Below are 121,801 nucleotides of genomic sequence, written 5' to 3' on the forward strand. Positions count from 1 at the left end.
GTTTCACCCCTTACTGGAAAGGGCCAGTCAAGATTATCATCAGCAGCGATTGCATCTGAAGCTTTCCTGAGCCTGGGGCAGAGAGATGGGAAGGAGCGTGCAGGCTGGGCTGCACTGCTCTGGGTGGGGTGCTCTGCTCAGTGGGGCCCTGAGGTTTGGTCTCAGCTCTGCCAGTCAACTCTCCATTCTTGAAATAACAGGTTCCCAGTTTCCACATTCGTGCACAACTGGTCCGGGAACCGGAAGCCGGTTTGTGAATTGCCAGGATGTGTTAAACACAGTGAAGGTCCCTCTCAAAAACCTCTGCCCCTTCTATCCATCCCGGCCCCCATCACCACAGTCCAGGCCACTTCTGCCCCTCACCTGGACCCCTGCAACAGCACAGGGCCTGGCACCTGGTGGGGGTGCCACAGACGTTTATGAAGTGAACAAAGGAGCCCCTTAGCTGGTCTCCCTGCTTCTGATACTGGCCATCACTACAACCAGCAGGATTTATGCTAAACTGGAATCGGACCTCTTTTCTCTCCTGCTGTAAACTCCTCAGGGGGTGCCCATTGCTCTTCCTGTCTCCCCACCTCCAGACTCCTTTCTCCCCTCCCCCACCTCTCTTTCTGGGCTCCAGCCTCTTCTCCCATGCCGTTCCCTCTGCCGCAGATGCTCTTCCACTCTTTCTCCTTGGTAAATCCTAAGACCTGTTGGGATCAAATATGAACATCAGCTTCTGTGAAGATTTCCACAACTACCTCCCAGATGCCGGGTCCAGTGCCCCTCCACTGCACTCCAGAGCACCCCCCTCAGCAAACACCTCTGTCCAACCAAGTTCTCTGTCTCCTGCTCTCATGTCCTCTACCCTGACTGGGGGCATTGGAGGGGACAGGGAATGGCTTGTTCACCTTCAGATCCCTACCCAGGGATCTGGCACAGAGAAGGGCTCTGCTTTCCCATGTTTGCTAAATGGAGGGTGAATGAACCAGAGTCCTGGCCCCTCCCTCTGGTAATTCAGTTGCTCTGTTCTGGGGCAGAGGCCAAATCAGGGGGCCAGGCTTGTTCCATGAGGGCAAGTCCCAGCAAAGTCAGGTGGATGATCTTGAAGGACCTTGTCACAGGCTGAGGTGGCCTGGTGAGTCACCTCATCTTGTGCCAAGTCACCTGAATGTGGGGAGCAGGACGAGGGCACAGCATACCTCACCTCCCTCCTCAACCCCCCACCCCTGGAGCACTGTCGAATGCACTAACTCCCCTCTGTGATTCCCCCACCTCCCTGTCTTCGCCTCTCACCATCCCAAATGATCCCAGCAGCTCCCGAATCCCCATGCTTCCCTCGGGAACACCTCTGCTCGCAGTTGCCCCTCACGCTGGGGCCAGCCTCCCAGCTGACAAAGCCCTTGCACACCCATTCCTGTGTGGGATTACCCAACAGCCCCAGGAGTCAGGTGCAATATTTTACAGCCCAATTTAAGGGCCTTTTCCAAATGAGGAAACCGAATGTCTTGGTTTGGTTTCCCAAGGCTGAAAGCTAGAACTGGGAGATGGTCAGACGAAGTAGCAGAAAGGGGCATGGAGACAAAGATGGGGAAAGAGGAAAAAGCAACCAAAGTGCATTTTTGAGCTCTACCGCCGTGGGCAGCTGGGGCTCAGTCCTGCTGGAGCTCCTCTGAAGAACCTGAAGAATGTGCCTCAGAATCGTCCCTCTGAAGGACAGGGACTTCTGTGTTTATCCACCAATTCCCAACCTCGTTGGTTAAGAATGGCCCCAGGGGCATTAATCCTCACCTTCCATATGGGCTGGACGTGGCACATTGTGTTGTGCAAAGATGGCCATGACAGTGCCTCCCATTCCACATTCTCATCTGCAAAGTGAGCCAGCCACTCCCGCAGCAGGAGGCGAGTCTATTCCCTTTGAATGTGGGCTGGCCCGGGGAGGGTTTTGTTCAATGTAATATGGTGGAATTGACCTTCTGTGGTCTCTGAACCCACATGTTAAGAAGGCCTGGAAGCTTTCACTTTTGTGCTCTGGGGGAAGCCAGCTGCAATATAAGAAATCCAAGTATCTCGAGACCCATGCTGTGAAGAAGCCCAAACTGGCCATGTGGAGAAGCCACACGGAGGGAGAATTGGCCCAGCTGAGATGCCATACGGAGCAGAGCCCAGCCATCCCACAAACTGCAGAATCAGGAGCAAATAAACTATCGTTATCATCGTAAGCCTGTAAGTTTGGGGGTGGTTTCTTATGCACAATAGATAACTGAAACACTGCAGGGCTTGCCCTGAGCTACGTGACCTTCTGCTGGGCTCTGGGGAAGGCTCTGGGGTTGAAAAGTAAAGAGGTATCTAGGCACTCTGAGGTGGCACTCCACTACAGCTGTGGTGAACCTGGAGTGCACCGAGGGATTGGGACACCTGGCACAAACAACATTCACTACTCTGGGACTAAAACTCTTTGCCCTTGGACACAGTAAGTGGCAGAGCTGAGACCAAATGCCACCACATCTTCTAACTCCTCACCAGGGACTCTTTTTCTTATGTAAGATTAAAGGATTTTTTATCTTCAAGATATCAAAATGCCTTCTATTTTGGGATCTCCAGTCCTCTCTGCTATGTTTAACAGTATTAAGGAGTCTGGGGTCTGCTATCATCGAGCCACATGACCTTAAAAGCCACAGCTGCCATTTATAAGGATGCTTATTACATACAGGCATTGACCAGGATACTTTATGCACATGATGTCATTTAATCTTTGCAACACTGTAAGTTTGTATTATCCCCATTTGGAAGCTGAGGCTCAGAGTGGTTATATTGCTAGCCCAAGGTCACACAGCTAAAGGCAGATTAACTTCTGTGCTATTAACTTCCATACAATCCTGCTGGGGCAAAGCTCTCCTGTTCCAGGTGAGGGTGCCCAGAGAGGGTGTCCCAGCTACAGCCCCCCCCCCACTCCCCAGACAGAGTCTGCTGTCCTCATCGGCAAGACCAGTGAGGTAAACAAGTCAGCAGATCCCAGCCCTGCAGTGACTACCCGAGAATCATCAGGGGATTCATGGAGTGGGCCTTGGGAAGATTCTGATTCATAAGTCTAGAGTAAAGCCCAGAAATATACCAAATTCTGGGAATCCCTGGTTGGAGATAATCAGAGGTCAGGTCTGCTCTGTGTTTCTAGCATCTCCTGCCAATCTATCCTGCCTATGTTTTCACTCTGCATTGAAATCAGTGTTTACCTGGTGTTATGTCAAACTTCCTCCTCATTCTTTGATTCCTTCACCTGCAGCTCTGGCCAGCTGAGCTACTCTGTTTGGGGTGTTGACATCACACACTATTCAATTCAGATGACTTGTATTTGCTGAGTCTCTCAGTTGCCTCGAACACCTGATGCTGGTGACTGAGAAGGAAAGAAAATGAGGAACATTTACCTACCAGGTGGGCAGGCCCTCGCCTCTCTCCATCTCTCTGCTCAGATTCCCACCCTCGACTGTTCACTCCAGGGGGAAGGTTCTGACCCGGTGTCCTGGAGCCTGTTTATACTGGTTCATGAGAACCAATGATGAACTTTTTCATAAATTTTGCTAGCTGGTTGCTAAATCACAGCCACAATTAAAAATTAAATTATCTAAATATATAATTAAATTGTATTAGGCAAAGATCATAAATTTTCAAAATTCATCACTTCCTGTTTTACATGTTAGTATTATCCATGCCTTGAGGTTATTTGCGTCTACCATAGATAAATCGTAGAAATAATGTATAGTAGTATGCTGCTGTATTTCTCTTCCCAACTCTGCATTTTGTGACATAATATTGGTAGCTTAAAATTGGGCATAGTGGGAGTATTCATACCATGGAAATAGGCAAACACTACAAATTAGGCCTCTTTCCTCCCCAGAAAGCTAGAGGTTAAACATTAACCAGCATATCACTGCACTGACTTCCTTCTGCACTGGCCATGAATCTGGGTGGGGTGGGGAACAGTGAGGTTTTGATTATTCTGGAATGGAAGAAGCAGTCTCTGGATTTCAGGGGGAACATAATTCATAGTTATCACTTGCACTCTCTTTGGCCCCCCAGACCATTGCCAATTAGGGGTGGGGATTCAAGACCCATGGGAGCCAACCATGAGGGTAATAAGTTGTTAGGTTACATGTGTACTTGCCCACATCTGTACACAGAAGCTCTTGGGTCATGGTCTAAACTAGAGACAGAAAGGGGGGCACTGGCCTGTGCTGAAGGCATTTCTGTCTTCAGCTAGAGCTGTGAGACTGCCTGAAGTCTAGTCCAGCAGAGCTGCCTTGCACTGTGCCAAACTACACTGAGGCTTCAGGCAAGTCTCCATCTCCTGGCTGTCTTTATAAAGGGGAGACCGTCTTTGCAAAGACTAGGTCCTAGCAACTGGATAAGGGCTATTGAGTGGGTTGGATCCAGACTAAGGCTTTGCAAGGATCCTATTGCTGAGGAAAACACCCAGCTGACACATAGGATACTGGGCCTGATGAAAGCCAGCACAAGAGGAGATCTAAGGTCTTTTAGAAATTCCCTGCCCAGAGTGCAAAGTGCAAAAGAGGGTGTGACTCCATGTAAGATGTCCATGGCTCCTGGCAGAAATGGCTGCTGCAGAGGTCCAGGGCCCCTCAGCCCCACTGCAGAATCCTCCCAGCAGCTGTGCTCTGTGAGCCAGCCATAGTACACCAAACCCCATCATCACAGGGACTGTCCTAAGGCCACCAGGCCTGCTTCAGGCCTATGAGCCATATGCAGTGCTCTCACTCTGACAGTACAGCTATTAACTAAGCACTTACTTTGTGACAGCCTCTATGCTGGTCACCTTACAAGGGGACTCAAGAAGCCTCCTCTTTGTTTGTTTTCTTCCACTGTCCTATCTGCATGTGTGTCTGTGTCTGTGTTGGTGGACAGAGGTGGAGCGAGAAGTTATGTTGGGTTGGAATCGGGGATCCTTAATGACCCACACGGGACCGCAGTGCGTTAGTCTGAGTTCTCCAAGAAGCAGATGCTATGCTGGATTAAGTCAGGAAGCACTGTACTAGGGGGAAACTCCTGTGAGGGGCTGGGCGCACCCTCTGACGGAGATGCTAGCTCTATCCCAAGTGACAGTGAGAGGGAGGGGCTTGGGTGGAAGTGTCCTAGACTGCCGGTGCAGGCTAAGAAGCTTAGGCAGGGCTGTCGAAGTCCTCCAGCTAAAGGTGGCACATACAGTCCTGAGTCTCTGGGAACGGACCTGCCTTGCTGACCTGCCTTGCTGACCTGCCTTGCTAACCTGCTGCACTCAGCCCTGGCTGGGAGCAGCCCATGGCCTGGGCACAAACTTGGCAATGGATTTCAGAGACAGCAGCTGGGGCCTGTGGTGAATGGCACTCCCTGTAGCTGGAGGTCTGCAAGGTGCACGTTCATGACCGCTGTGCAGTTATGGGGGAGAAGAAAGCAGGGCCACTCAGAAGTCAGACAGTAGAGAGAGGGGACTGGAGCAGGTGTACTGAGAAAGGCAGAGGGGCGTGTGTGTGGCAGCAACAGAAAGTAAGACAGAGACAGAGAAGAACATGGAGGCCACAGGGAAAACACCTGTCCAGCCCTCAGCCCCAGGACCCCTTTCAAGGGGATGCTGGCCCCACCCCTGAGTCTCCTTGAGATTCCCTGCAGTATCTTGACCTTAAGCTCTTCTTTCCTTGAACTAGCGAAAGTGGTCTGTGGTCCTCAGTATGGAAAGAGCCCTCATTGTATTGTCCCCAGCTTGCAGCCACCAGACCCAGCCTGCCATCCCAGGAGATCACCCCACTGGGTGGCCTGGTTCTAGACGAACCTTTCAGCAGGATTCTCTTGGTAGTCCTACCCTCCACCCCCCAGCAGGGAACTTGACACTTGTGGGTGCTGCCTTGTTCTCTAGGTGTTTCGTGGGTATCTGTCCCACCTTCCCAATGACAGAAGGAAGGAGAGACTGTTCTTGGGCTGCCTCATATTCCAGGCTTGGCCCTTTCCTAGACAAGAACCTTGGGCGTCACTTGTCCTGTCTGAGCCTCTGTTTCTTCATTGAAAAAACAGGGACCATAACCTCCCTCAAAGGTCAGCATGTAAGGCACCTTGCATTATTCCACATTACTGTCTGTGGGTTGCAGGTACATTACTGTCATTCCTTCTATCCTAGGGAAGGCTTAACAGTGACTCATTGAAGTTTTGAGGAGAACTATGACTGGCAGCTGTCGGACTGGACATTTGGTGCCTCCATCTCTTGCTGCCCCAAGGAATCTCTAGGTGGCCATATACCTGAGTTTTACCTGGGATTAGGCCTGCTATATGAATAATTCCTTACATTCATTTAGTGCTTTCCAATCCTTTGTCTTCCTTAATCTTCCCAACAACCTAGTGAAAGAGAAATACACATTCTTGCCCTGTAGGTAAAGATTTGGTGGTTTATTGACTTGCCAAGGTCACAGAGGTGTTAAAGGGAAGATCTGGTGCTGGACCTCAGATTCCCATTATCTCATACTCACTGCAGGGCAGGCCTCCAGCCTCCGGTGGTGGCAGGTACCACAAGAGTCAGAGAATCTAGCTTGGTCCACCCCACAAAAGGACCACTCTGAGATTCCTCCTTAACTGGCAGTTCCCCTCCCCCACTGTCTTTCTGCCCCAGGTTCTGAGCAAATCCTTCATATCAGTCTAAATGGAGCTTTTCAGTACCCCCAAATCTACCTCACAGCTTGTAACAGAATGTTACAGCTGAAGGAAATCTATTCCTTTAAGGAGCATCTATTGCACACCAAGAATTTACTATTTATTTATTTATTTATTTATTATTTTACAAAGACGTTGCAGAGCAGTGGGAGGGGTAGGTGAGAAGGGGGTAGGGAAACAGACATGGAGGTGGGGGGGCGGGGCTAGCCCACAGCCAGCTCCTTCACTGGCCTGGCTGTAGAGGGCATGGTGGGGAACATGGCTAAGGCCATGGGCTCCCCCCCTCCAGCTCAGGCCTGGGGGGTTTCTGGTGGTGACTTGGTTATTGCTGGGCTGGTTGCAACAGGGCATGTGTCTGAGGGCCTTGGCACCCCCCAACCCTGGCTCATGGACTTGTGGGGCTTCCGGTCCTTCTATGTTTTACAGGTGTTCCCTGGTGACTTTAAACCTTACTGGTTAATATCAGAACTTTATCTCTGATCTGTGGGTGTTCTGTGTTTTCTTTCCCTTCTGTCTTGGATTATTAGCTACTCCCATCACTTAAACTCTGCACTGGAACTAATTTTTGGTCCTTTACTTACTTCTAAAATGGGGGAACTTCCTGTGGGGACCAGCACTTAAGCCCTGTGGTTGAGCTGAATTGCTATTTTGCTGCTGATTCTCTTGGGAATGTTTTTTGTGCAGCTCAGGTTTAAATAGTTGACTTTATAGGTACTTCCAGGTCTCATGAGATCCAGTACATCTGGGTTGTGTGGAAACTCTGGTCTGGGCCTGAGTCTTTCCAGCAAACTGCTCCCACTGCTGTTCTATATTCCTGACCAGTCTCTACTGAGTGGGCCTATACTGATTGGAGGGCAGATCAGCTGTCCATGCTGTGCCCCAATGTTCCCCTGGTGGACCCATCTCCCCCACCCCCCACATTCCAAACACTTCCCATGGGGTGGGCTGTGTGCTGGTCCCTTGTGATGACTCACTGGCCTTTGAGTGGCTCCTTTTTTCAGTCGTCTGTGGCCCTTCACTCCTATGTGGGTCCGTGGGAACCCTATCAGTGGTCTTGCTGGCCTGGGGTTGGCCAAGGCCCTCCTCTCCCCTGCACTCTCCAAGCAACTCCACCCAAAGGGCATGGCTAGGGTTACTGCCAGCTCTTGCTCCAGGTGCTCATCAGGGCCAGCCTTGAAATGGCTGGGGCTTGAAATGGTTGAAGCAGTCCCTTCTTTCTCTCATTACAGCTTCTCCCACCTTCATGAACTCCGTAGGTCTCTCCTCCTCTTGCCCAGAACTTTAGCAGCACCAGCTTGGCAGTTGTTGTTTTTTTAGTAGTTGTAAATTGGTTGATTTGTGGGAGAGAGTGCTGGGGACCATCTATTCTGCCATCTTGATTCTCTTCCCATGCCAAGCATTTTAGCTACTGAATATTAGAAATATTCTAACTATTAGATTTTAATCCAATGGTTCTCAGCCCTAGTTGTATATTACAATCACATGCGGGCTTTTTACAGTGTCATCCAGATCCCACTCCAACCAATGAAGTCAGAATCTTTGCAGGGTGGGGAGGTGAGGCTTCTAATGTTCTCCCAGGGTTAAGAACCTCCAATCTAGTTGAAATGTGGCCCCTCTCGGGTTACAGAGGAGTGAACAGAGGCCCATAAAGGAGTAGTGCCACCCCCAGAGTCACAAATCTGGGCCTGATTTCTCTACCTTTAAACTCCCAGTGCCCTTTCTGAAGATACTTCCTAAATATTTGCTGAAGGCATCCATGGATGAATGTGGAATGGGAGAGAGAGAAGGGTGGTGAGTGTGGTAGATGTATCTGAGCTGCTTTCCCTACCCACAGTGCCTGACGAAGAGGGGTCAGCCCAGGTAGCTGTCTTTGAACTATATGACCCAGACTTGCAAAGCTAATTGAACTAGAAGATGAAACCCAAACCAAGAAAGACCAAGTGAGACAACCTGACTGGGTATTTGAAATTAGGATATTGTGAGACTGAGCCAGTGACCTGTGGTGAGCTGAGCAGTGAGGTCATGGAGGCTTCAGAGTGGTGGTAGGCATTTGAGGTCATGTGTGAGCTGGTGAGTCGGGAGAGGATGAAGATATGCAGAGGCAAGATAGAACACACACATGGTATCCTCGTCAATTTGTGGTGCTACAATAAAACGCCACAGACTGGGTAATTTATAAACAAAAGAAACTTGTTTCTCATGGTCTGGAGGCTGGAAAGTACAAGATCAAGGCACTAGAAGGATTGGGTCTGATGAGGGCTGCTCTCTGCTTCCAAGATGGCACCTTGTTGCGGCATCCTCTGGGGGGAGATGAACACTGTATCCTCACATGGCAGAAGGTAGCAGGGTGAGAGGGTGGTCCCTTCAAACTTGGGCCCTTTTATAAGGGTGCTTATCCCACTCATGAGGGCAGAACCTGCATGACTCACTCACCTCCCAAAGACCACACCTCTTAATACTGTTGCATTGGGGAATAAGTTCCACCATGAATTTTGGAGAGGACACCGTCAATCACAGGGCATGATGAGAGAGGTGGAGACAAGGCACTGACTGGGAACGGCTCGACACCCCTGAGATCTGTATCCTTACATTGACCCTCACCGTTATAACTAGTAGGTTACTTGATACTCAAAGGGCCTTGGCCAGTCTTGGCAGAGGGAACGTGCAAAAGCCTGTAGGTGTAAAAGGCCCTGGTGTGTCTCTCACTTTGCCCCCACCCCCAGCAGTGTCCCACTGAAGTATTGAATTCCCAGTCACTGAAAGTGCTTGGGCAAAGGGTAGGTGCTCACCTACTGGAGATGTTGGCAAGCAGATCTCAAAGGTTCTGCTCAACCATGTGATTCTGAATTTTCACAATGGGTGGAGAGAGGGGTATTTTAAGATTGTTTTTTCTCCTTCTGGCACCCGGTACCCCATGCCTGACACTTGGTTTCTGGCAAGGAAGCCTGTACCCCTGGGGATGGGAGTGAGGCAGAACAGCAAACAAAGAGAACAGGAATGTCCCTTCTGCCCCCCTCCTCACCTCAGCACACACAGATCCCCATGGTGGGAGAGTGGCAGGGGTGTGCAAACAATGGGAACCTATGAGTCATGGGCGCAAGGCAGGATACTGTTTCTCCTAAAAGGCTCCCTCTAGCCGTGTCCGGAGGAGCTGACGTAGGCAGCTGACAGGCAGTGGCACCTGGAATGACCCCTACTTCTGGGCAGTTACTTGCTTTGCCCTGGATGACCTGGGTTTTCTTTTTATCTTTTCATTCAATTATTATTTTTAGTGAAGTAGTGATACATACATATATATGTATTAAAAAGTCTAGTATACTACACAGATTGCAACGGAAAATAGCAGTTGCCTGCCTCACCCTCCCCCAACCCCAATCTCCAGAGATGACTTCTAGACTTTCAAGTTATTCATTTCTATTTTTCTTCCACTTTTCTAAATAACATCTAGCCATTTTCACTATGCTATGATTATTTTAGTTATCCCGCTTTAGTGTAGATTCCCTTTCTACAGCAAAAGACGAGGATTAGCCCCTCTGCACCCTGTAGTCATACTCCTTTCCCTGTGCTCCTAATACAGTTAGACATCAATTTATGGTTAGATCTCAATTCGGTGTTTACATGATTATGAATATGTAAATATTATGTAATGGACTTGGGTTTCATTTTCTTTCTTGCACAACATTTTGTTTCCCATTTTTTGGTTTGTTTGATTGGTTTTATATGTTCCTAGCTCTAATTCACTCCCAAACTCCCTGCTGTAGTTGTAAAACTCCTCTCAAGCGGTTGTCTGTCAGTATCATTTGTTTTTTCTTGCTGACATCTCTTCTAGAGTTGGCCATCTTTCTGCTCCTGGCCGGACAGTTGCTGTTTCTTTAGGTCTGCTGCATCCTGGCACCCTGGAGTGGCCCTTCATGATTCATTGGGAATTCTTTTTGTCTCCTTCCTGCATTGGAGCCCCCATTTTCTGAATTCAATGCCATCTTTCTTTCTTTGTTTACTTCCTTGTTTGATGGAGCACTTCCTTCAACAGTTTTCTGAGAAATGGTGCAAAGGAGGTAAAATTTTGAGACCTTGTATGTCTGAACATATTTTTAGTCTTCCTGCAAGCCTGATTGATAGCTTGGCTGGGTATCTAATTCTAGGTTGGAATTTTTTTTTCCTTCATAATTTTGAGGGTTTTTTTCTTCTGTGGAGAGGTTCAGTGACATTCTAATTCCCGGACCATCATATGTAGCCTATTTTGTTTTGTTTTTTTCTCTGGAAATTCTTTATAATCTCTTTATTTGCAGTTCATTGGCTGGTATATTTGTTAAATTCACTATGCTGAGTCCTCAGAGCTCCCCTCCAGCCTAGAAGCCCCCACCATTTGCTTCTTTCTGTGCTTATTGCATTCTATCTTTTTGAGTAGGGCCACTTGGAATGGTCCTTTGATTTTCTAATCTTTACTCTTTGTCTTCTTATCTTACTTTCAGGAAGATTATCTAAACTTTACCTTTCAACCTTCTGGTTGATTAAAAAGAAATTCTTCTACCTTATTTTCACGTTTGTTTCTTTTTCTTTCTAAGTTTTTATTAAGAGAATTGCAAATATACAGAAAAGTTGAGAAAAATAGTATACTTAATATCCTTTTCCTCTCCATCTAGGTCAGTGCTGTTGAACAGAAATATAATGTGAGTCACGTAAGTAATTTAAAATTTTTAGTGACCATATTAAAAAAATAAAAAGAAACTGGTGAAATTAACTTTAATGATATATATTATTTATTTCAAAATATCATTTTTTACACAATAAATATAAAAATTATTAAGGAAATATTTTATATCCCTTTTTTGTGCTAAGTCTTTGAAATCCAGTGTGTATTTTAAACTCACAACATATCTCAGTTCAGATGATGGCAAGCATTTAGTAGCCTCATGTGACTAGTAACTACTGTATCAGATAGCACAGAACAAGAACAAGCAATTGCTAATTATATATCTATCTATGTGCTGCCTATGTATTTTGACATAACTACTTGAAAGAAATTTGTAGACCATGTGTTACTTGATTTTTAAATACTTTAGACTGCAGATCCTAAAATTAAGGTGTGCTACATAGTCACACCGTTATCACACCTAAGATAATTTATCATAATTCCAGAATATCTTTAATATCTTGTTCATATTCAAATTTCCCCAGTTATGCCTAATTTTATTTTTTTTGTACCTGGTCTATTTGAGCTAAAATCCTGTCTAGTTTCACTTGGTTATTAGGTCTCCGTAGTCTTTTAAAAATCTATCATAGTCTTCCTATCTTTTTGTTTGACTTTTTAAGGGTCTAGGCAAGTTGTCTTGTAAAAAGTCCTACATTCTGGATTGTGTCCTCATGATGTCATTTAATTTGTTCCCCTGCCCCTTGTATTTACTACAGACTGGGAGTTAGATCATGGTTAGAATCAGCTTAAATATTTTCAGTAAGGATACCACATAGGTTACTAACATATTTTTAATTTCAAAGAGCTACTTCTTATTCTGTCAACATAACTTTTTCTTATAGCATCTTATTCTTGTTTCAAAGTTTGCAGTATTTTTTCTGAGAATATTATCTTGAAGAGACAAAATGATATATATGTATATATATATATGTGTGTGTGTATATATATACACATATATATATATTCTGATTTCTGAACCATCTCTGAGTCTTTTTTAAAACTTTTTTCTGATTTGCTTGTTTTGCTTTCTCTTTGCATAATGAAGCCTCTCTTCCAATGCCTTATGGTACTTGGTTGTCAAGTCAGATTTAAGACTGAAGCTCTGAATATATGAAGAGGGCTTCTGCCTAGTAGATTTGGTGGCAAGCCGACATTTTCATTGAGAAATCCCTGAAAGTCAGTATCTGTAGGTATTTTCTCTTGGGCCAGTTTACCAAGAATTTTCTGAGTCCCCCAAATTTGCTGGGGGATATAAACCTGTTTCAATGTTCTGATGCTGAGTGCAGAAGGGTTCGGAGAAACGTTGCATTCAGTGTGCAGATTTGCGCTTAATTCCCAGACTCACCTGTGTTAACTTCTCTGTAGGGAAGCCAGCTTGTTTTCTGCTAGGGTGGAGAAGGCAGTGTCCAGCTTTGCAAAGAGTAGGAGAGGATATGGGGCTATCACTGCTTCTTCATCCACTTCCAGTCAGTCCCTCTCAGCCCCAGCCTGCACCTGCCTCCAATGCATCTAGCGGTTCCTACTGCTGAACCCTCTGAGGCTCCCAAAGCTCACAGCAGCCTGCTTCTCACTGCCACCCTGACTGTCCCCCAGCCCACACCAGGCAGATAGGGCATACATGTTTCTGCCTGGGAAGTAGCTGTCCATCCGCTCTCCAGCTTGCGGAATTTTGCCAACTACCCCACAACTTCACTCCTCTTGTCCTTGTGGGCTATGTCTTATCATTACGAGCTTAGGAGGTTTGGGGAGACAGCAGAGACAAAAAGCAGTCCTCCATGCTTTCTCTTCAGCAATGGCCCATCCCCTGGAGGTTGAAATTGAGGCTTAGAGAAATGTTGAAGAGATCCCACATCCAAATTCCAATCCCAACAGGAAAACCTCATGACCAGAGACCTGGAAGAAGCTTCAGGTCTGCTAATCCCCTTTTAGGAATGACCCCTGAAAGCTCTTCTTTGTGGCCTGGCTGCTGGGGTGGGGGTGCCAGTCCTCGATTCCGACCACATGCTAGAGTTGTGAGATGGCCCCTCCGCCCAGAGCCAGCTCCTGCACTGCCCCTTCACGGGTCCAGCCTCCAGCACAATCCTGCCTCGCCCCTGTCCCCCGCCTTCTGGGGCCTGGCCTCACTGCCTCTCTAAACTTGCCTCTCTCTTTTACTTCTTATCTTTCTTTTCTCTTTTTATCTCCTTTTCTCACTCTCAGTGTCTCTCCTTCCTTCTTTTTTCTCTCCCCACTGTTTCACTTCTTTCCTCCCTCCCTCTGTCCCTCCATCCATCCCTCCCTGATCTCTTCCTTTGGTAAATCAGGACCTTTTCAATCTACACCAGTAGTTTTCAGCCAGGGTTGATTTTTCAATTCCCCCAGGAGACACTTAACAATTTGGGGGAGGGGGGCATCTCCTAGAATCTAGTGGTAGAGGCCAGAGATGCTGCTAACATCCTACCATGCACAGGATGACCCCTATAAAAAAAAAAAGAATTATCCAGCCCCAGATGTCGATAGTGTCACAATTGAGAAACCTGCTCTACTGTAACCCCTGCTTCACTCACACCCATGATCCTTCTTAGAGAAAACAGGGTGTACAGCAGAGGCCTGGAGAGCAGGCTGCTGCCAGCAGAGGCTGGGAGGAGTTGGCCAGACAGAGGGTGGGATGCGAGGCTCTGGAATCTGCTGGTGTTGGTTTTGGCCTTCTGAGGGTCAGATAATCTGGTGGGAAAGAGCTTCTAAGCCACTCCAGTTGCTGCTGCCAGCTGTTTACCTAACCGTGGGGACCACCCCTGGCCCTGGCTCAGGAGCAGGTAATGAAAACACAGCCGGCCCAGTGCCCATCCCAGACTGGCCCCTGCCGCCACCATGAGGGTGGAAGCTGGAGCCTCTTATGAGTGTGAGCAGTGGAAACCTACCTCTCCCCAAGCCTGTCCTAGCAGTCTGCCAGAAACCCTCCTGGGACCCAACAGGCAGTGTGATGGAGACAAGGTAAGGCCTGGTCCACCCTCCATGATGACAGCCCTACACTACCAAAGCCCCCACAGGCTGGTGGCCTCCTGAATTTGGCAGGAATGGGGAAGACTGTGGAGCAGGATGGGTGCACCATGATGAGTTCAGTGAAGAAGGCCAGGGAAGCTCAGGGCCAAGAAGAGAACCCTGCAGAGACCTGGCTTGTGCCCTGGCTGCAGCTAGACCTTCAGATCCTGGGCCACCCCCTGTGGCAGAGACTACTTTTTCCCACCACCGCCCACCATTCTCCTGGCTCAATATCCATTCTCACATTCTTACATACTATTCTAGCTGGGCATATGGCTGCCCCACTAAACTCTATGTGTCCCAGACTCTCTTGCAGCTAGGTGTGGCCACATAACTAAGCTCTGGCTGATGAGAAATGAGCAGAACTGATGGTGCAACATCTGGATCATGTTTTTAAAAGGATGGAAGGAGAAAATGTGATGGCAGGAGCTGGAGCAACCATCTTGGGTCACAGGGGATGGAAGGCCCATGTTGAGCATGGCAATGTAACAAGGAGAGGGCACCGGGCTCCCCACCACCACTGAGCTGCCACGCTAACTTGGACTTGCACCTGAGAAAGAAATAATATCATTTCTTGTTTAAGCCACTGTATTTTGGGGCCTCTTAGCAGCCTAATAAAATAACTCCTTGGTGAAGGCTTAGGTGATTCACTACCAGTGCAGGCAAAGTAGGTGTCACTGCTTGTACCCACAGCACTTTACAGAAGAGAAAATAGTGACCCAAGGTATTTATTATGTAGCTGGGGCTTGAAGCCAGATTCAAAGCATTGATCCTTTAATTTCTGACATTCTAGGATTCTCTGAAACGTAGTAATCAAAGTGTGTGGCAGGCAAAGGTAACTCTGGCCTGCTGGAGACTTTCACACTCATCGCACCGGATACAACGGTCTTCCCCACTCTCTGCCCTCCATCCACACTGACCTTTCGGTTCCACAAACCGGCCATGCTCAATCCGAACTCAGGGCCTTTGCATGTGCTTATTCCCGCAGCCTGGAATATGCTTCTTTCCCCTTTTCACCAAGGTGACCTCCTCAAAATGCCCTTCAAGTGACGTTTCTTCAGGAAAGACTTACCTGTCAGTCCCACTAACCTAGAAGCTCCAAGGGGCAAAAACCTTGTCTGGTTTTCGCTTGTTATTGTATATTATACCTAATGCCTAGCATGGCATCACAATAAGCATTTGTGACATGAATGAATAAATCTATCTGGGAGGCCAGGGATGTAACCGCACCTAGAATTTGGGAAATAGCTGGGCAGACCTCACAAGGTGCCTTCCAGACTCAAGAGGACGGTCTACTAAGAGAGATGTTGTAATTCATGCCTCACACAGGGGAGTCTCTTGTTCAGGGTCCAGGAAGCTCCTAGGGAAGTCCCTTGGAATAACCAAACTCAGTGGGTCTGGGCTGACCCAAGATTCTGCATGTCTATGATGCTCCATGTCATGCTGATGCTTCTGGGCCATGAACCACACTTTTGAGTAACATGGTCATTGAGGGCCTCCGATGCCCTCTAGGGGTCCATCTTTCTACTCTTCTGCTCTGTCTGTCTCTGGCTGGAGCCCCAGAGGCTGGCTCCTTAGTCCAGGGAGGCAGGCTTTTTGTCCTATTGGCCTCCCAAGGACAGCATCCAAGATCAAGGCTGCCTGTCCACCCCAGAGGCGCCATACCACAGACCTGGCAAGTGCACCCTGCAAGCCCCACCCCTGCTGCCAGCTACCACCTCCTTCTCTCTGGGCCAATTCTCCATCTTGGCATTGGTGGCTGCTGTGACACCCTTGGACCAGAGCCAAGATTAATGACTTTAAAACACAAAGGCTGTGTGTGTGTGTGCATGTGCGTATGTGTGTGTAGATTACCAAAGAAAACTGAAACAGGCTTGTTCACAGGGGTCCCTTTCTTGTCTGGTGTGTATTTGTGTGTCTGTCTGTCTGCCAAGGACCCTTTGGTACTGATGTCTGGGTGTGCCTGTGTGTATCCCTGGGCCTATGACTCTAGTGCTCCAAGCTCTGGACTGTGGAGTGTGTGGCATTTGGATGGGAGACAGGAAGGAAGGGCTGGGCTCCCACAGCTTCATCCCTGGACCTCACCTTTTGCCTTCACTCAATAAATATCTTGTTTGTCCACCAGACAGGCAGAGTTGCTGTAGGGCAGACACACCTCCTCCTGTCCCCGCAGGGCTCAGGACTGGCCAGACCTGCACAGGTTGTCTGGCTGAACCATAATTCAGGCGTGGGAAACACCAAGGCAAGAGGCACGTGTCAGGCCCGGGCACCTGCCTCCCACCCCCACCCTGTTGATGGGACCGGGCAGTGCCAAGGCCAGAGGCACCTTCATCACAGCACTGCACTGCCCCCACCTCCCGGGAGCACGGTGGAGCCATTGCAGAGCAAAATCTCCTCTGTGAAATCTGTCTTCCTAGGAGGAGTTCCCAGACTCAGCCAGGAAGGCTCTGGGGCTCCACATAAAAGAGAAGTCAAGTCCAGTGCCCCATCTTCTTCTTTGTCAGAGTCACCTGTGACCAGGTGGAGGGCAGGGGATCCGGCAGCCTCACAGTCTAAATCCCACCAGTTAGAGCCATCTAGCAAAGCCAGGGCAGTTTCACCAGAGTGTGAGCTCCACAGCACTGGTAGCGTGACATGCCACTGGGGGGACAGGTGGTCTCACCACTTGAGCTTCTTTGGTTACAGATGTCAAATTCTTCATGTTTGCCTTCAGACTGGACTGCAAGGAGGAGAAGCAGTCCTGAGTGTAAAGAGGCCTAGAAAAGTTGATTCACAGCTTCTCTGCATCCCCAGATCACTCAGGACTTCTTCCTCCCTCCACCTCTCATTTGGACAGTGTTAATTCCAGGACATAGCCCCTGGTTTCCATCATGTTCATCATGTTTATGAATGAATTAGGGAGTCCCTTTTTCTTCAGACAGAAAGTGACTAGGGTCATGCAAGTGAAAGAACAGTGTTTTCCAAACGTCTTTGGACTGGAACACCATTTAGGTTCCCTTCTTGCCCATGCCCTTGACCCTCCCCAGCACAGAGGTCCAAACTAGGGCAACAGGATGCACCTTTGGAGGATGCCAGGCCCTGCTCTCTCCCTGGGCTCTAAGAGTCAAGTGTGTGTGTGTGGCAGTGGGGGCAGGCATATGTCTCTGCTTCTTGGCCTGGCCTCCCATGGGGACCTAGATGGATGGGTGGTCAGCCCCACTTCTCTTGTGTCACCCTGTCCCTGCCTTGTCTTCAGTCACTGTCCCTGCCCCTAGTCCTTTCAGGTCCTGCTTCCTTAGCAGCCAGACCAGGTATGAGAGCCTGTGATTCTGAGAGGAAACAGCTCCAAGGGGGTGGGGTTCTCAGCCCCTCTCGGTTACCATGGAGATGAGGATGGGTCGGATGGGGAGGGCTGTCACTCTCGGAGCCTCGGGGTGCAACGGGATTCAAAGCCTGTGAGTTCAGGTGAGATCTGGAGCCTTGCCCTCGGCAGCCCAACCTCTAGGTCTCTCCTGCCTCACCACCCAGTCAGGGCCCCCAAATCCTTGGAGTTTGGACTGTGCTCTTTGGCATTTATTGAGATTTGGCCTTGAGTGCCTTATGACTTCTTTCTGCATCTCTGTGTGTGGGGGTGTGCGTGGTGGCGTGTTTGTGTGAGTGCACATGCATGAGAGAGAGAAAGATGCAGAGAGACAGACAGGAGTAGAGAGGCAGAAAGACAGTGGCAGGGAGACAGACGGGTATCCTATCAGAGACCCTCAGAGGTGGGGTGTCTCCCCCTCAGACTGGGGCTCCCTGAGGATGGGGCTGTGTGTCCCCTCAGACTGGGGCTCCCTGAGGACGGGGCTGTGTGTCCCCTCAGACTGGGGCTCCCTGAGGACGGGGCTGTGTCCCCCTCAGACTGGGGCTCCCTGACAAGCTGATCTCCCTGGGAATGAGGAATATTTGAATTCATAAGTACGCAGTATATGTGCACGCCAGGAGTATGTGATGAGTCCATTTTTCCTAAATTTTCAGGAGCTTTTGTAGAGTCTCAGGGACTATCACTCCATCTCCGGGCTAGAGTTTAGGGAGGTGTAGCTGGGGGGTCCTCATGAACAGACAGGATTTGCATGGAGCTGTGGCCTGGGACTCGCAGGAGGGCTGCCCAGCCTCTGCCAGCTGACTCCTGCCCCTCCTTCCTGTCCCTCACTCTCCCCTTCCTCTGAGGTAGGCCATTGAGAGTTAGTGTAAGATCTGCGGCCCGAGGCTGTCACCGACAGTCCTTCGTGACTCCTCAGCCATCAGCGAACCTGAGTCATGGGCACAAGTGATGGGCTGAGGGCCAGACACTCGGGGCTTGGCACAGGCAGGACCTCTGACACCCTCCTTCCTGCCCCGCCACCGCGGTGACCCGCTCTCCCTGCTCGTCCCTTGGCCGCGTGGACCCACGAGGGCAGGCCAGCCCCTTCTTGCCTGTCATGATGTCTCCTTGGAGGAGGAAGAGGGTCCAGAGCCAGGAAGGATACGGACAGCAAGGAGGACGAAGGTCACGAAGGAAGTCATGGGAAGGGTGCAGCGCGGCTATAAAAGCAGATGGGGTGGGGACAAACAGAAGCCACTGGAACGTAAGCTTCTCGAAGACCGGATCTTCGTTTTGCCCACCGTTGCACCCCATGTGTCTGGAAGCCTGGCACACAGTGGGCGCTCGAGTAACATCTGTTGAGCGAGTGACGCACTGTCACTGGCGTGGCTCCACGCCTTTGGGATGCTGCTGTCACGCTTCTGCAGCTCCGGAGCTTCCTGGGCTCTCCACCCCCGCCCCTGCCCGCAGGCCCCGGGTTCCAGGGTGGGTCTGCTCCTCTCTCGGGTGGGTGATGAGGCGTGTGTCTGTCCCTCGGCCGCAGTTTTCATCCGTGAGACGAGGGGAATGGACCATAGTGGTTCGCCAAGACGTCCCTACCTGCCGAGCAGTGGGTCCCTTTCTTCAAAGGAAATGTTCAGAAACAGCTCAAAATACACGACAGTTGACACTAGAGGGTCTCTGCAGGGCCTGGGGAGATGAGGGCTGGGGTCTGGTCCGCTCCCTGCCCGGCCCACCGTGCTTCCTGCCAGACTGACGGGCCTGGAGCGCATTTTGAGAGGCCCTGGAGGGGCTGGTCTCGCCCAAGTCCCAGCTCCTGAGGAGGGGAGAGGAGCAGCACGCACAGAAGTGGGGCGCAGACCTCTGCCGGCAGCGCCCCAGGGAGGCCGCAGTGAGGCAGCCCCAGTGACACGGAGGTGGCGTTTGTGGTGGGACAGCGGGGGATGCCCCAGTATCAGGCCCAGCCCCAGCTCAGGAAACCCAGGGGAGACCACTGTGAGTCCCCGCCACGTGTTCCGAGGGGTCTGGGAAGGGTCCTGGCAGCTGGGAGCAGAGCCCCTGCCCGACCTCCGCAGGCCTCCAGCGAGGCCCGCCTGCAGATGGTCACACGCGACGCCACTGCCCCCTTGTGGTCACGCCGACAGCAACGCTGAAGCTCCCGGTCGCTTGCCACGGGAATGCTCCCAGTGCAGGGGGGAGGAAGACCCCCCCAAGGTCAGATGCTCTCTGGTTGAGGTCAGACCTGGAGAACTCGAGGTACCTCTGTCTCTGGCTTACTTTCTCCTTCAGAACAAGCCTCCCCAAACAGGAACCACCAGAAACCAAAGCCATGTGTGCCCAGCTGCCTGGCTGGGGGTCTAGAGACCCGGGATTGAATGCCACTGCCTCTCACACGCTGTGCGTCTTGGATAACCTCTCTGAGCCTGTGCATCCTCATTTATAAAACGGGACTCACAGTTCCTGTCCTGCCAGCCTCAGGAGCTGCTGTGAGGGCTGTGAAATGCCCTTGGCATACAGCCCTGGGCAGGTACAAAGGCAGGGGGCAGAAAAGGGCGGGGCTGGAAGGCATCAGCCTGGAGAAAGCAGCTCTGGGGTTTGCAGAGCCGAGGTGGAATGGAGAGTGAGAAGGAATTCGCAGTGGAGGGGACCCCAGCGACGGGCGCTCGGAATTCTGCACCCCTCGCCCTTCAGAAACTCATCCTGTCTGCAAAGCTCCTCAGACCCGAGCAATTCCAAGCCAGGGGCTGGGGCCATGTCCCTCCTGTCCTCCCCTGTTGAGCCTCACGCTGACCCGTGGCAGGACACCATAACCGGACCCAGTCCTGAGATACCTATAACAAGAACCGCCTTTCCTCCCATTCCCAATAACATGTTCCTCCTTTCTGAGACCGCACCAGAAGCATCTTTTACATTCGTGTTGCTAGCTGCAGTCTCTTCCAAGGGACTCAAGGTTTTTTCCATCATGCACCTTAAAACTCTTCCGGCCTCTACCTGTTATCCAATTTCAAAGTCACATGTGCATCTTTATGTATTTGTTACAGCAGCACCCCACAACCACCAGAAGCTAGGAAGGGGCATGGAATGGATCTCTCCTTCAGAGTCCTCAGAAGGAACCAACTCTGCCAAGTGTTGTCAAGGATGTAGGAGCAATTCTCCTCCATTGCTGGTGGGAATGACAAATGTACAGTGACTTTGGAAAACAGTTTGTCAGTTATACATGCTCTTACCTCACAACCTAGCATTACTACTCCTAGATATTTATTCTAGAGAAATGAAACTTGTGTTCTTACAAAAACCTGTCCACAAATGTTTATAGCAGCACAATTTATAATCATCCAAATTGGGAATTACACAAATATTCTTCAAATGGTGAAAAGATAAATTGTTATACATTCACACAATGGATAAACAAACTGTGCAAAAATAAATAAATGAAATAATAAATAATAAAATTTAAAATCAGCAATAAAAAACAAGCAACTACCGATGCGTGCAACGACTTGGATGGATCTCAAAGGCATTATGCTGGGTGAAAAAAGCCGTCTCAAAAGATTATACTGTATGATTTCATTTATATGACCTGTAAAAGGTGACAGGGACATGTGTTAGGCTGAGTAATGCTCTCCCACCTCTCACCCCACCAAGGTATCCATGTTCTAATCCGTGGAGCCTGTAAATGTTAACTCATTTGGGAAAAAGGGATTCTGCGGGTGTGACTAAATTTAGAGTTCTGTGATGGGTAATGATCCTGAATTGTCCAGGTGGGCCTTAAATACAATCACAAGTGTCCTTATATGAGGGGTCTTCAAAAAGTTCATGGAAAATGCATATTATGAATAAATTATGCATGAATTTCAGGGTGGGTTTTTTGCACCAAAATAAACTCGTACTAACTTGTTATGTACAGGATCTAGTTTGAGGCACTAGGAAGGATACAACAGCAGTTTGAGGCTTCTGGTCAAGATGGCAGAATAGATGGTCCCCAGTGTCACTTTCTCCCACAAATCAAACAATTTACAGCTATTAAAAAGCAACAACAGCCAAGCTGGGGCCACTAGAGATCAGTGGTATTAGTTCTTCTTGAAATGTTTAGTAGAATTCAGCAGTAAACTCATCTGGTCCTGGGGTTTTCTTTGCTGGGAGACTTTTTACTACTGCTTCTATTTCATTACTCATTATTGATCTGTTTAGCTTTTCTAGTTCTTTGTTACACAACCTTGGTAAGTTATCCGTGTCCAGGAATTTACCCATTTCTTCTAGGTTTTCCAGTATGTTTGCATATAGTTGTTCATAGTAGTCTCTTAGGATCCTTTGTACTCCTGTGGTATCAGTTGTGATGTCTCCTTTTTCATTTCTGATTTTATTTATTAAAAGAGTCTTCTCTCTTTTTTCTTCATTAGTCTACCTAAAAGTTTATTCATTTTTTTATCTTTTTGAAAAATCAACTCTATTCCATCGATATTCTGTATTTTTTTTAACCTCTAATTCATTTATTTCTACTCTGATTTTTGTTATTTCTCTCCTACTGATTTTAGGTTTGGTTTGCACTTGTTTCTCCAGCTCCTTGAGGAGTAACTTTAGGTTGCCTATTTGGAGTCTTTTTTCTTTTATGATGTAGGCATTTATTGCCATAAACTTCCCTCTTAGAGCTGCTTTTGCTGTATCCCATAACTTCTCATATGTTGTGTTTTCATTTTCATTTGTCACCAGGAATTTTTGAATTTCCTTCTTGATTTCTTCTTTGACATATTCATTGTTTAGGAGCATATTGTTTAATTTCCATGTATTCATATGGTTTCTAGTGTCCCTTTTGTTGTTGATGTCTAGTTTTATTCCATTGTGATTGGACAAAGTCGTTGACATGATTTTGATTTTTTAAAATTTGTTGAGACTTGTTTTGTGTCCTAACATATGGTCTCTTCTAGAGAATGCTCCATGTGTATTCTGAGAAGAATGTGTATTCTGCAGCTGTCAGATGAAATGTTATATAAATGTCTCTTAGGTCAAGTTGGCCTAGAGTAGAGATTAATTCTGATATTTTCTGGTTAATTTTCTGTCTGGATGGTCCGTCCTTTGTTGAAAGTGGGGTACTAAAGTCACCAACTATTAATGTATTAGAGTCTACCTCTCCTGTTAGGTCCAATAGTAAATGCTTTATATAACTGGGAGCTCCAGAGTTGGGTGCATATATATTTAGAATTGTTATATCCTCTTGTTGAATTGATCCCTGTATCATTATATAATAATATTCCTTACCTTTTTTTTGTCCCCTTTCCTTGGCTTGAAGTCTATCTCATCTGATATAAATATAGATACTCCTGCTCCTTTTTGGTTTCCATTTGCATGAAATATCTTTTTCCATCCCTTCACTTTCAGCTATTCTGTGTCTTTACTGGTTAAGTCAGTTTCCTGCAGGCAGCATATTGTTGATTTTTATTTCATAATCCATTGAGCCACTGTGTGTCTCTTAATAGGGACATTAAATGTTTACATTTAGGGTTATTATTGATTATAGGAACTCATTACTGCCATTTCACTATTTTTTTCTGGTTGTTTTGTACATCCTCTTTTCCTTTTTTCTGGACATGCTGTTTTCCTTTGTGGGTGAATGCTTTTCTCTAGCTTTACGTTTTGATTTCTCACTATTTATTGTTAGTGTGTCTCTTAAAAGTTTTTGCATTATGGTCACCGTGAGGCTTACAAAAAACATATTATAGTTATAACAAATTATTTTAGACTAATAACAACTTAACTTTGATATCTAAGAAAAAAGAAAAACTAAAGCCAACCCTATGCTTTTGTGTCATTACCCACCCACCACTTTTTGACATTTTGTTTTTCCAAGTTACATCTTCTAATTTTGCCCGTCTCTTATATGTTTGCTGTTTGTCTTATTGTCTTGTTAGGTTTATCCTTTACTCTTCATACTAAGGATATAAGTGGCTTATTTGCCACCCTTATGACATTGGAGTATTCTGAGGTTGTCTGTATTTACTTTACTAATGAATTATATACCTCCAGATGTTCATCAACACTAGACCTGCCCTGCAAGAAATGCTAAATGGAGCTCTTCAATCTGAAATAAAATGGTGCTAAAGAGTAGAAAGAATAACTCATTTTAAGAAGGGATGAGATGATGTTGGAGATGAAACCCACAGCAGCAGACCATCCACATCAATTTGCAAGGAAAACATTAATCTTGTCCATGCCCTGATTGAAGAGGACTGATTAACAGCAGAAACAATAGCCAATACCATAGACATCTCAAGTGGTTCAGCTTACACAGTTCTGACTGAAAAATTATAGTTGAGCAAACGTTCTGTTCAATGGGTGTCAAAACTGTTGTGCCCAGATCAGCTGCAGACAAGAGCAGAGATTTTGATGGAAATTTTAGACAACTGGGATCAAGATCCTGAAGCATTTCTATGACTAATTATAACAGCAGGTGAAATAGAGCTTTACTGCTATGATCCTGAAGAAGCATAATCAAAGCAATGGCTACCAAGAGATGGAAGTGATTCAGTCAAAGCAAAAGTGGACCAGTCAAGAGCAAAGGTCGTGGCAACAGTTTTTTGGGTTGCTCAGGCATTTTGCTTGTTGACTTTCTGGAGGGCTAAAGAATGATATCCTCTGCTTATTATGAGGGTGTTTTGAGAAAGCCAAAGCTTTAGCAGGAAAATACCAGGGAAAGATTCACCAAGAGTCCTTCTCTACTACAACAGTGCTTCTGCTCATTCCTCTCTTTAAACAAAGGCGATTTTGTGAGAGTTCTGATGGGAAATCATTAGGCATCCACCTTATATCCTAACTTGGCTCCTTCTCACTTCTTTTTGTTTCCCAATCTTAAAAAATCTTTAAAGGGTACCCATTTTTTCTTCAATTAATAATGAAAAACAAGACTGCATTGACCTGGTTAAATTCCCAGGACCCTTCTTAGGAATGGACTAAATGGCTGGTGTCATCACTTACAAAACTGTCTTGAACTTGATGGGGCTTATATAGAGAAATAAACTTTCTAAAAAATTTTTTATCTTTTAACTCCACTTCTCTGTGAACATTTTGAAGTCTCCTTGTAAGAGGAAGGCAGAGGAAGATGAGGACTCTAATGTCTGGTTATACTGTCCCACCACCATGTGAGGCTCAACAAGGTAGGAGGGGAGGGACATGGTCCTTGTCTCTCCTCTAGCTTCTGGTGATTCTGGGGTGCTGCTGTAACAAAGGAACACCCCAACAGAAAAAAGATGATGTGAAGATGGAGCAGAGAGACTTGAGCGTTGGATTAAAGTGCCCACAAACCAAGCAACGCTGGCAGCCAGCAGAAGCTGGAAGAGACAAGGAATGGCTTGTCCCCTAGAGCCTCCAGCTTTGGAAGTGTGGACAGCTGACACCTTAATTTTGGCCCAGTGATGCTGATGTTATACTGCTGGACTCCAGAACTTCGAGAGAATAAATTTCAGTTGTTGAAGCTACTAAGTTTGTGGTAATTTGTTACAGCAGCTACAATAAACTATTACAGAACAGAAAACAGATCAGGGGATCACATTCTTTAGGGTGCTGCAATGGTTCTGTATCTTGTTTGTGGTGATGGTTACAAAATCTAGGTGTGTGTCAAAATTTGTAAAACTACACACAAAAACAGTGAATACCATTGTATTTAAAATTTTAAAAAATCAATCAATCAATAAAAATAAAAAATAAAAAAATACTGGGGCCTCAAAAAGGAAAAGTGGCCCCAGCCCCTCCTGAACCCTGAGAGACCCAGGAGCAAGGCTGAGGGGAAGCCAGGTCTCCAGCCTGGTGAGGCTGAGGTCATTATAGGAAGAGGAGGGAGAAGCTGGTGTGTGTGTATGTAGAGGGGAGGGACCACCAAGCTTGTTCTAGACACAGGGAACTTGAGGAGACCAAAGGCTATCCAGGAGGAAATGGGCGGCAGACAGTTGGAAGTGGCATCTCGAGAGAGGCAGGACAGTGTGTGGGAGGCAGGAGAGTGCAGAGGTTATGAACACAGATTTTCAGATAACATAGCATATATGATCTGTTACTTAGCCTCTCTGAACCTCAGTTTCCTCTTCTCTAAAATGGAACAGTGTTCGCACTTACCTCATGTGAATTTTCAATGAGAGAATTAAAGTAAAGCACCCAACCTCACACCTGGTGCATGATAAATGCAGGAAATGTGAACTGTAAATACACCACATTTTCCTGATCTAGTCATCTGTCACTATATGTTTAGGTTGATTCCAACTCTTGGCTATTGCAAATAGAGTTGCAATAAACATTGGAGCTCAGGTATTCCTTTAACAAGATGAGTTCTGTCCCTTTGGGTACACACCCAGCAATGGGATTGCTGGGCTGTATGGCAAGTTGAGAAAACTTCCATAATGGCTGCACTCATTCACAGTCGCACCATTGGTGCAGGAGGGTTCCTCTTTCTCCACATCCTCATCAGCATTTATTAATCCCTGTCTTTTTAATAATAGGCAGTCTAACTGTGATGAGATGATATCTCAGTGTGGTTTTGAGTTGCATTTCCCTGATGCTGAGTGATGTTGAGCATTTTTTCATGTGTCTGTTGACCATTTGTATATCTTCATATGAGAAATGTCTATTTAGTTCCTTTGCCCATTTTTTAATTGGGATACTTGTTTTCTTACTGTTGAGTTGTTTGAATTCTTTGTATATTCTGGGTATTAATCCCTTGTCAGATGTATAGTTTGCAAATATTTTCTCCCATTCTTTGGTTGTCTTTTCTGTTAATTTTTTCTTTTGCTACTCAGAAGCTTTTCAGCTTGATATAATCTCATTTGTTTATTTTTTATTTTGTTGCCTGTGCTTTTGAGGCCATATTCATAAAGTCTTTACCCAGTCCTATATCCTGAAGTGTTTCCCCTATGTTTTCTTTTAGGAGTTTTATAGTTCCAGGTCTTATATTTAAGTCATTAATCCATTCTGAGTTGATTTTTGTATATGGTGAGAGGCACAGGTCTAATTTCATTTTTCTACATATGGATTTCCAGTTTTCCTAGCACCATTTATTGAAGAGGCAGTCTTTTCTCCAATGTATGTTCTTGTTGCCTTTGTTAAAGGTCACTTGGCTGTAAGTATGTGGCTTGATTTCTGGGTTCTCTATTCTGTCGCATTGGTTTGAGTGTCTGTTTTTATGCCAGTGCCATGATGTTTTGGTCACTATAGCTTTGTGGTATAGTTTGAAATCAAGGAATGTTATGCCTCAACATGTATGAGCTTAGAGAAAATCATGTTAAGTGAAATAAACCAGGGACAGAAAGAGAAATACTGCATGACCTCACTCATAAGTGGGAGCTGAAAGAAAGAAAGAAAGAAAGAAAGAAAGAAAGAAAGAAAGAAAGAAAGAAAGAAAGAAAGAAAGAAAGAAAGAAAGAAAGAATCACAATAATACATTAAACTTTCAAAAAACAAAAAGAGAACAGAGTCATGGCTAATAGAGGTGGGAAAGGGGGAGGGGGGTTGGTAAGAAACTAGTTAAAGGTCACAAAGGTTGATTATATTTTGTAAACCTGAGTATAGTAATTATCTTGATTTGATCACCACATATTGTACACATGTATTGATATTCAATTCTGTGCCCCACAAATATATATAATCAGTTATCTTTCAATAAAAACAAAACTGTCAAAAAATAAAATAGAGAAAAAAAGGAAACGTGAACTGCGGCAATTATTGTCCAGAGCACAATAAATCTTGAAGTGACTGAGAATCTGATTTGGGAGCATTGCAGAGATGCAAGGATGGACATCACAGGAGTGGTGTGGACCAGCTGAAGAGACTTAAGAATAGAGGGTATGGGCAGAGCCTGTGATGAGGGGCTGTCCTTGGGGCAGGAGTAGAGCCGGGTAGCTAAAAGAGGATGAACTGGTGTGTATTCATTTGCTAGGGATACCGTAATATAGTATCACAAACTGGGTGGCTTAAAACAACAGAAATTTATTGTCTCACAGTTCTGGAGGCCAGAAGTCAGAGATCAAGGTGTAAGTCAGTTTTTTCTTCTAATTTTAGCTGTTATATGTTTATAATGATGGTCATTGTGGTTTAAATTTTGTGTTTCCCTAATGACTAAGAATGCTAAGCATCTTTTCACGACTGTGTTTGCCATCCATATATCTTCTTTGGTGAAGTGTCAGTTCAAACTTTAGTCTATTTTTTTTTATTAGGTTGTTTTCTCATTGTTGAGTTTTGACAGTTCTTTACATATTCTGGATACAAGTTCTTTGTCAGAAATGTGATTGGCAAGTATTTTCTCCCATTCTGCGGCTTAAATTTCCATTTTCTTAACAGTGTCCTTAGCAGAGCAAAAGTCTTTAATTTTGGTGAAGTTAAAAATAACTTTTTCCTTTCATGAATCATACTTTTGGTGTCATATATAACTCTTTGCCAAATTCAAAGTCACAAAGATTTTCCCTGATATTTTCTTACAAGAGTTTTATTGTTTTACATTTTATAGTTAGGTCTATGATCCATTTTAGATCAATTTTTGTAAATGGTGTGAGGTACAGATTCATTTTTTAAATGTATGGATATCTAGTTGTCCCAGCATCATTTGTTAAAAACACTTCACTGAACTGCCTTTGCATCTTTGTGAAAAACCAATTGATTATATTTATGTCAGTCTGTTTCTGGACTCTCTATTCTGTGTCAATGAGCTTTATCCTTTCCCCAACATGACACTGTCTTGATTGTCATGGTTTCTAGTAGGTCTTAAAATCAGGCAGTGCAAATATTTCAGTTTTGGTTTTCTTTTCAAAATAATGTTGGCTATTCAAGTCTCTCTGCCTTTCCATATAACTTTTGGAATCAGCTTGTGTATATCTACAGAGAATCTTGTTTGTGTATGTCCTTGTATATTCAAATCAGAGATAACATCAAAAGTTTACATTTGATACTCTTTTGAATGTTAATCTTGGCCCCAGATCCAACACCTCATCTCCCTATTGGCGCCAGGTCAGTTTCTTTGGCCACCCCATATGCAGTCAACAGGTGCTGTTAGTTCATTCTTCCTTTAACTGTCTTGCTTGAGTCCACCCTTCCTTGCCATTGTCAAGGACACTGCACATTTCAGCCCCTTATGATCTCACCCCTGCATGAGTGTAGTGAGCTCCTATTGTTCCCTGCTTACTCACACTGTCCTTCTGCATTTTGCTGAAATCTTTACCTGGAGCCCTTGCTAACACCCCTTTGCCTACCAAACCAAGTCCAGACACTTTAGGTTGGCACTCAAGGTCCCTTCAGTCTGGCTGCTCCTCACCATTACAGACCTGTCTCTTTTTCCACCTTCATGCCACATCCCTGGTCCCCCACTTGGAGGACTCGCCCTCTCCTGGGAAGACCCTAGCATTTCCTACTGGGTGCCCTTGCACTTGTCATTCGTTCTGTGCAGCATGCCTACCCCAGCTGTCCTCTGACTATTCACACCCTGCTGACTGGAATATTCAACCAATATCACTTATTGAGCATTCTACTAAAGATGTCCTGGCAGATAGAAATGCACTCTAAGCCTGCAGGACAGGGTATGTACACAAGTAGCTGAAATGCTAGGTAGTTTATGTTAAATGCCAGATCATAAGGACTTAGGAATTCAGAGAAGGGAAGACAAATCCTTTGCTCTCAAATTGGAGAAGTTTACCTTGAAGGTCTAAGCCAAACTTTCTCTTGGAAGCAGACCTACTTCCCAACAGCCTAAAGAATGGGTGAGTATGTGTTAGAGGTGAACCGGACAAAGCATCTAGGAACCCCACCTCTAGTGTAGGAAGAGAGCTTAGTGAACTCCTTGGTGACTGGTAATACTTTTTATCTATATAATAGATGGTTCAACAAGTCATTCTTTTTTTGATTAATCAGAGAAAAGAGACTACATCATCTCAGCATTCAGGAGGTCTGGGGTGGGGGAGGAAATACTAGGCATACCCCACACAGATTTTATGAAATTAAAGGGAAAGGAATAAAGGTACTCACTATCTGACTCTGGAGGAGAAAACAGCTAAAAGAATTTCAGGAATTAAAATCTAGCCCCATGATGGCAACTTATTGCTTGAGGAATTAAAAAGAGTGGAATGTAAAGAAACTGATGTATCTTCTTTATTTTTGTACTACCAACATCCAGACTGGCAGTCAGCACTTGGTAGGCAAATTTCAGCTCTCTGTTGAGTGGAAACTTATTGGTTTGATTTTGGAACCCAGAAACATGTACACAAAAGGCATACTTGGAAGTCATATGATTACAGCGCTGCCACCTTATGGCAGTGTTGGTAAATTACAGGCTAAACTTCCATGTCGACCAAACTTCTTGAATGTATAAGTGTCCCTTACAAAGACTGTGGTAGCACTTCCCTGCCAGTTTCTCCTCCTTCTCCCCAAGATCTCAGGTAGCAGGGCCCCCACTAATGCTTCTAAGATACGGCATTTCCAAACATCTCCTCCTAATGCATTGAGGCCTTCAAACCCACTTAAAATTCAAAATGGACCCTGTTGTGTGTTATCACTTTAAGCTTCTAGGGCCCTCTCCAAAATGGCTTCTATTCCAGGACCCAGACCAGGTGTTTTTAACTTGGAATCCAAGATGGGTATCACGGAATACATGAACCTTTTGAATTTATTTGTCAAAATGCGTGAGCATATGCATATGAGCATCTTTTCTGAGGAGGAGATTCACACCCTTTGACCAGATTCTCAAAGGGACCTGTGACTTCAACAAGATTACAAAATCCCTACTCTGGTGTGACACAAGCCAAAGCTGACTTGAAAAGAAAGACAGTGGTTTATTGTTTAAATAAATGAGACAGAGAAACAGTGACTATATTAATGAACTTCTGAACATAATAAAAGATTTAATCTCTCTTCCTTTTCTTTGCTTCCCTGCTCTTAACACCCCCATCTCTCCCCAGACTTCTCTTCACCCCCACCATAGGATAAGGAGGAAATTTAAACTGCATTTGCAGATAAGTGACCATCTGTCCTTCCAAAGGTTTATGGAGGAAAGGAAGAATTTTATAGCCTCCTGGGGAGATAGATTAATACAAATTAGCTCAAAGCAAAGGAATCAGGCTATTCAAGATAACACCATTTAAAAAAGAAAACAATCCCCTTATTTGTCTCCAGATCAGGTGCCTGAGCTCTGTATAGGAAGTTGATGAATGATCTAGTTATGTTTTCCATTTGGGGAAAGCACCTGCTTTTATCTCTGTGATTGCTTCTTTATTTGGCAACTCACAAACTTACCTGTTTTCCCTAATACAATTGCCTGGCCCCTCTCTGCAGCTTGCAATAATGTCAGCAAGACTATCTTTCCATTTCCTCTGGACTTTAATATTGTTTAAGCTAACTAATTAGGCTCTATTTCATTTTGCTTTATTTTTCTTCACGAGACCTAGGGATCGGCTGTTTGGATTTTACTTGTTTTGTTCCTTCACAAAGTTTAACTTACAAAGTTCCCACAGATATTAGATGTTGCTCTTTCTCCCCCCTGTTCTTTCCTTATTAAACACTTCCCTTCCTCCTGTAGTGGGCCAGGCACAGCTCTAAATGAGGTAGGATTTACAAAGGTAAATAAGGCTCAGGCCTGTCCTCAGGGACAAACTGAGCTTCTGTAGTCAGAGCCTCCAGTGACAATTGTGCAGGTCATTCACCACACAAGGGTGCCCGGCTGAGGAGCAAGAGGGGCTGAAGTCCAGCTGCCACTCTGCTTGCCCGCCATGCACCCTGGTGAAAGCCTGTGTCCACCAGGAGGAAGAAGCACCTTTTCCTACTTGCAAAAAGGCACCATATGGGCAAGAAGCAGGTCCACCCCTAGTATATAGTTGTCATTTACTGGAATGAAGGAATATTAATATCCTGGATATTCAATTAGGAGTGTAGAATAGTTCAGTTTTGTCCTAAATATTTCAGACCACCTTTAAGCCTCAGTTTCCTTCTCTGTGGATTCAAAGAACAGTGGTGGTCCTTTTACTTCAGACACTCTAACACTATTACCCATAAAATTTAACTGACATGATTTCACTCATCCATCCATTCATCTACCCATTTAAAAATATGAGGTATCCAGGGGGAGAGGTGGGGTTAGGGTGTTATAAGAAAGACATGCCACTTGGTGAGACCTGTTCTAGCAAAACTACTTTTGTGATCTCTGAGGACACATTTCTGCCTTTGACAAAGATTCTTTCTCTCCCACCTGAGTCAAGGTATGTAGATCTCCCACTCTAGAGAGCAGCCATCATGTCATTATAGATACGATCAATACCATCAGCATCTGTGGCCAACCATGCATCACAGAGAGGCTGGAGAGTGCATGGGTCAGTCTACCTGAAGCCTTGACATTAAATATTACTGCAGCCACAAAGACTAATGAACTTGTCCCTCCCAGCCCCTGACTCTATGAGAATGGTGGGTGTTTTTATAATCTAAGCACAAGCAGCCCAAATGGGAGGCAATCATAAACATTAGATCAAATTGAGCTTGGGCACATGGGGAGGGCATGAGCCACAGCCAGGGCATTAGAACAGGGACAGTATAGGTGGAGAGCTGAAGCAGGAAGTGGGACATGGCTCTGCTGGGGAGTCATCCTTCTGGGGTTCCGGGTACTTGAGTACGTAGGCCAGGGTTTTTAGCTCCATTGGAGCCCCTTTCATTGAACTGATGTATTTTATCTTTTAAACCCAGCCCTCTGCCAAAAAGGATTTGCAATAGGTAGCAATAAAGACACCTAAAAGTAAACTTAAAATGAGTAGCAATCATCATTCATCCATTCATTCTTTCTTTCATTCATTCGTCTACTTACTGAAATAACAATTCACTACTTCACCCCTAGCATGTGTTGGGTAGTCAGTTTGGTTCATATAGTCCTTGGTGTTCAGGAGTTTACAAGGTGATTGAAGATAAGGATGGATATTAAGAAACTGCGGGGGAACTAGGCTCCTTAGTTTAGGGACTCAGGGTGGGCTAAGAGGGAAAAATCCTGGTTTTAGTTCCTACTTCACTGCTTCTGACTTGTGTGACCTTGAGGACTCAGTTTTCTCAATTGCAAAATGGGTAGTGGGACCAAGTCAGTGGATTTTAAACATCAGTGGGCATTAGAATTTTCTAGGGAACTTGTTAAAGATACAAACGACTGAAGTTTCCAGAGATTCTCCTTCAAAATATCTGCAGAATCCTAGCCACTATGGCACCAGGAAACCAGAGTCAGGGCTGGCTCAGGGGACTGCAGCTGAGGGGGTTGCACACAGCCCTGTGCCCAGATGGGCCCCTGCCTGGTCTAATGCTCTGCTATTCTCATCTTGACATTCTTCGTAATTTTCTCTTTGAACTTGTGTTTGGCTTCATGAGCACAGAATTCCGGTGGACCCACAATGCATGGGAGGTAAGTGTGACAAGGTACAAAGCAAATTCTAGGTAAGCATGTCATGACTATGAGTAAGCAGGGCTGCAAACAGTCAGAGAGCCACGCCTCCCTTAGAACAGAACTTGTTTCAAACACAGAGAGAAGGCAATGATGTTCTAAGAAACATGAATGACCAAGGAACTCTACCACATTCTTGTGCACTCATGCCACCTCCCTGTATTAGCCAACGACTTACACTAAAAATCATGACAGGGATGGAAAGGGAAAGACAGGGCCATCCGTAGTTCCTTTCCCTTAAGTCCTTCCTTACTCGCCAATAATCCAAAGATAGAGGGTATCGAGAGGCAAAATAAAAAGTTTAGTAAGTTTTGTGCAGCATTTCCACAGTTCTATAAGAAATAAATACATATATGTATGAGCTACAAAATGAGAATTGCGTAGTGTCACAATTCTGAAATTCTGAAGCACAAGTCCATAATGACTCGGACAGGTCACAGTACTGCTCACCAAGATTCACTAATTGTGAGTCTGCATGTGAGATAAATGCTCTTATATCTGCATTTAAAACTGCCACTGGATAATATAAAGATGAGGAAGCCTCAGAAGAAAGGAAAGAGCTATATATTTTAATACCTTTAATGGCATACTTTCCCCTGCTTTTTGATCAAGGGACCCAAACTTTAATTTTTCACTGGACCCAGCAAATAATGTGCCTGAACTGGGATACCCCCAGTTCCTGCAGGTGGGCCAAAAGACCTTCCTGTAGAAGGGTTTCAGGATCATGTCTTCCTGGACTTACAGTCACTGGCATTTGAAGCATTGGTGTCTTGGTTCTGTTTGTATTAATTTCTGTCCCACACTGGCAGCTTACCTCCTCTCTCCACTATGAGCTCTTTCTGCAGCAACAGCAGTGTGCCCACTGTCACAGACTTTCTGATCATTAAGAGCAAACTAGGTCTGATTAGATCTTGCCACCCAACCTTGTAATTCATTCTCCCGTTCTTAAATTATCTGCTCACTTTCTCTGCTACTGAGAGCTCTCCCTCTTGCTCTTCCCATTCATTCTCCTGCAGAGCCATGCTTCTCTGCCTGTCCAGGTTGGTAAGGACTTGTGCTTCAGCTGCGAGGTTGTGCACCCATTTTCCAGGTGAGCTTTGATGGAATGCTGTGTCCAACTTCTTTGTGCTTCCAGCTTATGCCTACCTGACACCTCATCACTCAGTTTGGATTGGAAATGAACTCTACTGTTTTCAACCATTCTTAGTTTGTCCAAGAGGTAGCTGTTGTCTGTCTTCTCTAACGTTTTATCTTCTCTCCCTAGTCATCAGGTGTTTCAGTAGTTCAGTGTAATTATACATACAGACTGAGAGTTTTATCCTCTTTGGGCTATGGGGCTTCTTTTAGGACTGTCTGAGATTTAAGATAAGATTTAATTACTGAGCTCAGTGATTCTTTCATTCCAATTGTTTCCTTCTCAAGTAGTAACAGTTCTATGCCAACTTAAGTCTGGAATTTTTTTCTTCTTGAACTTCAGTGTAAATGTATCCTTTTTACTTTACTTAAATTATGTTCATTAAGGAGTTTCCCCCTTCTGAAAGTTTTTATGAAATAACTAGGAAAAGTGTTTAATCTTTCCACAGAGTTCCAGCTTTCCAATGTCTTCTTTATATTGTGCTCTTTCTCAGCTCACCAAACAGCAACCACATCCTCTTGTGCATCTGAATTATTTCTTCAAGTCATCTGATTGTATCCATAAACCCAGATACTTCCTCAGGGAGATGTTTATTTTAGCTCTTGATTTCTCGAAAAGATATCTTTGCTGCTTTGATGTTTTGCTCTTAACTGGACGTTTTATTTTGGAAACTTCACACAGAAAAATGGAAAGATTAGTATAATGAACACCCTGTATACTGCTCACCAAGATTCACTAATTGTTAACATTTCACCATATTTTTTCTTTTTTTATGTTTGATATGTACCTTTTTTGCAAAATAATTTGGAAGCAAATCACAGATATTATGGCACTCTGCTCCCATATATTTCAGCATAAATCTAGAAATAAGGATATTTTCCTACATAACTATAATGTCATGCTCGCACCTTAGAAAATTAACAATAATTCCAAAATCTAAAATTCAACCCCTCTTAAAATGTTTTTATTTGTCCCCAAAATGAGTCTGACAACTTTTAAATGACTTTCTTAAATTCTGCCAAGATCATTTTAAACTTCTATGCAATCTGTTATTCAATCACTTGATATCTTTCACTCTTTTTGGAAAAGAGTGTTCTCTTTTCCAAACTGGCAAATGCACCGCTCCCAAGAAGGCAGTCAATGTTCCATACTCCCGGAGCATGTTATAAAAATGCAGCCAGGCCTCAGTTCCTCATGCAGAGTGGCCAGTAGCTTCTCAGTATAACAATTTAGGAATTCTTAATCTCCCCTGCTGTCAGATATGGTTGCTTTTCTGCATTTATTTCTTGGCTTCGTTCTGAGCCACTATCATTTTCAAGCTCATATACCCTCAAGTTCCCAAACTCTTCCAAAGCATTTAAATCCTCTTCAGTGATTTCTATTCTAACAACGGGCTCGATTTTACTATCAGGCAATGTTCCTTGTATAATTCATTGTTATCTTCCATTCTGAGTGTCATCTGGGTTGAAGTTGGTCCTCCAATAGTTTCTTCAAAAAAGGCCAATAAGAACAATCTTTCCTAAATTCTTCCATGTTCAGAAATGCTTGATTATATATATTTTTAAAGATAAAAATCCAGGTATAAAAATTTTAGATGGCATTTTCTGTCCTTGAGGAATTTTTAGAATTTGTTCCACTGTCTTCAAGCATTGAATGTTGATTTAGAGAAGCCTGAAGTGAACGAGTCACTTCTTTTGGTCTATTTGCCTGACTGCTCCAAGGGCTGTTTATCTCTGCAGTTTGATAATTTTGCTACAATATGCCTCAGTGACAAAAATTCTTGTTAGATTTTTCTGGAATTAGCTGTTTCTTTTCAATAGCTAGATTCAAGTCTTCCTCGGTTTCTGAAAAGTTTTGATGAATTGTATCTTTAAATATTTGTTCCATTACATGATTTCTGTTTTTTTCTTCAGGGACATCATTTATTTGTATATTGTCTTTCCTTGGCTTTCCTTTCTTCACTTTTTTTTTTTTGTAGTATTCTTCATTGAAGTGTACTTACATACAAAAACCTGCACATATTTAGGTACACAATTTGATAAATAACTTTTAATATATCCATACACCCATGAAACCATCATCCCAATCAAATACTGAACATTTTTATCAGCCCAAAAACTTTCCATATGCCCTTTATAATCTCTCTTTCCCATTCCCACACAGCACTGATCAGCTTTCTGTCATTTTAGATTAGTTTCCATTTTCTAAAATTTTATATAAATGGTATCTTACAGTATATACTCTTTGTTTAGTCTGGCTTTTTTACTCAGTATAATTGTTACGAGATTCATCCATGTTGCTGCATGTATCAGAAATGGTGAGAGAAGACATCCTTGCCTTGTTCCTGATCTTAGGTGGAAATTTTCCCTCTAATCCTTCAGGTGGTTCTTGTCTCCACCCCCCACTCCACTTTAGGTAGTTTCTTTATGTGTGCATGTAGCTCTCTTCTCTCTGTCATTCTTTCCTGAAAACTCTAGTCCCCTTACACCTCACAGGTCTTCCAGCTCCTTCCACTGAACTGAGAGACCACAGGGCTCTGACTGGTTTTTCCCTCTCTGTGCCATGACCTAAAAACTCTCTCTGAGCAGTAACTTAGGGTAGTTGTAGGGTTTATCTGATTTATTTCCCATCTCTCAAACATCACTGAACATCACTGAATGATGTCCAATATTTTGATCATCATTGCTTCAAATGTTCTTTTTCTTTTTTTTAAGGCAGAAAATAAATCTAGTCCCTGTAACTTCATTTTGTTCAGAAGCAGAAATCACCTTTATATGGACTTCTAATGAATAAACTTTGAATGAGGAGTGTTTTTCCTTGATCTGATACTTTTGGGAGTTTGTGCAGGAAGTTAGATTCCAAGCCAGCAGGAACTGTCCCTATGACCCAGGGATGTAAGTTCGAGTCTACTTCTCGTCACACAATGGACAAAGACAGCCAATGGCTTGGGACCCAAGTAAAGCTTCTCTTCTCTCCACTCTCACATTGGCAGTTTCCTGCAGACACGGTTAGCCTGTGTGATTCCTCATACTGCCCCTTCTCTTTCCTTCCTCAGGATCAACCCAGATCCAAGGTAGCTCCAGTTCCTGATCTGGGCTCCCAGTTCTCACTCTTACAAGCAGAGAATTTATGTCTCAAAACTTAAGGTGTGCCCTCACTTTGGACAAGTGTATTTTGCCAGCTGTCTGGGATCTGCAACCTCTGTATCTCTCTTCTCTTCCCTCCCTTGCTTCTCATCTGTTTCTACATTTTTTGACACTCTTCAGCTATTTTGAGTTTCAACTTCCTCACAATTTTAACCAAGATAAAGTCTGAATTTCTGTTTCTTGTACTGCTTGTTGCTTTTAGGTGACTTCCAAGGAAGCATCAGCTTGAGGCCATCATCAGCAAACTGGAAGTCAAGAACTATATAGTTGCTGCTGTTTTGAATGTATTTTTTTTACATTTCTACTAAGCCTGACACAGTCTCTGATTCCCTAATAAGTGCTCAATAAATGCTTGAAGAATGACTACCAGACAAATCCAGCAATCCTTCCATAACCTCGGTCTACATATTTAGGAGGACATTGCTTTCTCTCCATGTGGAATGTCCCAGAATACAGGGACCATCTTTCCACCATTGAGTCTGGAGCTCCCCCAAGCACTGATAAAACTGTTGAAAGTCTAAGAACATGAGACCATCTGAAGTCTGTCTTCCAAGAGTATGGGCTTTTGAGTTACACAAACCTGAATTTGAAATTTTGCTATACCATTTACTACTTCTTGTTGGACCTTCTATTAGTTGGGATTCTCCAGGGAAACAGAATCAATAGAAGAAAAAATACATACATACATATATAGAGAGACGGGGGGAGGGGGAGAGAGAGAGAGAGAGAGAGAGATCTTTTAAGGAATTGGCTCACACAATTGTGGGGGAATTGGCTCACACAATTGTGGGGTCTGGGCAAATCCAAAATCTGCTGGACAAGCCAGCAGCCTGGAAATTCCAGCAGGAGTTGATGTTGCAGTCTTAAGTTCCAAGGCAGTCTGAAGCAGAAGATCTTTTTCTCAAAGAGCTTTCAACCAGATGGATGATGCCCAACCATATTAGGGAGGGTAATCAGCTCTGCTCAAAGCCTGCTGATTTAAATGTGAATCATATCTATGAAACACCTTCACAACAACATCTAGACTGGTGTTTGACCAAATGAATGGACATCACAGCCTCACCGAGTTGACACATAAAATTGGCCATCACAGGCCCTGAGTCATTTATTCAATCTCACTAATTCTCAGCTTTCTCATATATAAAAGAAGGCTATTATTCTACTTTCCTCAGAGGACTGTTGTGAAAATCAAATTGGATGAATATGTAAACCACCTGACATAGCATCTGGCAAATCATAGGCACTTAATAAATGAAAGCTATGCTTGTTTTGTCTAAAAGTTATTCCTGAGATGGTCTCCTGTCTGTACTAAAAGGGCCAGAAGTTAAAAAATCTACATTCCTAGACTCCCTTGCTGCTAGGGAGATTTAGGCTGGGATAAATTCAGACAAGATTTGGAAGAAGGAAGTAAGCAGGACTGTGCAGATGTGATTGCAGCAGCCAGATGTTAAGTTCCAGTTATTGGTCACCAGTTTCATGGGTTCACACCATGGTCTGTGACTACAGCAGTAGCAACAGCAATTGCCTGAGCTCTGGCCTGCAGCTGTGGTGGTGTGACCTTGAACCACTAGCCTCAAGGCAACCCTGACATCGATTCCTTCTGTAAGCACCTAATTGCTTGTATTAAGTCTAATTGCTTTGGGCTTGAAATATTTAGAGTGGTTTCTGCTTTCTGACCTGAGTCTTGACTGCTACAGAAGACTTCGTTGAAAGTGGCTTCATGATGCTCTCCTGTCTGCATCTACTGACCAGGTTCAGAAAGTTTCCCTGGGCCTTCCTCAGCAGGCCCTGTTAGAGAAAAGGCCCTGTGATCACAGCTGTCCTGATGAGCTAAAGAACAGAAAAAGCATCAGCAACAGCCAGCCCAACACAGGACATTGTATTAACAGCTCTGTTGCTCTTGCTTTGGTTCAAAATCTCAGTGTAGGACAGTTTCATTAACTGGAATCTTTCATGAACATGATGTTCTGCCTCTGGATGGTGCTCAGCCCAGGACTGGCTGTGTACAGGGCCCAAACAGATTTTATTACACTGTAAAATTTATAGTTCTAAACATTTGGATGCATTTAAAGGAACATCTCCTTTTAAAAACTCCACATTTCTCAAATGAGGACCACAAACTCTTCATCATGTGATAGCAAAAGTGGCCTCTTATCATACCCTTCCACTCTCCACTGCAGTCCAGTTTCAGGAGGGTGAAAAGAAAAGGCAATTTATAAAACAACCCCTAGTACTGGTAGGTGAAAACCACAGAGTCAATTTATTGGGCTGGTGAGTGCTGACTTCATAGTGAGCCTAAAGCTGAGCCCAAAGTTGAGGATTACGAAAACAGGGAGAGACATGTGGGCCAGAAAACATGAAGACAGGATATGACAGCAGCAGACAGGAATGGCTTATGGACAGAAAACACTTCCTTAGGATTTTAATAACAACAATGGCTTTTACCTTTATCAGATGCTTACTGTGTGCAAATCATATATAATCTTATTTAATCCTAATGACTGTCCTATGAGATAATATTACTAATCCCATTTTACTTATGAGAAAGCTGAAGTTTGGAGGGATTAAGAGGCTTTCTCCAGGACCCTGGTGGAAGCCTGACTGAAATCTAGAGAGTGGGAGTTCAGAGCCAGGCTTATAAGCATTGTGCTATACTGTCAATTCTGAGATGCTCAGAGCTGTTATACCAAAGAAGGGATGAAAATCAATTTGGAAAATAACAAGTTTTGAAAATTCAAGTTTAATCAAAGTGAAACAGGTTGGACATTTTGTCTGTTTTTGGCTGCAGGACTTCCCAGAGCCTTTAATACACTATTGTCCTTTTCAGTCTTCAAAAAGGGGAAAAATAATGTAGTGCTTCTCAAATATCTTTTAGCATCAAACACATTTCTTTCACAGCATCTCCAGGGTTTGATATCACTCACAATGCATTTTGGGAAATCCCCACTCAGGCCAAACTATGGCTCATAGGTGTGGCTTGATTGAAGTGGGATGTTGATTTTGTATCCTGCAACTTTACTAAAATCATTTATCAACTTTTATTTTTATGTAGAAATTTTGGGCTGTTCTATATACAGGACCATGTCATCTGCAAACAGGGACAACTTGACTTCATCTTTTCTAAACTGGATGCCCTTTATTTCTTTGTCTTGCCTGATTGCTCTGGCTAGTACTTCCAGTACTATGTTGAATAGGAGTGGCAAGAGTGGGCATCCTTGTCTCATTCCCATTCTCAGGATGATATTGGCAGAGGGTTTCTCATTCCCATACCACTTGGGATGATATTGGCAGAGGAATTGTCATATACTGCTTTTATTATATTGAGATTCTTTCTATACCTAATTTGCTGAGAGTCTTTATCATGAAGGGATATTGAATTTTGTCAAACGCTTTTTCTGCATCTATTAAGATAATTATATGGTTTTTGTCCTTGATTTTGTTGATGTGATATCACATTTATGGATTTGCATATGTTGAACCATCCTTGCATCCCTGGGATGCATCCCACTTAATCATGGTATATAATTTTTTTGATGTGTTGCTGTATTCTGTTTGCTAATATTTTGTTGAGGATTGTTGCATCTATGTTCATCAAGGATATTGGCCTGTAGTTTTCTTTTTTTGCTGAATCTTTGTCTGGTTTTGGTATCAGGGTGATACTGGCCTCATGGAATGAATTGGGGAGAATGGCCTCCGTTCCAATTTTTTGGAATAGTGTGAAAAGAATTGGTATTAATTCTTCTATAAATGTTTGGTAGAATTCAGCAGTAAAGCTATCTGATCCTGGACTTTTCTTTGTTGGAAGACTTCTGATTAGTGCTTCAATCTCTTTGCTTATTATTGGTCTGTTCAGGTTTTCTGTTTCTTCTTGGTTCAGTCTTGGTAGCTTGTATGTGTCCAGAAATTTATTCATTTCCTCCAGGTTTTCAAATTTGTCATTATATAGTTGTTCATAATAATCTGTAATGATTCTTTGTATTTCTGTTTTATTGGTTGTTAAGTCTCCTTTTTCATCTCTAATTTTTATGATTTGGGTCTTCTCTCCTCTTTTTTAGTTAGTCTGGTTTTTCCATTTTATTTATTTTCTTGAAAAACCAACTTATTGTTTGATTGATCTTTTGTATTGTTTTTTTGGGTTTCTTAGAGTTGATAAATAACTTTAGTAAAGTTGCAGAATAAAAAATCAACACACAAAAATTGGTAGCATTTTTATACTCCAACAATGAATTAGCAGAAAAAGAAATCAAGGAAGCAAGCCCATTTACAATAGTCATACACACAAAATTACCTAGGAATCAACTTAACCAAGGAGGTGAAAGATCACTACAATGAAAACTACAAAATACTATTGAAAGAAATTAAAGAGGACACAAAAAGATGGAAAGACATTCCTTCCTCATGGATTGGAAGAACAACATTGTGAAAATGTCCATACTTCCCAAAGCAAACTACAGATTCAGTGCAATCCCCATCAAAATACCAAGGACATTCTTCACAGAAAGAGAAAAAACAACCCTAAAGTTCATACAGAACAACAAAAGACCCCAAATAGCCAAGGCAATATTGAGCAAAAAAATAAAGCTGTAGGCATAACACTACCTGACTTCAAACTATACTACAAAGCTACAGTGACCAAAACAGCATGGCACTGGCATAAAAACAGACACTCAGACTGATGGTACAAAATAGAAAATCCAGAAATCAAACCACAAACCTACAGCCAACTGATCTCTGACAAAGGCAACAAGAACATACATTGAGGAAAAGACTGCATCTTCAATAAATGGTGCTGGGAAAACTGGATAACCATATGTAGAAGAATGAAACTAGACTTGTACCTCTCACCATACACCAAAATCAACTCAAAATGGATTAAAGACTTAAATATAAGACCAGAAACTATAATGCTCCTAAAAGGAAATGTGGGAGAAACACTTTAGAAGGTAGGACTGGGCAAAGATTTTATGAATATGAGCCCCAAAGCACAGGAAACAAAAGGAAAAATAAACAAATTGGATTATATCAAACTACAAAGCTTCTGCACAGCAAAAGAAACAAGTAACAGCAAAAAGACAACCCACAGAATGGGAGAAAATATTTGCAAACTATGCATCTGACAAAGGATTAATATCCAATGTACAAGAAACTCAAACAACTTAAGAGTAAAAAAATCAAATAACCCGGGCTGACCCTGTGGCGCACTCAGGAGAGTGCAGCGCTGGGAGCGCAGCAGTGCTCCCACCGCGGGTTCAGATCCTATATAAAGATGGCCGGTGCGCTCACTGGCTGAGCGTGGTGCAGCCAGTCACAAAAAGACAAAAAAAAAAAAAAAAAAAAAAAAAAAAAAAAAAAAAAATCAAATAATCCAATTAAAAAATGGGCAGAACTGAAGAGGCATTTCTCAAAGGAAAATATAAGAATGGCTGGCAGACACATGAAAAAATGCTCAACATCACTCAGCATCAGGGAAATGCAAATCAAAACCACATTAAGATACCATTTCACCCCAGTTAGACTGGCTATCATCAAAAAGACAGAGAACAAAAATGCTAGCGAGTATGTGGAGAAAAGGGAGCTCTCCTACACGGTGGGACTGTAAGTTGCTGTAACCATTATGGAAAACAGTATGGAGAGTCCTTAAACAACTTCAGATAGAACTACCATACAATCCAGAAATTCCACTGCTGGGAATATACCCAAAAGAATGGGAATCATCATGTCAAAGAGATACCTGCACCCCATGTTTATAACAACTCTATTTACAATAGCCAAGAGTTGGAACCAACCTAAATGTCCATCGATGGACAACTGGATAAGCAAAATGTCGTATAACATACAATTGAATATTACTCTGCCATAAAAAAGAATGAAATATTGCCATTTGCAGCAACATGGATGATCTTAGAGAAAATCATATTAAGTAAAATAAACCAGGCACAGAAAGAAAATTACTGTATGTTCTCACTTCATAAGTGGGTGCTAAAATTATAAACATATAAATGAATGAAAGAAAGAGAGATACAACATTCCCAATAATATATTGAACTTTCAAAAGGACAACTGGGGTTACTAAAACGCGGAGGGAGGGTGGAGGGAAGAATGGGTAAAGGGTCATGAATAGCAATGATGCAAGCATCACATATTGCACATGGGTGTTGATGTTCAACTCTGTACCCCACAGATATCTACAATTAACTTTGTTGCAATAAAAAGAAAAAAAAAAAAGAAGTGGGGTGAATGTGTGGCTGAGATACGTTCACTACGGTCTGCTGTCCTGCACCATGATTGTGGAGGACAGCATGGTTACGTCTCGAAATTCTGGGCCACTGGTGACTCCAGTCCATCCTCTCCAGGAATTCCTAAGCAGGTGAGAAAACTGGCAGTAATGGAAGAGAAGGAGCAAGGAAACAAACTGATAGAGAGACAGCACCACTGAGAGACGGCCAGGGAGGATGAAGAGCCTTTAGTTTTCACACAGGATTTATGTAATTCCAATAACCTAAAAATGTATTCTACATCCAATCTCAGACAAAATACCAAACTGAAATGGAAAGATATGTGTGTCCATCCGTGGACAGCTTTTCAACGCAGATGAGAATAAATACGTACACACAGTCAGTGAACAGACCACAAACTGGGAAATCTTGACACAAGTGGTCATCCTTTGGTGTGTTATGCCAAAGTGCTCATACTTTGTGTTCATTTTTATTTTCTATCCCTATGATAGAAACATCTGCTATTTTTACACCGCCACAGACAGTGCTTGATTCATATATTTGCAGGACCTAGTGCAAAGTGAAAATGCAGGGTTCCTTGTTCACAAAGCAGGAAAAATGCCATTACATGCATTAAAAATAGAGAGTTGTTTTCTTTCTTCTGTGGTCTCTCAGCTTGTCTTGGTGTTTTTTATTTTTTATTTAAAGCATAAAGAAGTAAGTAAAGACTAAGTAACTAAAAGAAAGATAAAGGTTTTAAATTATTAGTATGAATTTTGATGTTCTTTTTTTATTGTGCAATGCCAGTTTTAAATGCAGATTATTAAATCCAGAGCTGAGCCCTTCTGAGCACAGGACTCTGTTGACTGCACAGGTCCCACGCCTATGAAGCCGGCCCTGGCTACAGAACAAGAAACACGCCTTTTGTTTTACAATTTTCAAGCCGCTGATTTTATGCACTCCAGACCATACTATCAGGTGTCTGACATTTACAGTGTTTCTCCTGTGGGAAGTTATGGTACATTTTTGATCACCAGAATCAACCTTTGAAAGACTACAATGACCGCTTCGTTTGAGACAGAAAGAGGAGTCAGCAAGATAAATGTTTCCCTTGCACTTCTTGAAGCTGTAAATGTCACTGCTCATTGTGAGGAAATGTTCGCAGGGCCAGGTTGATAAACCAATCAGGTGGTGCCCTGGCGGCCTCCGGTGAAGGCACATCATAAACTTGTTTGAAACTTGCCTGGTAGCTTTGGGGCAGAATGGACTGCACCAGGTGAGTGGCTGAGAAATGGTTGCCTTGGAAGAGAATAAAACATCACTCTTCCACCTGGGAAGGGCAGGAGAACTGGACATCACGTGGGAGAGCCATTTCTTTCTAGAGGCTGCGCTGGGACAGACTTAAGTCTGCTTGTCTGCCTTTCCCTCTCGGTCTCAATAGCTCCCTGCTACGTGGGCTATGGTGCAAGATTGTTGATGCCTTATGCCTTACACAGAATTAATGTTCCCACCCTCTGGGGCCTCTTCCTTGCTCATCACAAAATCAGCACTTAGGATCTTCACAACATCTTTATGGGACTTCTGTTATCAGCTTGATCAATAAGCTGAGACTTCAAAGGATGGTGTGATTGAAAGAGGTCACCCAGCCAGAGTGGATTTTCCTGATCCTGGCCTGGCTGGCTCCCAAGCGTGTCCTTGCCCTCAGTATTTCCCTGCCTCTGCATATCACCCTGAGCCCTTGCTTTCTGAGGCCAGGTACTGGCTCAGCATCACAGAGTAGGCTATGGATCTATCTTCTGGTCACACAGGAGTTAAGGATTTTACTTAATACCGAATATGCACATACACACACTTAAACTTAGTGGAAAGAGAAATCTTTAGAGTCTGAACACATCCTTTTGAATATCCTTCACGGTAGCAAATCTTTTCCTCTAAAAGTATATTTGATTTTTGGAAATGAATGAAAACATATAGAGCCTGGTAGTTTAGTGGAAGGTGAATTCATTTAGTGGATAAAGTGGTAAAGTGGGTAATCAGGAAGGGGAAGGAATGATAGAATGAAGGTATGTATGTATGTGCATATGTATGGATGCACACACAGATGGATGTGTTTTCCTACCCAGAGCCAAGCATCTTGCTTGATACTGCTGTCCTAGTCCTTGTCTTGTCTAAGGTCATGCTATGAGGCGAATATTATCATCCCCATTTTCCAGAGGGGGAAACCAAGGAAAAAAGAGATAAAGTTATAATCCTCCAGTAGTTACTGGCAGAACTGGAGCTAGAATCTAATTTGCCCTTAAGGGAATGAGAACCTATTTTGGTCAAAAAATAAAAAGAAATAAAAAGAAAGAAGAAATTCTTGGCTATGAAGCAGAGATGATTTTCTAATTTCTAATGGCTCCAAGGTCTGGTTCTGCAGATAATTCTAAACCAATGAATCTGAATATGTTTTGAGAAGTGGCAGCATCATTATAATCAGGGTAAATTCCCAAGGAGATCACTACGATGGGAACAAATGCCTCACTTCGCTGCCTCTGCATTATTTTTAAGTCAGAGGATTTCTTACTCACACTTTGGATGCAGTTCTTTAGAACCCAGGATCTTGGCACTAGAATGAACCCTGGAGACCGTCTTGTTCAGCACCCTCATCCCAGGGAGGTGAGACTCAGCTCAAGAGATGAGGAGTAACTTGCTTGGGTTCAAATGGTGACTTTGTGCCAGAACTTTGACTAAAGCCCAGGTGTTTGACAGTACAGTGGCTTCCCCAGCACACTGCGTCCTTCCCACTCTCCCCTCTCTCACTGACATAACATCTTCCTAAGAGTGAACATTTTTTGAGAACTTTCTGTCAGATACTTAATGTGCATCATCTTGTTAAGCCTTGAGGTAAACTGTGGGTAAGGGATTATCATTCCCATATCACAGATAACAAAACCAAGGTCCAGAGAAAGTAAATAATTGAGCCGAGTTACAGACCTAGGAAACAGAGGCCCCAGGGTTTGAACCCAGGCTCACCCACCTCCAGTCCCATGTGTGTAACAATACCCAATACTGTCTCCTTTTGTCCCAACTCCTTCTCCCTCTTCCTCTCAGGTCTCCATAGGAGCCAAGTCTACAGATTCCCAGAATAAAGCACATTCCATTTAAACCCCCCTCCCGCCAGCTAGTCACTTCCTGTCTTTTCGTGTTTATCAACACAAATAGCCTGTCTTCCTCGCACGTCTGTTTTGCTGGAGGCCCACCTTATTCCCTGGGAGCCCTGAGGAACAAGGACTTGTTGCCCAAGCCCTCCGGGACCCCGCCCCCATCCGGGCCAGCTTCCTCAGCTTCCCCTCGCTCACACATGCCCCCAGCAGAGATGACCAAGTGCGTCAATCACTTGTTTACTTGCTTTTCCTGCCTGGCCCCTGGGGTACTTACTGTCGGCTGTTTCTTCCCTCTGGAGGTTCTCCTGAGGTGAGCTTTGATCTTCAGAGGGAAAGGGCAAGGGGAAGATGATGACAGATGCTGAGAGTGGTCAGCACCTGACATTCTATGAAAGAAAAAAAGGCCCTCTCTTAAAGAAACCAGTGAGGATGCTGGTGAGAGCTGTGCATCCCTATGGCATGGAGGACTTCCTTTTCTCTGGGGCAGAGTGGCAAAAGGAATGAAAATGCCACAAGCCAGAAGCAAATCCTCCCAAACCTCTTTATACTTAGCTAACAGTATAATTCATTGAACATTAAACCAACGTATATACCTTTCCACAAAAAGCCGGAACTGCAGACCCCCATTGGAGGGAGATGTTGTTAGATGCATATCTTCCCTCGAACAAGGCTGCTTGTGGAGACAGCCCAGCTGCACTGTCTGATCTGTGAGCAGGCATGGGAACTTCTCTGGAATATTGCCCAAAATGTCACCCCATTAGAGAGTTACTTATTTGGGCTTCTAAAGACTTTATAGTCCTCAAAATCCATATTACCATGAAAATGTACCACTGAGCAGGGACACATAAATATTGAAATAAATGTATAAGTCAGGGCCCTGGCAAGAAACAGAAGATAAACTCAAATGGGTTTAACTGAAGATAATTTAATAAGGGACTGTTTATAGGGGTGCGAAGGGGTGGGGGTTAAGAGAACCAGCAAGGGATGGTGAGGCAGGGAGCTAGAAGGGAAGAAATGCCCTTGACTTCTCTCCTCTCCTGCCCTCCAATCCCCTGTCAGTGCCTCCCATTGGCAGAACCCAGCTAAATATCAAAGAACGGAGGACTCTGGGTAATGTAGCCCATAGAAGCCAGATTGTGGGGCACAGAGCAAGGTAGAAAGGGCATAGAAAGGACCCACATAAGCAAAGGGAGGATACGCAGCCACACACCTCTCTAAGAGGTTAGGGGACGGTTCTTAATTGCTTTTCTCTGCAGAGCTGTCCTACATGGACTTCATTACAATGAATTCTAACCCCTGTGAAACCCATCTATTAAGCTGGTCTAAAAATCCTCGCATTGTGTTGCTGGCTGGGTATTTTATTTTTATTTCTCCTATTACCTCCTGATTAGGACACTTAAAGAGGAAGAACCTTTGTACCCCTTTTCTTATTTCCCTCTCTTCAAGGCCCAGACAGTACATGTGAACATATGATCTCATTACTTCACAAGTTGCTTTGCTTTGGTGTCTCCTTGGTATATAAATTGTAATATTTAGTGTATCACATGTATAGAATAGTATCTTAAATATATGTAAAGTTGAAAATATCATACATTTAATACCTTCGTACTTTCCACAAAAGTTAAGAAATAGAGGATGAACCATACCTTATATGTCCTCCAAATCCTCCTCTCTAAACAAAATCTCCAGCCTCCTCCCCAGAGATAACCACTATCTTGACTTTTGTGCTAATCATTATTTTGATTTCCTTTACAGTTTTACCACCTAGGTATACATTCCAAATGATGTATGCTGATTGCATAGAAGCACAAATCCAGCTGAGAATGAAAAGGCAATGTTGGGTTTTCTGAAAAAGGTGCCCAGGAGAGAGAGAAGCTGAGCAGAGGCTCCGGGTAATCTGGTTTCAGCTTCCTTACGAGTTCACAAGAGCCCCCATCTGGGGAAATAGGTGGACAAGATCGTGAGTGTGTCTTGGGAAACAAAGGGCTCACCAGAGTTGGGCATCTGGTAAGGTTGTAGTGTGAGCCACGTGCTGGGTGTCCAGAAGAAATACGGTCCAGAGTATGGATCCATATGCTCTGGATTTTCTGCTTCACAGCCTACTTTCAGCTTCTGAAGGAGATCAAACCAGAGCACTGCTGTGAGGTAAAATGAGATCCTTAGCTGATCTCTAGATCTCTAAAGCTGATCTTTAGGGCTCTAAAGCAGGCCAAAGCAGAAAAAGTAGCAACCTCATCAGAAATGATTAAGGCAAGTCAAATACAGATAGTCTCTGCCAGATACACCCAGGAATTCTGTCCCCGGGTTAAAAAAAATAAAACACAAATCAGTAGCAGTGGGGATCTTGGTGATGACTGCTCTCAACATATCTGTTTCCCAAAATGCTCTGCTCTAATCTTGACTGGTTGTCCTCCATGCCTGGTAGACAGCTATCATACCATTTACCATCCTCATGGACATCCTCTCGCCCCTCACTGCTGTTGGAACTCACGTTGTCTGTATTCAATGTCCTTCTCTTTCTTGCTTTTTTTGTCCTTCTCTATCTCAATTTTATGGAGTACTTCCTCTAGCAATTTCCAGAGGAAGGGTGCATGGGGAAAGAAATTTGTTGGGATTATGTAGGTCTAGAAATGTTTTTTATTCTATAGTACTTGATTTATACTTGGGGCAGATATAGATGGGGGTTCATGTTTCCATCAGTATTTTGAGGGCATTTCTCCATTGTCTTCTTTTGTTGAGAAATCTGAAGCCAATCTGATTCCAGGTCCTTGATATACTCTCTGTTAGCTTACAGATTTTTTTTTCTTTGTCCCCCCTGGTCTGAATTTTCACAATAACTTATGTGCCTCATGAGTTTTCTTCCTTTTACTTATTAGGTTGAGTACTAGGTGGGTACTTTCAATCTACTCTGGGAAATTTCTTGCATTATTTCTATGATAAATTTCTTTCCTTCCCTATTTTGTCTGTTCTCTCTTTTTAGAATTTCTACTATTCTAATGTTGGACCTTCAAGATTGGTCCTCTATTATTTTTCATCTGTTTTCTCTTAGTTTCCTTCTATATATGTTTGCTCCTGAGGGGAGAGGAAGTTGGAAATTAGATGAAATTTCCTCAGTATTATCTTCCTTTTCAGTTAGAGTTTTTTATTTCCCTTATCAGGTTTCTTATTTTCAAGAGCCTTGCAAGTTCCTTGAATGTTCTTTTTTTTTTTTTTTTTTTTTTAAATAGCATCCTGTTCTTGTTTCATAAAAGTTCTTCTTTTACTTCTCCATGAGTATTATTTATATTGGGGAAATTTTATTTCCCTGAGTAGTTTTTGTTTCTGTCAAATTGATTTCTTCTTTTTTTTTTTTTTTTTTAACATTTCTTGCTCCCATGTTAGAACTTTTCTTTAGATGTAAAACTTGGCTGTATGCTTGTGATAATGAATGGAAAGCTTAAAAAAACTAACTGGAAGATTTGAACAGATGGGTGAGGGCTTTCAACTTTGAGCTTCAAAGTAGGGTTATCTGACTGGGCTGTTTGTTGGGAAGACACCCAATATCTTTAGGCATTTATTCTTCAGATGGTCAGATTACCCAAGGAATAGCCTTCAAGTATCTTGCCATGAGGTAAAGGGTCTAGATGCTAATGTACTGGTAGAAAATTGTGAAAGTGACATAAGCATTATAACTCAGAGTCAGTTCTATTCCAGAGTGCTGTTTCTAATGAAGGCCCCAAGAATGGGAGGTGGAAAGGGCACTGTCAGTCCATCCCTATAAGACCCGTTGCCAACTTGTTATACACTAGGCTTGCCCTTGTTGTAGTAGAAAACTGAGCATCCAGATGATGGGGCAGGAAATAACGAGTAAGAATTTGCTGAGTATTCGCCTTATTTAGCAACACGTAGTAGATGCATGTGCTTGAGCTCATTTAGGTCCCACAAGAGGCCTGCACAGTAGACACGGGGGAATTATTGAAGGTCTGTCCTACTTTTTTTCATTTTGCAGGTAAGTAAACAATGGCCAAAGAGATTAAATTAACTCACCCAAAGTCAGATAGCTATTAAGTGTCAGAGTTAGGATTCACATCTCAGTCTATACAATTCCAATGGTATTTATTATAATTTTATTTAAATGATATTATTTTCTGAGTAAAGAAATTCATGTTTATTATAGATACTTTAGAAAATATATAAAATCCCAAATCAAATTTTTAAAAAGAATTATAAGGCCATGAAAACACGGTATAATATTCTGCCATCACAATGTACCATAATTTACAATTTATAATGATAATTTATCATTTATTTGATTCTCCCCTAGTTTGGACCATTAAGGTTGCTAAGTCTATGCTCTTTCCACTACATGGCATCAGCCAAGGGCAGCAGGCCTAGGCAGGCAGGTGCCCAGGTAGAGGTAGAGAGCTGCTGGTTAAAGGGGGTTCAGATGGATACTGTTCAGTACCCTGGAGAGCTCCATGACATCCAAGTTCTGTTATGGACTGAGCAGAACAATGGCTGGGAGCTCTTTAGGGTTCTGAACTGTTTCCCAAGAATAAAATGTTAAAAGAGACCATGTACAGCTGGGATTTCGGGGGGTTGGGGTGATCTCTTTGTTCCTGAGGGATTCATCCTCACCATTCCCCAGTTCAGAGAGCTTTATTATTCTTACGACTATGGCTTTTTTCTTTCTGTCCCCTCAGGTGGGAATGCCTGGCTAATTTCTACTCATCCTCTAATGTTCCATTTAATCATTAATTTCTCTAAAAAGTTTTCTGAGTTCCCTCTACCTTCAGCCTCAACGATTTTCTTCCTTCATTCCTCTGCATCTCTCTCTATCATATGTGCCATACTAGATTATAATTGTCTGTTTGTCCTCTGAATTAGACTACAAGGTCCTGAAGGAGGGACTGAGTCTCAGTTATCTTTGGTCCTAATTAGTACTCAATAAGTAATATTAAAAATTCAAATAAATGAGTGCATTTTTCTGTTGACAATCAATGGGAAGCTTTTGAAAGTGGTCAACTAGGGGCAACTTTGCTCCCTAAGGGACATTTATCAACATCTAAAAATAATTTTTGCTGTTGCAGCTCAGGGAAAGAGTACTCCTGGCATTTAGTAGAGACCATGGATGCTTCTAAACATATTACAATACACGAAACATTTACATGAAATCCTCCACAACAAAGAATTATCTGGCCCAAAATGTTATTTGTGCCAAGACTGGTAAACCTTGTTTTAGAATAATAAAATGGATATAGTCAAACTCCTCTTCAATCAATTTAAGAATATTCAGAGAGCAGTGAACCCAATTGGCTCATTTACAGATGTGAAAACTGAGATAGTTGGTTGTAGGGCCAGGGCAAGAATTTGTACTATGGCACGCTTTCCACACAATTGCAAATGGCTGACATTATTTTTTAGCCATCCACTACTTTGAGTGCTATAGAAATAGAATGATTTTCTTAATGCACTTTATCCTGGGCTCATCAATCAGTTTTGGAGGACAAGGATTAGACTGTCCACACTGGAGAAGAAATTTCGGAGTCACATAACAGGCACGGCCAGCTTCTCCCCTCCCCCCATCACCACATCAGCCTCCCTTTTGTAGAAAGAAATACTACAAAAGCACTGAGTGAGAAGAATTCTCTCGGTGTCTCGTTTCCAAATAAGTCAATCTGCTCTGGGAAATGAGAGATGGAATTCCATGGAAGAGGAGATTATTGTAAACCACTCTGCATTAAAACCAATTAAAGCTCTGGAGGGCCAGCCTGTTTCACTCTGATTGCTACAGACCTAGGTAATCCAGTATGATTCTCCTCCTATCAGCAAATAATAGCATTTGGGGGGATGAACTAAATCTCCAAGGGAAGCCTTGAGCTGGACTAAATGTAATGGTTGTCACCCTCTTTGACTGACTCAGATTTAGAATGCTTCTGATCCCAAAGAGTGTCGACCGTATCTCTCATGAGTCAAACCTGCCATTTTCCCAGCAGTAATCATGTGCCCGGACTTCTCCCATTCAGCTCTGTTGAGTTAGAAAAACCAAATGATTCAGGTACAATTCAAAGTGAATCAGCAAAGGAAGGAAATGCAGGAAAAGGGAACCTGTGTGTTATCTTGGATAAAAGTGGCTAGCAATAAATTTGGTGAATTGTCTTCTAGGGAATCAGCTGAATGTGTTAATCATTTACTGCATATCATAACTGTCTGGCACATACGTGATTAGCTGGAAATGATATTTGTAAGTCTACTGAGGCTCTGAAATGATGCAGACAGGATGCTAATTTCTGTATAAGGAGCTCAACTTTCTCTGCTAAAGTTTGCCTTGGAGCATCAAAGGCTGTATCTGTATTAGTGGCTATTGGCATAAGAAGGTATAGGAGGTGCAGGGACAGAAAAGGAAAATAGACAGCAGGCCCCAACAAGGAAATGCTCTCTGTCTCCACCTCTATTCCTTGTCCTTTTTGTCTCTTTCACACGTGCATGTGCGCGCGTGCACACACACACATTGCGAGATGTAGTTTAGCAACTCAGGATTTGGATTTAAATATATCTAGGTTTAAAACCCACTTCAATTCTTTCTCTGAGCTTTGGCCTTTTCATCTATAAATTGAGATAGATAATGTTAATATCCTCAGCTATCAAGGGGGTTTACATGAGATGATGTATATAAAGTGTAGGGTTCATAAAGGCACTAAATAAATCTTCTACTATCACCATAGGGCTCAATCCCTGCCTGGGTAATTTTCTAAAGACTGAAAGCTTGATCCAGGGGATTAGTGAGTTGGGAATCATGAGTGATAGGTGGCCAAATGTAAGAAGAAATCTCATCAGGGGTCCACCTAAAGTATTCAGGTCTAATGATTTTCCAAACTTCTTTAGAAGACGTACAGTGGTTGGGTTTGTGGTTAACCAAAGCTTTGAATTACTCAGCTCTGTATTTAAGCTTCTAGAGAATGGCTTTGTCACTGAGCAGGCTTAGAAAAAGTCCAAGTCCTGCACAATGAGACCCAAATTTCATGATCTCATCTCCTACCACCCACCACCAGACACTCAAGTGTCTCCCAATATACCTTGAACTTTTCTAATTTTCATCTCATTATCCTTTCCAATCTACAATGAGCTCAGCTTCACTGATAGAAGCAGTATAACCTGGTGGTTAAGAGGCTGGCTTTGGAATTAAGGCGGGCTGGAATTCTGGTGTGGTTGTGAGCCAACTGGCACTATTCTGGTCAACACCCTAAGGATGGCAGAACAACAGGTGGCAGACAGAAGGGGCCTGGGTCATTGCCCAGTGGCACTCTGATGTGAAATGACCATTGTGATACAGGTGAGAAGGTCGCAGTAGAGGATGCACTTGGTGCTGGGAGAGTGTATTTGAGGGAACCAAACCCTGCCTGGGGAGCAAGGCCTGAGAGGCTCCCTAGAGGAGATGTTTAGGCCAAGTATGTGAGATAAGCGGCACTTAGCCAGGTGAGGAAGCAAGAAAAGGATGCCCCAAATAAAGAAAAAAGTGTGGGCAAAGCTACAGAGGCAGGAAACAACTTGGGATGCTTGGAAAACTGTAGTTTAGCAATGCTAAAGAGTGGAGTGTGAATGGGCAGTGGGAAGTAATGAGGTGGAGCTTGGGGTGGGGTTTGTGTGGAAAAGGAGGAGTGTGGTGTCATGATGGCTCCAATCTAAAACCCCCACCGTGAAACCCTTACCATGGAATGCTACCACCATAGAACCCTTCACCACAAAACCCCTTGCCACAGAGCCCCCAACATGGAACCCCTCACCAGGGAGCCCCTCGCCACAGAGCGCCCCATGATAAAACTCTCACTACGGAACCTCCTACCATGGACACCCCACTCCCCCATCATGGAATCCCTAGCCATGGAACCTTCCATGTTTTTAGTAGCTCTGGGTGAGGGAGGAGACTGAAAGCCAAAGATAAGTGCTATATGGGCCCCTTCCCAACCCCCCACCCCTACCCCCAGCTATTAGCTTCCTAATAGAGTTCTCAGATTCATAGCAGGGCTCAGTCCATTGTCCCTACCAGCCGGATTTCTTTTGAGGCAGACAGGAATCTCCAGTGGCTCCTACAGGCTGTGGGAGGTTGGCTGATTGATCTCCTCAGTACTCCCTCAAAGCAACATCGATGACTGAGAAAATTTAACCCAAGTCTATTAAGGTCATGGGAGAAAGGTTTGCTATGGTTCAAACGAACCCTTGTGAGTGATGGGGATCAGGGGAAGAAGCAGGAGCAGAAGTCATCCAGCTGGGTTTTTTTTATAGGGAAACAATTTCAACTGTCTCAGATGAATAGTATCTTCCCTAGTCTAAAAACTTTCAATGTACTAATTCTCCACATACATTCCAATTTCTCTGGGCTAGGAAGGTCTTTCCCTCTCTCTGCTTCTTCTCAGGGCTTTGGCCATCCACTGAGTTTGGACCATGATGGTTTCACTCTCTTGGCTGCCCGTGTTGAGAAGGGGGCTACAATAAGTCAGCTACTGCTAGCACTCCCCATGAGCTCACCTCATCCTTTGAGGTATTATCCCCATTTACAGATAAAGAAACAGGGACAAGTGCTTTGCCCAGCACAAAATAAAAATTAAAAGCTATTTATTTATTTTCTTAAGTGTACAGCTTGATGGCTTATCACAAAGTGAATACTCATGGAACCCCCATTTAATTAAAAAAACAGAACTTTGTAATGACCCCCCTCCGATCAATAACTCCTCCCTCCCAGCCTCTCTGAAGCCAGGTCTTCTGGTCCCAAATTTCTGCTCTGTCCCCTACTCTATACCACTTGCCTCAGCCTCTCTCTTTACAGAAAAGGAAATAGAACAGTAAAGAGAATGAGTGACTTTCTGCAATTATACAGACAATGTCAAAGCTGGGACTTGAACCCATGGGTTCAAAGCCCCTTGTATCTTGGTTGATTTCCTCCTCTCAGCTTACCTAAGTCCTGACCATCTTTCAAGGCCAATCAAACACCATGCTCTTCCTTGGACTCTTTTAAACCACCCCTGCCTCACTGATCTCTTCCTCTGCCTGGTAAGTTTCTGCCCTGTCTGTTCCACCAACAGGACAATTGGCAGTAGTTTCTGGCATATTTATCACCTCACATTCTTATTCCATCTTCCATATGATTTTGTAATATGGAAGCTCAGGGATCACACCTTATTCCTGTCTATCTTCCCAGAACCTTGAAAGTGGTCTGCACAGAGAAAGACACAGAAGAGTGGATTCCTGGGCTCTGGAGTCAGACTCCCTGGGTTCAAATACTGGCCCTGCTAATTGCTTGTTGTGTGACACTGAACTGTGTGATCTCTAAGTGCCTTACCAAAGGGTTGTTAGAAAATTACAGTACATAATAATTTTCGAGTGGGTAGCACAGTACCTGGTACAAATTAATCACTCCACAAAGGGCGGCTATTGTAGGAGCCCAACAAATATTTATTGTTGATGAATGACTCAATTGGTCCTCAAGGTTAAGAAAATTTTTTTAAAGGATGAACTCAAAGACAGAGAATCTTTCCACAGGAAACAAGTCTAGCAAACTAAGTCTTCCACACAAGTTGGAAGGAGGCCAAAGGGTGGGAAGGAACCACCTCACTTCCTCTCCATCACATCCACCTTGCCACAGACTGCAGTAATGGCTTCCCAGTGTGCAGAATGTTGAAAGGACTAACAGCCAAGCAGGCAACAGAATGGAGTCAGGGGCCCAGGCTATAGGGCAATATTCCTGCTGCTAAGAAGGAGGACAGAAGGGGACAGCTTGGCCTCTAAGCCTCAGCAGCAGCTAATGCTGTTAGGACGAAAGATGGGTCCATTTGGGCCCTAAACCCTGGTGCTTGGGCAAGACTCTAGAAGGCCAGTGGCTAGAGAGAAATGCAAAGGCTGAAGGAGGAGTTTCCAGGCAGGTGGCTGAGCTGCAAATTTTGCCAAGAGTCAGGAAATATACTGCTCTGGGTGCATGTGCATAAATTTTAGCAAAATGGCCCGTTCTTCTGAAGACTTAAAGGGCAAAAGCTTGCCTTCCTTCCAACTTTATTCCTACACATAACCATGAAGGAGCAGGCTCCTCTGAAACACACGTCTATTACTTTATTTATGAGCATTGTCAACTTGCAAGGAGATTCTTCTCCAAATACTTTCAGATAGTTTTAAGGAGCGTTTTGGGATGAAATTTACACATAGATTATCTCCATTGCAATCCTGTGGGCTTTGTCTAATCATCTGTCCTGCAAGCCACAAGAGGCATTTCTCTGAGCATTAGAGCTAAGCACAATAGAACTCAGACGTGAAGCAAGACAAGTGAGCAGGAAACTGTCACAACCTGAGATGTTAGAAGCTAAAAGGAGTTAAGGAAAAGCAGAAGAGGGCAATGAGGAAGCTTCAGATAAAGGGACTGAGTAGAACAAACTGGGAAAAACAGCGGAAACTGCTAGGTTCTTTTGGAACACAAGATCCCTGAAGTTGAGGGGATACAAAAAGGCAAAAGATCAAACCAGCAGTAGCTTCAAGCTAAAGCAGTTGTGACCACCAAGCCCAGAGCAGATGGAGGCAGGCAAGTCATGAAGCAATACCTTCCACGCAATTGCAAAAGATAATAAATACTATAAAGAATGAAAATATTGCCAGAAATATTTACTGTCTATAGCAACGCCCAGGAATTACATAACCTCATTAGTTTTCCCTCTCTGGGCCTCAGTTCCCCTATATTTAAGTCTGAAGAAGTTGTACTGCTCCCCAGCCTGAGTAGGTGCCCCTCCCTTGCTCCTTCAAATGCCTCTCTTACAATGGTCTATTAATGAGTCTCCTCCCCAACTAGACCTTGGACTCCTAAGGGCTGGGACTATACTTTACTCATCTCTGCATCCTCATGGCCTGGCCCAAGGTCTGGCATATAGCAGGTGTTCAATCAACATTTGCTGACTGATCGGTCTCTAATGTCCTTGGAGAACAGAATCATAGAATGACTGGATCAGTCATTCTAGGGCTCTGACCTCCACACAGCTCAAAATAAAGTGTGAGCCAAATCATCTTCTCAGAAGCGATCCTGAACAGGCTGCCTCAGGTGAAGTTCTGTGGCCCTTCCATTCCCTTCCTCTCTCTTAGCTTCTTTATTACTCTCTCCAATATCCTTCTCCTGGGACAGTGACAGTCTAAAGCCCTATTTTGCTTGCTTCAAACTTTAAAGTAGGGGTCTTGTGTGAAATACCAGGCACCCCTCTAGCTTACTTCCCTTTCTGCAAGCAAGTCCATAAGCCTTGCTTAGCTCTTGCATACCTCTTAGCTTAGATTCTCTCAGAAAAAGATCCTGAGATAAAAATTCGAATGTGAGAGGTTTACTGGGGAAGTGATTCCAGGGAGAACTGACAGGGCAGCAGGGAAGTGAGACAGAAAAGGGAAGAAAGGTGGTATAGGGTGTGTTAATGATCAAGTACTGCTGTGGGTAACTGAGGCTCATGAGGAGTGAGGGAGCTGGGGTATTTATCCAGCAATTCCCATGCAAATTTGGTTGAAGGCTATTTCAGGGGTGGGGCAGAATAATCCCCCACCACTATTAGTCTGCTTCATGTACTAGCTGAACACAATCCTGCAGGAGAGAAAGCCCCCAGGTGCTTGCAGAAACAAGCCATCAGCATGTCCAGCAATAATGAGATCTGGGGTGCTTGGGCAGCGGCACCCACAACTTATGCACCACATCCCTAGCCTGATGCCCCAGTCTTCCATTCTGTCCTCCTAGATTACTCTACTTGGATGGAAACATAAAGTTCTCCAGTTGGAAGGGATTTAGTAATCATCTAGGTTAATCAAATTTCTCTTCAGCTCTGAAATCCCCTCTACAACATCCCCATGGGTTAGTCAGCCTCTGCTTAAATCCTGCTAATGTCAGGGAACTCACTGCTCTGTAAGGCAGCACATTATGGTGCTGGAATAAATGAGATGCCGAAAAAAGTCCTTTTTTTTTTTTTTTTTTTTTAGATTACATATTTGTTACCTTGTAATTTCCAACTCAGTTCTGTCCCTTGGAGCCCCACAGAATGATTCTCCTCGCCCAGTCACAGTAGCACTTCTAATAGAATTTCTGAAACAAACTGGTATGTTTTCACTATGATTCTTCTTCTCTGGCCCAAATCATCACTGCTTTTACCCTTCATACTACAATGTGGTCTGTAGACCAGTGGTTCTCAATCAAGGGCAAATTTGTCTCCCAGGGGATATTTGGCACTGTCTGGAGACATTTTTGGTTGTTACAACTAGAGGGCAGTGCTGCTGGCAACTACTGGGTGGTGGCCATGGATGCTGCTAAGAATCCTGCAAGACACAGGACAGCTTTCACAGCAAAGAATCATCTGGCCCCAAATGTCAAAATTGCCGAGGCTGAGAAATCCTGCTCTAGACACATCATTATCCTGGCCACTGCCCCTGGACATTCAATGACTCGTCATGGTGTTTGAAACTTGACACACAGAACCAGCAGAGATAGGATTGAAGAGAGCATAAGATCCTTTCTCACTATGACAATGGGATTCATTGTAGCAGCTAAAACATTGACCATATACCCCTCCTCCTACCCAGTCTGTGGTCAAGGAAAACTCCAAGTCCTACTGAAAAAAAATTGTTCTCAAGCCAGTGATTAAGAAGCAAAACAAAGATATACAAATATAAATGCAAATCTAGAAAGAGGGAGAGTGCCCTCTGAGCATCTCCACAATGCTTTAATTATAATAAATCGAGTCAAGTTCACTTATTTTTTTTTACCATAGACGTAATTATAGATCTTTTCTACCAAATTTTTGTCACCTGAGTATTGCCTTTTATATTTTCATCCAAGACACTCCTAAAAGTATCAGATAGGACAGACTGATGTTCATCTATTTATTAACACCTTTTGGGTAAGGTTGAGTTGACCAGCTATGAATCCACTTAATTGTAGCTTACATTTATTTATCTGACCCAAGAAAACACTAGGTCCAGGTGGTTTTATTACTAAGTCCAATCAAACATTCAAGAAGCATTTAATTCCTATTTATTCAAACTGTTCTAAAAGATGGGGGGGGGAGGCACACTTCAATTTATTTCACAAAGCTATTATAATCCTAAAACTCAAACCTTTTGAGGGAAGTATATGAAAATATGGGAAAATCTCATTAATGAACATAGATGCAAAATTCTAAAATATTAACAAACTGAATTGAACTTTGAATTTCATATTTTATAAAGTGACTGAGTTTTGTTTATTCCAGGAATGGAGGATGGATTAACAACAGAAAATCTATTAATGTAACCCACCATATTAATAGATTTAAGAAATGGGAAGGAGTCAGGAATGGACACACAGGGACACAGGGGGCTTCGAAAGAAATGCTCTTTTTTTTGAGTAGTGGGTATATATTGGTTAGCTTTGACTGTGTAACAACCAACCATAAAAGTGATATAAAATAAGCATTTATTTTTCATACATCTTGGAGCAAACTGGGGGTCAGCTATTTTAGGCTGGGCTCAGTTGTGCGACTCAGCTTTAAACTGCAGACCTCTGGGTCAGCTGGGTGATCACAGTCCAGGTGTCTCTTATTTTATTCTCGGACCAGCTGGCTAACTGTTTTAAGTTCATCTCATAGCAATGCAGAGTATAAAGAGGGTGCACTTCAAGCCCCTGCTTGCATAATCTCTGCCCATCATCCCATTTGACCAAAGCAACTTGCATGGCTGTGTTTAAAGTCAAGGAACAGGGAAGTATACCCTGACAAGGAAGAGTATAGAATTGGGGCCTATGACTCAATATATCACAGGACCATGGGGCATGTGGGTATTTTATTATTTGTAACTTACAAATACAATATATGAGGGTACTTCAAAAAGTTCATGGAAAGATTTGTATTATCTTTTCCATGAGCTTTTTGAATTACCCTCGTATATGCACATACACATTATATATATTATATGCACATATTATTATAATATATGCATAGTACATAAAATATATAATATATATAATAATATATGTATAATAATATATATGTACATAATTTTGTGTGTACAAAGTTTTTTGTAATAAAAAATTCATTAAATTGACACAGTAAGTACATTTTTAGGAACCTTCTTATTTACCAGTCTCATAATCCTACCCAAAGAGGAAATGAAGTTGGTTTGGCAGGAGCCATTCTTCATGATCACCCTTTCATCTTTCCTTTTTTCCATTCTTTCAACCTTCCAAAAAGGATTTAAAGAGGTTTACAAAGCACCAGACAAAATAAATTCATAATAAAAAAGAAAACAAAGTAAAGGCAAATAAGGTTACCAAAGGAAAACAGAGCAGAAACGACATTAGCACTTGGCTGGATATTTTGTTTGCCTCTTCTGATCTCCTTTCCCTCATTCTCTACCCGTTCTATGCTCCCTTAAGGGCTCCCTTAAGGGCTCCCTTGTCTCCAGGCTTCGCCTATAGCTACAGGTGTCACTGTGTTCTGATAACCACTCAGTCCTCCTGCTGCTTTAGGCCTAGAGGCTGGTAACACTTCCTGTGAACCATCCCCTTGCTGGCTCCCTTAGTCCTGCCACACCTGTGTAACGAACTCCCTCACTAAACTCTCCTTACTTGACCCTTTTGAAGGTGCCACATTCCCCATCAGGGACCCTGATTGCAACAGCCTGCAAATCCCATGTCTTAATTCTGTACACCAGATAGAAGTGGGCAAGAAATAACAGCTCAAAATCCTCCCATAGCTTCCCACCACACTTAAAATACAGGACAAAGTCTAAACCATGGCCTACAGGGCTTCACATGATCTGGCCCTTGGCTTCTTTATTTTCTATCGCCTCTTCCTCCCTCCTCCTGTTTCAGTCATACTGGCCTCCCTAATATTCTGTGAGCAGGTCAAGCATACTACTTGAAGGCTCAGGACCTTTGCACTTGCTGTTTTCTCTGACTGAAACATTCTTCTCCAGATATCTACATGCCTTGCTTATTTTATTTAGGTCTCTGCTCAAATAGCAACTCTTCAGATGGGTCTTCCCTGGTCATTGGCTCTAAATAGCTCCACCACTCCCATTCCTTACTTTGTGTTACTTTTCTTCATAGCACTAATCAGTACCTGACATTACATTAAATATGTAGTTATGTATTTATTGTCTGTCTTTCCATTTGTAATGTAAGCTCTAAGAAAACAGGTCTGCTTCCTTCACTCTGGCATCCTTAGTGCCTGCTATGATACTCAACACATAGCAACCCTCAATAAACATCTGTTAAATGAATGAAAGACTCCACTCTAGTTTGTCTAGTTTCTTGACTCAATCTCAGCACGGTCCAACAACTACTCGGGTCTGTGAGTGGGATTTAACTACTTTGAGCTTTAAAGATCTGTAAATCGGTCCCTAACCTGAATTGTGTCCGTTGGAGGTGGGTACTGATTGGGAAAGAGGACAAGAGAGATTCCAGGGTACTAGAAATCTTTATCTCGGCGGTAGTTATACAGCTGCATTCATAAGAACAAATCTACTGAAGCCGTACATTTAAGATTTGTGTATAAGCTGCACCCCAATAAAAGTTTTTGTTGTTTCAAAGTCTCTGACCCAACTAGACACATCAATATGTAAATTCCGGCGTGGTAAGAGCAATGACAGAGGTCTGCACAGCCTGCTCTGTGAGCAGGGAGAAAGTCACTCTCAAGGACTAAGACGGGCATACCCTGATAAGAGGAAAAGGGTAGGACATATCCCGTCTTCTGACACCAGAACCTCCCAGAGATCAATGGCCTTCTCAATGCGGTGCTCATCACCGGTGCCCAGTAGCGCTCAACGGCCGCAGGATGCTGGAGGTGGGGACAGGGTCCTGTCGGGAGACGGCGAAGGCAGAGCTTCCCTCAGAGGAGCCCGGGGCAAGAGAGAGGAACAGTGGGACGACCTTATGGTTCGGCTCTTAACCACTTAGCTTGAGGAGGTGGACACTTCGTCCACGCGCGTTTGAAGACTGGACTATTCCAGGTACAACGTCCCACCGCACGTCACAAACCCACAGGGCACCCGGCAGCCTGGCCACCCCAGCGCGCACGCGCATCAGACAGCCGGCGCCACGCATGTGCACGGCGGTCGCCGCGGGGAAAAGCGGGGAAGGGGCCCTGCGGGCGGGCGGGCTGCCGGGCGCGCGCTATGGAACGGCGGTTAGCCCAATTCCGGGAGGCCCGGAACCGAGCCGGGCCGGAGGTCCAACCCCCGACTTGGAGCCACAGCTCACAGACCTCGGGAGAGAAAGCGGAAGCAGCTGCGACTGCAAAGGCAAGCCCGGGCTGGCTAAAGCGGTTCCTAGTGTGGAAACCGTGTCCCGACAGTGCCCGGGCTCAGCCCGGCCTCGCTCAGGTGAGGAGGGAGGCCTGGTCGCAGGACCTGGCTTCAGAGCCGCTGTCCGCTGTCGTGGCCTCCCTGCGAACTCCGGCCGACACCCCGCCGACCGCGTGGTGACCTGCTGGCTCCGCCCCAGCCAAGGAAAGGCCAGCGGCACCCCGTGGTGTCGCGCGGGCCACGCCCCCTCCGCGCGCTCCCGGGGTGGCCTCGGCTGTCTGAGGCGGGGTCGCGGGCGCTTCCCTCCTGCCTTGGGGCTGGAGCGCGAGTCTCCTGTCACCTGTGTCAGCACTGATATGGTGACTTTGACGATTGCTTTCCAGCCCGCGACCCACGCAGCTCTTGATCCCAGGCAGGAAGCGATGGTCTTGAGTCCTGAGAGAAAGCACCTCTGCCCTTGAATTGTTCACTGCGAGTTGAGTTATCGTTGTGACGCCCTGTGACTTTGGGAATCTTTTCCACAGCCAAGCTGAGCCACAGCCCTCTGCTAATGGAGGGTAAAAGGTCTAATTGGATACTGATGAAAAGTGGCAGTAATTAAGGCTTCATTTGATTCGCCCCTGGGGCACATGCAGCAGTAGCCCAGATAGCCTGTTCTTTAGAAATGGGGTTTGAATACAAAACTTAGAAACATGTGGTAGCTGTAATTGCCATGGGTGGCATATATATGCATGTGCATCACTGTTGGACTGAAGAAGCTTATTCTAGTTCAATAATTAATGGTTAAGGCAAGTATATATAGATTAGTTTGATAGCCTTTTCACCCTTAAGTTAATTATTTGGGTGATCTCTTATTTTGCAAATGAATTTAATTTGGATCCTTTTACTTATGAGTAAAATGGCAAGGTGACTTGCATATGAGATTGGAATGTCCCATGTGGGAATACAGGACAAAACCTGTTAAGGGATAATCAGTGCTTTGCACAATCTGTGATAAGGCCTTTGCTCTTCATAAGTGTAATAAGAGCCCAAAATTCCTTTTAAAAATTAAAATGCACTGGAGCAAAAGTGTAACTTGCTCACTTTAAAATTATTTCCCTTAAGTTTATGTATTATTCCACAACATCTGGTTTGAGAGATTTTTTTTTTTTTTAATCAGGAGAACTTGTTGTTACTTAATTTGGGTTCTATATTCTCCATAATATGCAGTGTTCTAACTGACTTGCAGAAGGAGGTAAAGAGAGTACAGCAGGGTTCAAACAATCTATTTCCTTGCGTGCAGTTTTCAGTGGTCTTTAGATAACTTTACTGTTTATTAGAACTTACTGAGTACAACAATTGCTCAAGATCTTAGAATCCATTTCCCCTACTCTTCCCCCTCCCCGCCCCACAGTTATAAAACATGTCTAACCCACATAGTGAGCTTTTGACAGTATGTCTCATTTCCAAAGGAATATGAGACCACTGAGTTGGACCCAGGGAAGTTGAACTCGGAGAAAGCTTTCATTACAGTATTAAAATCCCCACAGCTGATGGTCTGACTAAAGGATGAGAAGAAATGCTGAACCTCCAGTTGGTTCTCATTAATTGCTCTGTTTTTTATAAGGGACTCTGCCTTAAGCTCATTTCATTGACTGTTACCATTTATGGGTTTGCTCTGGTTTGAAAATTCTCATTAAAATATTTTTTTCTAATTTACAATTCTTCTCTACCTAATAATTTTGATGGCACACTGTGGCCTGTTAGTGTTTTCTTTAGCTGTCTATTTGTAATTGATTCTTTTTGGTAGTCATTGATAAGGAAGTATCCACGTCCTCCTCCTCCCACCCCACCCTAAAATCTGCTTGGGGAAAGGTAGTCTCCCCAAATAAAATATTTAATTCTGTGATGAGCTTCTACTAGATTAGGACAAAAATGCTTGTCCTGCTGTCATAGAACTTGCATTTGAGCTTGGTGTGGCAGGGGAAGGAGGACAGTAAACAAAACGACAAGGTGATAAATGCTACAAAAGGAAAAGCAGAGCCCAGGGCACTGTGATAGTGACTTGAGGGTGAGGGGAGCAGAGTGCTATTTTAAATTGGTGAGCAGGAAGGGCCTGACCGAGGAGGTGACATTTAACAAGGAGCAACCCTTGCAGAAACTGGGTGACAAGGCTAAGGGCACATGTGGTGTCATTTTTGCTGAGGTTTTTATAAGAGGGAGCCAGTCAAGTGATGTTAGGGGAAAGAGACATTCCTCTCAGAAGCAGCCACCAGTGCAAAGGTATTAGAGGAGTAGAAATGCCTTCCCTCAGCTGTGCCTATATGTGATGGGATGACCACAAACACTTCTGCACACAACTTTTACAGCAGAAGGCAACCCAATACTAGAACAAAACCAAATGAGGGAGAGAAATTTCCATCCCTCCTCTCTTATTTGTTACCTTTGCCAGTTTGTTTACCACCAACAAGCTCATCTTTCTCTGGCTCTCTAACCCTTCCCCCTGCCATCCCCATAAATGCCTCTAATTAAATAAAAAGGGCTTTGGAGGGAGACCATCCTAGCATCCTAGACCGACTTCACCTCTGCCTATCACTAGCTGTCTGACTTTAGGGAAATTAACCTCTCAGTGTTTCCTTATCAGTAAATTGGGAATAATAATGCCTGCCTCCTGTATTACAGGAGATCAAGCATTTTGAAGGCACTCAGTAAATGGTGACATATGAACATTATTCTTTTTATACTCCCTGCATAATAAAATAAATTCAGTTTATTGTGAATTTCAATTCATATACATTCAAAATGTATTCTGGGTCCATCAGCCCATCATTTCTCTCTGACTTCTGTCACCACCCTAATCAGTGTCTGGTCCTCTCTTGCTGGGCCTCCTACATTAGCTATTAACAATTTCCCTATTTCTACTCCTGCTGCCTTGCAGCGCATTGTCTACATGGCAGCCAAAGTGGTCTGAAATGTAAGTTAGATTATGTTAGTTTCTTGCTAAGACCTTCAGCAGTTTCCCATTTCCAGAATCTTTACTGCGGCCTGCCTGGCTCTGGCCCTGGCTCCCACCCTCCTGCTCTCCTCTCATCACCTCATACCTCTTTCCCACTCAGCCAGGGCACTGCAGTCACACAGTCTGTCCCATTCCCAGACAAGCCAAACTCGTCCTACCCTGATACATTCCTCTTCTTGGGCAGTAATCACATCTGAAAGGGATATTTCTTTATTTAATAAATATTTGTGGTGGGAGATGTTGCTGATAGGTTAAGGGCCTCTTCAATCAAACTTTCCAATCTAACTGAAAAGATAATAATTACATTGTTGAGGCTAAAGAAGGTTCTAACAAGGCAGAATTTCTGAAGCACCACAAATCAGATGACAAGTTTTTTTTTAATCAAGACCAATATTTGTGGTCTCCTTTTAAATTTTCATGTGAGGAATAATAGGGGATATAACTGAAGTGATGAACTTCAGTTCTGCTAAGTACTGGGAACCTGTGTGTGGGATGCTGTGTTTGGCTCTGGAGACACCAAAAGATACAATGACAGTCTGTGGCCTTGTGGTACTTATAAACAATCTAGAACACATGTAATCTATATTAAAAGAGAGCCACTAAGGTGCTGAGTAGTTTGGTGCTCTAGGAGGCTGAGGGGGCCCTCCTTGATGGCTGAGGAGGTGTGGGCCTACTCAGGTCAGGGATGGTGCTTACCCTGAAGGGGAAGGTGAGTTGAGGGATGGAGAGGAGAAGGAGGCAATTTGAGGCCGCAGATGGAGATGGGAAATGCCTTTGGGTAATGAGGCCAGTTCAGCTGGAGTAGAGGGGTCACTTATGGAGCAATAGATTGTGGATTTTGCTGTACAGGAGATTTTTTAGACCATTGTTTTTTAAACCACAAGTTATGACCCATTAGCAGATGGTGAAGTCAGTATAAGAGGATTTTGTCCCCCTTAAATTTTTTTTTTTTTTAAATAGAATAAGAAATATGAGAGAGTTTCTCAGAGAGAGAAAGTGTTTACTTGTGAAACTTTTGTTTCTGTTGCATATGTGTATGCTGGCTGGGTCACAATATAAAATTTCTTATTGTAGGTCATGCTCAAAAAAGTTTGGAAAATAGCAGACTGGAGGTGAAACTTTGTAAAGCTACCTAAATACCTGTGTCTCCCATTAACATCCAGCACAGGAGCCTGTGTTCTGGCATTTCTATCTGTTGAATAAATGGAGAGCCTTGGATTCCAGCCCAAGGAGTTTGGATTTTAATCTCTAGGCAATGGAAACTTTTTGAAGGTTTGTAGGCAGGAGGGTGATGGGTGTTTTAGAAAATTCATTTAGCAGTTGTACATAGGATGGTTTGGGGAGGGAAGAAATAAGAGGCAGGGAGTCTAGTTAGGAGATACTGCATGGGCTTTGGGGTGAGCGATGAGGACCTGGGTAGTACAGTCACAGGACATAGGAAGGTGAGAGGGCCCAATGATGGCTACAACAGTGATTTTTTTAATATATGAAAGGGATTTTTGTTTCCTGTTCGTGGTATACGATCCATATTAGAATCATGTCACTCAGAACGTTTTAGCTTATCTGATCACATCAACAAACGTATGTTGACTCTGACCAGGGACGCATACGTTGTGGCTGTTATATTCTCATTTACTGGGGAGTTTCTGTATGGAGCACTTATTAGCTCTTGTCACAGCAGACTAATCTGAAGAAATGACTCCCATGAATGGGAATCCATCTGAATGCTGTAAGGCTTTTATTGGGGCACATCTCACTAAGTGCTGATCAGTTTTGATTCAGTTGGAGCAGGGCATATAAACTCTTTGTAAGTGATTGTTTCAGAGAGTAGGGCAAGAAAAAAAATCAATGAGCCGGCAGTCTTCCGAGAGCAATGAGAGCTGCCTTTTCAGATTAGTTTTGATCCTCTCAGATCCATTACCCTTTATTCTTTCTTTTGTTTGCATTTGTATCCTAGGAAGCGGCTCAGCCTGGGAGCAGCACATCACAGCGACCTCAGAATATGGCCATTCCTCCGCCATCGCGCTGGGACCAGTCTTTCCTGACCAATATCACCTTCTTGAAGGTTCTTCTCTGGTTGGTCCTACTGGGACTGTTTGTGGAACTGGAATTTGGCCTGGCTTATTTTGTCCTGTCCTTGTTCTACTGGATGTATGTCGGGACACGAGGCCCTGAAGAGAAGAAGGAGGGAGAGAAGAGCGCCTACTCTGTGTTCAACCCGGGCTGTGAAGCCATCCAGGGCACCCTGACTGCAGAGCAGCTGGAGCGCGAGTTACAGTTTGGACCCCTGCAGGGGAGATAGGACCCAGCTCTGCTGTCATACAGCTAACCTCTGACATGGTCCTCCCAGCCCTTTAGCGTGGACTTGATTCAGGTGCATAGGACTAAGGACGGTTTGCAGATTATCATTCTGTGACTGCACAGTTCTTCTATCTTCTTTCTCTGATCTGCTGCAATTTTATCTTTGAACTTCTCTTTAGTTTTGGTGAAATTCTCTAAAAGAAATCTACTGTGGGTCTGATGCAGTTTATAAAAACTACATACTCCAGAAAGGAGACCTCTATGTCTCATTATTTGAGCGATGATTTTAGAGCACCAGAAAGGCATTGGGGAGATTCTCTGTTTAAAATATCTCTGTTTAAAGTAATGGTTAGGTATATCAGGGCTGATTATTAAAAGTAAATGTTCTCTTTAAGTCTTTTAATATTTATAGCATTTTTTTTCCTGAAAAGTTTAAGTTACAAGTTTTGGGGTTTTTTTTGTTTGTTTTTGTTTTGCTTTGTGCTTTAATTCTTGCTTTTTCAGTCATTAATGATATCAAAAATTAAAATATCTTTAAAACATCTCCCTTTCAGAAACAGGTCCCCGTTTATTGTCCAGCACTCTCCCGTTACTCTGCCCCCATCAGCAAAGACAAGAAGAGACAAAGTCCTAAGTGACAGGTGTGGGGAGGGATTTCACAAAGTCAGTATTGGAGATTTGGTAAGTGGTTATGAATGATAAATTCAGCAAGAAAAATTCTTGAGTTTGTCCAAAGGGGAGAGCTGGACGTAGAACTCCAGACTTATTGGCTGCTTGGGTTGTTTCTCATTTTCTAAGGGCTTTAGAGTAAGCAGTCCCTTCGCCTGTGGGCCTCTGGTGAGGCCCTATGTAAATGGTGATAATCAGGCATGATTTCAGTGTTCCTTCCCCCTCCAGTACAGTGTTAAGAGTTTGGGTTCATTAAAATTGGATGACAAAAACCATTCAGTACTTTTTCTATGGATCATACTGGTGAGTAAGAGGACTCTAGTTTTAAGGCAATAGTTTTTTCCAAACTTAGGATTTTAAGAAATTATTGATACGTTCAGTAAGTTTTCAACTTCAGAGTTCAGCCATTAATTCTTATATTATGAAAGGAACTTTAATATTTCTGAAACATTATTAAATAATAAAGGTCTATGGTTAATTCTTTTGTTCATTCTTGCCTGATTGACTTATTACAGCAAACTCAGCTCAATTTAAATTTAACTTTTATTTATTAAATGCCAGCACTCCACTAGGCACTTGATACATAATGAAAAAAAGCAGACATATTCCCAGTTCTCTGAGCATACAGTCTAGCTAGGAGTGGGGATGAAGGACAAAATGAAATAAGTGATAGAACTAACAGTACAGTGAGCTCATTTTCAGTTCTAGGGAGAAATGCAGAGGGGATGTTCTCGTTAATTCCATTTTGTAGCTGACTAGCCCTGCTGAGTTTCAGCCCTTGTTGAAAATTCTTCTGATATGCATGTCTTGTCCTTCCAGCCTTTTGCCAACTGGGATTTTGGCTGTCCCTCAGCATCATCTTTTCTTCCATGACTTCTGTCTGGACTAGACATGTAGAAAGTATGGGAAACAGGCTAATCCCTATTAAACATGAAAGTTTTTATTTAAGGTATGACTTTTTTGTCTGGTTTTTTTTCTTAAGGCTTACTTAATTTCCCTGATACTTTACTTGGCCTTTTTCATTTCATAAAGGCCCAGTACACAGGAGAAATCTCCTGAATGGAAGTTTCACTGCAATGCCCAGGGCAATAAGCATTGTTGTAGGAAAGAATTAATTTGCATTTTAAAAATGTATAATTCAAACTTTCCCCTAAAACAAAATGCCTGTAACTCTGAATTAGGGAGGTTTGATCCAATTAGTAATCCCAGTAAGGCAGAGACTTCTCTTAAATATACAAGAGACTCAACTTATAAGTGGACCTCAGTCACGTTCTTTGAAAATGTAGCTAATTATAATGAAGTGGCTGAAGCCATCTTTCATAGGATTCTTCATGAATGATTTGTCACCTTTCTGTGCTCTGATCTTCCCAAAGGTTGCACGTAATGATGGCATTTAACTTCTAGGAAAAGTGGGGTGTGAACCAATTAAATGCCTGGTAGGAAGGAGAAGAAAGGACAGTATGAATTTGCTGTTCTTGTCAGACCGTTGAGCTTTAGGTGCCGTCTTGATTTCCTGAATTTAGGTCTATTGATCTCAGAATTTTCACTCAGGGCCTGACCATTAGCCCAGCATGCAGCTTCTATTAAAGGCTTCTTCTGTCATCAGGGAACTTAAAATCCCAGGGGTGTACACAGTCCCTGTGATAGTTGTATGCATGAGTGAGGTTGTTTTTGTCCAAGTCTTACAAGTAGATTGGTTTTTGCTTTTCTTCACGCTTACCCATCTTTCCTATTTATAGGGACTGTTAAGTGAGCCTCTACTTGGGCTAGAAGGGATCACAAAATGCCATCAAGTGTGTTCCCCTTCCCCTGCCTTGGGCAGGGCCACATTTATTTCTGACTAAAGATGATTTGTTTCTAGTGACCCCTAAAGAAGAAGAATCCAGGTAGAAGATTCTGGCACTTCTCGGGAAGTTCTTTATCTTTAACGAAAGAACTTTTGTCATCCTCTTGTTACTGCCACCCCAAATTATTTCTTCTTCTTCCAGTCTCAGTGGGCACGGAGCACCTGGAGCCCTATGTGAACATCCTGCAGACTGGTAAACAATTACTCGGTTCTCTTTTAGCCCTCTCTGTTCTTCAGCTAAATCATCCAAGTTGTTCCTCTGGGACACAGTCACTTTCAAGCTAGCCCTGACCTGTTCTGAGGGTTCCAGTTCTAGGCAGGGATCAATGTCCCTGTTGGTAAGTGCAGTGACCTTTCTCAAGGAGTTTTACCAGTGGTAATTCACGCATATTTATTTTATGCTACTAGGATTATGCTTTGAGTTTGGACAGTCTTCCACATTTGCGTTTTGATTCATCTGTGCATTAAGATTAGGTTCAAAAGCTCTGTCCTACAAAAAGTTAGGATATTGCACAGTTGGAAGAACCAGTGATCCTCAGTTGGGCAGAAGTAAGTAAAATTTAAATTATGTATTTCTGGTTCTGCCACCCACACCAGCAAATATTTGTAGGTGTATTGTGTTTGGTGCTGCTGGGGACACACAGAGGCACCCCTGTGTAGGCTGAGTGTCTGTAAGAGCCAGAGGTTTGCGGGGTGGGCTTGGAATGCCATGGAGTATCTTGCCACCAGGAGGTAGCATCGAGCTGCCACTATACCTCATGGGTCCCTTCGCATCACACTTGATAATTTATGTAATGTGGAAAACCCACTGGAATGTTTATCTGAACCACTTGTGCTGCTTTTTCAGGCATTCTTTCCATTTAAAGATTCACAGAGGAAAGGGCTCATCAGAGGTTCTGGGAAAGGCATAGAAAGCTACCAGAAGTGATGTATATACATATTTTAAAATAAAGCAGCCCTCCCTAGACTTCAGGCAGTATTGCAGTGGCTTGTCCACATCTGAGCTTTGGGGTGTGGATGGGGGAATGATCAGAAACTTACATGGCTGGCAGAGAAAGACTGATTCCTAAGCCAAAGTAAAATTTGAATCATATGCTTTGGTTTCTGTCACATGTACTTTTATTTCACAACGTTGGCTAGATAAAGACTTGGATCTCATTGAGAAAGAAGACAAGGTGAGTGCACAGGAACCACATTATAAAGCATGTAACACATGGATGTTTATAAAGACATAACTTGTGTGTGCACACATGTGTATATTGGGGGAAGAGTCACCAGAGGAAGAGATCACTTTCAATTCTACTGTACTCCTTAGGATATTCACTTCTATGTGAAAAATACTAAGTTTTCTTAACAAGTGATGGGTGAATGTTTTGAAAAGCATGGTCTAAAGACCACCTACTTACATTGGAATCTCCTGTAGTAATGTTAAAATGCAAATTCCAGGGCTCCACCCAGACCCACTGACTCAGAATGTCTGGGGGTAGGACCCTGAGAATCTGCATTTTAACAGCCTCTCTGGGATGATCTCCAGCACATTAAAATTAGCCCCTGACACAAATCATAAATGTTGAAATAGGAAGAAAACTTAAGCGATTATTAGATCCAAGCAAAGAAAGATGGGTGTATATTTTAAAAGGGGGCAAAACAAGGTTTGCTATTTTTCAAACTGTTTGGAACACCAAAGCAAGAAAAAAAGAAACATGTAGCTTTAAAACAATGAGCAACTATTTCCAAAGATTATAATTAAAGGTGCTTTATTTTTAAGAAGAATATGCTAATAATTTTAGAACATTCTGAAAATATAGAAAAGAATAGAGGGTTTTATTGTTATATGGATGTATTTCAGAAATCGAGAGTTACATAGGGGTGTAGTGAGAACGTCTCCCTCCCACCCTGTGTTTGTTCTTTCTTTCTCAAGCCTGCAAATAATAGCATCCTGTTCACACTAAGTGACATTGTGCTGAATTTGAAGGAGGAACAGGTACTCCTCAGGAAAGAAGGTGGGGGCAAGGGGGTGGCATTTTGGTCAGAGGAAATCACCTGGGAGAAAGGTGGCAATCATGAAGGAGAGTAACATGCTTGGAGAGAAGTGATGCATTCTGAGGACTTGGGTGTTAAGGAAAAAAACAGAAGGAATTGGTGAGAGGCAATTCCAGAAAGGAACACTGGGTACCCCTTGCTTTTTACCTAATCATATTTATTAGTAATTCCGTGTCAGCACAAATAGAGCTGCTGCTTTGTTTTTCACAGCTACCGAGTATACTGTTGTATGAATAGATAATAATTTAACCAGCCCCTGTTAATGGACATTTAGGTTGTTCCTAATCGTTTGCTGCTGCAAACAATGTACAGTGAATATCCTTGCACATACGTCATTTCCACATGTACGAATATATATCTGGAATATTTTTTTAGAATTAGATTTTCTAGTCAAAGAATATGTTTATAATATTGATAGATATTGCCCTGCATGGAAAAATACTGATAGATATCGCCTTGCATAAAAGTGATTTGCATTTACATTCCTACCAGCAATGTACGAGAATGGTGATTTCCTCATATCCTCACCAACACAGGGTGTTACCCAACTTTTAGTTCTTTGCCAATCTGATAGGTGAGAAATGACATGTCATAGTTTTAATTCAAATTTCTGTTATTATGGATGAATGTCTTTCTATAAATTTAACTGCCATTTGTCTTTATCTGTGAACTGCTTTGTCCTTTGCCTGATTTCTATTGAGTTCTGAGAGTTATGACTTTCAAGAGTTTTGCTCAATTTGTTGTTCGGATTTGTTCAGGTTTCTGTTTCTACGTGGAAATTCTTTGTTGTCAAATTAATATATTTTATTTTATGACTTCTGGGCTTATGTATGTCATACAACAAAAAAAAATTTTTCTGTGTTTACCTAGTGCTTTCATTTTCTATATTAAGTTTTTGAACTACCTAGCATTTATTTTGGAGTGGGTTACAGGTAGGAATTCATCTTTATTTGGTCAGATATGTAACTAGGTATCTCAGCATCATTCGTTACCTGTCTCTTCCCTGCTAATTTTAAAAGCCATCTGTGTCATATACTACATTTCTTATGTATATGAATCTACTTTGAACTTTCTGGTCTGTTCTATTGATGTGTCTATTCATATTCTAGTACTGTACTTTTTATTGTTATAGCTTTATAGTATGTTTTAAAATCTGAGTAGGATAGATAACTCTTTGTTAATCTTATCTTTCAGTTTTCTTTTTTTAAAAAATCTATTCTTGCTTGTTTATTTTTTCATATAAACTTTAGAGTTAACTTTAAAGTTAACCAGTCCCGTATATTTTCTGTTGATATTTTTATTGGTCTCCTCACATTAAATTTACAAATAACTTAAGGAGAAGAAACATCTTTAAGTTCTTACTTTACTGTTCAAGAATAAGTTATGTTTGCCATTTGTTTAAGCCTCTTTTATAGCCCCTCCATTGCATTTTCAAGTTTGCTTTCTATTGACGTTACTACTTACTACTCCTTACTATTTGTTCCCTATAATTTTATGTTTTGCTATTAATGTAAATTAGCTCTTCTGTTATTTCTTTCAACTGGGGTGTGTGTGTGCACTTTTGTGTGTGTGTAGATAGGTAAATCAACAGATAGATGAAATATATTGATTTTGGTATATTAATTTTGTACTAGCCCTTTACTGAATTCTCTTACTAATTATAACAGTTTTCAGTTAATTTTCTTGCATTTTCCATATAGGTAATATTTCCTTTTCAAATAATGTAAAATTTAGTTCTTCTTTTTCCAATTTTTATACCTCTTGTTTTTTCTCTTTGTCTAATTACATTGGCCAGAACATCTGGAAACAAGTTAAATTGGAATACTAATCAATGATATCTTTGTCTTGTTCTTCAGTGAGTGTGCTTCAGTATTTTCAGCATGATACTAGCTTTGGTGTAAGTGTGTGGACTGACAGATATCTTTTAAAAATTTTTTATTGTAACGTAGTTGATTGTACATATCTGTGGGGTGCAGAGTTGAATATCAATACTCGTGAACAATATGTGCTGCTCAAATCAGAATAATTATCATATTCAACAATATACACTGTCACTGCTATCTATGGCACTTTACCAATTCCTCCCTCCCCCCAACTTTCCCACTTTTAGTAACCTCAGTTCTGTTATTGAAAGTTCAATATATTATTGTGAATGTTATATCTTTCTTTCTTTCATATATTTGACTATTATTTTAGCTCCCACTTATGAGTGAGAACATACAGTATTCTCTTTCGGTGTCTGGCTTATTTCACTCAAGATGATTTTCTCTAAATTCATCCATATTGCTGTAAATGGCAATACGTCATTCTTTTTTATGGCACAGTAGTATTCCATTGAGTATATATACCACATTTTCCTTATCAAGTCATCTGTCGATGGACATTTAGGTTGGTTCCAATTCTTGCCTATTGTAAATAGAGCTGCGATAAACATGGAAGTGCAGGTATTTCTTCTACATGATGCTTTCCATTCCGTTGGGTATATGCCCAGCAGTGGAACTGCTGGATCGTATGGCAGTTCTATCTGAAGTTGTTTAAGGAATCTCTGTACCATTTTCCATAATGGTTGCACCAATTTACAGTCCCACTAAAAGCATAGGAGGGTTTCCCTTTCTCCTCATACTTGCCAGCATTTGTTTTCTATCTTTTTGATGATAGCCAGTCTAACTGGGGTGAGATGGTATCTTACTGTGGTTCTGATTTGCATTTCCCTGATGCTGAGTGATGTTGAGCATTTTTTCATGTGTCTCTTGGCCACTTGTATATCTTCCTTTGACAAATGCCTATTCAGCTCCTTTGTCCATTTTTTAATTGGGCTATTTGGTTTTTTACTGTTACGTTTTTTGAGCTCCTTGTATATTCTGGATATTAATCCTTTGTCAGATGCATAGTTTGCAAATATTTCTCTCACTCTTGTTGTCTTTTTGCTCTATTAATTGTTTCTTTTGCTGTGCAGAAGTTTTGTAGGACAAACAGATACCTTAAGGAATTATTCATCTGTACCTGCGTTATTAAAAGGTTTTTGTCCCCTTAAATTAGGAATGGATGTTGAATTTCACAAAATTCCCTTTCAGTGTAGTAGAGACTTATCATATGATTTTTCTGTTTGGACAATTTATATAATCAATTATATTACAGATTTACTCATGTTGAACCATTCATTTATTCCTGGAATAAATCACCCTTGATTGTGATATATTATTCTTTAATGTGCTGATCAATTCTGTTTGTTAATATTTTTATTTATATTTTTATCAATGATTTTCATGAGATTATGGTATTTTTGAGTTTTTTAAAAAATTTTGGAATATATGAAAATTATGTTTTTAGGTCTTCACTACAGATTGTCCCCTTTATAACTGTTAAAAAGCCTTCCTTGTTTTCTTTATTGCATTTTACCCTAAATTCATCTTTATCTGATATTAAGATTGGGAACCCTGCTTGCTTTTTGTTTGCATTTTCCTATATGCCTCTGTCTACACTTTTGTTTTCAGTCTGAGTTATTTTTATTAGTTGTGCTGCTTGTATTTAGAGAATAGTGGAGTTTTGTTTTATAATCCATTATGAAAATATTTTTCTTTTAATAGATGAGTTTAGCTCATTTATATTTATGAAGCCTTTTTTATCTCATCACATTTTATGTTATGCTTTCTGTTTATATAGCTCCTTTTACCATGTGGTCTCCAGCATTTTTGCTTCTTTGTTTATTTTGTTTCCTTTTGTGGATGTGTTTTTTTGATAATTTAGAAAGTTTACATTTCTGTTCCAAAGTTATCTTTTTAATTTCATATTAATTATTTAATCCTTCATATTTTTAGGCAGCAGTTATTAAGATCCTGTAAAAAACTAAATGTAATAAGTTTATATTTTCACCTTCTCCATACTTCTCTCCATTCCTCAACATCCAATTCTATTGACTAATTGGCTGATTGATTGACTTTATATCTTTAAATATAATTACAACCTATTACTTGATTTATCAGCCTTACATGATATATTTTGACTTGTGGTTATAAAAGATAATTAAATCAACATGCCTATACTGCCTTATGCCTTCTATCCCTCTTCCCTTCCTCATTTTATTAGTTATATCATTACTATATTGTTAAAGTTTGTAACATCTACATTCTGTTCTTTAACCATATCTCTGCCTTTTTTTTAGTCTTAGTCCTATTTTAATTGAGTTTTTCACTTAATGATAAACTGTGAATATATTCTCATGTTATTCTTCTACAATATTAGTTTTGACAGCTGCATAACATTTTTGTATGGATAAATGTACCAGCATTTATTTAGCTAATCCTGTAAGAACCCAAATGCCCCAAGGGATCACACCCTGATCACATAAGCCCTTCTCGGCCGCACCCCATCATCGCGCTGCACCCCATCATCACGCTGGTTGCCCTTCTCTTCCACATTCTCCTTCCTGCCGGCGCGAATCACTCGCCAATCAGCTCCCCCCCAAGCCCCATGCGGTATGCTAAATAAGGATTGTATTTTAAACCAATCAGCTTTCCCTTAAAACCCTATATATATGTGTGTGTGCTGCCTAATAAAACGAGCTCTCTCCAGTGGATCGTCAACTGGTGTTGACTCGTCCTTTTCAAATCCCATATTATTAAACATTTAAGTTGTATTCAATTTTTACTAGTATGAATAGTATAAACCAGGGTAACCTCTTTGAAATTTAAAACTCTACATTTCCAACTCTTGGAAAAGAGTAATTAAAAGTCATATTAGAACAGTGGCATCAAATTTTAATGACCAAATCTCCTGGGGATCTTGTGAAAATGGAGATTCTGATTCAGTAGATCTGGGTCAAGGCCTGAGATTCTGCATTTCAAACCAGCTCTTGTGTGATGCTAATGCTGCTGGTCTTTGCACCAAACTTTAAGTACTAAGGTTTTTGAGTATATTTGGTTTCTGCAGAATTTTACTTGAATAGAAGAAATGCTAGAAAACATAGTCTGTAGCAGTTGTTTCATTGTGCTTTGTGATATACCTAATATATTTGTATCAAAATAATTTGTTGCATATAGTTATTATTTGTGAATGTTCATTTTACAATTTTATTAAATCTCCTTATTTGCCTGGGCCTATTGTGGATATGTCCCTGAGAACCTATCAGATAGATGTGCACAGCTTATGGGAAAGAAGTTTGAGAATCCTGGGGACCAGAAATAAAGCAGAGATCAGAGGGGTATCCTGGAACAATGTGGTGAAAAGAAGCCTTTGAACCTTAATTTGTAAATAATATCTGCACTCTTAATCCCTTGGAGACATGTGTTTTTTTGTTGTGTAGATGTGTTCCCGGACTCACGTCCAGCTGCCTGCCCCTTTGAAAAGGAAAGAAAAAAAAAAAAAAAACAAAAACTTCACAAGTCAAATGGTTGATGTTAGAAAAGCAGATGTATTCAGCTGATGGAGATGGTAGTCTGTCCCATCTCAAAGATTTACATTTACTAAGGGGTTTTTAAAGGAAGGGTTGAGGGAATGGTATGTGGGAGGTGAAAAGCAGGAGAGCAGGAGATGTGAGTTACGAGGGGTCTTTTTCTATGGGTCAGGTAAAAGGTCTTGCCAAGGCCTCATCTGGTTTCTGTTCTCATCTTCGCTGTTATCCCAGGAACCTGAAAGATTTTGATTTGCGCTGGTGTTCTTGGCTGGTGTCCAAGGTCAGCTTCAGTCATTTGGCCTTGATCATTTCTGAAAACTCTTCAAGTCTCAAAGAAAGAACTGTTAGCTTTGCAAAGTACTGATTAGCTTCTCGGCCTTGTTTTCCTACTTAGCAAGCGAGATAAGAAAGGCGATGGGAAGAAAGAGTGGAAAGAAAAAAACTGTCCTTTTAAAAATCCTCCCTGCCTCCATAGCCCAGGCAGCTTTAGGTCCCAACATGGCTTCAGTCCTGCTCACTCCAACAGATGGTTTTATCCTATTGGGCCCTAAGTGATCTGGCCCCTCCATGTCTCTCCCTGTTACATTCACCTCCTTGATGTCCATCTTAACATAGAGGTTTGGCAGAATTTCGGGAAAGGGCCAGGTGGTAAATAGGCTTTGCCACAGAGCAAAAGCAGCCAGAGACAATATGTAAACAAGTGAGTATGCCAATAAAACTTTATTTATAAAGACAGGCATTGGGCCATAGTTTGCTGATCCCTGTCTAACACACTAAATAAACTTCTGCTTTAGGGTTTTTGTAGTAGTTGTTTCCTTTACTGGGAACTTACTTCCCCTAGTTGATCCTAGGACTTGATCCCTTACTTCACTCAGGTCTCTCAGATATCATTTCATCAGAGAGAACTTCCCTGACCACCCAGTCTAAAGTAGCACCCCTTCCCCATATCTCTGTGTCCTTTTCTGCTTTTCTCCCTTGGTAAATGTTTCATTTAGCTGCTTTACTAATAATATTGATTATATTTTAATAATTCTTAGAGAAAAGCATATGTGTTTACAGGCAGAGTACTTTTATATACATGTGGCAGTTCATTTACAGTGGATCATCTCCAGGGACAGAAATAGCTTTGTTATGCAGAGTTTGTTTTAATAATATTCCCTCTAATGACTTTCCCCCTGAGATTTAGACTGAATTTGACAGTGCCAAGCATATTATGAAAAAGCACAGGGTGATATGAAAGAATTGCTTTATTCTAGGTCCTCTTCAATGAAAAAATAATGATTTTGGCTACTCTTGCAGATTAAACCAGGTTTTGTCCCTATATGTAACTTTCAAAGAGCTATTCATGGAAGGAGAAGAATTTCCTAGACAATTTGCATTTTCCCCAGAATCCTCATGGCCAAATGAAAGGGTGGTCAATGCAGGGTGAGGAGGGGGACTGGGAGAGACATTTCCTGAAGAAGGGTGATCATATAGGAAATTCATGTTAAGATATGATGGCTTAGGAGGACCCAGCCCCAAGGAGGGGAGAGGTCAGTTCTGAAGTTCACAGAGGGCTTCCATGACCTCCCTGCTGTAGACTTTGGAAATCTACATCAATGCACATTTTGAGTGCAGCTGAAGAAATTCATTCTCCATGTGGGTGGCTGAGGCAGAGGGTACATGAGCCCCACATGTCATTATAAAGATGACTCCAATGTGCGGGCATTCCTGGGGTTTGGGCGGCTTGGCATGCTCTCAGAGGGTCTGCACTGTGGATGTAGAATGTCTCAAGAGCTTTTGCATTTCGCATGTGTGGATTGACATCAAGGCTGACTCAGTGATGGAGCCCGAAAGTCAAGGGATCCCTCCTGCCAGAAGAGAGGCCACGTCTGAGATGCAGACCATACAGCAGAGTTCAGGGCTGGGATAGTGAGTGTGAGAGAGCTGCCATCTTTTCTGGACTTGTGGCCCCACTGTGCTTTGGTTGGAAGGCTTCATGATCTTTACCAATTTTTAGAAAAAAATGTTCTTGTAAATATCTTATGTAACTATGATATTACATAGGTTTTACTTAATAGCTAAGAATATTACAACATAGTATAATTGTTAATGTAACATGGTTCTTTTATGTGAGTGTACATAAGATATCTTTTCATCTGTCAGGGGCCGGGCCCGTGGCTCCCTTCAGAGAGCGTGGTGCTGACAACACCAAGTCAAGGGTTAAGATCTCCTTACCAGTCATCTTTAAAAAAAAAAAACAAAAGATATCTTTTCATCTATATTTTTAGCTGTACTTTTCCAAAGGATGCCATTGTAAGGATGTTGGTTTAACTTAACTAGAGTGAGATGTCTTTGCTTTGGCATGTCTCCTGCATTGTGGTCCTCTAGTCCCTATTTCCAATGCTGGGATTTGAAAGATGAAAGAGGTTGAGGGTAGTTTCATTGTCAAGTGTATCTAATCGGTGGGTACCAGTAGGGTTCATCAAAAGTGTAAATTCAATTTCCTAGACATTTTGAAAGTTCTGAAGCTTTCTGGAGGGCAAAAATATGGTGGTAATACACCTTTCTCTTTCAGTCAGAAACATACATCATGGTAATAAAATGTTGAAGATTGGACCTAAAAGGTAATGTAACCCTGGCCTTTTTATTCTTGCTATGACATTTGTATAGTCATGTTCCCAAGTCTTCATTGTGTTTCTAATTCCTCAGATTATTGGAGTTGAAAAGTCTTTCATAAACATCACTTACTGCCTCAAGCCCTTGCACTTTCGCCCTAGAGATCTGGAAAGTTTTAAAAAAAGAAAAAAATGCCTGCCAACTTCCTCTGGGTGTTACCAGCCTTCTTCAGCCCCAAGGCAGTTTATCTCTTGGCATGGGACTGCTCAGTGTTTCTAATTCTCGGCTATTGATTGTATTCTTGGTTGGAGGCTGTACCACAGATAAATTCTGAGGTGTAGTGGTCGCACAGGAGGGGGAGATACAGCAATTCATTCTAACACTGGTGCCCAGCGTCAGTGGGAAACAATAAAAGTTTCGCTGGATTTACTCTAGACCGTGGGTCTTTTTCTCTTTCTAAAAACATTGTGTTAGTTAAAGTAAGCTCTTGTACAAAAGAAAATAATCTATCACAGCTTGGGATTCGAGAACTCTACAGGGAAAGAACTCAGATTTATGGAAGGAGGAGTTAATAACATTGACTGCAGACGGGGCTCCTAACCCAGCTTCCTGTCGCTTGACTTGTCATTCTCATTCTTTTTTCACCTCTACAATTTCCTCCTCTTTTACTGCAGCTCTTATCCACATTTAAACAGTCTGCTGTTTTTCTTTTTCCTTTATCTACTTATGCTCTGGCCTCTTCCTCCTCTCTTCCCTACCTACACTTCCCACCTTTGGGGACGCTCATTTCCACTCCTTGTCATTACACAGTATTGGATCTATTTTCCCATCTTCTCTGAACATCTGGCTACATTTGCTATCTATTCCAGCTTGTGCTGCTGATTTCTGGCCTCCCCCTGTCCCCACCTATTTCTGTTAAGGGAAACCCTCTGTTTTCAGTCTCTTTCTCTTTGTGTGTGTGTTGGGGGAGGTGAGGGTAGGAAAGGAGGGAGAAAAGGAAAGCAGGAAGGACGGAGGGAGGGAGAGAAAAACAGACTGAGAGAGACTGAACTGCACATGTTCGTGGCATAGGATTTTGAGAGGATGGTGAGAGAAGGGTGGCAGGGTCCCCATCCCTTGGGAATGGCAATACACCGCAGCATATGAGAGAGATCCTTCACAAATGCTGCGTGGAACTCAGTCCTCCCCATCTGCAGAGCGGCAGCCACTGGGATGTGGCTTTGTATTACGTATGAATGTAAGTGAGTCTGAAGGTCAAGACTTCTTGTTTGCCTTCCTGATGGCTGGGCCTTGGCAGAGCAGGGCAGCTTCCCTTACACTTTCTTTAGGCTCACATTAAGCACTATAAAGCCAAAGTGCAACATCCGAAAAAGAAGGTGCATTTCTACCTGACTTACACCTACCTAGAAATGTGGTGGTCATGAATTGATTCAGGCAGGTTTTTCTGGGAGGTGGAGAAGGGAGAAAAACTTCCATTTTGCTCCTGCTGAGTGGCAGAGGAAGGGTACAGAAAGGAAATATCAACAGGGGAATGAATGAAGTCGGAAGCAAGATTGGTGCAGAGAAACTGAAATGCAGATATTCTGTCTGCAGATAACAGGAGTTGGCTACATGTGTAACTTGCTCTCAAAGTAAGAATATTGTTATATTTGAAAAGGACAATTACCGCAGCTTGTCTAAAAAAGCAGGTGTTTAAGGAGACCTTCAGATAAGCACAGGGATCCTCGAGCAGGAGTAACTGAAATGGTGGGGGATTAGGAGAACCTACAATTCCTCTGCTCTTCTGTAAGAGTGAGTTGCAAATCCAGAGGGTGAGCGATTATTTAAATTGGAGAAAAGTTCATTTTTCTGATGATGAATCTCTAAACGGCAGCTCCATTCAAATTCTGTGGCTGCTTTGTAAATAAGGCTTGTGCTATTATGACTTTTTTTTTAATGGATTTAATGGACTGAGTTCATTTAGACAGGGGAGATCAAATGAATGAGTGGAATCAGAATACACATCCATTTGGCCGTCAGTCATTGTTTAAGCCACTCGACCACCCAACTTCTCAAATTAAATGACATTGCAGTCCCTGTATAAAGGCTGCAATGGATAAATTAGTACTTGGTAAGTGCTTTGAAGATGAAAATCACTATATGAGTAATGAGCAAGAGTTTGTTTCCTTGGGCTGGAAACGGCATCTTTTGTGTTTTCCCACTGCACCATGAGTCACCTGGGTTGACATGGCAGAAAACCTCCTCTCCCGAAGGAAGAGCAAGAGAGACACAGTAGTGACAGGCTTTTATTTCACTTACAAGCCACATTAGTAAATCCTAATTCCATTCACATCTGTACAAGGAGTTATACACCCTACACATTCTCTACCTATGGACACAGGTCGTATTTTACATGAATTTATATATTAAGAAATAGCATGAAAATGATCTTGTTTAAACATTCATGAAGTGCAAACATCCCCCAAGGGCACTGAAAACAGAAGTTCAGCTTTGTCCCTCCTGGGAGCTTGGCTCATCTCTCTAGGTGCATTTAAAGATCTGCATCAAATCTCTCCAAAACCAATGGGATGGTGAAGTTTATCTGCTTTGAGGATGCGATGATTATTTTCAGTGGAAGGAGCATAGAACTGCAGGTTTGGAACTAAAGTGTGAACTATTTGGCAAGATCCAGCCCTGTCTGTATGGGGCAAATTTGGCCCTTTTCTCAAAGGCCTCACTGGCTCCCCTGCAAAAAAGCCAAGAACTGAATGGGTTGTCTGTTCCAAACTGTGGCGGAAGCACTTTTCTCACCACAGCCAAACATTTCATTTATGTTTTTCTTCTTCTGGATTGCTTTGACATGGTGATCATTAGTCACGCTAGACTGTCCAATTGACTAATTACTTATAGTTTGACTGGCACCATCAGGAAGGTTGCATAACCCCAATGTAAGTTAGGATCCAAGCCGCTGGCTGCAGCATGCTTCCCTCTGTGCCAGAGTGTGGAATGTCACTTTCAGTCCTGGCAGTGCCTCACTCTCAGCTGTGCTCCAAAATTGGTCACAGTTGAGAGAGTGACATATTCCATATTCATAATGTGGCTCGCAGGGTCACCTTTTACTGAGGCAGCAGGTGTCAGGGGGAGGGAGTGTATGGGGGGGTAGATGCATAAGTGGGGAAACGCAGCCACTGCTAGATCAGGCCCTGAAAAACAGTGGCTAGAATGGCCAAAGGGGAAGACAGAAAACTTTCCCCTCTAAGAGATTCAGATAGAGGTAAAGCCCAAGCAAGAGACTTAAGGAGTTACTGGAAAACAATTATGTGTATCTGCTTCCCGCCGATCTGCACCCACTGATACAGCAGAAGTAATTACAGGCACTGCAGACACACCGTGGTATTGTCAAGTGTCTGATGTCTATAGCACCAGAGAGCTGTATAGGGCCATAGCACAGTTGCTTGCAGAAGTTTCTCATATTGGGCCATTTTCTTTCCCAAGAAAACTCACTCCAGCCCCAAAAAGAAAAAAAAAAAAAAGTTAAGAGTTGATAATTAATTGGTTTCTGCTGAATATTTAGCATGTCATTCACATAGCTGTCTTAGCAGAGTAAGCCTACATATTTTATTTGAGGATTTTTATACAGTTTGCCTCATAGGAGCCAAAAGCAGGCAAGCACTGTAGATTAGAATCAATTTGGCAGAGGGAAAACAAACCTCTGGAATATGTTTTGCCTTCCCTGAGCACGTCCCAGGCATTAGCAATAATAGGAGTCCTGTCTGCGCATGGAGAGGAGGCATCTACCACTTAGACTCCCACCCATCCTCGCCCTCGGCTGTGTGGTCCCGTGACCTTCACAGTGGGTGTGATGATTCTGGATGCATCATCTCCTGCCTTTATGCTGCTATGCATAGGAGAAACACACACACGAGTTCTTTCCTTGTGGAAGAAAGAGATAGGGGGAGGAACAGGGAGGGGAGGTCTCCTATCCGTGAGCTGCTGAAGCACGGTCCACACTGTCGAGGGTGACCGAGCCTTCAGGGCATCGTGTAAGTTGACTCTATTTGCCCTTCATGGTGGCTGTATCATCTTTGCTAGGCTCCAGCTGCCCAGTTTGCTAGTCCTCTCCACATTAGGGTAGCATTAGAAAGGCAACGGGAAGGTTCAAGACCTTCTTTTAGGTTATTTTAATATACTCTATGTGGCTATCAGTACAAGATTTCAAACAAACACAGATGCATCAGAAAAAAATTAAGCCAACCCATTAAAAGAGTGCTGGATTTGCTGTCCAAAGTGGTACATGTGCTGTTTCTATGCATATGTGTGCTCTGATGCATTTCATTTCTAAATTTTAAGACAGGGATGAATGAGGTACTAGAGTAGAAATAGAGTAGAAATCCCCTTCTTTCACCAGTACAAATTACAGGGGAGATGACACTTTCACCATATGACATGTCTATTTTTGCTGCTCTGTTTCCTCTTCAATAGAAATTCCAGATAACACTACGAGCTTTTATTTAGTTTCTTAAATGGCCATTCATACTTTTTATCTATCCTTCCCAGAGGCCTCACTGCACTGGGAGGCAGGAGCTGGCCTAGGTCCTGGCCCAGCTCAGCCACCATGAAGTGTCATGACCTTAGGCAAGTCACCTTTGCAAGCTTCACTCCTCACTTCTGTGGATCAGGCCAGAAGGGATCAGCAAGGTCTTTCCCTACCCTGGTCTCCCAGAACTCCACTGATGTAGCCTTCAACGTGAGGTAAACTGAGGCCATCGAAAATCATGCCTGCAATCTGGAAAGTCGTTTTAAAGGGAAGGCAACTTTGCAATGTAAGTGGTTTCTTTCAGTTCTATGATTTAGCTGCTCCAAAGACTGAAAAGGCAAAGACGAATTGACAGGATTTAAGCCCCTAAAAAGTTAAGGAAGCTGGCCAGAGTGCTGAACGCAGCCACCATTCACAACAGCCATCAGACCTCGCTGGCTGCACAGCTCTAACAAGGCCAGAGCCTACACCCTGCTGGTCAGCAATAGTAACCCCAGGACAGAGGCAGCCAAAAGAGAGATCTCCGCAAGGGCCGGACTTAAGGCACTAGGCATGTGAACAGCTAGCGGGATTTCAGAGCACATGGCACTTGATAGTTCCCAGACCTGTTGGAATTATATTTGGCTTAGGTGAGTTTGGGAATAGCTTGGAGGGAGTGCAGTGACATTGTAATGAATACTAATACTATGGGGTCTTGGAGCAAAGAAAAGTTTTTTTTCAGTTAGGTATCTGGTATGTATCCACGAAGGGAAAATTTCCTCAGCGTTAAAAGGCTTGGTGTATGCAGTGGAGGAGGTGATGAGATTTCTGAAATCAGGAATCACCAGTTCCAGTTCGGAAAAGAACTCCGCTACTCTGCTTACAGTTAAAATAAACTGTCTGAGCTCCCCAGGTGCTTAACTAAGCACTTTGTTCCCCACAATTCCTCCCCTCAGCAATCTATTTCATGCAGATTATATCAATCTCTTTTCTTTGTTGCTACGTAATGCATTAAAGATCCTCAAAATCTTTCAGTTTATCCAAAACTGAAACATTTGCACCAGAGCTGTACCCCACCCATATCAATCCACCATCGGCCTGACCCCATCCCCAAGAGAAAGCAAATAAGTAGTGCCTATTGCGAAGCTCTGCCCTTGCTGGGAAAGCAGGAAGGCCCCCCCTGATTGTTTCAGTCGAGGAGGTGGTCTGCACAATTCCTTTCTTTAGCCTGGGGTTCAAGTTCCCTATTAACATAGACAACTCTTCACTGGAGCTGAAGTATAAGAAATTTTCTGCTTGATGTGTTTTATGTCGCATTATTATTTTCCCTGCACATCACATGCCTCTCTGAGGGGCACAGGAGAATGCGTCTGACGTAAGACTTTGGGGAGAGTCCCCCACCATTTAGAAATGAGGAGGAGGGAGAGATCAGCTCATAAAGGAATCTGTCTGAAGCCACTCCCTCTACCCTCCCAGGAGGTCCAGACCCCCAAGAGTGCTCCCCTGCTCTGGATACTTCTCATATACCCAGGACTCACTACCGGCTTCCCCGGGATGACTGTCCCCCTTTTGTCTGGGTTTCTGCAGTACTGCTACGCGTCTGCTTTCTCACCATGCTGCAGGCAGGATTGATAGGGTTTCCCCAACCAGCCTTTCTGCCGCTCATTATTTATGGGATGAGGATGGAGGCAGGACAAACATTAATAGCTCAAAGTGTGGGTGAATCAAATCAATTACTGCCTCACTCCCCAAACAACATCACAACAACTATGATTTAGTCCTTGTTTCCATCAGGTGGAAGAAATCGAAATTGCACGTTTGCACATACGGACTATTTATAACAATAAAGAGAAACGAATAAGGTATATACAAGCTCCCAAGTAGGGGGGTTTCAAAGGTGGGGGGAGCCTGCCTCCGTGGTATGACAGGGACTGTTGGTTTCCCTGGGAGAGTCTCTTCTTGGTCACATCCCCTAAAGTGAGAGGGCGCGCCCAAACTCCCATTCAAGATACAGAATCTGGTCCCAGAGAAGTGTTTCCATGGAGAGGTGGAGGCAATGAGTCTTTTGCCCCGTGAGTTGCTGGAAGTGGCAAGTAATTTACACCTACGGTGTGGACCTTCCTAAAGTGCCCCTAGATGAAACCTAGAGGATTCTCGAGCATCTTTAGAACGGGACTGGGAGCTCATACCTGAGTAACCCAGCTGGGCTCCTCAGCGGCAGGCCTGCCCTGGCTCCCTGGGCATGGTGGAAGGAGGCACCAAAGCAACCTAAATACCCAGGGGCGAAGTGGACTCTAGCAAAAGAAATCTTCAGGCATCTTCTCAATGCTTATTCTCAACACCGCCCACAGCCATTTCCAGAAAAAGCTGCTGGTCGTGGCCCAAACAAAGCCCCCCAAGGAGAAACTGGGTGGTGAGATGAGGATCGAGTCAAGGGAAACAAGCAACCTAGTTGCACAGACAGCTTCCCTTGATGAGGAGGCGGGTGAGAGTGGTGACCCCACCTGACACGTGCAGCGTTGGCTCGTGTTACCCACGCTCTGAGTTTGGCTGAGGTCATATTTGCCTCTTTCACAACCACCTCCTCTTGCAAGCCCCAATCCCATGAATAAGCCATTGCCCTTGAGTTTCAGTCTGGGGTTGATTTGCTGCTCTGTCTGGAGGAACCCCAAGGGTCTTGTGGCTATGGGAAGAAGTCCTCCTCATTTGAGCAGCAATCGTTTTTCCTCTCCTCCTGCCACAGTGATCAAATTAGCAAGCTGCTTGTCCTCACAGAAAATGCGCCCATGGTCCCAGGAGGCACTGCCCATTTGCCTGTCTGCTGGGTTGGGGAGGGAAAGCAGGGATGTATGTGTGAGGTGTCCCTCCTTCCCCTGTCCCCAGGAAGGTCTCTCCCACCTGGGGTGGCCGTCCAGCCAGCAGCAAGACCACAGGGAGGACAGGTTCTGGAGTCTTAGCTGCAGGAGGCCTGGCAGGTGGCTGCATACACACTGCTGCCCACCGTACCCCCACTGCTCAGGCTGCTGGTGGGACACTTGAGGGGCTGCATGCTGCTGTCCCTCTGGATGTGCAGTTGCTCAAGCTGCCAGCGCTCCCAGCTCTTCCGAAACTCCATCTGGACCTTCCGTGGGAAAAGGAGGAACACAAAAGCCATCATGCAAACCAACTGCTCACAAAATGGCTCCATTATTACATTAGTGGGGAAAGGAAAAAATCCACTGCATTATATTAAGAGACACAAGTCAAGGCCTTCGGGCGCCTAAATTAATATCCCAATAAAATTGTTTATTGTTGTCTCCTATTTTCTGCCTCTCCTCAAGAGAGAGATGGGTTTGATGACCTAATTGGTCTCTTCTATGTCTAAACTCTGTGATTCAGCTAAGTACCTTTTACAATCCATCACAGTATTATTTAATGGAAGGGAATGAAAGCAAGGGACAAGTGCAGGGAGACAGGAGGTGGGAGAGAGAAGAGAGGAGCTAACTTTAGAGCACACTCCCAATTTCAGCTTGGACGATTGGAGTGGGGACACATGGCATGCCCCTAACCTCGTGTTGCCTACAGCAGACCCTTCCATACTCCTGAGGGTCTTGATCCAGGCCCCAGCCCCTCGCAGGGGAGGAAGGCGTGAAGGAGGAAAGAGGGCTTCTCAGCTTGAATTTTAACTGATTCCGTCCAAGGAGACTCTGCAGTGACCATGGCGGGTGCAGCACTGGTGAACTCGGTCAACCAGAATGCCTGCTTGCTGGGCGCTGGCCTCCCTATCAGGAGAACCTTCTCAAGAGGGCTGATGTTTGGGGACCAGACTGTCAGGGCAGAAAGACACATGTAACACTGCAGAGCCCCAACCCCTTGAGGGTTTACGGCAATGCTGCGGCTCCCTGCGATGGCCAGGGATTCAGGTCCCCAGAGAGGGCTGCTTAGGCCTGCACAGTTACTTCTGAGTGCTCTGGACCACTCTTCTGGGTGATGTTCCTACAAGGTGGCTTTCCAGAGTTTCTTTGATGGCCCTTGGCCCCCAGCCTTTCCACATCAGAGTGTCTGGGGTCCAGGCTCTTCCTCTCAGGACAAAGCCACAAGGAGAGCCAGCTGCCAGCAGCTGTGAGTAAGGGGCTCTCCGCCAATTCACCCACCAGCCCCTGTGCAAACAACCCTCCTCTGCTCCTCCTTCCTCATCCATCTAGCTGAGCCCAGCAAGATGCCTGGCGTGGCCACATGCCATCCCTTAAAAGAACTTCTTCTGCATTGAGTAGAGCTGAGATTGCCCAGAGCCTGCCTGCCAGGATGTCCTCAGTATCCTGGGCAGCATCACGGAGCCCAAGCCTGGGGGTGGGGGGAGGAAGGAGGCTGAGCAGACATCACCTACGGCCACCCTGCTCTGTGCCAGCATGTGCTGAGCTGAGCATGTGTGGAGCGGGTGCTGACACCTGGGATGGGAATGCCCAAGGTCTGCAGCTGCAGGGAGACCACCCTTGTCTCACAGCCCTTCCACTGCAGAGAGGGGAAAGAAAGGTGGTAAACTGAGGCACACCCATTGGAAGCCACCCTAGAGATTAAAGTGGTTTCAGGGACACCAGCAGGACTTCTCACAGTGCTGGCACGTGGTGTCCCCTTCTGCCCCCACCTCCCTCAGCACTTGGTGAGCCTCTGCTGTGGCTCTGTGTAATCAAAATTGTCCTCAGAAACCACATGTACTGCAGTGTGTGCCCAGCATTTTCCATAGATTATTTTACTTAACTTTCACATCAGCCCTGTGAAGTCACTCTTGTTATCACACCCCATTTCGAGGTGAGGAAACTGAGGCACAGAGTGTGTAAGTACGTCCCCAAGTCTCTCAGCTGGGATTTGAACCTATATCCAGCCTGTTTCCAATGCCCAGCTCCTAACCGTTGGCCACCTGCCCACAGTGGCTCTTGAGGTCCTGCGTGTCCCTGGCCGTGTCTCCTCCCCACTCAGCTGGGAGCGCCTCGAGCTGGGACATCTTCCTCAGCTCAGCATCCGAGAACCTAGCACAGCGCCCAGCATACAGCAGGTACTCAATAAGTGTTTAAATGCGCCAAGTGAATGTCTGAGTACATAAATAAGCATCTCACACTGGGTTCCTTCTCTCCATTATGAAAACAGAACAACAAAAACAGCAAAGGGATCCCGGACCCCTGGCCCAGCACTCAGGCCAGTGGCTTCCTCCTCCATGATCAGCTTTCACCCTCACCTTTGCCCTTCAAGCTCTGCAGTCCACCAAACCCCTCCTGAGCACCCTCTCTGGTCAGGCGCCACCCCAGGCTCAGGATTCGGGGTGAACTGGGAAAGCTCATTCACCTCCATTTATATTTGGGGAAACAGGCTGGGGAGGCAAAGTGACATGCCGTGGGTTGCACAGCTTGGTAGTGGCAGAACCAGGACCAGACCTTGGGGCTCCTGAGTCACCTCACTTTGGTGCTCAGGCATGAGCTACAGCAAAACCATCTCTAGGCCTCCGCTCCCCTGGCTCCACTCCTGGCCCACTAGCAACTGCGGCAGGCCTTGGCAGCCACACAGGACCAATGTCCAGGCCATCGTTCCTCCTGGGGTCAAAAGTACCTGGCATTGCCATGGCAACACTGGGTCTGAAGAACAGCTCTTCTGGACAGAGGTCTCAGCCCAGGAGCCATGTGTGGTGACACGTCTGTCCTTGTGCCAGGCAGAGCCAGGGCATGAAGCGTCCCTGGGGTGGGTGTAAAGGAACTGGGCAGTGCACTGAAAGGAGTCAGGCTCTGCAGCCCTCTGAGCAGGGTCTCCTGGACACCACAGCATGAGCCCGGGGGGGCCAGAGGCCAGAGGCCAGGTAGGGTCTGTATCCCAGTGTGGTCAGAGAGGTACAATTCTGGTGGTTCGGGGTCAAGTACTTTGCCAAGGGCAGAGCAGGGATGTGGGCCCCTCCCTCCCTTCTTCCAAAGCTGGGCCAGCCGTGGGTGGTGGAAGAGGAGGGAGGTGACTGGGTGACTGGGCTTTGAAGGAGGGAATCAGGAGAAAAGGCTGAGCTGGGGGCCTGGGGGAGACTCTCTGCAGTGGCAGTGGTGGGGCCGAGCACACGTGCATGCAGGTAGGGTGGCAGTGAGTGTGTTGCTGCAGCATGGCTTTGGGGACTAGAGGAGGGAGGAGTGGGAAACAGGACTCGGGGGCTAAAAAGGTGACAAGGTAGCAGTAGGGAGCCTCAGCCTCTCCTTATGGACCTCTGCTCCTCATTCGTACTCAGGGACACATGCCACCCTGTCCCTGTCCTCATCTCACCACTGGGCTGGAATATAAAGCAGCCAAGTTTAGGGCAGGGTAGCATGTCACCCTGCTGGCTGAGAAAAGTTCCTGAAGGGAAGGCCACCCCACAGAGCCTGGATTCTTGCACGTCAACATTTGCTCCAGTTTTTAAGAGGTTCTTTATGAAGACTCAGCTCCCTGAAATACCGAGGTCCCCACCCACTGTTCCCCTGCATCCCCCACACCCACAGCTAAAGACAAGCGTGTATTAATGCACTGACCCTAAGATGTCTGAGATGCAGGATTCCAGGCTCAGCCACAAAAAGAGCCCAGGTCTTCAAAGAACAGTGTTCCTGGGTTACCTGAGCCCCAGCCCCACTGATGCAAACCCTCACCGGGGCCTAGATGGAGTTGACGAAGTCCCCATTTACCCCCACCCCAGAGTGTGGGGCTGTGGGTTGCTGACTCTCTCCCTGCTAGGGGCTAGTCCTCTTGTAGACACTTCTCCAGGTGGTCCCGGTGCTGCCCCTGAGACTATCATTCATTTTCCCTTCTGCAAGGAATGGGCAGGGGGGATGAGGCATTTGTGAAATCCAGTTTGATGGTTTTGGGGTGCTCCTGCTCTTTCCCAGCACAAAGTGGGGTTCCTGGGGGTAACAGACCTACTGGGGCTGACATCTCAGGGAGCAGAGGAAGGCCTGCGGTCCTGCAGGAGTCTGCAGAAGAAGCTGTGGGGTCATCAAGAACCCTTCCTCGCAGCCCAGCAAGCAGGGCACCGCTGGAGGAATTCATCCCCTTTCCCGTGGCTCGTGTCTGTGCACACAGAACAGGGGGCTTCCTTCTTTAAGTCAGAATTCATGTGAATCCTGTCTCTGCCACGACTTCCAGGCCAAATCTGGGGCAGGTTTCTGACTCTGATCTTCAGTGTTCTCGTGTGTGTAAAACAGGAATATTGAAATCTGAATTTTAGCAGAGTTATTTGGGGCAGGGGGTTGACAACTAAATGAGAAAGTGACTATTAAAGGCCCAAGTATGTGGCCTGGACAAGTGTGTGTGGAGTTACTTTGTAACAGACAGTCACCACCACACCAGTAATTCACTCAGGACCCTCTAACATGAAGCTGGGTCGTCCCCAAGCTCACGTACCGTTAGGCTATGCCTGCATACACGTGTGTGTGTGTGAGAGAGACCCAGGCACAGAAAACAGAACACATGGACAAGATGCCTCCTGGACCGTGGGGCTTCAGTGGGATGACTAGGGGTTCCAGCCGAAAACACTGGTGGGAGTTCCCAGTGCACAGCTCCATGCTGGCCAATGCTAGCAGCTACCAGGTCCCCACCGGCCCTCGTCAGACCTTACCTCATTGTTGACAAAGCAGTATAAGACAGCCACCATCAGCCCCTGCAAACGAGAGTCATGTCAGCGCGCAGGAAACAGGGGGAGGCGCCCTGCAGGCAGCTCCCCCAACATTCCCCTCCTCAAATTGGGCAGCCCAGGCAGACCCAGGGGTGGGGCAGTGGGTTCCTTCTCATCTCCTTTCTGGAGGACGAAGAAGGCGCCTTGCTCAGATACTGCAAAAGTTCCACAACTGCCCTCTTCATGAGGAGGCTTGATCCGAAGAAGCACCCACCTCTCATCACGGAGATTTTCCCCACCCCAGCCCCGTTTGTCCACTCGGGAGACCCAATGCTCCAGAACTGTATTCTATTTGTTTGTGTGTGTGTTTGTATGCACAAGTATGTAAATGCACACACATGGGCCCATGTGCTTGTAGGCATCCTATAATACTCTCCAGGGGCTGAGACCAGTTTCTTACACTTTTACACCCTTGGCATCATCTAATGCTAGAGGAGAGGATCAATTCTTTACTTTGGAACTATGTGACCCTGTAAATCTTGCTTTAACATCTCTGGGCCTCAGTATCCGCCTCTGTAAAATGGGGGTAATCCTGTACATCTCCTGGGTGCATAAAGCACCTGGCAGGGTGCCTGCCTCCCAGTAGATGGTAGCTGCAATACCAGGATTCCAGGGTTACATCCAGGAAGCCTTCTTGTCCCGTGTGCTTACAGAGAAGACTGGCCTGGGCATCGGGACACCTGAGGATACTAGTTCTGGCTCGGCTCCAACCATGTGACCTTGAGCAGGGGTCACTCCCCCAGGCCTCAGCCTGTCCATCTTTCCCATCTGCATGATGCAGGCTGCTGTCTGCTCACCCCCCACTCTGGTACTTCGTGAGCAAGTGCCCCTCGCTGTGCGGTCACCTGGAAGGACGTGAAGGAGAGCTCTGTGAACAGCTTGATGAAGCGCAGGGTCCCCCGGGCGTGCTCGTCCATCACGAAGGCAAAGATGACCTCGTGGGTCCCCAGCAGGGGGATGAGCGTCAGCGTGGACTTGGCAAGTCTGGGGGCAGGGTGAAGGCCACTGGAGTCATTCTGGAACTTCCCCACAGACTCTACCCTTTCGGCACCCTCCACTCTTCCCTCCAGGACCTGGCATCAGGGTCATGGATGCCCTCCCACCCCAAATACCCTGGGACAGGCTCCCCAGAGAGAAGGAATATAGGGCAAGACCCCCTAGAAGCCTACGGGCGGCCCAAGGATGGAGTGAGGGCAAGGCTTTGGGGTCCCAGGTCAGGCCTGAGTGGGAGACTCCAAGCTAAGCAGGTCACATCACCTGCATTTGATGTCAGTTTTGCACATGAGACTGGCCTTCAGTTTGGACACCACGATGCAGATGACCCGGACAAAGATGAGGAAGTTCACCTGCAGGGCAGATGGGCAGGTGGCAGGGCACTCTCTCGCTCTCCTCCAGTCCTTCCCCTGGCACCAGCCCAGGCCCGCCATAGCTCCCAATCCCAACACCACACCGTCACTCACCCCAATGGCAAAAAGAATGGGCAGCCGGATAATGAGCCAGTAATTCATGTTTGAGTTCCTGGTCCAGCAGCTGGGGAGGGAGAGAGATGCACACGCGCGTGCAGTTGGGCTCACAGAGACGCCAGCTCACGGGTAGGGCAGGGGCCCATAAATACACATGGCCATGCAGAGTCACTCACACAGCCACCGGGAACTACCCAACCTTCAATCTCACAGATCCACACACAACACACACAACACACAGTCCCCAATACACAGTCACACAGAGAGAGAGACACACGGCCTCCCAAACAAGCATCATGGGCCTACAAACACAGTCATGTGTGTACCCAGCATCATACATGAAATAAAAGAAACACTTCACTCACAGATGTTACAGAAAATCCTACAGGAGGGCGCCACATACCCATAGACCCAGCACCATCTGCCATCTTACAGTCCCGGGGCAGGGAGGGGGATTAGAGAGCTAAATTCATACGTTAAGCTCCTGGTCCCTCATTTGTGCTCCCACCAGGTGGGAGCCATGTGCCCCAGGAATCAAGGAATCCCATGGACTTTGAGGATGGGGACCTCAGCACACCCACGCCTTGGAGCAGGACACTCACCCCTCATCCTCATAGAGGTACTTGACAATGCCCCAGGGGATAACAAACAGCAGGGGAACACCTAAGAGGAGAGAGGGAAAGACAGAGAGGAGAGTGGGGCTGGCAGGCCGGAGCCACCGCCATGCACTCCCAGAGGCCTCTCCACACTCCAGGCCCCTCACACCTCCAGCCCCTCTCCTTGCCTGGCCCCAAACCACATTTTCTAGGCTGGTCTGGGTACGTGGGAGAATGGAGGCAGCAGGAACCCCACACTGACTCCTGGACTCTTCCTTAGAGAGGGGTCCCCACCAGCCAAACCCCTCCTTTGTGCCAGGCACACTGCCAAGACTTGCCACCAGGGTCCCGTCTGAGACACCAGGACACAGCCACCCAAGTAGCAGAGGAACAGGGCCATGCAGTGGGGAGGACATGCTGGATGTGGTGGGGAACAGGCGAACTCTCTGATGCCCTTCCCCCTTGCTTCAGCCCACAGGCCGATCTCAGTCAATTCCCCGGGCACTGGAAGCCCCATCAGTCACCTGTTCCCAAACCCATGTGCCTGCAAGTGGGCTGGGCAGAAGTGTGCGATAGAGTCAGGAGCCATACCCTCTCTGACAGGCCGACTAACTGTCCGCAGCAGCCTACAGCAGCAACAACTACAACAACAATACTTTCCACCTGGCCGAGACTTGACTGGTGTGGTAGTCAGCCTCTAAGACGGCGCCAAGTGATCCCCACCTCCTGGTACTCACACCCTGTGTAATCCATTACAGCAGGATTGGTCTGTGTGACCCATAACATATGGCAGAAGAGATGGCATGTCACTTCTGAGATTTGGTTTTAAAACACAGTGTGGCTCTCTCTCTCTCTCTGATCCCTTGCTCTGGGGAAACCAGTTGTCATGTTGTGAGGTCACTTTATAGAAAGCCTATAGAAGGGCCCCTGCAGCAAGGAACAGAAGCCTCCAGCCAAGAGCCTCGTGAGTGAGCAGGAAGTGGATGCTCCACCTCCAGTGAAGCCTGAGCTGAGAGCACTCTGGCCAACAGCCTGACGGCATCTCTGTTAGAGACCCTGAGCCAGAGGTACTCAGCTAAGTCAAATCCACGTAACTGTTTGTTGTTTTAAACAGCTAAGTTTTGGGGTCATTTGTCATGCAGCAACAGTTAACTAACACTGCTGGTTTCTAGTTCCTTGTGGGTAGAGCCCAGGCTCCACTCACCCTCAAGCCTCAGCACCCAGCTTACCCTGAGAGCTCAACTGTGTTGGTTGATTTAAAATGGGATTGTCCACCCTCACATGACAGATGAGGAGATGGATCAAGAGCTCAGACGGGCACAGGCGGGACTAGAATCCAGGCGCACAATCCCACGCCCACTCCAACCACCCTCAATGGCTTCCTGCACCGACTCTCTCCACGCCTGTTTCTATTGGTGCCTCTCTCGGGGTTGGAGATGTGGGTGTCTAAGATAGGTAAGGGTGTGCGTATCAAAGAAAGTGTGTGTGTGTGTGTGTGTGTGTGTGTGTGTGTGTGTGTGTGTGTGTGGTGGGGGTTTATGCATGTGCGTGGGTGGCTTTGTGGGGTGTTACCCCAGGAGCACATTTCCAGGGCAGAATCACATCACAGCCCTTCCTGTCCTCATCACTAATATCCTCAACACATCAATGTCCACTCAAGAGCAGCTACTGAGTCACTCGTGTGCCTGGATCTACTGTGCTTGATGATGCAGAGAGGGATGGAGGAAGCGAAGACGCTCACAGCTGACCAGCATTCTCCATCAGATACCTCGCTGCTTGCCCAAGGATTTTACACCAACCAGACCTCTCAGCATCCACGACACTTTCATAACAGGCCTTCATGAGACTGGACAGGGATCGGGATGGCCTCCAGAGGCCCCAGCACATAGCGCAGGCCCTGCCACATGGAAGATGCTTCATGAGAACGGGATGAATGAATGAATGATGAGTGAGTTGATACATCAGTGAGGAAGGGAAGCTCCCTAGGCAAAAACATGCCACTTCCCTGAGCTACACACACATGGAAACCTCCTTCTGGGCATCCCCAGCTACCGCTGTCCTTTCTCTCTGAGACCCCGCTCCAGGCCTGCGGAGCTCACTCATGTTATCAGCCAGACCTGGCAAGCGTCACTCACCCATCAGCATCTCCTTAACAAACTCTTTTTAAAAAACACAGGCACAGCCCTGCCACATGCAAACTCTATACACGCCCTGCTGGCTTCATCTTTCTCCCGTTTAGAAAACCAAGACAGGCTGGAAGGGGAAAAGCTCAAATTAAGACACACAGAAGTGGCTCCAGGAAATAATGACTCCCTCATCCATCACCTGCCTTCCCTCCTGTGTAGCCTCCTTGTGGTAAGATTCTGGAAGCACCCAACTGCCCATGGACTGCCGCAGAAGCTGACATGCCTTCGGGGGCTCCCCGCAGCTGTGTAGAAGCCTAATGTTAGTTCTTCTGTTTGTACATGAAGCTCAAAGTTGTTTCCCAAGCATCTCAGCTTGGGCCAGGCCTCCTGGCATCACAACAGAGCTCTCAGGTCTCTGTGACTCTCTGTACCTCTGCCTTTGTCCCTGTCTCTCTCCACCCCAATTCCTCAAGAAAAAGATGTTTTGATTGGGACAGGTGTTCCCCAAGTCCTGCCTTTGTGCCCCCACAGGCCCTGAGCCCTGAGCTAAGGCATGGGGTGGTAGGAAAAGAACTGGCACCTCGTCTCCCATTTGCCACTCAGAGACTTCCAGGGCACCCTGTGTCCCAACCAAACCCCAACCAACCACCCCCTCACCAACCACCCTGCTCCTCTGCACATATCACACTGTCACTTTGATTGTTCCTGCCCTCAGGTTGCCACGGTGACAGGCACTAACAGCGCTGATGCTATTTCCCAGAATGGACAGATGCCATCCCCCACCCTGAGGACAGCCCTGCCTGAGCTCCCCTCCATAGCCTGCCTCCTCTCCCAACCTTAGTGAGCTCCAGGGCTCCCTGGCTGACCGCTGCTTCTGTGACTGGGGAGGAGGATGAAGACACCTGGGAGGGGAGGGGAGGAAAAGCCGAGCAGGGTGGGGCTGGGTCCTGGTGCGGGAGGGAGGATGGGAAGGAGCAGAGATTTTTGTGAGAAGCCAGGGCCCACCTGCCCCTGTGCAGAGGCCTGAGCCTGCTCGGTGGGGCTGCAGGGGACTGAAGAGATGCAGCATGGGCCACAGCCACAGAACTGTGCATGCTGTGCAGTGGGGCCCGGGGACTAGCAGTCGGGAGGCCTGGGTTCCACAGCCTGCTCTGCCTTCAAGGCCCTGCCTCTCTCTGGGTCTTTGTGCCCTCAAGACACGGATCACATTAAAACCTATTTAGAGCTACTGTTCTACAATGGGGCTGGGCTGAGCATAACAAAGTAGCTGAGGAACACCAGCAAAAATGAATGAAGTATGAGGACAGGGGACAGGGAGGCTGGAAGGGCCAGAGAGAGCACAGAACCGTGAAGGCCTGGCAGCCTGAGGCAGCTTCCTCAAGAGGCTGGTTGGCAGCCTGGTGTGGGGAAGATGCTCAGAGAAAATTCTGAGCCTTGCAAAGTCTCAGAGGCAGATGCTGAGGGAGGAGGCTGGCTGTGACTGAGCCGGGAAGTCCCTGGAGGTCAGGGCGCAGCAGTGGTCAGAGCAGCCTGAGGCACGTGAATGACGGACCATGGGAAGTGAATGAATGAGTGGCAAGCCGGGAAGGAGGCCCGGGGAGTGGGTATGGGGCAGGGAAACCCGCAGATTCAGTGGCAGGTGGAGTACGGGGAGCCAGTGGGCAAGGCCTATGCTCTGCTCTGTCCCAGCTGGTTGCCCGTGGGCCCTCCAGGAAGGGTTGCAGCACCTCTTTTCCTGGTAGTACAGGGACTTCAGCCCCCTGCCTTACCCCAACCGTGGCCCTCATCAGAATCCCACATGGCGGGAGGCAGAAGCACAACCAGAAATGTTCTAGCAAAAAAAAAAAGGCACGATGGTTCTTGGCAAAGTTTTTTGGCTAGAACATTTCCAGCTGGGCTCCAGGCACATCCGAAGCCCACCACTTTCCTTGACTGGCCTCTGGTCACCCCACTCACCCTACTTGGCTCTCCTCTGAGACCTCCTCTTCATCATCATGTGACAGAGCAAGAGCCCCCACCCCTCTTCTCAGCCCCAACCTCTTACCCTCTCCCCACCTTGAGGCCCAGGACTCACCATCTCCTTCAGGGCTTTGGGCTGCCAGGTCTGGGTGTAGGACTCCATCCCCAGATGGTCTTAGGAGCAGGGTAATGAAGTATAGTGCCACGACCTCCAATGGTGTGCAAGAGAGTGGTAGGAGGTGGTATTTGGCCAAATGGGGGTGGAGGCTTCCATTAAGGGAGGAGAGTTATGCAAAGGTTGGGGGGCTGTAACCATACCTCCCTGCAGTGCCTAACCAGCCCATGGGCAGGAGGTCCTGTGCCCAAGATGGGTTCTGCAGAGGGCCCTGTCCCTTGGCCCAGCAGTGTGTTCTGAGTCTTCCACACTGGAAAAGAATCAGAGTCTCCCACCCCCATGTCACAGGTCCATGGGGTGGTGGACGGGAGTCATGAGCTGAAGGATGGTGGGCCTTACCCCAGTCTGTTGTCAGATAGAGCCTGAAGACGCACTGCTCGGAGAAGACTGAGAAGGCCAGCAGCATGTACAGGTACACGCCCTCCACCAGCAGCCAGTAGTAATTGGCCGCCACGCAGTACTGCGTGAGCAGGAACACCAGGCGGCAGCCCAGAGAGTCCTGGGGGCAGAAGAAGGGTCCAACGGGGACAACTGTTCTGCTCCTGCCTCTCCTGATGCCCCTTCGTGTCCTGCCCCAGCTGCCATGGTTAATGCAGGCTGAGAGAGCTTGCATCTTCTGGCCAGGGCTAGTGCTAAGATCTTTACCTGCTTTTGCTCCCTGAATCCTCACTGCCCTGGGTGGAAGACAATAATATTACCCCCATGCAGGAGAGAAAACCGAGCCTATCAGAAGTTAAAAAAAGGGATTTGCCCAAAATTATACAGCTAGTGAGAGGCAGAGCTGGGATTTAAGCCCAGGTCCATCTCCAAAGACTTCTCCCTTGTGTCCATCAGAACTCCCCACGGCCGTGTCTTCTCCTTTAGACTGGGGCCTCACCAGGTAGACTGCTTCTTTCATCAGACTGGAAGGTCACCGTGGTGGACTGCCTCTCCCATCAGACTAGAGAGACTCCTCTCCCACCAGACTAGGGGCTCCTTGCGAGCCAGGGCTGGCAGCACTTGCCTTTGCCTGTCCCAGGCTAGGTGAGGTGGTAGAGCAGGCCTCCACCGACCGCCCATCCCTCCCCAGGCCCCTGCTGGACACACCACACACCTGGTAGGAGAGAAGCCTGTCCCACTGGTGCTGCTGGGCGGCCGTGCTATACATCCACTTGAGGGCCGCATCTTTGATGAAGACGGACAGTGCTCGCAGGATGAAGGATGCAAACAAGTTCAGGTGGATGTAGTTCCGGGTGCAGTGCAGGTGTCTGAGGGAGAGAGCAGGGCCCCTGCCTGGCGAGATGACCAGCAGTTCTGCTCTGCATCCCCTGGCTCTCAGGCTAACATACATATCAGGCATGTTTCAGCTCTGGGGCTGTGCTCATGTCTTCCTTCCTCTGCAAATGCCCTTCTTCCCCATGAAACGGAAAATCCTTCCATTCCAACTCAAGTCCTGCCTGTCAACGAAGCCTTCAGCTGTGTAGTCACTGCCCCCTCCTCCACCCTTATTCTATCCTGCTTTCTGCAGCGTCTTCTTTTATGCAAAGTCATGTGTAACCAAAGGGATTTATGTGTGAGGATCAGTTCCCCAATGGGGACTTTGCTTTTCTTCTTCATGACGGGGCCCATGTCTTAAATGCCTCTGGCCTCCTCACAGAGGCAGACCAGGGCTAGGCACATGGCAGGAATTTGGAAAGTATTGGACACAACTTCAATTTTCTTTCATGTAAAAATGCTTAGCAAACTGGAAATAAGAGGATATTTCTTAACCTGTTAAAGGCTAGCTTCCCAACCAGGAGCAAACATCATTCTTAACTGAGAAACTTGGAAGCATTTCCTCTAAAATCGGGAACAAAATAAGGAGGTCTGCTATAATCACTTCTATTCAACACTGTACTACAGATTCTAGCCACTATAATAAGGCAAGAAAAATATTGTAAAAGAATTGGAAAGAAACAAAATGGTCATAACGTGTAGATGAGAGATTATTGTCGTAAAATATACAATAGAATCTACAGACAAATAATTAGAACTAATAAGAGAGTTCAGCAAGCTTGCTGATATGTATGTTTATATACACCAGCAATAAACAACTAAAAATAAATTTTAGAAATAATTAATTTACGGGCTGAACCCGTGGCTCACTCGGGAGAGTGCGGCGCTGAGAGCGCGGTGGCGCTGAGAGTGCCGAGGCCGCAGGTTCGGATCCTATATAGGGATGGCCGGTGTGCTCACTGGCTGAGCGCTGTGCAGGCGACACCAAGCCAAGGGTTACGATCCCCTTACTGGTCACACACACACACAAAAGAAATAATTAATTTACAATATTTTTAGTTGACTACCTAGAAATAAGTCTAACAGAAGATGGGCAAGATCTATGTGGAGAATATTATAAAACTTGCTTAATATTATTAGAGAAGACAAGTTAATGGAAAATACACAGATATACCACATTTGTGAGGAGAAAGACTCACTGTCTTGAAGGAGTCACTTCTCCCCACATTAAGTGATGCAATGCATCTATAATAAATTCAATGCAACTATAATAAAAATTCTAACAGAACTTTATTTTTCATGGAACTTTAAAAACATAAAAAAGAGCTGAGGGTCAAGAATAGTCCAGACACTCCTAAAGAAACACATAGTAGGTTTCTTTACTATATGAGAACTTAGATTTCTAATAAATGTGTAGTAGTTAAGGCATGATGGTATTGGGATAGGGAGAGATAAATAGACCAACAGAAAAGAATATAGATGACAAAAAAAACCCCATGCATATAGGAAGCTTTGCTGCATGGTAGAATAGATGTTGCAAATCAAGGGGAAAAAATGGCCTATCAATAAATGGTACTGAAGCAATTAACTATATGTATATATGGAAAAATAAAATTAAATCCCCTATTTTTACTATACACAAAAATAAATTCCAGGTAGATCAAAGAACCATATGGGAAAAGCAAAACTCTGAAACTTTTAGAAGAAAATATAGTTGACCATCTTTATGACCCTAAGACAAGGAAAATTTTCTTAAAGAAGACCAGAAAGAAATTTGTTCTTTGGAAAAAATTAATAATTTAAAATCAATTAATATAATTAATTTTTATAAATTGGTAACATTTATTGATAAATCTTATTTATCAATATAAAATTGATGAATTTTATTTATTAATATAAAATTGATCAATTTAATTCCATGAAAATTAAGAACTTTTGTGCATAAAAAGTACCATAAAGTCGGTGAAAAAATAAGCCACAGAATAAGAGAGGATATATCCTAGATTAGAATCCAGAGTATATAATGAATGCTTCAAATAAAAAAGAAAAAGCCAAATAAGCCAATAAATATGTAAGCAAAGAATATGAACAAGAAATTCACAGAATAAATCAAGAAAAAATGCTTGGTCTCTTTAGGAATCAGGGATGTGCAATTAAAACCATACTGAAATTTTACACCCTTCAAATTAGCAGCAATTAAACCTGAAAATACTAAACATTGGTGAGAATGTTAAACAAAGGGAATTCTCTTTCACTCCTGGGAGGAGAGTAAATTGTTATGACCATTATGGAGAGCAATTTAACAACATCTAGTAAATTTGCAAAAGCAGGTGTTATTCAACTGGACAATTCTGCTGCTAGGTATATGCCCTAGAGAAACGCACAAGGGGTCACAGATAAGAATGCTCATTGTAGCAAGGTTTGGAATTCAGAAAGAAAAAAACACCTCAAATGTCCACTGAAAGGATACAAATAAACTGTGCTATATCATACAATAAAATATGGAATGACAGTTAAAATTCATGAAATAGAACTACCTTTATCAAAATGAAGTGAATGAAACTCACAAAAATGTAATGTCAGACCCCCCCAAAAAAATAAACAAAAAAAAGATGCAGAATAATATTGCTATAGTTTGAATGTTTTGTCCCTCTAAAATTCATGTTGTAATTTAATCCCTCACTTTTTTTTCTCAGCAAGGTGGCTGACCAGAGGCAGCCAGCCCTTGTGTCTAATGCATAAAAGGCAAAAGCAACAAACAGATAGTCACCTGAAGAGAAGAGTGTCTAGTGAAAACTATGGGATCCAGCTAAACAGTGAGGAAACCCCCACAAGACCTGAAAACTTGAGACAGCAACATAGGAGGACAGGAGAAACTCCCAACCAGGACTGGCATGGAGACTCAAGGAACCCTTTACTGCTAGGACAAGGTAGGCACCAGCTGCCAGCCCTTCCACCTTAGACACCTGCAAACCAGGCTGCAGGGTAACCACAAGGCCTTCATAGGCAATGAGCCTAGTGTGTGGAGTGGCTAAGAGCCCACAAGACTGTATTTTCCCAGAGGAGCACTACACATGGAGTCACCCTCACACCCCTCGGTCCCAGATTGCTGCTGGACATTTCCATTTTGGGATAGGAGCCAGGGGATCCCAGAGTTCCACTGACCCAGTGGCTCTGCACACACCAGCAGAGAATGTGGAGGGGAGTGTGCTGGCTACCTGGATAAACACCCTTCTTCTTCCTGAAGTGCAGAGCCCCACTTGACATAGGGGAACTGCCCATACCAGTTGAGAGTAGGAAGAACACACTGGTCACCTGGATCCATGCTCTCCTTCCTCTGGGAGCTCATAACCCCACCCAACTCAATTCCCCATGCCTGCTTCAGTGGACAGTGAGCTGAAGCTGCACCAGGCCCCTTACACTGGTTGTCTTGATCCATGCCCTGCTCCTCTGGGAGCTCAGGGGTCTTCTGATGCAGCGAGTCCACCAGCATGAGCAAAGAGCACGCCAAGCATATACAAGCTATCCCTGGGAGCCCCTTTCCCTGGGAGTCCCATGTCCCATTTGACACAGCAGCCTGCCCACAACAGCAGAAAAGGTGTGAGGAGTGAGCCAGCATTACAACTTTGCCTACCAAGAACGAAACCTATGTAGCCTAACCCAACTGTCAACATAAAACACTTTTACAGATATGAGTTTCTCCCCTCAAAAACCACTCTAAAAATTAAAAGAAGCAACTATACCATGAGATGCCCAGATCTCAATGTAGAGATATGAGAAAAATGAAAAAACAGGGAAATATGACATCCTGAAAAGACTATGATTCTCCAGTGCCAGACCCCAAACAACAGGAAACTGGTGAGTCATCTGAAGAGAAATCCCAATGATAATATCAAAGAAACTCAACTTAATGGATTAAAAAAATAGGTAGAAATGAAGTTTAAAAGAAAGATCCAGGACATGCACAAGAAATTCAGTGAAGAGATAGAGACAGTAAAAAAGAATCAAAATCAAGCAGAAATCCTGGAACTGAAGAATTCATTCAACAAAATAAAAAATGCAACCAAGAGCCTAAGTGGCAGGCTAGAACAAGTGGAAAAATAATTTTTGAACTAGAAGACAGGTTTTTTGAATTAACACAGTTGGAACAAAAAGAAAAAGAAAAAAAATTCTTTTAAATGAAGAAAGCCTATGAGATCTTTCTGATGACCTTAAGTGTGCAAACTTCTGTGTTATGAGTGTACTGGAAAGGGAAGAGAAAGGAAAATGCATTGAAAAACTAATGACATAGTAGCCAAAAACTTCCCAAGTATTGGGAGAGATATGGTCCCACAGATCCAAGAAGCTCAAAGATGCCCAAACAGATTCAACCCAAAAAGGATCTCCCCTAGACACACTGTAGCCGAACTGTCAAAAATCAAAGACAAAGAAAGAATTCTAAAAACAGCAAGAGAAAAGCATCAACTCACCTATAAGGAAATGCCCATCAGGCTAACAGCAGAGTTCTCAACAGAAATCCTACAGGCCAGGAGAATGTGTGATGACATATTCAAAGTTTTAAAAGATAATACTGCCAACCAAGGATACTATATCCAGCCAAGCTTTTCTTCAGAAATGAAGGGGAAATAGTATTTTTCCCATCCAAATAAAAGCTGGGGGAATTCACCACCACAAGACCAGCCTTTGAGCAAATCCTCAAGGGAGTCCTATATCACCATAACTACATGAGAAAGAATTTTAAAAACTGCTTGTAGAACAGACATGCAAAAGAGAAAGAAAATGTATCTTATCACTACAAAAAAAAAAAAAAAAATCACCAAACAGCAAAGACAAACAATTAAAAAAAAAAAGAAAGCAAAGAAAGATATATAAAACAACCATAATAAATTAATGAAATGGCAGGAACAAGGCAACACCTTTCAATAACAACCCTGAATGTAAATGGATTAAATTCCTCAATTAGAAGATATAAACTGGCTGGAAGGATTAAAAAACTAAACCCAACTATATACTGCCTTCAAAAAACTCACTTCACCAATAAAGACACACACAAACTAATAGTGAAGAGATAAAGATATTCCACACAAAAGGAAACCAAAAATGAGCAGAAGTTACTATATTCATATCAGATAAAAAAGACTTCAAACAAAGAACTATAAAGAGAGATAAAGAAGGACATTATATAATGATAAAAGGATCAATTGAGCAAGAAGATATAACAATCATAAATATATGTGCACCCAACATCATAGCAGCCAGATAAATAAAGCAATTATTACTGGATCTAAAGAGAGAAATAGACCCCAACGCAATAATAGTTAGGGACTTTGACACACCACTCTCAGCAATGGACAGATTCTCTAGACAAAAAATTAGCAGAGAAAAATTAGATTTAAACAGAATTTTAGGCCAAATGGACTTGACAGACATTTGCAGAACATTTCATCCAACAACTACAGAACATACATTCTTCTCATCAGTACATGAGTCATTCTCCAGGATAGACCATGTGTTAGGCCACAAAGTAAGTCTCAGCAAGTTTAAAAAGATTGAAATTAGATCACAATAGAATAAAATTAGAAATTAACAACAAGCAAAACTTTGGAACCTATACAAATACATGAAATTAAACATGTTCCTGAGTGGCCAATGGGTCAAACCAAAATAAAGCAGGAAATCAAAAAAATTCTTGAAACAAATGAAAATAAAAGCACAACTTACCAAAACCTATGGGATACTGCAAAAATAGGACTAAGAGGAAAGTCTATTGCAGTAAATGCTTTACATCAAAAGAATAGCAAGACTTCAAATAAAAAACCTAACATTAGACCTCAAAGAACTAGAAAAACAAGAACAATTCAATCCTAAAATTAGTTGACAGAAGGAAATAATTAAGTTCAGAACAGAGCTAAATGAAATAGAGGCCATAAAAAATATATAGATCAAAAAGATCAACAAAACAAAAAGTTGGTTTTTTGAGAAGATAAACAAAAAAGAAAAATCATTAGTTAGACTAACTAAAAAAAGAGAGAGAAAATCCAAATTACAAATATCAGAAATGAAAAAGGAGACATCACAGCTGAGACCACAGAAATACGAGAAATCATTAAGGACTATTATAAACAACTATACACCAACAAATTTGAAAACCTGGAGGAAACAGATAAATTTCTTGACACATATAAACTACCAACACTGAATCAAGAAGAAATAGAAAACCTAAACAGACCAATAACAAGCAATGAGATTGAAAGAGTAATCAGCAGCCTCCCAACAAAGAAAATCCCAGGACTGGATGGCTTTACTGCTGAATTCTATCAAACCTTTAAAGAAAAATTAACGCCAATCCTTTTCAGAGTATTACCAAAAATCAAAACAGAGGCCATTCGCCCAAGCCCCTTCTATGAGGCCAGCATCACACTGATACCAAAATCAGACAAAGACACAACGAAAAAAGAAAACTACAGTATCTTTGATGACCATAGATGCAAAAATCTTCAACAAAATATTAGCAAACAGAAAACAACTGTACATTAAAAAGATTATACACCATGATCACATGAAATTCATTCCAGAGATTCAAGGATGGTTCCACATATGCAAATCAATGAATATGATATACTACATCAACAAAATCAAGGACAAAAACCATATGACTATCTCAATAGACACAGAAAAAGCATTTGACAATATTCAATATCTCTTCATGATAAAGACTCTCAACAAAATAGGTACAGAAGGAAAGTATCTCAACACAATGAAAGCCATGTATGACAAACCCAGCATGAACATCATCCTGAGTGGGGAGAAGCTGAAAGATTTTCCTCTAAGAACAGGATCAAGACAAGGATGCCCACTCTCTCCACTTCCATTTAACATAGTATTGGAAGTACTAGCCAGAGCATTCAGGCAAGAGAAAGAAAGAAAGGGCATCCAAATTGGCAAAGATAAAGTCAAATTCTTCCTGTTTGGAGATGACATGATCTTACAATACAGAAAAATCTAACAACTCTGCCAAAAAACTCCTAGAGCTGATAAACAAATTCAGTAAAGTTGCAGGATACAAAATCAATACATAAAAATCAGTAGCATTTTTTTTTACACCACCAACAAACTAGAAGAAAAACAAATCAAGGAACAAGCCCATTTACAATAGCTGCCAAAAGAATAAAATACCCAGGAATAAATTTAACCAAGAAGGTGAAGGGTCTCTATAATGCGAACTACAAAACACTGCTGAAAGAAATTAAAGAGGACACCAAAGATGGAAGACACTCCATGTTCATGGACTGGAAGAATCATGACCACACTACCCAAACCAATCTACAGATTCAATGCAATCTCCATCAAAATACCAAAGACATTCTTCACAGAAGTAGAAAAAACAATCCTAACATTCATATGATACAACAAAAGACCTTGAATAGCCAAAGTGTTCCTGAGCAAAAAACTAAAGCCAGAGGCATTATACCACCTGACCTCAAATTATACTCCAAAGCTAAGGTAACCAAACCAGCATTGTAGTAGCATAAAAACAGACACATGGACCAACGGAACAGAATAGAGAACCCAGAAATCAACTCACAGACTTACAACAAATTGATCTTCAACAAAGGCACCGAAAACATACATTGAGGAAAGGACAGCCTCTTCAGCAAATGGTGCTGGGAAAACTGGATAGCCATGTGTGAAAGAATGAAACTAGACCTGTACATCTCATCATATACCAAAACCAACTCAAAATAGATTAAAGACTTAAATATAAGACCTGAAACTATAAATCTCCTAGAAGAAAACATATGGGAAACTCTTCAGGATGTAGGACTGGGCAAAGACTTTATGAATAAGACCTCAAAAACACAAGCAAAAAAAGAAAATATAAACAAATGGGATTATATCAAAGCAAAAAGCTTCTTTGTAGAAAGGGAAACCATCAACAGAGTGAAAAGACATCCTACAGAATGGGAGAAAATATTTGCAAACTATACATCCAACAAGGGATAAATATGCAGAATACACAAGGAATTCAAACAACTTAACAGTAAAAAGTAAATAATCCAATTAAAAAATGGGCAAAGGAGCTGAATAGACATTTCTCAAAAGAAGACAATACAAATGGTGAACAAGTATATGAAAAAATGCTCAACATCCCTAATCATCAGGACACGCAAATCAAAACCACACTGAGATATCACCTCACCCCACTTAGACTGGCTATTGTCAAGAAGACAGAGAATAACAAATGCTGGCGAGGATATGGAGAGAGGGGAACACTCCTACACTGTTGGTGGGACTGTAAATTAGTACAGCCATTATGGAAAACAGTATGGAGGATTCTCAAACAACTACAGATAAAATTACCATATGATCCAGCAATCCCACTACCAGGTATACACCTGAAGGAATGGAAATCATCATGTGGAAGGGATACCTACAATTCCATGTTTATCACAATCCTATTTACAATAGCCGAGATATTGAACCAACTTGAATGTCTATCATTGGATGACTGGATGAGGAAAATGTGGTGTATATACACAATGGAATACTACTCAGCCATAAAAAAGAATGAAATTCTGCCATTCACAGCAGAATGTTGAGCTTGGCGAAAATTATGTTAAGCAAAATAAGCCAGGCACATGTCATCACTCATAAATGGGAGCTAGTAAATAAATAAATAAAAGAAAAGAATCACAATAATATGTTGAACTTTCAGAAGGAGAGATCAGAACTGTGTGGTTATTAGAGGTGGGAAAGGGGGAGAGTAAGGGGGATTAGCGAGAAATTGGTTAATGGACACAGAGATTTATTACATTTTGTGATGATGAACATGTGAATTATCCTGATTTAACCATCACACATTGGACACAGGTTGCTCTGTACCCCAAAACTATGTATAATTAATTATGCTTTAATTTTAAAAATGCAAAAAAAAAAAGTTTAATCCGCAATGCAACAGCGCTCATATTAAGAGGTAAGGCCTGTAGGAGGCGTGATCTTGAGATCTTCACTCTCACCCTGTCCCCCATATATGGTCGCAGTGAGAAGGTGACATCTGGGAAGCAGAGAGCGAGCCCTTACTAGAGACCATATCTGCTGGTGCCTTGATCTTGGACTTCCCAGTCTCCCAAATCATGAGAAATAAATTTTTATTACTTATAAATTCACCAGTCTAAGGTATTTTGATATAGAAGCAGGAATGGACTAAGACAAACCTGTACAACACGCTATTAAAAAATATGCAAAACCGTGCTATATATTTTTCTAGATACTTACAAATATGGTCAAAGTATAAGGGAATGTGTGGGAATTATAAGGGGCACATTCAGTGGTTACCTCTGATGGGGGCAGGACAGGGAGAGTGACCTGATTAGAGAGGGTTATGCAGGGAAGTGCGACCGTACGGGATGCTTTGTTTCTTTGGCAGAACAGTGTGTGATGGGTGATCGCAATGTCAGTCATTGTGTTACTGAATCTCTGAAATACTTCATAATAAAAGAGGAGAATATTCATTGAGTGAATGCATTTATTATGTGCTGTGTGCCCAGGACTGTGCCAAGTGCCTTGAGGGTGAAAGGGGGAATACCCCTCTTTTGTTCCTACTGTATCTTGAGGTCTGATTCCCTTCCATCCTTGAACCCTGCTCCCCTGGCCCACCCCCACCTGCAGAGGGAGTGGGAAGCCCCTGGCACTCTGCTCCCCAGCTCCTTGTCTGGAAGGAATGTCTCATCCATTAGACCTAAGGAAAAACTTTCCCACTGGTGCCAACAAGCTCCAGGGAGAGCAGAATCTCTAATCCCTGAGATCTTTTCTAAACTCATACTGAGTTCTTGATTACTTAAGTTACACATGCTTCCTGGAGAGGGTTTCCCATAATCCTACCATCCACTATGAAGGTGTTTGTTGGGGGGCGAAGCACGTGTGGTGTTGTTTTGTTTGTTTCTTTTCTGCAGTATGTGTGCACACATTTACACACTGGAGATGAGACGCAGTGCACAGTGTTGTGTCCTGTGATTGCAACCTCCTGTTCCATGGCAAGGGCTCTCTGGACAGTTTTTGGGAGAAGAACCTGCTGCGTTGTTGGTTGGTTTGGGGTCCCCCTCTTCTATCTGGGGGAGTTAGGATGAAGCAGCCCCCTCCCGGGCTTCGGGCCCCCTTACCTGAAGCTGAGGAGAATGGCTGAGGCGATGACCAGAGTGGAGAAGGAGAGTGCGTAGCCCACCGTGTAGACGACGTAAAGGGACAGGAGCTGCTCCCCCGGGGAGCTCTGCGTGCACACAGGGACATGAGTGTACATGGGGCAGCCCATGGCCCCCTTTCTCCCACATTCTTCTTTCCCAGGGGACAAGGGCAGAGGTGGAGCCCTAAGTCAGACCCCAGTGGGGATACCAGAGCCAAGAAAGAGAATAACCTAAGGTGACGGTCCTTGGATTTCTCGGACCCTGTTCCAAGCCCAAAGAGGTGAACACACACCACCTTTGACCAGCAAGCACAGTGTGCAAAGACCCCTGAGACAGGGGGATGGGTGAGATGACCACAGGGGGGCTCACCAGAAGTCCAGGATCTCTGCTCCGATGAAGCTGAGATCCTGCTACTCCCTCCCTGGCTCAGAACCCCTCCTCAACTCACTCTCTCCTCTCGCTTGGACTCCTCGCACTCCGACAGGTCCCTCCAGGGCAGGCTGGAGTTGTCCTTGTGCAGCCAGAGGCCCTCAGTGGTGCAGAAGCGGTACACGTGGCCCTGCAGCACTGGGGCGGGGAGTCCTGGCAGCTGAGCCTTGACCCAGAGTGGGCAGCCTGCCCAGCACTAGATGCCCCTGAGTCCTCCCCACCCTGAAAGTCATCCCTGCTCCCCCAGAACTGACCCCTCTGAGTTAGTCATGTCCTCTTCCCATGTTCACCAAACACACCCACACACACACACGCACGCGCGCGCACACACACACACACACACACACACACACACACACACCTGAGCCTTCCTCAACTGCCATATGGCTTGATGGCCCAGGGATAGGACAGAGGGTCACCAAAGTGAGGGCTGCTCAGCCACCCTCAGCCTTTCTACTCAGCGACCCTGGGACAGAGTTGATAAATCCATGACTTGGAGATGAGTTGAGACAAGTTTAGCCCAGTTCCATGTCCCTGCCTCCAACCCCAAATCACAATACTGATGAGGACTAGTGGTGACCAGCAGTGGCCCTGCCAGCACCTCAGTAACTGCCTACAATTTCTGATTTTCAAGCCTCAGCACCCATCTCTCTCACACATACTTGGGGAGAGCTGACCCTAGAACAAATGTGGCACCAAGTTCCTAAGAGGAAGGAAGACAGGCAGCCCTGCTTCAGGGAGCCCCAGTCTGAGGGAGACACAGCCCTGCTTCAGGGAGCCCCAGTCTGAGGGGAGACACAGCCCCGTCCTCAGGGAGCCCCAGTCTGAGGGAGACACAGCCCTACCCTTAAAACGTCCCAGTCTGATAGAGAGGACACAGACCTTCCCTCAAAGACCACCTGATGTAAAAGGAATACACAGTCTCACAGTACATATCCTCCATTCAAAGGGGGAAGACCGAGCTCCTACCTTTAGTGACCCCGGCCATATGTTGGGGATGGACACTGCCCTTGGAGATCTCCCGTCTGACAGGGAGGCACCCAGCCCCTGCCCTCAGGGAGCCTCAGCCTGAGGGGGGCAGCACAGTGTCTGGCTTCAGAGAAAAACAAAAAGGATCTGGGAAAGGAGCAGCACAAATACAGACCAACAGGGATCAGACACAGGCCCGGCAGAGCTGGGGGAGGGACATCGCCAGTGCCCATTCACAGCCCATCTGGGCATCCAGGTGCTGACGCAGACCCCACCATGCCCCACTGTCACCTACCCAGGGAGATGGGCGGCTCGTGGCCCCAGGTTTGACGTGAGGCCAAGAGAGGTGAGGTGCTTACTTGTATCTAGCAGGAAATGCCTCATTCATTACTTCCCTGCAAGAGAACTGAAGTCTGACCCCAGGGCCAGGGACAAAAGGGCAGTGGGCGGATGTGGGGGAGGAGGCAGTAGGCTTAGAGGGATCATGGAGGGAGGCTGGAGCCAGGAAGAAACTTTAAAAGATTTAAAATTCTAAAAGACTAAAAGATTTTAAAGCCCAGCTTCCCCAGCTGTGGGAGGAAAGAAGAGTGTGAGTGAAGGAGAGAGAGTGGACAAGCCACCAGGGGGGCGGGTGGCGGCGGTGCAGGTGGAGGCAGCGGGAAGAACCAGGGCTCTGGGGAAGGGGCTCCATTAACATGCAGGGTGCTGGCAGCCCCAGGGCCTCCACTCAGGGGCCCAGGAAGGGTGCAGCCATCTAGTAAGGGGCTCTATTTTCAGGCCTACCTACAGATGGGTCCTGTGACAGCCTCTTCCAGCACTGTCAGACATCAGCAGGCCTGTCCTTCCCTAACTGACCCCAGTCAACAGGGCAGGCTCCCTGCTCTCTCTCCTCCTTCCCAGCTCCTTTCACAGACAAAGCCTCAAATAGGTTCCCCTTCAGGAGACGGCAGTTATCTGGTAGTACAGTGGGATGAATCAGCTTGCAGTATTACTCTTTCTGGAAGATTCTGCATTTTAAAAGATACTTCACCGGGAAGAGGAAACAAAAACCTAACAGTGGAAAATCTAACAGCGGAACTTCTGACAGTGGGAATCACAATGTCCCAATACCTCTCTACTGCATCTACAAACAAAAGCAGGCATATGCACAAAGGCAGAGGAGCGGAGACACTTGATCTGAATTTAGCAACCTGAAGGGCTCCTCACAAGCCCCTGAATGCCTCTCTTATCTGCTGCACTGATGCCTGAAATTCTTCACCAGGAGCCAAGTGTCCTGATATGAGGCAAAAACCAGCGTTCGGCTATAGATACCTCCAAGAGCTGTGATGGGGCCCTGGGCTGACTCTATGGGGAATGAAACTGGTGTCAGACCCTGCTCTGGCCATCCATTTTGACAGGAGGAAGGAGGGAGAAAGGAGAGAGGACAAGGGGCCAGGGAAAGGAGAGACACAGTGACAGCCTGGGGTGCACGAACCATCTAACCACCCATTTACCCTGGACAGCCCACAGCAGTGCAATGCTAATAATATCCCTGTTCCACAGCTGGCACAGTGCCTGGCATACAGTAGGCGCTCTGCAACTTCAGGTGCTTTCCCTATCTGCTCCTTATACTCTCTCTCTGCAGGCTGTTCCTTACAGAATCAGTTTTTGAACACCTGCTGTATACTTGATACCTTTGAACATCAGAACCACCTTACAAAGTAGGCATGGTGAACCCCATTTTACAGATGAAGAAACTGAGCCTCTGAGAAGCCAGGTGACTTGCCCAAGATCATCCAGTGAAGATGCAGCAGAGTCAGGGTACAAATCCCCTGCTCTTTGCCTCCAGAGGCCAAAAGTCAGCAGCCAAACTTGCTGCTAGCAGTCAACAATGGCCATGTGCCATTTCTCCTCTGCCCTTCCTCTGGGCTTGGATTTCCCAACACCCAGACCCCTCCCAGCAAGGCCCCTTGCCAATGCAGACCCCAGGCAGCCCACACTGTTCCCTGAGCCTCTGTTCAGGTCTGGCTGGGGGGAGGTGGTGTGTGCACAGATGTGTGCATTACTGGCACAGAGTCAAGGGATCACTGTGTCCCTGAGCAGCTCACAAGCCCTGCAAGTGTGCCTGTCAATTATCCTTCATTAGCATCAAATATTATAAGCCAGGTTTAGTTTTGGTTGGGTCCGTGATCCCCAGATGCCCATCTTGTCTGGAGGCAGAGTGGGTAGGGGCACAGCCCTGCTTATCAGCTCAGCTTTATCTGGCCTGGGAGGAGCTGGTAAATAACAGCCAGGGGCTTGGCTGGGGTCTTGTCAACACAGGGAGGCAGCCGGGCAGCAGCATGACAAGAGGCCCAGAGATGTTTCATTAAGTCAGACCCTGGCGCTGGAAATAAACCCCCCAATTAAACACTTCCCTCCTGGAAACTGCTACAGCATCTGTAATCAAACTAACAGCCGCCCTTCCACATGGATGGGGGCACTCAGGGCTGTGAGAGCTGTTCATGAATCCATTAGCTCCTGCTCCCTGGCAGCAAAGGCAGCTGGCAAGGATGACCTGGCCCCCATTTTACAGATGGGGAAGCTGAGATTCAGAGAGGCTAGTCACAGGCCCTCCCCAAAGTGGTGGGATGAGGGTCAAAGGCAGGGCTCAAATGAAGGCATGAGCTGAGGGTGGAAGTGAAGGCTACTGGAGAGCATCAGGGCCCAGGAGAGGGAGCTTAGGTGTGAACCACGCAGACTCAAGTCCAAATCTTGGCTCTGCCCTCAACATATTTACATAGATGAGTACGTATTTATATAGATGTAAGTATACATGTTCACGTAGAGGAACATGTGAACCTTGGGCCGGTCTCTTCACCTCCCTGGGTCTCAGTTTCCTTATCTGTAAAATGGGAACTATCATGACTTCCCAGGAGATAGAGCATGATAGGTACACATAAATACCGCATGTTCACATAGACACCCCCCCCCCCCCGGGTCTCAGTTTCCTTATCTGTATAACGGGAACCACCATGACTTCCCAGGAGATAGAGCACGTGACATGCCTGGAACCTAGTAGGCCTTCACACATGGTCACAGTGGAGGCCCTGCTGCCTTCCCTGCTCTGATTTCTCAAAGGGGCACTCCCTTGCTGGGGCTGGTGATGGAGCTTCTGACACCACTTTAGCCAGAACTCCTCTGGGGCCAAGCTCAGGCCTCAATCTCTTCTTGGCAACCCCGACCTGCAGTAAAAGCTCCTGGGCTCAACATTACTCAGGGAGGCACCTGTTAGACTTTCCAAGAACTGTGAGTTATAGGCTATTTTAAAAGCATTTTATGACTCTCATATAATTAGAACTAAGCTAACAAACAGGTAGGGATCAGGAGGGGGTGCAGCTAATGAGGCTGGAATGATCTGTAACGAGCACAGCTGTGGCTGGGTAAGCCAGGCTGCTGAAGGGCCTTCGGGTGCCCACAGGCTCTCTTAGCCACTTCAGTCTTCTCCTCACAGTCTTGCTTGCACCAAGCATTTCCTTTGCACCTCTTCCTTCCCTGACTCGTCTGCTCCCGCCCTCTCTGCGCAATCGAGCCCCAAATTCTCAGTTAGAGGGGTCAGAGTTCAAGGGCCTGGCTGCCTTCCCTGGGACACTGTGGGGCCTGCCCCATGTCTAACGTGCTGCCTGGATGTCCTTCCTCCCTGTAGGGCCCTGTTTCCCCCTTGTGCATCTGCCTATTCTCCCAGGCCTGGCCCCAATGTCACCTGCCCCTGGAAGCCTTCCCGATGCCACATGCCAGGCAGAAGATGGCTCTGACCCTCCTTAACACCACTGCCTGAGCCGTTGAGCCAACCCTTTCAGCCCCGTGGTGGGCCACCCCTTCTCCCCAACACACAACCCCCCTAAGGTCTCAGCGACATCCCTACCTGCTGACACAGACCTAGCTCAGGGGTCTGGAAATTGTCTTGTATTTAATTCTTTCTCTAACCACTCGCTCCTCTACCCAGTTCTGCACCCAGGACAGAATTGCTCAGCTGACCCCAGGACAGCATTGCTCGACTCCCCGTCCTCTGCTGGCTTTGGCCAGTGGGAGGTGGTGGAAGAGGAGGGGTGAGGGGAGAGAGGCCGGGGTGCTCCTCCCGCTCGCTCCCTGCTTTGATTCTGAGGTGGTGGTAGTGGCTTTGCCCCTCTGCGGCCACAGCCCTGCTGGGGTGGCCTCTGCATCACGACTCCAGCTGTCATGGGGACTCCTAGTCCCATTCCCGCCCTTGCTTCTCAGGTCTGGGGATGGTAAAGCTTCCCACTGCTGTAGTCCTTAGTGCTCATATACCTTATTGGTCACTTAACTCGGCCCAGCCTCTGTCAGGGACCTTTCCATTAAATTCTGTTCATGTTCCCAACTGAGGGTGTTTGCTACAGGACCCTGCCTAAGATGATCTCTTTCCTTCTCCCTGTCCCCAGTGCACACTGTGAAGTTTCTCCCCAGACTATTCCCCTGACCAGTCCAAGAAAGCCCCAGAACTGCCCCCTACCTGCTCCTGCATGCCCTGGGTGGGGTCAAGGAAGCCCCCAGTGCCAGCCTCTGCCAATGGGACAGGCCAGAGCTGCGGGTCCCTCACTCAGGGAGAGAGGAGAGGGAGGCAGAGTGGGTGATTCTGAGTGTCAAAAAGGGAGTAAATGAGCCTGGTGAGAGGCAGGGGTGGCAGCGGGGGAGCTGGCAGGGGGCCTGTGCAGTAGCCGTTATCTTCACGGAGAAAGCAATAAAAACCATGTTCGCTCATAAACGGGCACCACCAAGACCTATTTCCTGCTCAGATAAAATCAAATAAAATTAAAGGTGATGGATGGAGCCACAAGCAGCAGGCAGAGCTGGGGGCAGCTTAGTGCTGAGTGATGAGCCCTGTCCTGCGCCCGGCTCCCTGGGGTCTAGAGGCCCAGCCGAGCCTGGCCAGGCAGCCGGTCCCAAACCTTTAGGAGGCAGGAAATGTGTGTGTGTGTTGCGAGAGGCCAGGAAGCTATGTTGGGTGAATAGAAAAAATTAACAGCTACCCTTTTTCACGGGCCTACAGTCCTCCCCACACCTGTGTCACCTGGCTCTAGCCATCTCCCAGATGAGCAAAACAAGGCACAGAGAGGTCTGGGACCCACTCCTGCTCACACAGCCAGTCAAGCCATCTGCAAGCAGAACCACTAGACTTCAGGGCTCACAGGGAGAGGGCAGCCAGCTCACTGTCCTCCTCAAGGGTGTGCCCAGACACCAGAGGTCATCCAGGCCACTTACCTGTCTCCATGCCAGAGAATATTTATATACTCCATGGGCGCACACATGCCCAACAAAGCCCGGTATTGCAATTAAACACACTGACTCTAAACCAGACTCCTGGGCTGATTCCTGGGTCTGCCACTCACTGGCTGTATAAGCTCGGAAAAGCCTCTTGGCATCCCCGTGTCTCAGTTTCCTCATCTGTAAAATGGCTGGGTGATCAGAGTAAGGGTTGCTGTGAGGTAAATGAGTGTGCATACATAGAGTGCTGACAGCAGGTGTGGCACAGAAGTACTGTGTGAAGGGCCACTGGTCACTCTGTGTCCTACCCAGGTGCCTGCCTTTTTCCAGGCCCAGACTCTCTCTGTGCACCTCAGGGAGGGGTGGGTGCACTGCGAGGGAGGAAAAGGAAGCAACCTCCATAGGAGACCAGCCTGGGCTGCATGTGACATCAGTCCCTTTCCCCACACATCACCTCGTTCTCACACTTGCTGCTAGGCCACTTTCTGTGAGGGCTCAGGTCCCTTCAAGGCACAGTGGTAAGAGCACAGACTGGGTTCACATCCTGGCTCTGCCATTTACCACAGCACTTGGAACAGGTGATATAAGCCTTCCAGGGCCTCAGTTTCCTCATCTGCCCAAGAAGCATAAGCATGGGGTAGTTGTAAAGATGAAATAAATGCCCTGCCTCTAGGACAGGACCTGGCACATAGTAGGTACTCAATAAATAGTAGCTATTTTTATCACAAGAAGTCCGTGGCGAGGGTGTTTGTCTCCTACATCCTCCATGGTGCCTGGCGGGACTGGGCTCCGTGTGGGAGGCTGGGATAGGTGGGTAGGGGTGGGTGGGCACATTAACTACCCTTCCAGTCAGGGGGCTACCTGCAGCCTCTGTAGGTCTCTGTACTCCAATGACCCTCCAACCCACCCAGTCACACCTTTCCCAGTGTAGGGTCTCCCCTGCAGGCAGGAGTGAGCAGGAAAGGGCCTGAGGGGCCACCCCGCCGAAGCCCTGATCACTGCTCCCAGGTATGGACCACCTATGTACACATATGATATTACATACACACACGTACACCAGAACAGTGACCCCACCTCCTGTGTCCCTCCTCTCTACTCCCACCCCCTCCCCCAGGATCCATTTCTCTCTTAAGTCAGACTCCTCAATTCCCTTCTCCCCACACCCACCAGCACAGGCCTGAGGCCAAGGCCCAGGCTGTACCTCAGGCATCCTGATACCTGCCAATGCTGGACACCCCCCCCCCAAATCTCCCAGGAAAGGAAAGCAGGCCACTCAGTAGGAGGCCTAAAGATAATCTTGGGTGGGGAGGACGGTGCCTCAGAGGCCGGGAAGCAGCGGCCCCACCCCCACCCTACCCCAGGCTCCTGGATACTAGGGAAGGTAGGGGAGTGGGGGAGGGGGGACTCACCACTGCTGGCCCAGGGCAGGTACCAGGGGCAGCTGACATTCACGAAGGAGCCCGGGGGCCCATCTGGCCAGCAGGCGTAGTCATCAAAGGTCCGGTTGCAGAACAGGCCTGGGGACGGGGGAATGGTCCCTCTGTGAAATCGCCCTGCCAGTGCCTGGCTGTGGTGCGTCCGCTCGCCTCCCCTCCCATCCCCTGCCCTCCCCACCTCAGAGGCTGCAATCCACTAAGCAAGGCTGCAGACTTCCTACTTGCCGAGCGGGAGCCAAGCAAGGGGACTGGTCACCTCGAGCAAGTTACTTAACGTCTCTGTTTCCTCATCTGCAAAATGGGGGTATTCCCCACCCCATAAGTCTTTGTGGGGATGAAGTGTGTTACGTAGATACCTGAACATGGTAAGCGCTCAGCAGACAGTCCCTCTAGGCCTATTTTTAAATTACACCTCAGAGAGCAGAGGGAAATGGTAGCTCAGGAGGCTGAGATGACCTTCCTCAGGTCACCGCATTGCAATTACAGAGTCAAGATTTCAACCCAGGCCCATCTGGCTCCAATCCTGTGCTCTTTAAACCACCCCCCACAACCCCCAAAACGTTTATTCCTATAAATATGTTTGTTGGGCCTTCGGTCCATGCACAGGCTGGGAGGTGCTGAGGAGGACACGCAATGGAAAGGACAGGTCCCTTCTCTGAGAGGCTCAAGCTGGGGCCTGGCGGGGGACGGGGGGGTCAGATAAGAATAGCTAAGACAGGCTCACTTGGGAGAGTGCGGTGCTGACAACACCAAGGCCATGGGTTCAGATCCCACAGAGGGGTGGCCGGTCAGCTCACTTGGGAGAGCGTGGTGCTGACAACACCAAGTCAAGGGTTAAGGTCCCCTCACCAGTCATCTTTAAAAAAAAAAGAATAGTTAAGACAGCAACCCCAAAGCTGACTGCAGGGCCAGTGGGTAAGAGCCAAAGGCAACAGAGATTTCCTGGGGAAGATTTCCTGCAGGAGGTAGTGCTTGAGCCAGACTTTGAAGATCCTGAGAATTCCAGGTAGGGGGAAAGGGCAGGAAGACATTCAGGTTAGGGGACAGCTGGACAGAGGGAGGGGGCATGGGGCAGGCATGCATCCTAGAGAGGCAAATGACACCCAGACATGGACTTGCGGTTCATCAAAGCCTTCCAGGAGTTGTGGGCTGGGAGCAGTGCTGAGCGTCAGGCCCCACCTGGACTCACCTGTGGCCGGAGGTGGAGCCTCAGTCAGGAAGCGCTGGCACTGGTGTTGGTATTCCCGCCACTTCTGCACTGTCTCTGAGAGGGACACAGTGGCGCCCTGGGGAGGGAGGGCAGAAATAGGCGCCTTGTGGGTCCAGCCAGCCCCTCTTCTCCCCCCTCACCCCCACACACTTGGCTTCTTAATCTTCAGGGGACCTTAGAGCCCCACGCTCTACCAGGCATTGACCATCTCTGCGAGGGGAGAACAAGTTACTGCCACGTAGGGGCTCCAGGTGATGCTGTCACATCTTTATCCCTCCCAGGGGACCGGTACACAACTTCACGTGTAGTGAGTACCCAGCAAATGTCCACTGAATTGATGCCTTTGGGGGCTGGGTGGGTGAAAGGGGAGGGGAGAGTGTGTGTCTCATTCATGGCTCATCTGTCCTCACCTAGGAGGGAGACTTCTGCAGGCCCAGGCCTCCGTCACTGCCTAGTCAGTCTGCCTGGGGGCTTCTTGCACTTTCAACCATTCTAGAAGAGGACACATGGGCCCGAGTGGGAGAGGGACTCAATCAAGGGGATACAGCACCCGAGGAAGCAGAGCGAAGACTAGGACCCAGAGTCCTCCAGATCGGTGACTATAATAGGGTACTAGAGAGTGTGCACTGTGGTGGCATTTGGTGCTACAGAACCACAATGTCCACCATTAGCATTCCACCTACATAATGCAACCATTTACCTTGGAGGGTAACATGACCCCCTAGTGGTCCCCTCTAACACCACAACACAGATCAAATACCCAGCCCAGCTTCCATCAACCAGAAAGAGGAGTCCTGAGGACACAGGTGAAGGGGTCGGAAAGGTTCCAGAACACTGGAGTCACGCCTGCTATGGTAGGGGACCCCCTACCTGTGAATAGGGGGGTATGAAGCTCAATTTCCAGATAAGGTAACAGAACTGGCTTTTAGCACAGACCCAAGCAGACCCACCCCGCTGAGAACTGTCCCTTCCGAACATTTTTACGCACTTCCTTCAGATATGTCCCATATGTCCTGGGACTGTGGTTCTTTTATTTCAGTTTTTTTCCTGAGCAGCCTTAAAGAGTATAAATATTCATCATTTAGAGGCTGCAGATGCTGGAATGACCAGAGAGACCCTTGTATAAAATTTAGGGCCTATACATAATTTTTAAAAACTTCACTTTTTGAAACCACAAAAATGTACACAAGTGCTGAAATTAAAATGCCTTCTCCTTAGAAGCTTGCACCCTTGACTCGCTGTGCCCTAAGCACACGCTGGATCTAGTTTCTGGCTGATCCTGCCAGGGTTTAAGCTGCTTCATAAGACACTTCCCCGTAAAGACTCATGTTGCACGTCCTCACCCTGAACCTCAGAAGAAGCCCCAGAGTGGGGGCCAAGCTCGCTTCAAGCCCCAGGGACATCCTTGAGGGAAGTGTGCTGAGGCTGCAGGTGGGACAGCCCTGAAGGACAGAGCTCTTCTGAGGGCAGAGGCCAAGTGTATTTGTTTGGGGGTGGGGCGGAAGAACAAAGAATCAGACACAAGGATAAGAAAGAAGGTTTCAAGATTTTAGCCACAACTGGGGGGCGGGCACAGCTTTCACCATAGCAAGTCCGGCTGGATCAGCCCCACCTCCGCACCCCCTTCTCCCTTCTCCCCTCTTCCTTTTGGTAAAGGTCTCTTCCTCCCTGCCACTGAACACGGCAGCAGCTGGTGCTGAGAGGGCGGACAGAAAGGCAGAAGTCCCCTCCATTTCTG

General features: G+C 44.9%; 2 protein-coding genes across 2 annotated transcripts; one reads left to right on the top strand and one right to left on the bottom strand.

Annotated features, from left to right (window-relative positions):
- The first annotated feature begins 62,868 nt into the window (after positions 1 to 62,868).
- On the top strand, positions 62,869 to 69,397 carry LOC134378687 (SAYSvFN domain-containing protein 1-like). Its single transcript, XM_063097994.1, has 2 exons — positions 62,869 to 63,112; positions 67,987 to 69,397. The coding sequence occupies exons 1-2, from the start codon at positions 62,906 to 62,908 to the stop codon at positions 68,329 to 68,331; spliced, it is 552 nt and encodes a 183-aa protein (XP_062954064.1). The 5' UTR covers positions 62,869 to 62,905; the 3' UTR covers positions 68,332 to 69,397.
- An 18,929-nt stretch (positions 69,398 to 88,326) lies between these two features.
- On the bottom strand, positions 88,327 to 121,466 carry LOC134379025 (glucagon-like peptide 1 receptor). The gene is made up of 13 exons (XM_063098290.1): positions 121,407 to 121,466; positions 120,043 to 120,139; positions 118,827 to 118,934; positions 111,227 to 111,345; positions 110,758 to 110,864; positions 100,437 to 100,590; positions 99,683 to 99,842; positions 95,090 to 95,150; positions 94,485 to 94,554; positions 94,282 to 94,370; positions 93,870 to 94,008; positions 92,968 to 93,009; positions 88,327 to 88,494 (listed from the first exon to the last, which is right to left on the bottom strand). The coding sequence occupies exons 1-13, from the start codon at positions 121,464 to 121,466 to the stop codon at positions 88,327 to 88,329; spliced, it is 1,374 nt and encodes a 457-aa protein (XP_062954360.1).
- Between the last annotated feature and the right edge of the window lie 335 nt (positions 121,467 to 121,801).

The sequence above is a fragment of the Cynocephalus volans genome, chromosome 5 (assembly GCF_027409185.1).
Source record: "Cynocephalus volans isolate mCynVol1 chromosome 5, mCynVol1.pri, whole genome shotgun sequence".
NCBI lineage: Eukaryota > Metazoa > Chordata > Mammalia > Dermoptera > Cynocephalidae > Cynocephalus > Cynocephalus volans.

Excerpts from the sequence above, each read along its gene's own strand:
- LOC134379025 (XM_063098290.1), bottom strand. The coding sequence starts at position 121,466 with ATGTCCCTGGGGCTTGAAGCGAGCTTGGCCCCCACTCTGGGGCTTCTT. Across the intron at positions 100,591-110,757 it reads GCCATTCTCCTCAGCTTCAG|ACACCTGCACTGCACCCGGA; the intron begins GTAAGGGGGCCC and ends TCTCTCCCTCAG. Across the intron at positions 94,555-95,089 it reads TACCTCTATGAGGATGAGGG|CTGCTGGACCAGGAACTCAA; the intron begins GTGAGTGTCCTG and ends CTCCCTCCCCAG.
- LOC134378687 (XM_063097994.1), top strand. The coding sequence starts at position 62,906 with ATGGAACGGCGGTTAGCCCAATTCCGGGAGGCCCGGAACCGAGCCGGG. Across the intron at positions 63,113-67,986 it reads CTCAGCCCGGCCTCGCTCAG|GAAGCGGCTCAGCCTGGGAG; the intron begins GTGAGGAGGGAG and ends TTTGTATCCTAG.